The 101,976-nt window shown below is 40.4% G+C and overlaps 1 protein-coding gene across 1 annotated transcript; it reads right to left on the bottom strand.

Moving 5' to 3' along the window:
* Window positions 1-15,075: 15,075 nt before the first annotated feature.
* Window positions 15,076-87,788, bottom strand: LOC130575107 (hormonally up-regulated neu tumor-associated kinase-like). Its single transcript, XM_057368793.1, has 10 exons — window positions 87,537-87,788; window positions 86,290-86,582; window positions 81,778-81,833; window positions 80,476-80,614; window positions 77,247-77,374; window positions 74,935-75,070; window positions 73,261-73,438; window positions 66,597-66,816; window positions 65,333-65,908; window positions 15,076-15,140 (listed from the first exon to the last, which is right to left on the bottom strand). Exons 1-10 carry the CDS (start codon window positions 87,786-87,788, stop codon window positions 15,076-15,078), a joined length of 2,043 nt encoding a protein of 680 aa, XP_057224776.1.
* Between the last annotated feature and the right edge of the window lie 14,188 nt (window positions 87,789-101,976).

The raw sequence follows: 101,976 nt of genomic DNA, 5'->3' as shown, positions 1-101,976 counted from the left end.
GCTTGTCCACATCTTCTGCCACTATTAAATGACAAAATTACCTGGAGAAAGAAATTTTTCAAAGTYGAAGTGCTGTAACTTCCATACACTTCCTTGAAACTTCTGGACAATCACACATTGTAAAGGSTGACCGACAGGTCACTATTTCCCTTAAAAACAGAAGCTTCCCCACTGTGTAGAGGAGTGGTGGTTTCTTATAGCATTRCAGAAGCTGAACGAGCTGCTGTCTTCTTTCCACTGGATGATGTCATGCCCCAGTTTCCTGGGTACCCGAAGTCCACRGAATGGAATCTGAACTCATTTGGTTTGTTTGTTTCCTCAGATGGCTGGAAAGTGAATGAACCTGTATTTTCTTCCATGATGGCTATGCTCCGCTGTCCCCATGTTCCTATACGTGACTTGAATTAAAAYAGCTGTGTTTCCTTGCTATTCCTCTGGTGACCACACTGTGCACTGCCCACCCCACCCCAAAGGAATCCTTAATGGCATGAGCTACACACCAGCAAAATTTGGAGCTGTGCTTCCTTCCCTCCTTTTCACACCCTTCCTTTCCCACAACCTCTTTGGCAGTGCTTCCCTCTCCGCTGGCCTGTGCTGGCAGTCTGGCTGAGAGTCAGTTCAAAGCCATGACACATTTGGGTGTCCACAAGGAGGTGACTAGAAGGGCTCTAGCTTGCTTAAAAATTTGGTGGGACCAATAGAAATCAGGTTGGAATAGTCACGGGCATTTAGAGAGGGATCAGGTCACCCTGAAGGGTGCACCAGCTGGGACTCATCGCTCAAACAAAGGTGCTGGTTTTGTTTGGTGGTCTCCAGGCTGCCCTCTAGTAAGGAGGATCTTGTGATCTCTTGTGCCGATTCTGCCAGCCTCATATAGCAGATGTCTGCATGTCTGGCTGTCTCTTTTTGGGCAGCTGAGTGTCTCATGCCATGGCTGGTGTAATGGATTCCTCTTTGGGGTGCATTCCCTGTAGTGATTAGATTTCTGCTGACTTGATGAGTTTGAATGGGTCACAATATGTTAAAAGGAAACACTGGTCCTGAGTTTAGCCACATCCACTTCATCCTGACCCAGAGGCCATGCTCTAATCTGATAGACAAATAGCAACACCATCATTACCAAGTGACTAGGAAGTCMGATGTGTGAGAAACAAAGATAGGTTTGGCCCATTACTCTGCATCTGGATGTTTGTGTGCCCCAAAACCATTTATCTYGTTGGCATGTCTGTCCTTGTTTCCTCTCCTCATCAATCCCTGCCCACAGGCGCAGCATTTCTAAACAGAAGCTGGTTCTGCCCACCGCAGTTGTGTGCAAACACAGAGACACAGCAAAACCCCAAAGGAAGCAAGAAGTATTTGTATATGCAATATTGTCTTTGGCTTGTGCAGCACAGCCCTGCCCCAAACGCCACAGAGCTCTTCATGCCTGCAACAGGCATGCTTTAGTCTGGTTGAGCAGAGTGTAGCAGAAACAGCCTGGGCTGTCCTGAACTGACCTGCACCTCATGGAACAGAGTGGACAATGGGGACATTCTTGGGGGGTGTCACCCTGCTGCATGTGTTTGCTGACCTTGCCTGTTCATGATGTCTCCCTTAGGAAGCATCTGGTTCTGTGAAGGTCTCATCTCATGCAACATCCATTTATGAGGGACTCAGATGCATAAACAGGCATCCTTTTGCTGTGGGAAGGGCTCTTTGATGATGCTGCATTTATCCTGGAAAACAGCCTCTTGGATATTAATTAAGGCAATAAGAAGGAAAATATGTGTGACTAGCTTTGTGCTGAAATGACCCACTCCAGAACCATACTGGGATGCCCAGAGCAAGGATATCTGAGCTGTGCTACTAAAACAAGGATRTGCTACTAAAACAGGATTTCACTGGATACCTAATCCATCTGCTCCTGTCACTGCCTYTCCAGCCTATCAATCACTGCTGCTTTACGGAAAAGAGTAACATTGTGAAAATGGGCAGAAATAGAGCTGAGACTGCTGGAACTGAGGTGAGAGAAGACAAGAGAGTGTCAGAAATTGTCTGTCTAGCAAGTCTATAAGAAAGAGAGACAGCTAAACAGAGGAAAAAAGGGCTTAAAGTGTAACCGTCAGTTGACTCCTTCCTTTCTTCCCTTCTCCGAAAGAAGTGGTTCAGATTTGCTGCAGGATGTCAGCAGCACATCCCACGACAGTGGAGATCAGTTTTCATAATCAGCACTGGCATRTATCTCAGAAAMGTTCTTCTGAAGTTTCTTTAACCAKCTCCAAACTTCTCACACAGGGCTAGTGTGAGACATGGGCAAGTGTTGCAAACCTTGGCTGGTAAACTCCTCAGCCACCCAGCAGTACCTTGAGAGAGCATGGGGAGTATCTCTCCTTTGTTGTTTTCCTCTGTGAAGGAGGCTGCTCTGTGTTGTTCCTCCAGGTCACTCAGCAGAACAGGATGGGAAAYGAATTCTTGGTCTCACTCCCGAGGCCAGCATGGGACAAAGGCTAATTTATACATCTTGACTTAAGGGTTCAAATATTGCTAGTTGTAATTTCTGGAGTGTCCACACAGGGTTTCCAAGAAAAGGCTTGTTTAGTGATGATATTTCTTCCTGGCATCTCTGTTGCAGTGCCTAGCAGCTCACATCAGATATTACAAAATACTTGGTTTCCAAATATTCTGGAATGGGTCAAGACCAGGCCACTCAGCTGCGATGGATGAGGAACTCAGAGCACTGAGGCCAAGGGAGCCCTCTCTTCAGGGACTGGCCCTGAGATAACTAAGAGCTGTCACAGACCCTGCCAGCTGGGTAAATGCCGACATGGGTGGAATTTTACATGCTCTGCCACAAAGATTCCAGGGTCATCTGGCTCAGCAATCTACCAAGCTGCAAGAAATGGTGATTCATAGCATTTCTTTGCTTGGAGGTATTACAGGAATAACCAGATTTCCCTCTTCACCCTTGACATAGGCTGTCCTAGTTGTGTGATGGAGGGAGTCGGACCTGAGGTCAGTCACTCCTTACATGAGTGAGAACCCAGAACAATGAACTGTCTCAGCAGACTYCAGAAGGCTGTCAGGGACATAAAAATGTCATTGGCTTCTCATCACCTCCGTGTATGACTTTATTTTGCCCCAGCTCGCATAATCTCTGAGGCATGCTGTCATTGTTTTTCCAGGGCTGAGCAGGAGCGTGCCCTCCTTGGCTACACTCTCATGCCTGTGGCAGTGGGCTCTTAGGTATGTCTTAGAAGACAGAATGGACCCCCACAYTGTTCTTTCCCTCAGTAAATCCTTTGGACATTATTCTCATTTCCATCCTGGTGCATTGGGGATCYTCATCTATTGTCTCTCCCTTCTGTATCTTGGAAGTAAGGATTTTCATYGCAACGGTTAGTCCAAACAGACTCAATCCATTTTGATGCAGCTGTATTTTTTACTTTTCTCAATATCACATGTTGTGATTGGGTAAGGTTGGATTGAACTACAGTGGGTCACCTGGTYCAACCACCCTGGTCAAGCACGGGATTGCATCCAGATGGTTCTTGGACATCTCCAGTGAGGGACACTCCACAACCTCTCTGGGCAATCTGTTCCAGTGCTCAGTCACCTGCACAGTAAAGAATTTTATTCTTTAATTTTATTCTTTTATTCTTTTATTTTATTTTATTCTTAAATCCTCATATTTGGGTGGAACTTTCCAGGTATCAATTTCTGCTGATACCGCTAGTTGTTGTCAGCCTTGTGGCATTTACTGGTGTCATACCTACTGCTTTATCTCTGGTAAAGTGATTTTAATTTAATAAAATCAGAAGGTACTTTGCTTTCATTGAGGATAATTTACTACTTTGCATGTGGAAAGGGAGGAGATAGGGAAAGACAAGGGTATATTGCCCCTAATTTTTTGGTGGAGCTCTATAATGAGGTTTCTCAAGTGGTATGGATAGTCAGAAACCTTAAAAAAAACTCCAGAAAAGAGGCTCCTTCTTTTCCCCAGTAGAGTAGAGCTGAGTGGGAAAGTGCCTGTGACTAATAGCATCCCTTCCAGCTGGTGAGGGACAGTYATTACTTCTTCCCTTAGAATGGAACAGTAACCATGTGTGGTTGGTTGAACCCTGTGCTACTGCTGAAAGCAAATTTAACTTCCCCAGTCTCTGTTTCCATTCCCATGGTATCTGCATGTAATTGTTCTCTGTAGAGATTTCACCAGCACTGTTTGGACCTCCTGGATGCAGTGCTGGATTCAGCCATGGGTCCCTGGCATACACTGCTTTACTTCTGAAGCCATAATGATACTGGATTTATGAGTATTTATTACCTGTTCTATAGAAGTGCTTAGTTTCAAACCCAAGAGGTGTCTCAGATGTTAGGTGTTACACAGACAGCACATAAAAAAGAGCCCTTAGGCCAGAGTTTACAGTCCAGATTAAGAGTACATGGAGCAAGCTGTTAAAAAAAGAACTGTCTAGGGAAAAGTATTAGGTAGGAAAAAAGGGTCTGGAAAWGATAATGTAGGAGTCTGAAATAAAACAAGTTTTGAGATCGAAGTTGGATTTTACTGACACCTTTATTATTTGGTCAGAAAATAAAGTTTGAAAATCAAATTCACTGGATAGCTGGTTGTCTTCTTGATGGACCTGTTAAATTGTGTAGTTGTGTATTTTGCACCTGCCATTAATAAACTATGTTGGTTTTCACGACCAGTGTGAAATACCATAGTAATTTATAAGCCATGAAATAAAATACCTAGTTCTTAAATAATTTTTTACTGTGAAAGCCTGTAGTTCCTCTCATTTAATTCTCTGCTCTGTYAGTCCTGTGAGTTCATTTATTTCCAATGTCCTGCCCTATCACCGGGCTACTAGTCAATCCATTATTTCTTTGGCTAACCCTCTACTCCCTCTCCATGTATCTGGCCTGGGTCTTCCTGGCTCCCACTTCCAATTCCAGCCCCAGATTCTTTCTCCTACTTTTCATCCCCAACACATTTGTTATACACAGCCAATCATTTAAGAGCATCTACGCATTATTCAAAAGTCATAAATGGAAAGGCATAATTATTTTTCTGAGAGATTAATTTGCAACAGACACCTATTATTTTATCAGTAGGCAAATTGTTCACAGCCTTTGTGCTCATCATGCACCGTTAATCCAGGGTGATGCTGCACTCTGCTGGAAGTGTCTGGCTCTGCCACTTGCATTTTTTTTTGKCTGCTCTCCCCTATTTTCCTGCCATTAGTTTGTACTTTTCCTTACATTTCCACTTTGCAGCATTCATCTAAATGAAAGCTGTCTTAAATCCCTCTTTCTGGTTTGATTTCCATCATACTCAAATTCTAAGCCATAAGAAAATCAACAGAAGATAAAAAAACCTCTGACCATCCAGGTGTTTCCTTTGTATTTGCCAGTCCTCAGTCCTGTAAGTGCCATGTCCTGTGARAATCCTCTGTAGTCCAAGCTACTTTGACCAAACATCCCAACTATGATGGGCTCCAGGCATCTTTCTGTAGTTCCTCTTCTTTAGAAGCACCGCTAAGGAAAAGTCTGCATGAAATTTGCAAACAATCAAGGACTCAACTGGTCTAATTAAAACAGAATGTACTAAGAATGTATAGGAAAACCAGAGTGGACTGAAAGGACTTGTCTGAATGAGCAACTAACTCAGTTTACTCAGTAAATGTCAGGCTACAGAGGTACATCTTGGATTCATTACAAAGGAAGCAATATCTTACTTGTCCTCCGCTCCTATCCTCRGGCAGCTGTCAGCAAGACAATCTCTTCCTTCCTCTCCTTTCTGATCCTCTTGACTACAGCATCTCAGAGACACAGCCTCCAGTGTCCGACATTTCTTGCCCCTACTGCTCCCACAAACACCGTTCCTTTATAGCCTGTGACCACTTTTGATGTTCCAGTTGTGACAGATTTCATTACCTTATAACATGGGCTGGTCACAGTTGTATTTCAACAATGAAATGTCTGCACCATCTGGGATAAGAGCCTCTCTTCTCTCTACAGTGGTTAACACCTTCTAACATGACCCTCATCCCTGCCCCCTCCAGCWAACTCTGGAGTTATATTTCCCAATTTCCTTTCTCAGAACTTGGCATTTCAAAAGCCTCTTTGATCTTGCCATCACCTCGGCATGCCTGAAGGGTAAAGATGTATAGACCATGGTTTGCATGTCAGTCTCCCCTCATTCAAGGTGTTGGTCTGGCTAGGTCGATTTGTCCATAAAGCAACAAGACTGGTATTTTCATATAATTTTATTATTGATACCTCTCCGTAACACCAATGAATTATTGACAAATTAAAGTCCATCCATCCCATTGGCTAGGGAATTCACTGCCTTTTGGTACATGGAGTTCTGTTTCTGGACTGCTTTTAATTCCGCGTTTCTCATATCTATTGCTTTTGATTTATKATTGTCCTGAATTGTCAGCAAATCAAAAGAAGATTTCAGATAGGGGAATGACAAGCAAAACAAAAGGTACAACACTGCACTTCTGACTCCTTATTTATGGCAGAGACAGGTATGCAGGATCAGAAAGGCCTCACCCATAAAGACTAAGTCCAATCAAACTCTGGAGAATAAATTTAAACCATGTGTTCACACAGGAATGGTGTYGTACTACTTAACTGATAATACCCCCATCTCTTAAGAGAACGAATGGCAGKAATTTTGCTTCCTCAGTGCTATGCAGCAACAAAAGGCAGTATTTTATTCTACAGAAACCCAGGACAATTTCAAACGACAAAGTTTTCACCAAAGGASAGCCTCAGCAATCTGTGACTCTCTTTCCTTGGCTCCAGCTCAGGTACTTTCCTTCTGACACAGTTCATAACATAAACACTTCACCAAAGGCTATGAACACAGGAAGGATCCAGTAAACATACTCTTTTACCATATTATTTTGCATGCTCATTAGCCAGCTGCTGTTTCTGAGCTATTTCCATACAGTTTAGCTCCTCTAAGAAAACTACAAGTATTTCCCCTCAGTGCAACCCTTCTACTACCCATCTCACATTCTGGAAATAGATTTTATTTTGCAGATGCTACTGCCAAAGCTAAGCAGTAACAGCAGGTATTGCACCCTGCTACATCTAGATACCATAGACACTACTATCTCTTGGTATTTGTGATGCAAATAATGCTGGTGATATCGTAATGATGATTATCATAATGATTATTATTCCACTAATAAAATGTTAAGCTAAAAGGGTCAGTTCCTAGTCATCTTGATAGAAAAGTGTTTTGAAGAGATGCTAACAGCATAACCTTTTAGATTGAAACTTTTTTTCTTTTTTAATTTGGAAGTGCACATCATTTGCAATTTTAKCTAATTCAGGCTTAAATTGGTGGGAAAGACTTAAGGTCAAAATAAAACATCCTTTCCATTTTTTCAGTGGACCTGTTTAATTTTCTATTCAGATTATTGGTTCATGAAAATACCTAAAAYGGTGCCTTTTGGCTGGTTTTAGAGCAGGACTTCCAATTTTCTGCTATAAACCCTTCTCATAGAGCTGTAATRTCACTTGCGTGGGGTGTGTACATGCAAGTCACCCATCAGGCTCACCGACGACAGCAGGCCTGTGGGTGACAGCAACAGAATCACAGAATCAATTGTGTTGGAAAAGAACTTCGAGATCATCAATGACTGAACACTACCATGTCAWCCAGACCATAACACTGAGTGCCATGTYCARTCTTTCTTTCAACACTTTCAGGGACGGTGACTCCACCCTCTCCCTTGGCAGCCCATTCCAACGTCTAATCACCTTTTCTGTGAAGAAATCCTCTTAATATCCAACTTACACCTTCCCTGGTGCAGTCTAAGATCATATCCTCTTGTCCTGTCACCTCCCTGCCTGGCAGAAGAGGCTGACCCCTACCTGGYTGTAACCTCCTTTTGGGGAATTGTAGAGAGTGATAAGGTTTCCCCAAAGCTTCCTCTTCTCCAGGCTAAACACCCCCAGCTCTCTCAGCCTCTCCTCCTAAGACACCCATGTGGGTTTTCCCAACCCCACAAGGGAAAATAAAAGAAAGTACAAAATTAACGAGAAGGGTTACTTGGGCCAGAAGGCTGGATCTGGACTCAGGTGGATGTGGATCAAATTCTGTGAGGTGCCAAACACACAGCATGGCCCTGAGGCTGGGCGTGGCAGCTCAGCATTTTCAAAAGAGTGGTTTGTGTGGTAGTGGTAGAGGTGTGGGAAGGGTTTTTAGTGTGAAACTGAGTCCCACTCTGAAATCAGCGAAAAGACACTGATTTGTACATTTTCATGAACCAGTAATCTGCACAGAAAATAAAAGAGGCCCACTAAAAAGTGTAAAATATGTTYCACTGAGACCTTAACACTCTTCCACCAATTCAGCACAAATCAGCTAAAATTCCAAGTGATTTCCTGGGCCTTTTGTCACCCTTTCTAAGGCGGCTCCGAGCGCTCCAGGTCACTCCTGGCCCGGTGTCCCGCATGCTCCGGGGCACACGCAGTGTGTGTGGCGGTGCCCGGGATGGCGGCCAGCCCGCCTTTCCTGCGCTGCCCCCGCACCTGCCGCCCTCAGCCCGCAGCCATGGCCGTGCGGGTGCTGTCCGGGCCGGATCGCCGCTGGTAGCGGCCGCCTCGCCCTCCCCGGCACTGAGGGCCCGAGCCGCGGCTGGCAGCGGCGGGCAGGGAGCCCTTCAGCCGGGAAAGGCGATGGCTCTGCGGATCCGGGCTGCAGCGGCTCGGCCTTCCCCCGCTAACTCCTTCTCACAGCCCGGCGTGATCGCGGAGGGGCTGAAGCCTCGGGACGGGATGACCGACATGAGCGATTGCATGAAACTTTATTAGACGGCATGTGGCTAATTGGGGTGGCGGGCAGCGGAGGGGAAGCAGCAGTGCGTTTCCCGTTCCCCGTCGCTACCGGGAGAGTGGCAGCGCCCTCCGTGAGGGGCCGGTGCCGGGGCAGGAGCGGCTGTGGGGCAGAGCCGCACCCGGGAGGGCCCGAGCAGGGCGCCTCGGAGCATCGCCTCCGGGATGTAGAAATCCCTCAGGGACAAAGGGATTTTGAGCAGTTTTTCCTCAGACGGAGGCAAAATGAGTAAAGGAACCCCCTYCGCCTGGAGGGAGCACTCCGGGGCCTGAAGGCATTCCCGGTGCGGTACAAGCTCCCGCGGGGCTGGCCAGGCTGCCGGGCTTCACATGGGAGGGCCTGGGGTCTCCAGACAGGATTTGCTCAAGAGATGCCTCGTAYTCCATCCAGGTCAGTGACTGGATAATAGCAGTCTGAGTTTCAGCTGATTACAATTCCATGTGGAAAAGGGACACTCCAATCACTATATGCAAGCATTGCCTATTTCAGGATATTTAGGGTTCTATGGCATATGTAAAACTCGAGTGAAAGCTGTCACAGAAAATCTTGCTGCTGGTCTCTTTCATCTGAGGCTGTTATCTCCTCCTGCTTTCCTCATCAGAGGGAAAAATCTAAAAGTGACATTTGGTTTAGATTTTAAAAATAACAATAGAATAAGGTAGCGGTGAGGGAGCAGAGCTTGTGTGTGTTTTTGCTAACAGGGTGTAACACACCTAGGGCAGAATGGCTGCTGCCTTTGTACACTTGTGGCAGTGATGGACATATGGGGAAAATGCACTCAGGTCCCTGTTCCCCAGCCACATCCCYTCATGCCACCCATCTAAGGAGATGGGTCTTGCTCTGAAACTTGTGCGTGTTTTCATTTGTCACTTATTAAACAATGTGCAATTCTTAGTATTTTGCCTGATTTTTTTTAAAGATCTTCAGGTGGTCTTCAGTATTAATATTAATTACTGCTAAACCTAAGATGGAGTTTATGAGTATTGCAAGGGCTTGGATGTTTCAAATCTGCTTTGTTTTTTTGGTGTATAAGAGGGAAAGTGTGTGGYTGAGAGCAGTTTGAGGGCATTTTGTCTCACCAAAGGCATTAGCTCCAGTYCTGCTATTCTAGTGGAGAGATGTTACCAAGTAGCGCATGTACTGGTTGTCTTCACAGAAAGCTCCAAGTCTGTGACACTTCTCCATCTACCAAATCATTTTGGAAAGGGCAGCTGATACTATAGGCAATAAAATTTTAAATTATAAGCAGCCCTGAATATGCTCAATACTTGACAGAGAGGTAAGTTAATAAATGAGGGAAAAGTATTTCCTGGTTTCTCATAGTTCTGTTGTGTTTGCCTAAAGATGCAAATGAAGCAAAGTTTGAAGAGAGTTAACATGTTTTCTCAGGTTAGCTTATAGACCTAGAAAAATACATACAAGCTCTTGGGCTCTTACATGCACATAAGCACTTGCTAAGAGAGTTTACCTGTTTTCCTTAGTTACATATTTTTTTTGTATTCAACTGAATATCTGAATTTTTAAGTGTCTGAATTTATCAGAGCCTTTGAAGGCCTTTCTCRGAGCTTGTTACACAAATTTTGTAGTTTAGGTTTTAAATTTCTTTCATTTTTTTAATTTTGAAACTAGATGTATGCATATGCAGTGCCCTTATTGCATCCCTAATACCAATATAGRTTATGGAAATGGAAAGAGAAATGTGCAACAAGTTATTTCCAACAAGACAAAGTTGGTTATTATAGCAGTTAAGCATGCAGAAGACTGTAAATGTATAGTCTGCATCTCTTGAGCAGGAAGTGAGAACATCTTGTATTGYGCAGAGGATTTAGGATGTGCCACTTTCCAGTCAACTCTTACTTCCCAGTAATAGCTGCTATCCATCAGAGGGCACTCCTGATCCTACAAAGAAAAACTGTGGTTTGCTAGAACAATAGTGAACAGCCAGACTTTCCTAATCTGGAAACATGCTTTACATGATTTATATCCCATTGGCATCTGGATTATGAGTCAACAGATGATAAAGTCAGATATTTATGACACCTCCATTTACCACCCTTTACAGCACAGTGCTAAATATCGTATAACTGATGCACTTGATTTAAAAGTCACTTGCAGCATACTAGTTCCAGTGATTTCTTCACAATTTAATATAGTGCTTAGCTCAGGCTGTGAGGGAAGTTTGCTAAAAGCAATGATTAACAATAGGGCCTGTGTTTCTTTAGCAATGTTCTTAGTGTCCATGTTAGAGTGTTAGTCCGGGTCAAGATGCAGAGTCTGGTGTGGTGCAGTCTGTTCTTGCTGACATTCACCTAGGAGCAGCTTGTCTGGCTGTGTGTGGGAGGAGACAAGTCAGACAGGTTAGGTGTGTGATTAGCAGAAAAGTTTGGTAAGCTTTAATATCTTTTTTCTTATGGTCTTACACCCCTGTGAATTTTTCCTTATATGTCTTTTTGTATGAGTGTCCTATTTTTTTCCTGTGAGAAACATTCCTAAAGTATGCTTTTTTTAAAAATTGGTTTTTTTTTAATGCACTTCAATCTTCTCTTKGAAGGGGAGCACTTTTTTTCTCCTTGTGAAAGCAAAAACTTAAAAATGGCACAATTTTTGCATTTAGAACAGAATGCTCACAAAAACAATCAATCAATTACCAGAATTTTTTGTTTTCCCTGTCCATTGAGAAAGAGATTACCTGATGACATCTCTGACCCTAAGACAGGCATAAAAAGTGGGGGGAACCTGTTAAACTTTTTTTTTTTTTTAACCTCCAGCCTCAGCCCCACAGGGTATTAGCAGGTTTATTCCATGAGTATTTGCTGTCTTTTGCCACTGTTCTTCTGTCTCAGCTGATGGCTGGAAAATGAGTGTATGTAGGCATCCAGAGAGGTAGTTTTGAAGTCGCCGGGGGTGCAAAAAGGGAAAGGTGTCTCCATGTTGTCATGATAGGCATATTAAATTACACTTCTCTAGAACTAATTTTCACGCGAAAGCAATGGGCAAATAACACAAAGAGGTCTGATTACTTATTACTGCATCTCATATACATGACAGAAATACCCAGTATAAGAGTAGAGCTTGCTTTTTATGACTAAACTGTCTTGTTTCCTCTACATAACTTAGTGTTGAGTACTTGGGGTTTTAGGAAGTGTTGCTGTTGAGTCAGCTCTCTGTTTCTGTTTACAGCGTAGATTCAGAAATGTTCTAACTGAGCAAATTCATCCAGAACTTTTTTTGTGGCTTTTTGAAATGTCTTTACTGATAGCAATGAATATGAAAACAAAGTGTGGGTTGGGAGTGCATGCCAAAAGTATATTTCTCTTCAACTGGTCAAATATTTCCAAGTTGGGAACAAGAAACATTTTTAATGGCCTGGCACACTCACGGGGAGCCGCCTGAGGAGTGTGTGTGTATACGCTGAACTCCCAAAGGTTGCCTGGAAGCTTGTAGGAATGGATAGCCCCTGGCTGGATGGGATTTGGCCTGGATCAAACATGCGTGATGGCTAAGGCGAGGAAAGCCAAGCACTTGTCACCTGCTGGCAGGATACTTGAACTSTTTGCTTCGGGCCACGGTCAGATAACCTAAATCCACCTCATCTCCCCACTCTGCCTGTGGGGAGAGCCAGGCAGCTTTGATGGCCTCTGGAAAGCAGCCCAGAGACTAAAACCAAGGCACTGAGCAGGGAGATACACCTAAAGGAATAGGGAAGTGGACTTAGTATTACCCAGCAGGAAACATGGACAGAATGTCCTGACACACTGAGAACTGAGATTTGGGTGGAATCACAGTAATTGGAATGTGGTTCTTCTGTTCAGTAGTTGTCTCTACCACCTTAGGGAGGGAAGTAAATAAACAGCTGAACTGCTGGAGGCCAAAGTCAGTCACACTGCTCATGAGAGGGTTAGTACCCACCATAATCCGTGCAGTCAGGGGGTAAGAACTGGTGTAGACCATGAGTTTAGTGTGATTAGAAAAACACAGACCTCCTATTTTGGCATGAGTTCTATCCTTCCCTTAGAAGGACTGTACAACAGATTTTCTGTGGTTCAGACTTACATATTACTACCTATTTGTTTTTGACTTTTTTCCTCCATGGGAAATTATGACAGAGAACTATTGCAATTACTTGGCTAGAAAATGACTTTAAACTGTCTGTTGTTGCTGTCTATTTTGAAAGTATTTCTCTTATCAGTGTCTCCTTTTTTCCCATATTTTCCTCACACTTTCACAAGATTTATTAAATGCTTGCCTGCTGGAAGGAGTTGTGCGGGGGATTTCTGCTCCTCTTAAATCAAGGGCAGCGGTCATAAGACTTAGGCTGCATCTGATCATAGAACTGTTTTTCATATTTCCTTGAAATGATCCATTCATGGAAAAAAATGATCCAGGAATAATGACATKGTTTGAAATTCAGAGGTAAAGCCCACTTGAAAATGATCTCCAAGGGATTTAGGTGTGGTGATGGCAGCCATTATAGGCCTCATGATCTGCCACCCTGTGCTGTCCCCAGAGCAGAGTTAACAGAAGAGGGTTGTTGGGGCACAGTGTTTTCTGCCATCTCTGACCTAGGGATGGTCACCTCCAAAACTGGGAAAAGGCACAGTGTGGGGCATTGGTGTCTTAGATTGCCTCAGCTGTCAAAGCGGGACCATAAATCCCAAGGAGAATAAAGGGGTTGTTCAGTGACAATCTTCCAAGAAACTCCGATGGAGCTGAGCTCACCCTATTTTTCAGCATTRCAGAAATGATGTGTGAGGTTGGCTGAAACACTGGGAGCAGAGAGATGCTGGAGAGGGACTAGTGGAGGGCTACCACGGTATCCAGAAGCCTGGAGGACATGTCCTTTACAGCAAGGTGAAGGGTGCAGTGCTAATACAGTCTTGATGAGGAGATAGCTGAAGGTGGTCTGCTTGAAGGCAAGCAATGGAGATGATGAAGCCAAACCCTTCTTGGTAGTTTCAAGTGGCCAAAAAGGGRTCACAGCATCAAATTGTGACAATGGACATTGAATGGAAGGAATGATCTTTTCACTTTGAAGGGTGGTGTAGGATTGGAGGAGATTACCCAGAGAAGAGATGGAATAACTATCCCTAAAAGTTTTCAGGACTTGACTAGACAAACCCATGGGTGGTTTGGTCCAATGCTGCTGATAGTCCTGCAGACAGGCAGTTGAACTAGATGACCTCCAGAAGACCCCTCCAACCTCAGCATTTTGGTGATTGTGTGAACAATGTAAATTTTTTCATAGGATCATAGAATCAATTAGGTTGGAAAAGACCTCTGAGATCACTGAGTCCAACCTTCCAACCTTTGGCCAAACTATGCTGTGTCAACTAGACCATGACTGAGTGCTGTGTCCARTCTTAAACACTTCCAGGGATGGTGACTCCACCACCTCCCTGGGCAGCCTGTTCCAATGCTTGACAACCCCTTCTGTGAAGGAATTCCTTCTAATGTGCCTCCTGTCCAACCTTGTTGCTCAAGATTGACTTTAAAATAACATTATTTGCAAGCAGCACAAAACAGGCTTTTTTTTTTTTTTTTTTTTTTTTTTTTTTTTTTTTTTATTAAAGACTATATGGAAAAGTGTTCACAGAAAACTTACAACACTGCTTCTCAGTGTTTTAAACAATGCTAGTGCAGCTGCAGGCTTTGATTAAAATTATTTTCATTTTGAATAATCTTAAAAAATGAAGTTCTGTCACTTAATTCACACAAAATAAAGAACTTTTCTTTCATACCACTGAATAAGCACTGTAGTTGATTAGGTATTTCTCCCTATCCAGTATGAATAGCTGCAGCACATGTATGTGTGTGCATATATAGGATATCTCTAAAAAGGATAAATGCAAACATTTTTTTCACTCAGCAGACTGCTAGCTCTCAGTTGTCACCTCATAACTATAAATAATAGCTTTGGAGTTAGGAATATTTCAGACAGAGGCATAGAAAGACCAAGCAAATGGAAGCTTTTTTTTCTGTGTCATTGGCACACCATTGTTCCGCTGTGGTCAGTGGTAGGATGTACAAACAGTATTTCAGATTCCATAGGAACCTGTTTCGTATTTATGCTAGGCTAGCATCATGTGTTACTTGACCGACAGAAGGGATGGGAATGATAACCAGCAGCTTTCTTGGGCAAGAAGGAAGAGGTGCTCTTCCATAGTTAATAAAGAGGCAGAAACTTGAAACAAAATTGGACTAAGATATATGCTTTTAGGACTTGAATTTGCCTACATCAGCTAAGTTTTGTCATAGCAGAAGTGCAAAGAGGARTGTGGGAACGCTTTCACCAGGTTGTCTTCATCTGGAAAAACAAAGCAAGAAAGTAATCAAAYGTTAACCAGAAATTGAACATTAGCCACTTCTGTGAGTCTTTAAATGTTAACATCTATGGAAGGAATACTATACTGCTGTGGCTTTTCCTCRGTGCATTTGCAGGAAACGCCAAATGGTAATGCTGTCCAGTTAAAGACAGGAGTCCTATGACAGAAGGAAAATGCATATKTAAATAATAGATTTGCTTCATAAATTTTATTTATCTTTTTTTTGTTTGTTTGTTTGTTGAAGTCAGCTTTTTGCTATAATTGTTTCTGTGGCATCACTAGAAAAGAGCAATAAACTGTTTGCGTAGAGCAGTACTCTGGCAGCAGCCTGCTGCTCAAATTCAACCCAGTTTGCTGCTGTTGCATTAAGGATGTTTTAAAATGGCCATAATTTACAGAATCTATCTAAAGTAGTTCTCAGCTGGCCCTGCAACACATCTTTATTACCATTTCCTCTGCCGCATATTTATCCTTGGAGAGTTACAAAATGCAGAGRCCAAGTGGTTTTTCAGGTTCACTGAAACACACAGGAAGGATTTTCACCAATAATTTCAAATTCTGTACTAACTTAACGGAAAAAAAAAAATAATGTCACTAGTAATCTGACCGTATAATTCTCCTTGCTGCTTTATGGTATATTTTCATGCAGTTTTAAAGAAGGAGAAGCCATACTTGAATCTGGCATAACTAACCAAAAAATTTTGATTTTTTTTTTTTTTTTTATTTGTAATGATGACTTGCTACCTGAGATTCAGGAAAGAATTGTGGTGGATGTCTAAGTTTGTATCATGGCAGATTAATGCTTTGCAGTTCGCCTATGTGAAGTTGAATTGACAAAGAAAGTGACTATTCTGTTGTTTCCAGTGATCTCCAGTCAGCTCTGTGGTTGGTAAGTGAACTAAATAGGCACATAAAGTCATAAAAAATACAGATCCAATGGTTGCCCAAAAATTAAGAGCATCATGTGCTCTTTTGAAATAAATTACTTTAAGTCAGGTTACATTTGAGATTTGGTTTTATCTTTAAACACATTCTTGTGGAAGTTTCCTTACATCAGTAATGGAAAGGCTAAACGACCTGCTCAAAAGTCACATTTCTGCTTATTTTATGCTTTCACTGTTATCATTAAGAGAATTCTTTGGACACRTTGCAGTAGAAATTACTGGTGTTTTATGAACGTATCTGTACTTTTGTATTTATTTCGGTACCAAAGGGCCAATGGCAGTTATGTACAGTAATRCAAGTTCTTAACGCTTAAGTCCAGTCCTGTGTGTATAATAAATGAGATCTACTCTGAAGAATTTGGAAAGCCAGGAGGTTGCAGGGTTAGCCTGCTATGAAATACCAGGGGACTGAGGCCCTGATCCCCAGTCCATTCTTATTTGTAAAAGCACTTCAGCACATATGTATCTCTAGGCATGTGTTTAAGACCCATTGACATCAATGAGACTATAGCTGATGCTTAACCTCTGAGCATATGCTTAAGTTTCCTGCCGAATAAGGAGGGCCTTGAGCACATGCTTAAAAATACCCTGCTGAATTGCTGATCTCTCTCAGGCCTCTAGCCTGCCCCAAATACAAACCTTTACTTGCTCCACTAGGTCACTTGTTTTGGCTYGGACTTGAGATTTTTTCTTTTTTAGCATTTCCTTTTCACTCAGCTGGCCAGATCTATTTTCTACAACCCCCATTATCACACACACATGGTGTTCATTATCACTCCACATTGCTCCACATTACAAAGTCGAGTACCCAGTTGGTTAATTTAATGCTTTCAGTGAAAGTGCTATCTATTTATAGTTTTCTACAAATTTAAAATCGTGTGTGGAAAAAGCTGTTGTCAGTTAAACAAATATGTTGTTTATATTCAGGTGCTGCTGGGATAAAAACCTTTTGCCATAATCTTTTCACACTCTCACTGTGCAACATTATTACTGCATTAGGTGGGATATTTAAAAGGTTCCAAAAATCCATTGTAGCTCTCTCAGGCTTTTGGATAAATTGTAATTACTCTTGGCCACAGTATTTAGTGCAGAAGATTTTCTTACCAAAATGCTATTTTGTTAATGTTGATTTTTAATGGTGTTATTTTAGTTCCATTGGAAATTTTCAATTTCCTGCAGCAAATACATCCAAAAGTAATTTTGCATACTAAATCATGTTCCATAAAGAAATATTTTTGAATCACTTTAATTTATACTATTGGGGGTTTTTGGCAAAACCCCCTGATATTTCAAATCAAAGTGGAACTAAAACACTCCTTTAAAATTCTCAAAAATTTCCCATGATGAAAACCTGCAATTTCAAAGGAAAAAGTTCAAATAAAGATTTATTTTTTTCATAAAATACTTCCCATGTGAAAAAAGGTGCCACTTTCCTTTTACTTCTAGTTAACAATGCAAAATTTACCTGGTGTCTTTTACTATTACCAAGAGAAGCTTGTGAAAGAATAACCTAAATATGGACTGACTATTTTGAATTTTTATGCGGTAGTCKTTGTACTGGAGGACCAACTGTGCTGATCCAAGTCATGGATGTGAAATCCACAAAATTCATGGGTCTCAACATAAATGTTTCTTAGGTCTAGTAAAGGCTCTGAATGTGCCTGCAACTCATGGTTTTCTGTTAGAACAGGATAATCTTAGCCCACACCTTGGTGCACGTGAAAGGATAGACATTTCCCAAATCTAACAACTGTCTTTGGAAATGAAACAGATTATTTACTTAACTGTTGTTTTCATTATCCGATGTCCACTTTCAGAGGTTTGTCATTGAACATTCATGACTACAATGGTTTCTGCTGCACATACTGTTTGAATACATTTCTTGGACGCTTCCAGAAAACCACCAATCAACAAAGTGAAACTCGAGCTCCTACTCTACTTGTCAAGAGATTCTGGATCCTCACGTTACATCAAAACATAACAAACTGTTAAGACCATTTCATGCTTTGTTGGCTTCAAATAAACCAGAAGTACCCTGAAAAAAGTTTCCTCCAACTTTCATTTGTCTGCATCTGAATCTGCCAAAATTCAGATGTTCTGCACRCTTTGCTCTTGGCCTCAGTTACTGCAGCTTACAAATAGGGCAGTAGATTTTGTTTTCCTTGCAAGTAAGGAAGACACTTTTTATTTTCTCGCTGTAGCAGTGTGGTTCAGGCATCAGGGGGCATTTGTATTTTGTTCCCCACACAGGYTCACATTGTTAGCTTACAAGGTGCTGTCCCTGGCTGATGGAGTCCAAAGCCTCCATGCAGTGAGGGAATTTGCAGTRTTGCTGCAGGCACATGGGTCCCGTGCGAGTGCCAGGAGCTGTCATGATCAGAGTAGGGATATTCCAGGACAGATGGAATCCAACACATATTTTATAAKATTTGAGGACAGATTGGATTCTTAATGCAATGAAAAATGCCTTCTGCCACCTTTTTTGCTGACTCAGCGTATTGTTTGCAGCTGGACCGGAGTGAGAATGCTTGTGTAGAAGAGTTATATGACTTTCTGGAGAAACTAACTAGTATGGAACTAATTGCAGCCCACCCAAACCTAGCAGGAGGCTGGGTTTTCCTTTCAATTAAAAGCATTCTGCTAGAAGGCAACACACAAAGTCTGATGTGTGTGTTCTGATGAACGCTTAATAAGGACTTTCATGGGCTTTGAAAAGAAAAAAGAGGTCTTCAGGAATGAGGGCAAATAGGCCATGGAATTTAGTGAAAAATATTAACTAAGGGGTCCATTTCCAAGCCAGAAGCTGGGAATGTCTTCCTTGAAAAGAATTTCTCATCTACAAAATAGATCTGAAAGGAAAATGATAAAGGGCATTATTAAATGGAATGTTCTCACTTATTAAAACTCCTATAGCAAGCTGGCACAGCTCATCTTCTCAATACCTTTTGTTAGCAAATTTCTGGTTCCTGCAACTCTCTTGCCTATTTGCAGGTGAAAGACACTGAGTCCATTCTGGTTGTAAGACAGATGGAGTTGGGAGGGCAATTATCTCTTATAACACAGGGAACTGTGATTTAGGACAGGAATTTTACTGAGGAAGTTCAGGAGCAGCTTGGCTCAGTTAGCAATTATGGTTATGCTCTTATTACTCAAATTACTGACAAAACCAACTCATCCTCAAAAGGCTAAAGGCTTTAGACTAAATATGGTGGAGGGAAACTATTCAAAGCATGCTGTCTTGTCTTCCAGATGGTAAAAATGTTGTTTGAAGCTGTCTGCTGTACAAAAGAAATCGTGAGCAGGGAAGACAGGAATGGAAATGAAGCTGTGGAACAGCAGGGGGAGGTGATCTGATCTCCAGTGAAAGATARGCTAGAAATGGTGATGACTGAATGATTTACTCTCATCAAATGGGATAGGGATCTTTCTCAAAGGGCTGGAAGACAGGGAAGAATAAGAAAGGCTGAGTGAGTCTGTGTAGAGCTGGCTTCTGATGGGAAAGGGCCTGAGGAAGGCCTGTTGTGCTGTGAGGAGCTGGCGAGGAAGAGCGTGAGGTGTGCATGGGAGGTGCTGGTCAGACTGAAGACCAATGTACAGGAAGCACTCATGAGCCGGAGCTACAGGAGGAGGACAGGAGTCTACACACAGGGGAAAGACAGCAGGAGCCTGGTGGGTTAAAGGTGAGGACCACAGCACTATTGCTGGTCTGGCAGAGCTGTGGCAGGGGGGACCAGTGGACATACTGGCATTTTTGTGCTCCCACTGAAAGGACCTGGGCTACTCTACCAAATAAACAGCCATTCTCACCCTCCTATGTAGYTCATTATTTGGGGTATTGTATGGAGAACCTGTCTTCTTCCTCTTTTAGAAATGTAACTACTACTTGAAAAATATTTTTTCATACATTTTAAGTGAAAAGGCCCTGCTATCTACTGGGAACCTCTGGCTGTCTTTGAAGAGTAGTGTTTGAATAAGGATTGTTTTCCATCCAGTAATAATGGAGAAAGATGTAATCTTAGTATTGTGGTGCCAGTTGCAAAAATAATTTCTGCTTGCTTGGTAACTTCATCCTTTGAAGTATCCAGATTCTCTCAGGGGTGTATGCGACCTCACCTTCTAGTTACCAAACTTTTCCAAATGTCGGATTACACTCAACACCAGATTAGGAATGTGCTTGACATTTCTTTATAAGGTGCAGGAAAATATCTGGGTGGAGATGAAAGCAGATACAAGTGTAACTGGGATACTGGAATAAATTATGTATTGCTACTATTACACTTCTCTTCCTGTGTTTCAGCCTACCTTTGTGCTGGATCTTTGGCTAACATTCAGTTGTCTGCATAGCTGCTGAGAACTCATGAGAATTTTTTTCATTGTAAATCCAAATCACCCGGGAAAAGAGACTGCAACAGTTTACTCTGTAGCATTCATATTTAGAAAAGCTGGCAGTCTATTTTTACACCCTTGACTACTTACATGTACATCCTTAATTACATGTTGTGTTGCTGGTGCCGCAGAGCTGCCAGCTTGATGACTGTGGGCTATTGGAAAAGCCTGTAGGTGTTTGAATCTGCTGCTATTTGTATCCATAATTTATGTGTGGAAAACTATAGAGCAGCACCTGAAAATGCTTCAAAGAAATTTTGTTTTAATATCATAAATATGACGAATATTTTTCAGAAGAGTCAATGACCAATCATGCACCTCAGCAAGATGTATCATCTGTCCTTCACCAGACAGATAAAAAACAAATAAACTGTTTTAAAATGTTGAGACAAAACTTCACCATTTGGAATAGAGAAGAAACAGGAGTTTGCTGGAAGCTATGCAGTAGCTATGCTACTCTATAGGAATGYTGAGCTCTGGTCATGGCATGAATAATAGAGGCATCATCAAGATAATAATCTCCAGGCATTCAATATTTCTTATTCATTCTTATTCAATAGCATTCCTATGGTGCATTCAGCATTCAGTTGGCATGGCTTATGTTAATACATTGTTGCTTTTCTTAGGCRGAATGGGTCTTAATATTTGTCACAAACTTAGCTTGTATGAGTTCAATTCAACAAGCTGAAAAATAGACTGTGTCTGTTGAATATTTGCTGGATTGTTTACTTTTCTTAGTAAGTTTTGTACCTATCTAATGCTTGCTCTTTTTTTCCTGATCGGTGTCCCCTTTCCAGCGGGGGGTGCAGTTATAGTGACCATTTAATTAATCTCTTCCATCTTGACCTCTTCCTTATTTGAGCCTTCTGCACTTAGAGAAATGGCCATTGCCTGTGCTTTCACCTCACCAAATGCTGCTCTACTTTCTTCTCTTAGCAATTTTTTTCTCTTTGACCACTGTCTCATTACTTTAAGAAAACCATCACTTGTCTCTCATTCTTGTTTTTACAGAGAACAATGGACGTGCTCCCTCAGACATTTTCCAGCTTTTTTGTCCTTATGATGTAGTAGGATTGTCTGATTATCAACAGATAAGGTGGTTTTATGTTTTYGTGGTGTCTAACTCAGCATCAATGTTCTTGTGTGAATGAGTTTGTAGCTGCTCATTCTCTCTACTCCCTTCACATTTCTTGAACAGCTGAATTCCTCTGCCAAGCCTCAAGTCTCCCCAGCCAACAGCACTTCAGCCCAGTGGTCTGCTTTGGCCTCATACTGCTTAGCATCTCCCAAGGAAAAATTTGTGTCCTATGGATCCTTTTGACAGTATAAACATCTTTTTTCTTCCTTCCAAACYGTTAGGTTGGACATCAGGATGAGTTTCTTCACGGAAAGTGTTGTCACTCATTGGAATGCCCAATGCATTGGCTGGCAAGGGAAGTGGTAGAGTCACCATTCCTGGAAGTGTCGAAGAAATGACTGAACGTGGTACTTAGTGCTGTGGTTTAGTTGACAAGGCGGTGTTCAGTCARAGGATGGACTTGATGATCTTGGAGGTCTTTTCCAACCCTTATGATTCTATGATTCTGTTGTTACAGCCCCCAGTAGTCATTCACAGCCCTTCTTATCCTGGCACTGGCTGGTGGGAATGTAATGGTAAATTGGGTGGTTCACTTCTGGGGCTATGCTGCCTGTGTCAGTACCAGGCTGTGGCCTTGTCTGACCACATAGTCTGCTGTCACTCACCCACAGACTCCCAGCATAGTAGCTTGTCAGACAAAAACAGATGATAGAGAGGATCTRCAGCTGAATAACAATGGGGTTAGCAGACCATAATGTTAAAGGCAGAGCAGTACTTGAGATTTTAGTGTTTACTCTTCTAATAATTTTGAGACCTGCATGTGTCTTTGGATTACCTTTACTATGCTTTATCTCCTGCGGCTTTAGGTATAATCTTGATTCCTGAACTGGCGGTTGTTTGAGCAAAGGSTCCCCATGCATTTCTTGAAAAGCAAAAGCAATTCCCAAAATGATYAGATGGCCACAATGGTTTCTTGCCTTGTTCTAGGAGAAACGCTGAGGGGGGTTGCACGGGTGTATCTGAGATTCAGGCAGTGCCTGTCATCTCACCCTGGATGCTCTCTGTCACTTGTCAGTTAGTCCTGTCCATGCAATAGGGACAGCAGAACCTGCACATGGCAGGAGTAGGCAAAACACTTTGCAGCCAGSCTACCCTGAGGGAAGTGAGTGGCTCAAGGGCATCTTCTGTGGTCATCGAACYTGCACATAACCCTTACAGTGGGAGGTGAACCCTATCCCTGGCAGAAACTTGAGAATGACTGTGAGCCTGTTGTCAACAGTGTTGTCTGCCTGCCAGGGATTAGGTTTTTGTTTTGTTTTCACTATTGGACAATGTGCCCTACTAATCTAKAGCTAATTTTGTAGCTGCTGTGAAGTACTTTTGGAAGGCAAAGAGGCCACTTGTTTTCTTGTGAAAGTATTTAAGAATGATTGTTGACTTGTGACTACTTTTCAAACCTGAGGGAATATTCCAGAGAGCACCAATAGCTGCTGGTTTTTTGTTAGTTGCTTAAAAATCTTGGAGACAAAGAACACTTTGTCTGATACTGTAATTGTGCATCCCTGAAAAACAGACCTGTCTGTAACTGAGACTGAGACATTCCTCATATATAACCCTGTCAGTCTGTTTAGCAAAAATTTTTGATAAATTACGCTTCTTCAAAACTAAGAAATAAGGAGCAAGGATAATGGTGAGAAGGAATGGGAATTTTTTGGGGTTTTATCTTTTTTGCAGAGGTTTGGTATTTGAAAGGATCTGGAAGAGAAGATCGTAAATGGATTGAAAGGAGCATGAAACTATTTGCAGCAGTAGTGGAGGGAGGGGACCAGGATGYGTGTAGTTAGCTTTGGGGAAATATTGAGGATTTTAATGTTAGGCCAGTGGAGAGAGTTCTGTTCTGTATCAGCATCTAAAGCAGCTGTTCTTTACTAACTGTGGAGAGAGCCATGAAGAATTAGCATCTCTAGGCTAAAATTAGCCTTTCTGGAGTCTGCTTTAGGAAATGACTGAGCTCATCTACTCCACCACTTACTCCAAGGCAATTATCTACATTTATTGCAGGCACTGATGAAAGCTGTTTGTAAAACTCTGTTAACAGACTGGGACTGTTGAATTTCCACTGCACCACCTCACTAGTCTTGCTAGAGAAAGAAGTCTCTAATGTCTAACTGAAACCTCCTTTGCTGTAAGTTCAGAGCATTTTTGGCCAATTCAAAATCAGACATGTTCACTCTAACTGGTTAATCCTCTTCATGTTGCACTACTCTAAATTTTATCATAATTTTGTAAATCAGTCTTTTTTTTTTTCTAGACTTACATATTCTGAATTACTTCAGCAATTCCTATTTTTCCTAATATTTCTAGACACCTTCTTAAGACTCCCCACAGGAGGCTGGCATCTTTTGTGAAGTGCTGTGTCAACATCTGACAATGAGACATGGATGGGAAGAGTTACTGGTTTCTGATGAGGCCCTCATTGCTGCTTTTTTAAATAACTGGACTCTTTTTTTTTTCTTTCTAACCTGTTAAAATGGCATTTCTCGACTGCTGTTTTCCTGAAGTCTGTCATCCTTTTTGTTCCACAGTCACAAATCCGTATCTGCCTTCCTTACCCGTCCCTCCCTACTCCTCAGAGTGGAGCCCAGGCAAGTCCTGTCCTTTTTGCTCCAGGACAAATATATTTCAAGAACTTGCTGGGAAGGGGTCAGCTCATGTATCCTACACATCTAGACAATAGATATCTGGACCAGGTGTCCAGGCTGTCTCTGCAGTCAGTGGATAGGAACACTCCTTAGAGTGTTTGACTCCATTTAGAATATCAGCCTAGGATTAATAGCTCTTGTCAAATATTTATTTCTGTTCACTGACTATAGAAGTGTTTGAATATTTGGCCAACTTGTAATATTCCTTTTGCAGTTAAAGGTTTGGAAATTTAAAATACAAAATTATACACTTGAGGTCATTTTTGTTGGGACCATCACAAGCTTTGCCATGTGAATTTCCCAATGTGATATTATGCTGTGCTCTAATCTAAGACAGTCTCAATAGTCTTCTACCCCTTTTAATGTTGTCCAAAGGCCTTAAAGCAGCAGATCTCTCTCAGTTTGGACCTCAGAGAAAATGTATGTGTGCTTAGAATGTCAGACTTTTCCTTGTCACTGAACAAACTGTACATTTCTCTAAATATGTCAATTATGTATATTGTCYAATGCTAATGAAATCTTTGGATAACACCTTAGGCTCAATGCTCTTTCCCTGTTAACTGGTTCATGGAAAAGAGATGGTTCATTACCCACTACCGTCTTTTAGCCTCCATAATTTTAGTGCAAATTTAAATTTTATTATTTTAAGCCCCTTTTGTAAATGCTCTCACTTAATCACTCCCTGAGAATTTCAAATTCAGGTGTCCAGCAATTCTGGTTTAAAACTATGTGTATCATGTTAGCAAACTTGTGTGCAAACACATGGTTCTTTGTTAACAGAAAGCTTAGRATCAAGGGGAGATATTGGAATGGTGGGCCATGAAGGAGAAGACAGGTCTTCTGCAGAAGAGGTCAATATACAAGCCTAAACCTGTTTGACTTTGAAACTATCCCCAGAAATTTGAAAAAAAAAAAAAAAAACCCAACAAAAAAACCCCAAAGTTTCAATCCAAAATTATCCAGTTCTGGCAAGTCTTTTCACTAAACTAAAGTAAAATGCTAGTTTTTTAATATGTTAGTCAGCTCACATGAAAAGAACAATCAGGTTTATTTTAGCAAGACAGATTTTCTTGTGGTTTGTTTCCAGTCTTTCACAGTGTGCTGATGCTTGCAGAACTTGACAGCATAGTAAGAAGAACTTGAAAGTATATGTGAAATGGAARTGAATAGAGTATAAGTTTGTCAGTGGGACTTTTGTATGGTAGGGTAGTTTGAAGCAAGGTTTTTCTTTATTCTAAAATTAGTTTGAGTCTGAGAGATCTTATAAGAACAAACCTGCATGCCTGGCAGTGATCTATGTGATTTCCATCCTGCTCCAGTGTAGAAATGTTGCTTTCTAAGCAGGCAATGAAATCGCTAATGCTCTAAATTTTTCCATTGGCCTGAGGAAAATGTCAAACCTGGTTGTGATTGTACTTCATTAAATAAAATAGCTGTTAAATGGTGTTTCATAGAATCACAGAATGGCTTGGATTGGAAGAGATCTTAGTTTCAATATATTTCAATTCCCATCCAGTTACTAGAGAACTGGCCCCACCTAATGCATCCCATCAGACTCAAACAGCTTAACAGTTTTAATGTTCTGCATCGATTACAGAATTTCAGATGGTTGTTCAAACACCAGATTTGCAAGTAAGATATGGGACCATACTGGCCTCTCCTTGCAGAGAGACAAAGCTGTTTGCAATTTCAGCCTGTGTGTCAGATCCAGCTTTTTGGAACTTTTTCTGTTGTACCCAAATCAGATCTAAGCTCATTTGTGAGTCCTTCTGCTCAAAACTCCTGATGGATTCACAGCTGGTCTCTTTTGACGGCAGAGGAGTCTGTTGTATCCTTTTTTTCTTCTGTACCACTGGTGGCCCTGGGAATTTAGACTTTTTCTGTGCTTGAAAAACTCCTGGATAAATGCTGTCAATGGTTTAGCAGATTACCAAGTATGACTTGTGTATGTATGTTACTGATGGCAGTTGTGCAAGTGATGGAGTTGCTTGACAAATGAGCTCATAAGAGCTCAAATTCAGGTGAAAAGTGAAATTCAGGTGAGAAGTGAAACTTTTAAGCTCATACATTGATTTACTTGCTTTAGGTGTTAATATTGCTTCTCTGTAATCTATGGATATCAGATCAGTCTGAAGCCTAATTATACATCTGGGAAAGAATTCTTTTACAGGATGTCTCTTACAAAACTTGGTCCTTAATTCCATGAAACAAGAAAGTTTAAGTACAGATAGTCTGTAGTTGTACTCTCAAATCACAAGCTAGAAAAAATGGAGAAAAAAATTTTATGACTTGAGGAAGGTTGAACTTATGAAGAACAAGCTTTTATTTATAAATAGGGCTCAGAATAAAGCTCATGAAAGTAATTTACTGTAAGACCATGAAGGCCAGACCCTCAGTAAATTTGAACCCTCAGTAAATTTGAACCCTCAGTAAATTTGAACCCTCAGTAAATTAACATGGCTTCACTTAATTCAGAGAGGCTGCATCCATTTATACCAGTTGAGGATGACAAATTTCCAAGGCCTGGAAGTGGGTGTAGGCATGAAATTACTTCAGTATTATKACTTCAGCAAGGCCTTCTACACATGTTCCTAGCATGGGACCACCATGGAGCATTTGTCTGAGGAGCAGTTTTGTCACATCAAACTAAATGAGTTTCTGTTGTGGCTCTCAGCACTCAGTCCCATCAAGGCCCCTCACATGGCTGCCCCAGCACAAAAGAATGCATTCAGGAAGGAGCTGTGATCAAAGCTCTGCTGAAGCTRGGAGTCTGGACAGAGGACCAGAGCAGTTCCACAGAGCAGCAGCACACCCGGGGTGTGTGCTCATGGCGGGAGGAGGAGGTGAGCTGGCTACAGCTGGTGGGTGTGGATTTCAGTTCTGCTCCAAGTTGCATGTCTTCACTTGTGTTTCCTTCAATGCAAAATTATGTTTATATGCATTTATTTCATTTTAACGATTTGCTCTAGTTTGTCTGTCTTTATTAGACTTCATACAAAAAAAAATCCAAACTCTCATCAAAGAAAAAGCCAAGCCAACTGAATGAACTTGCCTGATGTGGGTTTTTCAAGCGTCAGTGATTGACATAAGCTGTAGCCTTGACCTTACTTAGTTTTTCAGATTTTGCTGAAGATAGAGACAGATCCAGGGTAGTTTCCTGGTCACAGGTTGCAGCAGGTGACTTACCTGGAGTGAGCTCCTCTCTCCCCAGAAATGAACTTTCTGAATATGAAGTGGCAATTGAGCAACCAGTTTCATGAGCCAAAGATGGTGTCCAAGTGGTCCCATTCACACTTCCTGTCTGCATGTACACTTACCTAGGGCTGGCTGTGGGGCTGAGACCCCCCTGGGAGCTGATTCATCTCACCATAGGGGCAGAAAATAAGCTCAGCAAAGAGGTGGATGAATTTTTGCCATGCAGTGAGTTAAATTGCCACMGCAAGGATCCTGTGATAACCACAGTTAACACAAGAGAAGCGATGGCCTGATGTGGCTGGGAGTAAGAGTGGGAACAGGAGGAAGATACCCTCCCTAACTCCTTTTGGGAGTATGCTCAGCTGGCCTTGCTGAGCATGGAGCTGTGAATGAGTTGCCTGGAAAGTTTTCAGGCAGAGGAGAAAAGTGCCTGATTAATTTGAGTTAGCCTAATAGGTTAGACAGCTCTCAAAAGAAGGCAGAATGGATCACTTTGGGTTTATGTGGACTTTAGAGGCTGAAGTTCCATCTTTGGYAGGATTTGAGCAAGCCGGATCCCACCCTGGAAGGTCTACTTATAAAACAAACAAACAAAAGAGTTGTTCTGTATTTTTCACTGGAATGCCACTAACTGTGTTAATGACAATGGGGACCACCAATAGTGTGAACTCCCTGTTCTAATGCAATACTTCCAGGCTTCTTTATAAGAGGCATCAAAGGCGAAAAAATTCTGCATTAGCTCTATGAGAGCTGTGTGCATACATCAGAGGGCAAATTTGGCCCCCAGTGTTCTCCCTGCAGTGAATTTGAGTCTCTGATAGCATCAGTACAAGAAGAATAGAGCAGTAGCTTAGGAGGCATGTGGCATTTCCTGGCTGGGTGCAACGGATTCCCCAGCTGAAACCAATAAAAATCAGTTCAGGAAGAATTTTTCAGAAAATCGGTGGTGAAAATGACAGTCTTGAAATGCTCACACAATTCTTGCAGCTGTGGAGTCCTTAAAGTCAATGAGTTCCAGGAAAAATGACAATAGTTCTGGAAACTTTCCCATGACTGCCTCTGGGCAGGCATTCAGAATAGCTCGTTTACTTCAACGATGCTAATTCATTAATCATTAGAATACTTTTCTTCAGTTCCCTTTGAAGTTGGCCGCAACTTTTCTTTTCTCCTAAGATGAAATGTGGTCAATTATATCCATACATGGATATAACATGGGCAGGTTCTTCTCTTTGACAAATTATTTACGAGCATTGTCAACCCAGACTTCTTGCTCTCTGATGTTTCTCAGTTGTATATACTACCCAGAAAATCTTTCATGTTGTCCAGTTTTGTTGTGTTATATCGGCTTTTATTTCAACTCAGTCCTTAATGTCCTCAGTCRCTGTCATAAACTTTGTTGTGAGTGGTCCTTAATTTTCTCATTATAGGACACATCATTTTTTGTGCTCACAGCCAGCTGTAGCAATACYCTTTCAGAGGCACAACTAGTCAAGRMGTACCCCTGCTCCAGAGACTGATAGGCTTTGACACCCTCCGTTGCCTTTCCTGCCTTTCCTTCTACTTTGGAGCTGATGGGTGACCAAACTTCAAGTCAGATGGTGTGGCAACACTTTCAGAAGACTTAGTCTTACCTAACCCTGCTTTTCTAGCARGTTGGGCCCTCCAGCACTGCAGCTGGACTAGAAAGAGTTCATTCTGTCTCTCCCAGCCCTCTTCAGCGTGTCTGGCCTCTCCAAAAGTCTTTCTCTCCTGTGGTTGAGGCTTCATGAAGCAGCTGATTCAGCCCACAAACTTGCTGCTGGTGAAAGGGGCAGGCCTGTTCCTGGGCACATGCTCCATTTGTCTCTCTTTTGTCATCTCTGGGATGTGTCTGATCCATTAGCTCACTAAAGTGGTGAAAAGTACTTACTTTTTCTTGAKTTGTTTTGTTTTGTTGGGTTAGATTTTTGCCAGTGTAGTGAACTAAATTCCCTTTCCAAGGGGTCAAATGAATGCAAGAGCTGGTGAAAGGGRAGGGTAGGTCTCTATAGCTGGCAGCAAGAGTGGGAGCAAAACAAGTGGTTTGGTTAAACTGAGCTGTTTTGGATAAGGATGGCAGCCACTGCTGCATTTCACACATTCCTTTAAGCACTTGCTACATTGAGTGTCKCAGGAGAGATTGACAGAGAATGCCTGGTTTGTGGATCTGAAGAAGGTTCAGGCCTCAGGTTGGTGTTGGGTTGTTCAGGTGGTTCATCCTGAAGCCTTTCCCAGTGGTTGCCCAAAAATGAATTTTGAAGGGCTTCAGAAGYAATTTGGGGCTATTGAGAAGCAGAATATTCTGCAGCTTTGGATATTAGCATCTAAATTGTGGGTTTTTCTTCCTTCTGTTTAGCCAAGARAGCTGTGGTGGTGATGATGACTGTTGCAGTAGGATATCATACCAGTGCTCACAGGCCCTATTTGTTTGAGCTTGCAGTTTTAGCATGTAGTGCTGAAAATGATCCTCAAGACATTTCTGCAGTAGGCAAGGGAGCTCTTCCGTGACATTCTGAGATATAACAGAGCAGAACAAGCTTCCATCTCACTGTAATGTTAGAGACCTCAGCTACTKACTGTTTTGGGGACAGCAATATGAGTGCTGAAAAAAAGCTGTGAGCTCTAAGGAAATCTGCTGCTGGAATCCCAAGCCCCGAAGGTGCAAAACCTAAAGGTTCACATCTTAATATGAGGTTATTCTGGATTTCTGCATCTCTGTGAGTCTCTCAAAATCATGAGAAGTAGACAACAAAAGATACAGGAATCATTCCCTATTGTTCATCATACAAAATCTGTGTTTCTAAACTGGAGAAACATGAATTTTATGGATGAACTACTCAGTGGATGATGAATTGGCTGGATGGACATGCTCAAAGAGTGGCGAGTGACATTCCTCAGTGTAGGGACCAGTGCTGTTTAACCCCTCTGTTGGTGACATGGACAGTGGGACTGAGTGCACCCTGAGCCAGYTTGCTGATGACACCAAGCTCATGGAGCAGTCAGCACACTGGAGGGAAAGGATGTTATCCAGAGGGACCTGGACAGGCTGGAGAGGTGGGTGTGTGTGAACCTCATGGAGTTCAACAAGACCAAGTGCAAGGGCTGCACCTGGGTCAGGGCAATCCCAAGAATAAACACAGTCTGGATGGAGAATGGATTGAGAGCAGCCCTGAGGGGAAGGATTTGGGAGTGCTGGTTGATAATGCATGACCCAGCAATGTGCCCTCACAGCCCAGACAGCCAACCACGTTCTGGGCTGAATCAAAGGAGTGTGACAAGCAGGTTGGAGACGTGATTCTACCCCTCTGCTCTGCTCTTGTGAGACCTCACCCAGAGTACTGCATTCAGTTCTGCATTCACATAAGAAAGATGTGGAGCAAGTCCAGAGGAGAAGATGAAGATCATCATGAAGATGATCTGAGGGCTGGAGAACCTCTCCTATGAAAGACAGACKGAGAGAATCAAGCCTGGAGAAGAGGAGGCTCCGGTGAGACCTTACAGCACCTTCCAGTACTTAAAAGTGGGTGACAAGAAAGCTGGAGAGCGACTTTTTACAAGAGAATGTAGTGACAAGGGACGATGGCTTTAAGATGAAAGAAGGTAGGTTTAGATTAGATATTAGGAAGAAATTATTTTACTGTGAGAGTGGTGAGGCACTGGAACAGATTGCCCATGGAATTTGTGGATGCCCCATCCCTGACATAGTGCAAGACCAGGTTGGATGGGGATTTGAGCAACCTGTCTAGTGGAAGGCGTTCTTGCAGAAGGCAGGGTGGCTGGGACCATATGRTCTTTATCATCCCTTCCTATCCAAACTATTCTATGATTCTGTGATTTGATCAGCATCATCAGGGGCAGTATTGTCATGACTTTTCTGTGTGATTCAATCTGGAGAAGAAAAAGGAAAGTTCACCAACACTGTTATTTTATATATATGAGCTATTTGTGTTCCTGGTGACTGTGTTCAGCTATTTCTGGGTAATTTTTTTTTTGCTGAAGGAAGGCTGTATATGCCTTTGCTTGAGTGTAAGGGCTGAGAGTCTGGGCAGATTCCAGATCCATGTCAGAATTTCAGGTCTGAATGGAACACTTTCCTGGGGAGGAAACACAGAGGTCTGAAACTCTCACTGAAGATTAAAAAAAAAAAAAAAAAAAAAAAAAAAAAAAAAAAAAAAAAAGAAAAACTTAGTTATTGATCATACTTTCAGTAATCTCTTCTAGAAAAAATCAGACAAATTAATTTACTTTAAATGCTTTTGCTGAGCGGTTGAAATGCTGACCCTTAGTCTCCTAAAATGACAGCTTCAGCACAGGAGAACTGGTTAATTCTGACTGTGTTTTTCTTGTGAAGTTTTGAGGCCCAATAGTTTTTGCAAGCTGTTAACAAACATGGGCATTAGCTATACAAAAAGAGAAATTCAGGAAATCCTTAAATCTGTTTTCTTTCTTTACTGTGTTTTGCCAGTTATGTTGAGCTCCTGACTTGTACCTGTGGAACATTTGACATTTCTTGCTATATTTTCATTGGATACACTTTCCTGTTTGTATACTTTTTACTGTATGGGAGGAAGTGAGATTAATTCCCATTATAAACTGAGGTGAATTGATTATACATTAAGTGGACTTGCATTCCTTTGTCTCTCTGGTGTCCTAGGCTGTTCTTTTCCAGCACATAGGAGGTTTTTTTTTCTCTTTTTTTCTTAGTGTCTTAATACAACAAGAATTGCTGAGTAAATTGAATTGGTGACTGTTTTGTCTTCTGGACACATGACTATTAATTATGAGAAACACAGGCCTCTCAGAATTACATATATATATATATAAATAATGATGTTAAATATTTTCCTCTCCTTCATATAATACAGAACCTAACACCATCTCATTTGTCCCAGTGTTAAATGGCCTCTGTCAAAATATTGGCTAAATACAGTGTRGGCAAATGTAGATTTTCTAAATATCTCTCATGCTTTTGATATGGCACATCAGATAGGTTAAGCTTGTCTTGAAAGAAGCAGCATCCCTGTTGGACATTTTGACATGAAAAGTGACTTACAATTTTCTTTTTTGCTGAAGGGTAGAGAGGGARAAGAAGTAAGCAAGAAGTACCACTCAGAGAGTGAAAGAGAAAGCAAACCTCCCATTTATCTAATTCAGTGTCATGGGATAATCTGGCCTCTCAGGGGCCATATTCATTCACCTGATGCAATCAGCCACTCCTATCAGTGAYTTCAAGCCTGAGAGTTACACCCATGTACGTTAGGGGATGGAAATGCTCCTCAGAGAATACTTAACTCTTTGGGGCTTTGACCTTTAATCTACTCTAGTTTATCATCTGTTTTCTGACCAATCCCATTGCTGTGATTTAATTCCAGCTGCTGCAAAACTTGGCTTATACTGTACTGAACCAGGCAGGCAAAGCAGAGATAACTTTGTGAATCTAATTATTTAAGGAAATAACTATTTTAGTTACAAAACAGAGCTGGTTTTGCTCCAAATCTTAATGCTGACCCTTCTCTGTTATTGTTTTTATTAGACTAACTGATAAAATAACACAGAGAAGATTTCAGGCATACAAGCCCTCTTTCAGATATGAAGCAGAAGCAGTGAATATCAGGGGTATAATTMATTTCATGTGTCCATGCCCCATTCCATGAACACTCGTTCTTCATGCCAGTCTCTGTCTGCTGACTCCTGTGTTATGCTGACAGAACCATTTGCAACAGCTCCTACTGAATTTGATCAGAAAACTGATGCATGTGAGGATGGTTGTGTTTTCCTTCTTCTCAGCCACATGAGCTCTTTGGTGAATTGCTGCCTGAGTGCTTGAGCTTGTGCTTGTGCTTGCACAGGTGTGAAAAGAACTGAGTGTAAATCAAAACAGGTTGACACCAAGCCAAAGGCAGTGTCTGGCCATGCCATCTCTTACACTAGGCTGTGTTCAACATGRTGTTAGGATTTAGCAGCATGATGTAGTTCTTGCACGTAGGAGTACTGAATTCTGCTTATATTGCAAAGAAACATATCCTTTGAAACTATTATTTATCTCACCTCTCTTTTCAGGTCAATTTGCTTGTCTTGGAAATTTCAGTTGTCCGTTGTGACCCATCCCACATTTCCCTGCTGTCCATTCCCTGCATTTCTAGTCTGTTGTGCAAGTTTTTATGTGGTATCACCATATTGAGAACAAGGAAATGCAGGTTATCTCACCATTCTTTCCTTTCTTTTGCTCTTGAACATTTCTTGTTTCTTTTGCTCATCATCCTCTTTTCCACTTGCACCTTTTTCCATTCCCTTCATAAGTCTCTGCTTGAGTTCTTCTTCTGCAGATTTGTTTGTGATATGTGCCTGTGTCTCCCTTTGATTCCAGGAGGATCTGAGGTTGGTCAGGGCCTCTGAAAATGCCATGGCATTGTACTTGCAAATGCTTCTTGTAAAGTAAGGTAAGAAAAACTTGCTGGAACTCATTTAATGGCTAACCCATCCTAAGTGGTCCAGTGGGCACAGTGGTCACCCTCTTCCCTTTGACATCTTGTCACAAACTCTTTTGCATTGTCACACTGTTCCATAAAGGATGAGAGCTGTGCTGCAATCTGTTTTATCTGTTTGCAGTATCTCTCTGTTTAATTGTATCCCTACTTCTGAAACTGGGAACAGTACATTCCTGGGAATTATGTTTCTGAGAAACAACGGCAGCACAAAATGGCATGCTGCACTGCTGGGAGTGACCCTTTGAAATAAAATGAATGTTCTCTGACATTCTTTCTCCCTTCATTGTAGCTTAACTGGCATCAATACAAAGGTTTACATCTGTATTAAAGATGTTGGTGATTGCTGAATGCATGATACATGAATGGCCATTATCATCTGCAGAGAGTTAGTGCTCTATGCATATAATCAATCAGATTCTGCTCATGTCAGGAGCTGGCCAGCTCATTACAGCCCGTATCATATTAACCCTTGCAGCGGAGTGATAAAAGGCAGAAATATCCTGGAACAGGCCAAGTGGTCATCCAATCTACCTATGTTTTTGCCTGACAACCCCATAGGAAAGCAGATTTATTAGACACCAATCCAGACAGCCTGAATRCTTTCATTTAGCCATTCATGTCTAGTCTTGAATCTATTTCTCACTCGTTCAAGAGAGGAGTTTATTTCCCACTTAGCCCAGTCCTGATATTCAAATTCTAGGCGTTCTGTATCTGGTCAGGAAAGCAACCTTCTCATCTGATATGTTGTCATCTGCTTCTTGCACAATGGGCTAGTGCTAAAAACATTCACTTGGGAAGTGGAAGGCAGAGAGCAGGAGGCAGAAGGGAGCCTGACTCTAGTTCTTCACTTTGCCTGAGCCAAGGGCAGAATTGGGATATCAAATCATGTTCCCAGGCTCTGTTGTTTTATCCAGGGACAAATCATTGAATGAAAGTAAAAACAGAATTGAGAGCATGGCCTGGAAGGTCAGCTTCCCAATGTGCACACACTCCCAACAATCAACAAAATGAGCCAGAAAAATAATACAGGCAATTATGCATTTTCTGGTTGAGGTAAATAACACTGATAAAGCTACTTCAGCTTTATCATGAGGAATTYTATCTATTATAAAGGATAATCTGTCTGGCATCATAATCTATGAAAGGCCTTGATCCCAGTGTTTGCTGCTCTACTGATGCTTCACAGCCATGGTGCTGGCTTCACTGACCACATGGAGGATGGGAGGAGACACGGCTTCAGCAACAGCTGGAGAAAAATGACCTGATCTGTCCATCTGTCATTTTGCCGTGACCTTTTCAAGGAATATGAAAAAAAAAACAACCTCATGTTTTCAACTGGAATTAGTTTACCATGATTGTGGCTTTCTGTGCTCAAGTCATTGCTAATTTCCATGATAACTCTCAGGCTCTACAGGATACTGAATGTGCACAGAGGGGAAGTCCGATGCACGTCTGAGGAGTCCAGAGATGTCCTCAGACATATGCTCCCACCTCTTGAGTTGACTGTGAGATCTGAATCCCTATAAACAGCCTCTTAAAATAGCCTGAATTTTTACAGCAAGATGATGACATGTTTGAAACTGTAGTCAGGCTTTGAAGCTGCCAGTAGCAAAGCCGAAGCTTCTGGAACTGCAGCTCCAGGCCATGGCGCAGATGCCTGCTCTTCACCCTGAATTTGGTTTATAATTGTTGGCATAATTTTTGAGTTATTAGAATTTCAAGAATAAGAAATTCTTCTAATCTAAACAAGTAAAATAGTACTATAAATAACATTTAATMTTCATTGTGACTAAATTAAGTGAAGCAAGACATTATTAAACACATTTCAATTCATTGCCATAGCTTCTCTTAAATTTTATGTGAAGCAGGAAGCTGTAGTTGAAAGCAGGGAAAGACAAAAGTTTCTGACTGAGCCAAGGATGTGGCACAGCTGGGAAAATAGTAAATATAAATCTCAGACAGAATATTGCTAGCAGAGGCATTAAACAAAAGAGGGATTTTTCTGTGTRGTACCAATATGATCTTGGCTGAATTCTCAAGCAATTTTATTGGCTTGTGTTAAAAAACAAAAAAAGATTCAAATTGGAACAGGTGCAGAARAGGGTGGGAGAGGAAGCCTGCTTCAGCAGCGCAGACTGAAAATAATTGATATTTAGCCATTGATTTAATTGATCAATGAAGGCTGATAAAAGATGTAAATAATTCATGGATMTATTTTGTAGGTTAGGATAATAGAGAATAAACACAGATAGGAACTACTCAGTCTTAATTGTGGAAGGAAAGCACAGGACTGTAAAGTGAGATAGGTACATTCAGGCTGAAAGTTAGAAGAGTGTCTATAACAACTAGATTGTGGGTATCTTGTCCTTATTCTTTTAGGACTAGTCCTTTTACTTTTAGGACAAATGCTCAGYCCTAACCAAGCCTTTACTAACTGGGAAGGGGCCAAGAAACAGGAAACAGTAATTAAGCCAGGAGGAGAACTGATGAAAGCTGAAATGACATGGTATAAAGGGTAGGAAAGAGATTGCCATGGGATGGAGTGGGGGACACTGCGTACCCAGGGGAGTGGTGGAAGCTGCTTGGTATGCTGGGTTCTGCACAAAAAGGGGGTGAAAGAGGGAATGCACATCACCCCCTGAAGTTGCTGTGATCCTTGTTGCGGTATATCCTCCTCCTGCAGACCCGCTGTGCCTTCTTGGCCAGCGCCAGGAGGTGATTGTGGAGGAGATTTGATGAAGCTGCCTTCCAGTGAGGCTCTCAGAGCAAAAAAAAAGTTGCATTTAAGTTGGGACTTCTATGCACTGAAAAGAACTGTATGTTTTAGTTCCATGTACAGCAAGGTGAAGCCAAGCCACAGGTGCAGTCTGTATGGTTTTCTACACTTTCTTAAAAAAATCCTCTCAAAGCCCAACTCTCTCCCTAGTCCATAGTATACATATATAAGAGTCTGAATACTTGTTTTGTCCCAGAAGAAACTGATTAATTGCACATAAGGCTCATTAGAAACCTGCTAACCMGCATCACTTTGCAGTTACATCTTTGGGAAACCTAAGTCAGCTTTTTGGCTGTTTTGTGTTTTTTCTTTTCTTTTCTTGAGGAGTATGGCAAAAGACTTCAAGTTTCATATAAAGCTCCGATCACTGTAAAAAAGCTGGACAGACCCAGTTGTAATGATAACTCYCTGTGTGATACTGACATACAGCAGGGTTTGACTGTGAGGTTCTTTTAACCTAGAAGTACAAAAATGCTTCTTGGATTAGTGTGTTTACCTGTCAGTGTTTCATTCACTGAATGAAAATGGGTGAGAGACCAGAGATCCTTGACAGCGTTATGTGMCGGAAAGTGTCTTGTGAAGACATGATTCAAGCTTCAAGCACTTGGCGTTGTTAGGTTTTTAATGTCTCTAAGAATTAGGTAAGAACGGAGAGAAAACTCAGGACGTTGCAGCTAGAACCAAGCGCAAATTTCTGGAGCTATCTCAGTATGAGTGGCAATGAAAAAAATTTTCATTTGTCTGCAGGACATCTCGTTAGAGTTCACACCAGACTCAAATTGGAAGCACAATTCCATCAAATGTTTCTCAAAGTTTCTTTTTAATTACCCTTTTATCTAGTTCTACTCACCATGAATTTGTTGGAGGAATGGATGCCACTAAAACCTCACTTCCTTACATGTCCTGAGGATCTCGTTTCCTTGCCAAAATCTCTTCATATTCCTTTTTGGTATGAAATAGGTTCTTGCTGTGATATGACAAAATGCACACATAACACATAACTTATAACATCATTGCTGTTGTTGGATGACCTTCCATTGCTGTTGGATGAGACACCAGGGAGACTTTGGTTTATCCCTACATTATTATATAATGGAACTCATTTTTCAAACCCTAATTGTTAAACAGCATTAGAGAGGTTGTTTAACAAGGTTGTATTCTTAGGAAGATATGGRTTCACATATAATAGCCCTAAGCAAAATTAATTTTTGTTGGACATTTTTTTGGTTAACTATTTCATAAGCAAAGCAAAAAATCCCCCTCAAAACTCTCCAAACCAACCCCCTGTTTCAACACTTGTGTTTCAACTGCCCTGTGATAAAAGCTTATCAATGTTATGAAAGTAAAATAACGCCCAGAATCTATAATGATGTCTGCTGAAAGAGCAAGTTTCATGGAGCTGTCTTGAGTCCGCAACATCTAATGGGCGTTTCTTTGGCATTAGCCTGAATAGYAATAATATGAATCTACCAGATCCACTAATTGTGGAATGATGCTTCTCCTGCCCCTGGACTTCAATGTTTTCCCTTCCCTATCTTGTGCATTGCTTCTTTCAACACTGTTCTTTTTACAGTTGAACCATTGGACACACATGGAAGCATATTATTTCTCTGTATTTTTATATGCTGTCWTAACTGCATAAAGCATATTCATTTTAATATAAACGAAAAAAAAAATAGTTTTAAGATGCTTCAAAGTTCGTCTCCAAGAAGAACATTCTTCTCTTGCAAGAATGACCAAGCAACACATGTAAGAGAAGAAGAGACCTAGAAGTATTTTACAGTCTAACTGACTTGTTGACTTTTGTTAATTTTTACATTCTTTGCCTGACATCATTGAAGAGACTGTCCCAACTTGGYTGGCATTTTTCCTCCCCTGAATTTAGGTGTTCAACATAATAACTCAACTAGAAGTTTCATCTAGGCTGTCTCTACCACTGAGACAGGTGATTTTAAATAGGTTTAGTGTGGAATATCTCATTCTCAGAAGCATTTCCCTCCCTGTTTTCACTGAAGAATTCTAGATGAGCTTTGAATAAGCCCTTAACCTTTGAATGATCACCTTGAGACATCATATAATGAACCTACACTGATTAGGTAAATGTGATTGTGACTACAATTACCTTTTACCGTGATGTATGTAGTATTAATTATTACTAGGCCTATTTTAAGTAATCAACTCTAATAATTAGTAATTAGTAATTCACTTAATGGTACTACAGACTTCATAACCTGGTCATGAGAAGATAGTAGTTTTATGTCTAGCTCAACAGTTTCTGTGATAGTAAAAAAAAAGTATTTTCTTARCATGGATTAGGTATGCTGTCTCTTGGACAGCATATACTTAAGATTAATAAGAAATGGGCAGTTTGTGCAGATTAAAAACATGTGATTTGAAACAAACATGCATTTAAGAAAAGGGAACATTTGGAATTTGTTAGCTTTGTGAGCAYTTGCTTAGATGTAATTCTAATGATCTTAAGGATCTATGCAAGGAAGAGAAGGACTTTATCTTTGTTGACCTCTGAATCAGAATGATTGGCAAGTATTGGGACTTAATTTGTTGGAAAACAAGTGATCTCATGGTTTAAGTGGCTTTGTCAGTGAGTGCAGTAAGAATTATGAAGATGCAAATCACAGGGAATGAAAGAAATTTGGTTCCACATTGTTTTATTGTCATGAATGTTTTCAGTAAAGTGTTTACTCTAGTTTTTCTACGCTGATGTACAGAAACATCTGTTCCTCAGAGAAGTCCAAGTTTTAATAATTGTCTTGTCAAGACACAAAAAGATCAAGTAGCTTGCTCAAGGTCACACAGAGAGTGAGATTTAGTTTGTGTTTCCAGAGAAGTCCTGCTGGATCCCAGCCTTTTATTTAGCCAGTAGAGCTCATATTCTCCTTAATATTTAGATCTTGTTCCACATAGCACATGATTAAAGCACTTGTGGCTACGGCTTCAAAACYTACTGTTATTTGAGTTGGAACTTAAAGCACTTCTATTCAGAGTGCAAATTAAAGATATTAGATAGAAAAGTAAACAAACCATGATTTTGTAATATGTAGCTCTAATCATTTGGAAAAGCTAAGCTTGCAGAGGATAGTACAGCTGCTAGCAGCATAACAAGTAATGTGCAGTATTTTAATCCTGCTGTTTAGAAACATTTTTGACTTTACTTTTAGACAGCTGGGAACAGAAAAAGATCTATTATTGCATTATGTATTTGTTATTTAACACACTGAGCTGTTAGGTTTTAAAACACTTTATAGTCCTAATCCCCTTAAAATTTGCTAGTTATTTAAAGAAGAACCTTCACTTTGAGTATTTTTTTTTAAATTAAAAAGATCTCTAAATAAAGGAATATTTTGGTATTAAAATTATTTATTTTTAATGATGGAATATATGWCTATTGGAAAAACAATTAATTTTACTAAAAATTTAGGTGTGTGATGCTGCAGAATGTAAATTTTGTTGGTTATTTATTCCAATTAGGAATCATTTGAAAAWATCATTGCTCAGGAGTCCAGCAGGTTGATGCAAATGCATAATATCTGTGTTTAAGTCATAAAACCATGAGATTTTTCTTTGCAGCTCAGAGTAAGGGCTCCTTTACCGTTGTCCTGGCTCCAATAGTGGCTGTGAGTAGTGCTAGGAATGAGCAGGAACAGGACAAGGATGTGTTGGTACTGTCATAAAACTTGCTGTACTCTCCTAGTTCCAACTATTCTGTCAGCTCAAATTTCCTGGATTTGTAATTTTGTATTTTGTAATCTTCAGTGGATCTGACCTTCAAGTGTATTCAGCTTTCCCTGGTGATGATGTACGTGTGCCTTATCTGCAATGCTGCTCATTGAGGAACTTCAGGAGTTTGCTGGCTGCTGCCACATCCTGCTTGTTTCGATTGTGGCTCTTACTGCCTGCACTTGATGGCCCTTTGATGGCCTTTTGATGGCTCTTTGTAGTGGAAGCTGCCATGTGTAGTTGAATCCTTCWTCATGTTATCCAGAACTGTAGAGCCACCTAAATTTTCAGTATAAACCAGCCTAACTTACCTTTTAATTTTCTGCACTGATTGCCAGTTCTCCTCAGGTTGCATTTAAAAATATTTTTTACAGACTTGCCCAAGAGGCCTTTTCATGTTTTCATTTTTGCACTACTTTCAGTGTTTAGCAGCCCAGTACTCAGCTTTCCTGTCAGGTCTGTCTGGGGTAATTTTTATTTGGATTACTYTGAGTTAGTTGCCTATGCAGTAATCTTTCAGGAAGATTCATGAAATTTGAAAATTTGAATTATATTTGATTTGTTATTTTTCACTATTGTTTCCTTGTTTTTAATGTTCATAATTCTTTATTTCCTCAATTAAAAAATAGAATGCTATGAATATATCACAGGTTCCCAAATATTACAATGACAGGACTGAAAAAAGAGTATATATTTTTAGTACATTAATATTACACRTTTTAAACAACCCTGGTACCTTGCTGAAGTTCTGTGCATTGTTTCAGTTCCTGTTCCCTTTATTTTCTCAGACAGATGGATCTGAAAAAATAAAGTACAGTGGAATTGCCAATTAAAAAATCTATTTCAGTTATAAAGTTTATCCTGAATAAATAGCTTACTTTTCTCAGAATCATAAAATTAAAAATAATATTTCATCCTTCTTTAATTTTAAGGGTGATGTTGGCAGCCTTCCACAATATTCTCCAAAACATTCAGYTTCATCAAATCTCAGGCTGTGGTGAGGTATTTGGCACAAGCACCAAACAGTTTGGCAGAAACTAATCCCAACTGTCCTTGAACGTTCATTGCTGTGCTTGTGTCTTCTGATGTGTCTCTGTGTATAAACTGCAGAGATGCACATGTAAATGTGACTGATACTGGAAAATATGTCTTTAAAATAAATGCTGCCTGCCACACTTTACCCACTTCAACACTCAGATRGTGAAAAAATAAATGTAAAAGGACTTGGAATACTGGGTTTGAGACTTTTCCATCTGAAAGGGAGGTGAAGTGTGATACTAAGCAYTTCTGGGGAAAATGGCTCAAGTGGTGAGATATGGAGTGACCCTWGTCCAGAACTGTCAAGGGGTACTCAGCTGGCTGAAAAGAAAATTTGTTGTACTTTTGGAAGCAAATACCACTGTCAGAGTCAGGCATTTGAAAACCATGGATCAGGCCTCAGAAATCACAAGATAAAGAAGAAAAGAAGAACTTTTAGAAACAATACACATTTGAAGATATTTATACCCTGTTTTTTTCAGTATGTCATGTACATTGCAACATATTTTCCAAGTATTTTTCTACATCCTTGAGGATTAACAGGTACTCTTAAAACCAGAGATTTTCGCCAGGTAACATGACTTGAAGAGCTTGGGTTTTGTGAAAACCACTGGCTATCAGAAACTTGGATGATACATTCCGAGGGGTTAGCAATAAAGAGAAAAAGAATGGGGAAATGAAGTACAAAGGTTTCAGAAATCTCAAACTGCCTCTCTGAGCAAGTTGACAGCGCTGTTACTGAAATTAAAGTGAGGCTGGCCAGATGAGAAGAGACTGTAAAGATTTTATCGATTAACCTTGTGCAGGGAACACACATCTCATTTTTCCTGGTAAAACAGAACAGGCTCCAAAGAGTAAAATGTGGTGATTTAGAAAACCGCTCAAAGGAGAAGCAATGACAGGATTTATGGCATTCTTAAAAACACAGAAAATAACTAAAATGTGGGAATGTTGTCTCTGTCACTTACACAATCCTTGCATTTTGATAGTCTTATGTAAAGATCTTGTAGGGTAGAAGCACAAAACCCCTCCATATCCGTTGTTTTCTGTTTCCAGGATTATCAAACTCAGCAATAATTTTTTAAAGGCAGCTGGGAAGAACAATGAAGAGCTGTATAAGAACAAAATTATCMATTTTGATGACAATTACTACCCTGAAGTTCAGAAAACTTGGAGACATATTGGAACTAAACAAAACCATCTTAGGAAAAGGAATAAGGTCTTTCATTTCATAATCATCTCGACTAAGATGAATATTATTATATAAGAACAAAAGGTCCTAGAGAAACATTGCCAGTGCTTGACAGTTCAGGCATTGTGATTCTTCAGAGAGAAGCAGCAGAAGGATTAAACATCCAGTCTGCAGTAATTAGACCAACATCTAACTTTATAACAAATTCACCTAATTTTTTTTTAGGCAGGAGGCCTGACATACATCAGCATTTCAGAAAGGGAAGCTGAGAGAAAGAAGTGAAATATGAAGTCCGGATGCTCTACTATGTCCAAAGAGCAAAAAGGACACCCAAGGGAGGAAGTATAAAGCTGCCTTTTTCTGAGTTGAAGTGTTCCTGCTTCCAGACCCTTCAGGAACATCCAGCAAACTTAAGGCTGTTTGGGGTTATGTATTATCTGGCAACAGACTCAAGGGGACAATAAAGCAGCTGGGGATCAGCTTAGAGAAATACTATCTCCTGTGGAGGCAGCAAGAAGAAGGGGAAATTCTGAACCTAAATTTCTCATTTTCTAGAAAGCATAAGAGCATCTCTATGGCTGTGTGAACCCCTTACAGATTAGACATGTCAGGCTTAAAAGCAAAAACTTTGGGCTGTGGAGAAACACCATCAAAATAAGCAGCAAGCTTTATAAACTCCATGTTTTACATTGTGCTGTAATGGTACATGTAATAACCAGATGTCAAAGATTGATATCATGGATATCAGGAAGGGAAATAAACAATGGGATGATGGTATTAAAAAGACAAGGCTGTACACTGAGAAAAATGTGCAAGGAAATTCTGATACAAGAAGAGGTAAGTAGACGGAGGAACACACAGACAGCCTGAGTCAACTCCATCTATTTCAGACTTGTCTTCTTATTATGAAAGGTAAAAGAGCAAAAATTAGCAAAAAAAAGGTAATATACATTGCAGCTTTCGGAGCTGTTTCTCTTTCCTTTTACTGGTAAGCAAAAATTTTCTTATGAACCTTCTGGCATGGCGATTCTTCTACTTCAGCTAAAAAAAGTAGATATAGCTACATTCTTTACTGTGCTGGAYTTGTATTGCTGCATCAGGAACTTAAACCTAGAATTAAAGAGTTGCCTTTTTGAGGGGGGTCCACTTTCTTCTTTCTTTCTTTAGGGCCTTTGCTTCCAGAAGTAGGTTGGTACCTACACACTAATGAAAACACCACAGCCCTTCTGTCTTTCATGTGGGACAGCCGCAACGTTTTTTTTTTTTCTTCTTTACATTAGCTTTTTCAGGAATATTAAGTATATATATTTTTGCAAAAGATTTAATGGCTCAATTATGAAGCATGAATACTGAGAATTTAATAAGTGACATTTAATGTTTTTAGGGTTGTGGTGAAAAAGAAATTTGGATATTATGCACATAGAAAGAACTTAAAGAACTGAACATCACAGAACATCTACAGTATTGGTTGCCGATTAACTTCTCTGAGTGCCGATTAACTTCTCCTAACACTCAGGAAGAGGAGAAATGCATGAAATGTAGTCAGCAGGTTGTGGGCTAAAACTTCTGGACCTCCTCAGCTGTGCTGTAGTTAGTTACAGTGGTATGAACACCAAATTAGCTATGCACTAAGCTCAAGACACAGCCAACCAGCCATAGGGACTTTAGGGCTGAATAGATTGTGCTTTGTTCAAATACAGCTAATACAAGCAACACATCTGCTGATGGTTAAAGAGACCTCAGTGTGGCTGGGAGACAATGTATTGTAAATTGTATGAGCAAATTATTGCTGGCTCTGTCTGTTACTATGACAGTAATAGTGTGTAAAATATGAAGCTGTAGCCAAGGTCAGGATGGACGGTATCTCAGTGASTAAGATACTAAGGTATGGCTTTCAGTGCTATTCTGGCCAAATATAAATTTATGCTTACTGTGTTTTTTAATGTGGCACAGCTTAGGTCTCTGAAGACAGAACCCAAAACCATGCTGGCTTTAATTCTCAGTTGATTTATTTAAAGATAATAATAGATAAAAGTACCCCTGTATGGATAGCTATTTCATATGGAATATTTACCCCATGTTCTGTATAGCCTTGTCATAACAGTGCAAAATGTACAGAGGAATTCTGCTTATGTGAATTTAACAGATGACATAACTTATTGGTGCTAAGATTTGCTTGTATCTGAGCTGTCAGAAATATGAGATCATCCTTCTTTCTTGCTTAGGCTGACCTTTTCCTCTAGAAAATATTTTAACCATAATTTCCATTACAGACTGCTTTAGGCATTATGTACATGAACAAAAAGAACAGCATTTTAAGGAAAAAAACACCTCCATCCTCCTCTCCAAACCTGAAAACAGTACCTATCCTGACTTTTCACATCAAATGAAAAAAGTAAATAAAGAAGAGAGAACAAGGTAAGCTAAGAACTGGTTGTGAACGGTGTAATAAATAAATGTCTTAGCACCTCTGCTGGGGATGCTCAAGGATGATTGTCCTAATTTGCTTCATATATTATTTGTCTCATGTTGTAAGACATGCTCAGTTACTTCTAATTTCCCAGCCACAACTCATTTTGGTTTATTTTCAGCTGTAATATGTTTAGTTACCCATCCAAGGGTAGCAGCGTAGAAGGGTGAAAGCTCAAACAACTTCATTACAAATTGCTGAATCTTGTGTCTGAATTYAAGAATGAGGATTTAAAGCAGTCTRGAGCTAACCTGTTCTTAGGCTAACCTGAATAACTAAGCTAGRCCCTAAAATATGCAGACTTTGGAGTATAATGGTGGGACACACTACCTGGTTTCTGCAAGCAGTGTTATAACTATTAATTTTGAAGATACAGTCGCATAGCAACTTGGCTGAGAATTTGTGCACTTTCGGTTTAGCAATGCATATTTTTAGAAACACAGCAGTGCCAATTGCAGTTGTTCTCTACCTGAAATTCTTGAATTAATCATATTATCTTATATAAGATGTCAGACTACAAAAAGTTTTGAAATGCTGGAAAGCTGACTGGCCCAACAAAATGTGATGTTACTGCTTTCCTTTTGCGTGGGTGAGGTTAAGCTCTTTCCTCACATCATCATCTGGCTTGCTGACTTTTCTCAGTCTGGAGTTCTGCTTAGTAACCGGCCTTCCAATGGTCTTCTCTCTTGTGCATGTCTTTGAAGTGTTTCAGTCACTGGATGTCTGCTGCCAGGCTCAAATCTCCGAACTGAGGGCTAGTAACCCTACACGATTCCTTGGTATATATTGTCCTGTATTCTTTTTTTTTGGCCTCTGAGCTCCTTCTTGGATAGAGTCAGCCTGCTCCATTCCTAATTAAATGCTGAAGGCCTGCACAAGTCCAGCCTTGCCTCTCATATATTAGATTGCTTGTCCAGACTCCCTCTTCCTTAATGGTCTCAAAGGGAGCTTCTGGTTTCTTCTTTTCTCATTTGGAGCTTCTAATTTCTTCTTTTCTCATTTGTGACTTCAAGCTTGTGTGGAAATTTTTCATGACCTTTTTGTCAATTGTTCACCTTTCCCCCTTTTTTYCCTGCTTTGTACTGCCTTCCTTTGCCTTCCTGCTTGCTCTTTCCCTTTTGTTCCTTGCCCCCACATTTCTACTGATCTCATCCTGTGGATGAACACCTGCTTCTCTGAGATGCTGAGGTCAGATGTTGCAAAAGGCTTTTGTTTTCTTCCTAATCCTCTGTTTTAGTCCTTCTGGGCTGAAGTTGTGAGCAGAGGGCAATGCTGCAGAAAACCCCTTTGCAAACAACTGCAATATATTTAAAAGTAGTTAATAAGACAGAAGGTACAGTGCAGAGGTCAAACTTTGCAAGTGAAGCCTTTCCTACCTTTCTTAYTAGGGTACACCACCTCTATTACTTGGAAGTCCTCACCACCTCATTTGGTGGTGCTCCTGTGGTGGACACCTCCAGCACAAACCAGTTCTTGTGTGGTAAGGGAAAAAAAAAAACCCCAGCACTCAGCACCACTTCACAAATATGTTGTTATTCTCTGATAGGAAATGGGAAACCTAGGCCACTTCTCCCCTCAGAAGAATACTGGAGGAGAAGGGCATTCACTAATTCAACATAATAAGAGGCAGTTTCCAATGCTTCTTTTGAAGCTGGACTGCTCTGTGGAAATAAATGCAAGTTTCACGGACCTTGATGGGTGTCTCTGAATCAGAGTAAGTGAGCGATACTTGAGGGAGACCAGAACTGAGCCCTAATCAAGTCTTTCAGGCCTCGACACTATTTTACCCAAAATAAAAATCACAGATGTATAGTGAATAAGRCACTTCTGTAGCATTTTCTGCTGGGTTTCCAGTATGGTCCCAGTTATCAATCTAATCTTCACCTGCCTGATAGGTCTCTGCTGAGTGTAGAGAGCACCAGTGGCTGTTCAGTGCCGTGGAATTGATACTAATGGCCATGCAGTACATAAGATAGCCATCATTTAATTGAATCCCTGTGTGGGTCAAGCCCTGGGTGTCTTAATAAAATAATGAGAAAAACATGGAGAGGGAGGCAACCCATCTGCGGTACTCAGAAAAGAGTTTGTTCCTAACAGTGGTCCCAGCTTCTCTCCTGGAATGGATGGTGCCCTTCTCCTCACCTTTCAGCTCTGCCCAGTCTGCACCTTCTACTCTTTATTTCACTCAAATGTTCTCAGTTGCCAGCTGGTTCTCCCATCCCAGATCACAAGGATCACAAGGCAGATTAGAGCTTTGAGTGACATATTGAGTAGTATCTCAAAAGGTAGTAAATAAAGGCTTATTTATTCAAAGGAAATGAAATACATAATAATGAACAAATTCATTGATTCTAGCTTAAGAAAATAAGTGCAGTGAGTTTTATTTGAAGTGTAGATTTTTTGGTGTGTGTTTATTTTTTAAAAAAGTGCATGGATGCCAAAGTTCCAGATATTTTTTTAGAATAAGTTCATGAATTTGTCAGATGCGACTTTGAAGCTTTTCCCAACCTTTTGAAAGTAATAAAATTGGGTGGGTTCAGTGCCTCAGATGGAATCTCCTAAACRTAAAATCCATCTACTAAGGTGTTTCATATTTTCTAAAAGCCAAAATCGTGCAAACTGCAGCCTGAACTACGAGGTGCTTGTTAAGCGTAGGCAGAAAACAGTGTCAAATGTTCTTTAGGCTGCCTTTCATAATCACTTGTTGGCTTCACTCCTGCAGGACCTCCTAGAAGGGGGTCTTGGCCATGTTCTTAAATAATACTTTTACCCATAAGCAGCAAAGGCTACAGCTGCAGCCTGGTGTTTGTGTGAGATTTAAACACCAATGGAAAGGTCTTTTAACTTCTCTGAATTCCTCATTAAAATGCTGGTGTGATTTTCTGCAGCCACCTCAGCTAAGAGCAGCAGTCCAACAAAGAAGCACTGGAAGTGATTGGCATTGTATAATTCCCTTTGAAATGTGGCAAACTGAGGAATAAATTTGGATCCTCTATCAAGAAAAAAATGGAGCAGGAAAAGCATTTTCACCACTAGCTACTGTGAGGAGGGATTCTGTGGAGGCAGCACTCCAGAAAGGAGCCAATGATGAGAAGTTTAACAAAACAGCTGCCACATGCTGCATGACTTTGTGGGTGTTTTTTTCTTAAAAAAACCCAACAAAACAAACAAACAAAAAAACAAAAACCAAAAAACCCCTCAATATTTTCCCTAGCTGGGCTTTTCCTTTTTAACACATGAGCCAGTCTGCCTTTGCCATCCGTTCAGATCTCTGGGTACTGCAGAGAAAACAGGATAGGAGTGTCAGGGCTCTATATCTATGTGTGTGATTGTGAACAGGTTTAGTTGTCCAAGGAATAATGAAAACCAATGTCCTRAAACTGAAGCCAGACAAAGTCATATTGGAAATAAGACACAAGTTTTTACAGGGGAAAGACTAGCCTTTGGAAAATACCACTGTGGGGACTGTGAGTATCTCCATCTCTGGACATCTTCAAAGCAAACCASTGCCCCGGTGGCAGATCTGTGTGCTGCTCTCCAAGGAGTCAGCCAAGCTCAACCTGCTGAGCCCAGCACTGGAGTTACTGTGTGTGATTTAAAGACATGTGAAGTCAGACCATGTGATCCAGCACATTCTCCACACTTTTAAAAGAAAATAAAAGTGTTGAGATACATTCCATTGAGATTGACAGGCTTCACTTTTACATCTGCTTGCTTTTAATAGATGTGCAATGACATAGTTAAGGGTATAGTAAATAGTTTTATTTCAAGTCTTCTAAGGTGTATGAGCTTCTAAAAGCAGTGTCCCAAGTCTAGCATGCACCTGAATTTTCCTGAGGCAAATATAGTAAAATCTGTAATACTTTTATCACCTCTTCTAGGCTGTAACAGATTTCCTGCCTGGTCCTTGTGAAATGGTAGTAGTTCTACCATAGGAAGGAGGTCTGAATCTGTTCTTGGATGCACAAGGACTGTGTGACACATCCAKGTGACATGAAAGGGGTGGGACCATCTGCTGAGTATTAGTATGAAATTTTTGGTCACAATGACAGTTGATATTTCTTACTCGCACATGACCAGAAATATTTTACCTTTAGGAAATACCATCTGTTTTCAAAAGCTAAAAAAAAAAAAAAAATTCAGAGTTTGACATTCTTATATTGATTATCCTGACATGAGTCCATGGTGGCACTGGATGGGTCAGAATTGAAGGCAGTGTGACGGACACCTGTAAAAATCAGCCCTGTTACCACAGAAAATACTTAGAGAGATAGGAAAAAGAAAGTTGAAAAAAGCTGAAATTAGAAATATCTTTTCCTTAACATCCCTTGAAGAGAAATATGTGCCTATATCCCTGCCTTGGAGGTGAAGATTGAAAATGTGTTTGATTTTATTTTCCTCAGACTATCTGGGGGTCTGCTGTTGCTGTGTCTGAAAATCTTAATTAGATTTTTTGTTGCGCCTCAAAATCCTTCAAATGTTCTAGATGTTGCACAAAGCTATATAAAGTATTTTTAAGGATTAAAGCATTTGGTGTTCTCTTGACTTTGGAAAGGTCATAAGTGTTTAATAGAGATCTTAGAGTAAAAATGGTAATKTTGTTATAGAATTAGGGAAAGAAATCAAATTGTGGCTAAGATGAATGTTCAYGTTGGCAGGTAGACATTGGGCCTGAAACTTTGTACTGCTTATGGAATGTTATTTGGGTTGGGGTTTTTTGGGTTTTTTGTGCTAGTTATTTGTTTGTTGTGTGTATGTGGCTTTGTTTTGGGTTTTTTGTTTGTTTTGTGGTTTTTTTGTTTGTTCTTTTTGTTTGATTTGGTTTGGGTTTTTATTGTGGAGGAGTTAAAATACATCATTGCTTATGAAAGAAAAGAAAGCATCATATGTGGTAAATTGTCACTGTGCAGTGTGATAAATTATCACTGTGCAGTAAACAACCGAAGGGGAAGAGATTTGCAAGGCTTCACCCACAGTTTATGGACTTTATGTATTTCTGTTCCAGAAGAAGTTGTATCTGGTTGGGAAAATGTGGTGGGACACAGGAGGGTAACCACTGGTGTGACTCCAGTAGATGTACCAGTCAGAAGGGAGGGAGAATCCAACTGTGTGGCTGAGGACATTAGTCAAAGAGACTTTAGAAAAGAAAGGTCATGGAACTGTTACACCAAAAGGAACCATAGTAAGAGTTTGAGAGCAGGTGTAGGGCAGAAGGAGTGCAAGTGTATGCAACTGAATGTCTGCTCACATAATCACGTTCCACCTTATTGTGCAGACTCAGTAGCTCAAAGCATTCACCACATCCTGCCCTAAAATGCTGTGAGGAGCTTCTGTGCTTTGCTAAGCATTTGTGACAGGTTGTCTTAGGGGCTGAGCACATTTCAGTGGTGCATGAGGAGGTCTCTGTATGCATTGGCCACGTATCAGCTGAAGTGTGTAAAACACTTTGGAATCCTTTGGGCCATAAGTCCATGTAATGTAAGGCCATTATCATGTTTGCTAAGAAAGCTAGATTTGCTGCCAAAAATGACAAAGTCTCCTTTAAACTYTGAAAGACTGTAGCTAGACTCTCTATTAAAATAGGGAAAGAACAAAGTAAAATGGGACTAACCAGCAATTTTTGTATTGCCTTGGCACTGCCTCTTCTTCCTGTAGGCWGTGTTGATCCTATTCCTTTTCACCTTCTTCCTCAGGGTTCTCCAAAGTCCGTGGCTATAATCATGGGGTGGACTTGGCAGCAGTGAGTAGGACCTGGAATGTGTTTTTCCAGCAGCCGTGTCTGGCTTTGTGGTTGACTTCTTTGGCTGACGCTGTGGCTGGCTCTGCTGGCAGACACATCTTCTTCAGGGGCTGTTTTGGGTTCACCGGGCTGTCAGTTTACTCTCTGCTCTGCCCTGGATGTTGATTTTCTTGAGTCACACTTTTTTTTTTTTTTTTTTTTTTTTTTTTTTTTTTTTTTTTTTTTTTTTTTTTTTTTTTTTTTTTTTTTATTTGTGAGGACTATGTTTGTGGACAAACTTTCTATTATGAAAACACATGATACAGCAAAAATCTCTCCATATATCAGTGCTCTTGTAATTGTTTCCCTGGGAACCAAGTGTAAATGTGAACATTGACTCAAAAGAGTAGCTGCTGCTATAGACGTGGTCATTTCCAAATAAAGCAGCTTGGCTTGGGACCTTCTTTAAGCATTTGTGCCATGGGTAATGTGGCGAATCTCAATTTCCATGACAAATTGTGCCCTATTGTGCTCTTTGCTGAACTAAGACCTGGATCTGCAAAGGTATTTAGGTGACAAACCGTTATGTAGGTGCTTCATTTCCACTGACTCCTATTAAATGCACTAACTGCTTTTAAGGATGTGGGCATTAAACCTTGCAGACAGCCAGAGGCAGCAGGTCATGATGGTGAAGCCAGCTTGGCAGGTTGGGCTCTCTCTCATAGTCCTGGATTTCCACGTGTTTGCTCCTTTGTTGACTAATTGTGCTGCTGAAGTTTTGGTAGATTTCTGCCAGTAGTTTCCTCAGTAGATGAGACAATGAACTGAAAGACCCTCAATGGATCCTGATGAGAATTCTCCACAATTTTTTTAGCTTTTTCTGATATTTTGGTACACATTCTGCATGGTCAACTTTCTTTTCCTCTCACACATCTTTCTTCCTCCTTTCCTTCTCACTTTTCCTTTTTTTACTTTCTAGATTCATTCCTTCTGGAATGGTCTGGAAAGTAAGGAAAAAAAAGCTAAAAATAAGAGCACTGTGAATACCCCAAATATTTCAATTTCATAAAGGAGTGTCTGCTTTTTAGAAATGCTTTGAATGGAGAATGTWAGTAGCTGTAATCTTGTTAAGCAGATTGAGGCAACAATTCTCAACCTATGTTCAAAATGTTTTTCGGAAAAAGGGGTCTTGCATTTTGGTGTCTGCCCCTCTTAGCTGAAGCTGTGAGCATGTACTCTAGGCTGTATCAACATGTCAGCAAAGCTCCCTTGGGCTTGTACCCTGTTTTGGCTGTGGACCCTGGTTCCTATCTGTAGAGGCACTTGTTTACTACTGGGCTTTTATTTTCTCAAATGAGACTGCTCTTGGTATCATCTGTGGTGACAGTACAAGAGGGAATTGATTTAAACTGAAAGGGGGTCAATTTAGACTAGATATAAGGAAGATATTTTTTATAGTCAGAGTGGTGATGCACTGGAACAGGTTGCCCAGAGAAGTGGTAGATGCCCTGTCGCTGAAAATATTCAAGGCCAGGCTGGGTGGCTCTGAGCAACCTGGTCTAATGAAAAATGTCCCTGCTTATTGGAGGGTGGTTGGAACTCAGTGACCTTCAAAAGTCCCTTCMAACCCAAACTGTTCTATGATTCTAGGTTTCTTATGTCCTTTATTTGGCTGAGCTTTAGTCTAATTATTTCCAAAGCAGWTTTCTTTTAGGGGAATTTTCCCCAGAGTTCACCTAGAGTACATTTTTATSTTTTGCACTTTCTAATCCATCTCTAAAACACAGAAGCAAGACTAAGAGGGAATTAGTAAATAATGATACGGCTTTGTTTAAGAGTAGTGGGAATATCAAGTTCCTCTTCTGCAAATAAATGRCAATTCCAGCTTTTTGACAAGGAACTAACTTTTCTTGTTATAMCAGCAAGGCTGAGTAGCAAAGGAGAAGTAAAAAAAATCTTCTCTGAAACTGCAGAGGAAAAAAAGAATCCCTGAATTCTGGATTAYAAACACAGAAGATACTGGTTTTCTGTTGGTAGTTCCAGCCTTGTGTCTTAAACAATTGCTTAGGAACAATTTTGGTTTTTGGTTTGTTTTAAATGTGCAGTGCTATTGATTTWATTATTTTGAAAAACATCTGACAGAAAATGCATTCAGGAAGTGTTTATGAGTCAAATTTGTGTAAGAGCAATATTTTGTTTGCTCAAACATTTTAGACAAGTAGGGTTGAAGTAAATGGCTATTTCAGCTGAATGAGTGACCACTTGTCTTTTGCATTTTGATTCATAAATATAATGAAGGAAGATATTATTGAACAATAATACATGTCAAGCTCTCTTGACAGCCAGCCCTAGATAGATTTTTTTTTTTTGGTTATTTGTCCAGTTTACTCTCAAAGTTACTAGGAACAATAAGACTCCTGCTGCTTTTCTTCAGATACATATCTCTAGCTAACAAAGCTCATTGTTAAGAATTTCCCATAAGATATTTATTTTCTGTRTTTTTAGTTACACCTTCTTGTACCAGCCTGGTTATTTGTTCCTTTCCTTGGTGTTTACACTCTTCAGATACTTGAAGTGTTTAACACATGGCTTTTGGACATAGTGCAGACAATCAAACATCATTCTTTTAATGTCTCTTCATAAATCACACCCTCCAGCTGTCCAATTATTTTTATGGTTTTTTTCCCCACATACCCATTATTCTATTGCCTTTTTCTGGTATTAAAGTACCGAGAATTGTGCACAGATTCCTGCGTATAATCCCCCCAGAGGGAGGCTGAATCATTCACCATTCACTGGTACAGTGTCTGTGACCACATGCACTGTGAACTTCAGTTTGGGTTTGCTCTCTTGCATCTGATAATTTGGTGCTTTGTAGCATGTCTTTAATTCTGGTTAAATGGGAACAACATTTTGGACTGTTTGAAAGCTTGAATTAATGAATTTATGATATTCAGAAATTTTAGAAGAGTTGCTGTAAGTCATAGGTTTGCACAACAACCAACTGCAAATAAGRACTAAATACTGCAATGTCAGAGAAGGAGATTGAAATGAAACAAATGTTTCCACATGGCACATAGGAAAGAGATGTAGTATTCACATACACTGAAGGATAATTAGTAATATTARTGAATCAGAAAACTAAGTGTTGAAGGATCTAAGACATGACCTTGCCTATTATCCTGCCTAGAGGTAGGACGCAGTATAGCTCTGTTGCTCCTGATGTGTTTTTATTTTCCAACCTGCATAATACTGATGCTTGATTAAAAGTTGCCTTTGTTTTCTACCTGAAATTATAAAATTTATGAAATATGGGGCTGGGTCCTGGATCCACCTGTTCCTTGCAACAAAAACCAAGAAATATCATTACTGTGTGGCCTGTCATTATTAATGTGCTTCTCTAGACACAAAATATTTGAGCTGCYGTAATCAATGCTCTTGAGAATGATTGTATGGGAGGGAGATGCTGACAAGAAGTAGTACTATGAATTCAACAAGAAAGGCTTTACTCATGCCAGAGACCCAGGGGTTGATAAAGCAGATTTCAGTAGTGCTGATTTATGGCATCTGAATGTCTGTTATTTATGTGGRCTGAGTTTGTTTGAAAAATACAGAWCTGTGGCATAATTTTTGCRTCAGCTCCTTACATGCRTACYCAAAGTTTCCTCTGAACTAACTAAACTTTTCTTGTAAAATACTGTTAAAACTGTTCTTACAGATAAAAATGGCCAGGCAAGATGCAAAGCCTGCAAAACTGCTCTGGAAGTATTGTAAGAAATTCTTTCTATTCAAGTTATATTCAGAATATTCAATTATTTGGGGGGAAGGCGGGTAAGTACATTGTAAGTGATTTGTGGCTTTAGTGATGCTTGAATTCCACATTCTAGCTAGTGTCAGGAAATGCAGGGAGACATCATGGAGAAAATACAACCCAAGTCTAGAAAGTGTTTAGTTGTCTGGGAAATGGGCCAAATTAGATATTCAAAGCAAAATATAGCACATCTTTTGAAAGTCTCAGAAGTATTCCATACCATGTAAGTATTACCATTTACAGGAAATGAGGTAAAGACATACACATGGGTCAGACTTATCCAAACCCAGACTAATTTAATGAATAAGTAAACACAATTTTAAAAGAAGCACTAAATTTCTCAGTTTAGAGGCGTGGTTATTGTAGAAATCAGATGTTCAGGTACTTACATGCCATACCTTCTTGTCCTTTGCTGCTCATAAATGAACTAATATTAATATCCTCTGTGTGGATGAGCCTGGGAATTTTTTTCCAGATTATCTGCCCAGAAAACATATAAAAAAATACTTCGTGCCTCAGAGAAGGGTGCAATAGGTAAGAGAAATTCTKTGGAATATGTCCCTATTGAGTAGGAACAAGGTCATCAAATATGTCAGAGTATGAGTCAACATCATCCCTGATGTGCCTTTTAAAAATAACAACAAATGAAATCCAATAAAATGGCACCATCACACAACTCCATAACAGAAAAGCACAATATATTGCCACATAACCTTGTAGGGTTTGTTTACACTACCTCACTTAAGCATCCAACTGAAAAGCCTTAATAATGAGCTCTTCCTGAAGCTTTTGTTGGTAGACAAAAATTCTCATTCCTTCCCTAAATCAAACATGAATATATATTTCAATTAGAAAAAAATAATGCAATTTCCCAGCTAAACTAAAATGCACACTCTAGCAGTCTGCTTTAATCACACAGACTGAAACTCTTACAGCCCTTTCCCAGTCAGCCTCACTGTGGGATATTTTGGAGAAAGGGATACTGATATACAAGAGACCTAAAAAGAAGTAAAAATAGACTATGGAAAGCAAAGTGAGGAAAGAAAACTTCAGAATCAAGATTTTCTTGCTTAAAGTGTCCTGTATCTAATAAGGTCCTTTCTTACCTAAACTGGGATCCAGTCATGTTMATGATGGAATTCCTGGTTTTTAAAGATGATGCTTAGGACTGTATAGAAGATTGTTTTACATCACTCCAAGTGTTTGAAACTTACAAAAAAGGRTGTATGCTTCTGTATGTTGTGAATTGTATATTTACATATAAGGTATATAATAATCTATTGTACTTTTCAAATGTATTTCTGTTTTTGTAAATTCAGATTTCAAATTGCAGAATTTGTGAATTCTGCAAAGTATAACATAGGAGATAGGAAAGAAACTAAGAGTTAAAGCATCTCCCTCTAATAAACTAGGATTTTTTCCAAGGATTACTGTATCTAGCAGTCTTTACTAAACACTAATGCTCTATTAGTGTTTAATGTGAAACACTGTGCTTACGGTGTCACTATTTACTGAAGTTTTCTGTTCTAAAAGTGATATTTCTCTCTCATAACTGATCCCATTTAAATGTGGATAGTGCACCTCTAAGCTAGCCAGCTCTATCTCCATTTATATTCAATGGAAAAAAAGGACATCCCCAGAGAGTAAATGTATTTGTGTCTGTCATTTCCTGAAACAGAACCTCAGAGTGGTGCAGGTTAGAAGAAAACTCTAGAGTTCATCTAATCCAGTTCCTTGCTCAAAGACAGTCCAGTTGCTCAGGGCTTGTCCAGCCTGGCTTTTGAAAATCTGCTGGGAAACCTATTTCAGTGTTTGATCAGCTTTGTGGTAAAAAGTTTTCTCCTTTTATGTGATCAGAATTTCTGATACAACTGAGCTCCAACTGGCTTCTCTTACATCTTATTTTGTGCCTGTGACCTCTGAGGAGAGACTCCCTCTGTCTTTCATATTCCCTTCCATGAATTAGTTACAGTCAACAGTAAGCTCYCCCTGAGCCTTCGATTCTGAAAAATGGATAAATCCAGCTCATGCAGCCTCTTCTTGTGCATCCTGGACAAGGATTGATCTCCTTCCTGCCCATCCTCCTAGCTGTCCACTGGGCTCACCTAGCATGTCCATGCCTTTGTGGTGCTGAGTAGCCTAAAATGGGATGCACTACTCCAAGTGCAGTCTCCTAAGAGCCAAATAGAGGCTAACATTTTGATTTACAGAAATAGTATTAATTCTTGCCAGAACAGTTCAGCTGACCTTTGCAGTGAAGGGATACTGCCAATTTGCAYTCAGCATATTGTCCATCAGGATGCCCCAATCCTTTTCTGCCAARTTCTTCCAGATGCTTGAGCCCCAGCCCTTATTGCTGCATGGAGCTATTCCCTCACARATGCAGGACTTTGTATTTGCTTCAGCCTGTCTGAGGTTTCTATCAGCCCATTCCTTCAGCTTGTCCAGGTGCTGAACAGCAGCCAGCTCCAGCATGTTGTCTGGTATCACCTGTGAAGAGGCTGAGTCCCTTCAGTCATTTGTTAAAACTGAACACTATCAGCCTTGCTGAGGTCAAGATGTACACCTTTTGTTCTTCCATTGTCCATGGAGCTGGTCAGTTCATCAGGGAAATCAGTGGGATTTGTAGGGCATGATTTGCTCTTGCTAAATCCCCTTCTTGCTTTTCATGTGATCAGCAGGGGCTTCCCAGAGGATTTGCTCCATAATATGGCCAGGGCCTGAGGTGACGCTGTTTGAATCACCCTGCCAGTCCCTTCTGAAGACGCGTGTGATGCTGACCTTTTTTCTGTCATCAGGAACCTCCCCTGAGTGCAGTGACGATGACGCTTGTGAATGATGTCAGACAGGTCCCTCAGCACCCWTAGATGCAGCTGATCTGCTCCCATGCATTGCATGTGCTCAGTTTGGTTTAGTTGTCCCTGACCCTGCCTTCCCCTRCTGCATAGACTCTGCTGGTAGACTTCAGGCACTGCAATGCCTGGGACACATCTGCCTAGTGAAAAATGAGGAGAAAAAATRAGATGGAGTATCTCTGCTGTTTTCATGCCTGTTGTCACTCAGTCCCATACTCCATTGACATATTTCTCTTCAGTAAACATAAAGACAGAGCAGGCTGATTAGTCTTTGGTTTTCAAAAGCGTAAAAAACAATGACTTCAATTGTATTTCAGCTCCAAATAAACCTTTGTTTTGTGAATGATTGTTGCCRTTACCAACCTACACTGGGCTGTTGGCATGTTTGCAGTGGTTGATAGCTGCCTTCAGCAGCCCGGCAGGCTAGTGCCACCACATTGCACAAGAAGCAAGGACTTTGATCAAGCATCAAAATCTGGGGTTCCAGACTTTTATTCTTTGTTGTGTTCTGGCCTGAATAATGGTTTTAATTACGTGAAGAGTGATTCATGGCAGCGGAACACAGCTCCATCATCAGTGTGGTCTCCAGCAGTTACCAAGCCTGTGATGATGTGCATCACCAGAAGACTTCCAGCTATTTGGAGGTTCCTGATGGTGTGCAGAGGGACATGTGCTTGGCTTACTTGTCATACAGCAAGTTTCTTAAATTTACATACAGCAGTTTCTTAAATTTAACTTTTAACATGAAGTGGTATTAAGTAAAATAATGATGGCAAATATTTAATTTCTCTTATGAACTAGCACTAAAGGAAGGTGGGTACAGAAGGTGCCTCTAACACCTTTAGAAGCACTTAAGGGAAGATAAGTCATTCTGCTGCTGTTCTGCAATGCTGTTCTTTTGGGGGCAGTTTTACTCACAGGAGTAAAGGCAGATGTTATCTTTATTGGTTCTTCCAATGCTCAGTGCCTCTTGAATGTTGGGCTGTGCTTTTTGGAKGCCTGATTTAGCTCATGTTTTAGACATAAAGCTAATGGTAAAAATCAAAACACGTGACTGACTTGATCTGAACAGAGCCAAAGGCAGTTTCTACCTTCAAACTCCTAAAGACAATGCTCTAAATAATATTTGGGGGGGGAGTACAGTGAGGGATGTCAGGACAATAGTGAGTGGAATGAGAACCATTATTTATGAAAGCATAAAAATAAATCTGTGAAAAAGAAGAAAGAAGTTATCTCATTAACATCTCTGCTGCTGCAGCCCTCCCATAATATCCGCTGTAATAACTATTCCAGGAGATTCTTGCCTGCCAAAAGAGTGGTGTTTCCATTGAGCACACAGCATGCTGGGGGTCTGTGCAGGTTCCAGTGAGAGAGAGGAACAGATTCCAGGTGACTTTAATGCCTTCTCAATTCAGGTCTAAAGTCTACAGTTAGCCCAAGACAACAGTTAATTAAGACCTTCATGTGCTTAAAGGTCCATATCCTCCATAGCAAGTGGTGCCAGATTAGTGAGGCAAAAATTACTTTATAGATATTTAGGCTGCTGTAAAGCTATTATAAATTAATCTTGGCTACTTGTGAGCCTGAAGAATACATCTGGCAGCAAGAGAGGAATGTGGTATTGATACTACACCCTCCAGCCAAAGAAGAGAAGGTGGCATRCAGCCACTATTCCTGCTTTGAATTACTCAGTATTTCCCCTGAGGAAAGACCATCAGGAGAGAAAGACTGCTGGGTCTCTGGCTCTTTTGTACTGCTGAAGTGGCAAAAAGCAGCTGAGACAGATCTGAGAACTGAAACTGCTCAGCTCGTTTAATTTAACATGGTAATACATTTTCTTCCTATTTCTGAGCTATATGGAAAATAGCAAAACTTTTGATTGGCTTTAATTGCACAATATGCTAAATTATAACTAAGCACCCTTCACATATTAATTGCCCACAGCTTTCTGAAGACACATATTGACATTGAATAATTACATAGTAGATGTGYGTCTCTCATAAAATGGTTAATTTCAATAAGTTTATTTCTTTCAATCATTCCGTAATTATTTTACACGAACTGTATTTAAATTTAGTAGCATAAATCATAAAATATTAAATTATTATTTAAAACAATATTTTAAAAGTCCAAACTGTGTAAGTTAATCCTACAGAAATATGTCTCCAATAATCAACTGGTAGTTTTGAAAAAATGCAATTAGAATCTTATTAAATCTAAATTGAAAGCTTACATGCAAAACAAATTAAATAGATATTGAAACCTAAGAATTCACACTCTTCGGTGTTTGCTCCTATTACAATGCACACTTAAGAATTTAATAATTTTTTCCAGGTGGACAAAAACAAAAAGGGTTTAAATTTGTRGCTAGTTTCAGATTTTAAAGTAAACAGGCTATTTAAATGGAAGGACATGGTTTGCCGTGCTGTACCCATATGGGAACATTTAATATTAAACACATCATAAAAATAAGGGAGATTAACATTTTTAAGCAACTTTGTGCCATGTGAAGGGAGGTTTTATTTCTATTTCAGGCACTGAACTGAGCTTGGTTTTTCCACATGCAAATTCTGGGTCAATGATAGACACAGTGAAGCAAAAGCGAGGATGCGGTGGGYAGGCGTCCCTTTCCACAGGGTGAATCAAAGTGAAAAAATCTGTAGAGAACGCAGGCTATGAGGGCATAAAGCATAACTAATGTGCTCAGTCACTGGATGGTGTTAAGCTCAATGCAACTGGTCAAGCCTAAGCCATGATTTGCTTTCCTTGCTTTTGTAGAAGGGTCCCAGCTCTTAGTTATTAGTAAGCYAAGTTTTGGTCAATACTTCTAAACTGGGCTGTTACGAGGTGCTCCTTCTACCACACCACTTGTTTTTGTTTATACATTGAAATCTTGGCATTTCTTGTGTGATATCCACAGGGCAAAAGCAGAATTAGGCATAGAAGCAGAGGGATTCCTGCAGAGAAAGCAGCAACAGCAGAGTAGAAATTCTTTCTGGTATTGCGTAGAGATGTATAATATATGATCTGTAGCTGGTAGCTGTACTTTGGAGCTCAGATGTTCTATAGCTGATAGCTTCATGTAHTGAGAGCTATCAGGATATTTTTCAGGATTTATGGGAAATTTTCCCATCTTCACTATATATTTAATGGGCATAGAAGTCTATCAAATGTTCATTGTTCTCAAAGGATTGCCTTTGGGAACTCAAGGGATGCTTGTTTGCTTCTTTTGTGTAAGGAAAATAATTAACTTACTGGACGAAAACCAGGAACACTGGAGCAGGGAAAACTTAGAGGGTTTCCAACAGTTTGTGGTGGGTTTTCTGAAACATAAATTTTCTTAGCTGCAGGATTGGGTCATTGAATCCTGATGAAAATGGTGAAGTGACTGGAACATGGTCTTCTTTCCCTAGAAGGYTGTAATAACAAGACTGTATCATCATCTCTATGACTTGTCTGTCTCACTTGATGTCTGAGGAGAGGGATGGCCTTGTAGCAATAAAAGGGAAGCATTATGGGCAAACGCAGTGTCAGATTTATCTTTCACATCCATCATGGAACAGCATATCCTCTGCACCTCTCTGTGTCACCCTRTGCATAAAAGCCTGTACATGTATATAAATGGTTACATGTCAATCATCTTGGGGAGTTATTTTTTGGTTTAGTTGCAGAAGAAATGCTGAGCTATTAAAGCATATGGGAAGCAGGAAGTAGAAATGCCTAGAAAGAGCAGCATCCCCCTGATGTGGGAATCACAGTCCTGCTAGGAAAGGGTGTAGGCTGGCCAAGAGAGGATGTCTGGCAGATGTACAGACTGTGTTCTGTGAAAGAGATCTCTTGGCAGTTTGAAATACTGCCATACCCACAAGGGTTTGTACTTCYCTGCGAGGACACTCTGAAGGTCTGAACCAAGGAGCTCATTCTTTGCTGGGGAACTTCTTTGCTTTCCATTCTGGTSCCATCAAAGTGTGCTGTAGAAACTGCTGATGTGAGTTAAGTATTTATTAGCATAGAAAAGGCTTGTGTAACATAGTCCCTCGTGCTTTTCATTGCCTTTTGGAGCTGTTACAATGGATGGGTTTGATACTCAAATCCTTCTTTTGTCTAGAGGAACACTTCCTTTCTGCTTTATGGAGGACTTACTTTCTAAGAAAGGATTTGTAAAAAGTGGTTTTCAGTCTTCTTTCAGTCTTTCAGGCCTCAGAAGGCTGTTACCGTTACTAAATACAGATGTCCCCAGTAAAATATCTGACTGCCTAGCACCATCTGATTAAGTTTAAGGACATATYTGATCCTCCTTTCTACCTTTCTGAGCCTTTGATGTATGCTCTAGAGAAAGACTTAAAACTCTGCTGTTGTGCTCCTGCATAGGCCAAGAAAGAGTCCTATCTAAAATGTTTGTGAGCTGACATGAATGCTCAGTTCTTGTTCCTCAGTMTATGGAAACTCAAAGCCCCAGATATTGGATCAAGAAATCCTTATGGCAGTGCCATTGGAAAACCTTTGAAGAGTCAGTTCAGGGACCTCCAAACCAAATTTACTTTCCCTGTTTTTCAGATGTTCATAATCTCAAGTGACTTCAAAATAGTCTGGGCAACTGCCTTAAGTCAGAGTTGTCTCCTCTGTTTAATGCTGGGTAAGCAAAGTCCTGCTGCAGGATCTCCTTGCTCCTCAAAATCTCAGTCTGAKAATGTCTCATGGTGTTTGACTCTATTTATTCCCTTTGTCCCTTTGCCCACTCTCCTGAGTGGTGGTAGATGTCTTAAACTCTATAACAGCGCCTTCCTAGCTGGAAATAACTATTTTTTGAAAGCCTTCTCTGGCTTTCTCACTAAAGGATTAGCCATAAAATATGAGTGTATAAGGGACTGGACCCCAAATACTAAAGCCAGGTGAATGGTGGATGATTCTCATTCTGGAATGTTTTATGCCAGGAGTCCTAGCACAAATCTCAACCATTTATTCTTTAGAAGACAAGGCTTCTTAAGTTCACTACCTTACATTTTTCTTTAATATCTACCTATGTGATATTATAGGTAGATATTAAAATGACCAAAATAATGACCAGAACTGAAAAAGTGGTGCAAGAGAGGAAGGTATATAGGGTTCATTATCATCATGATACTGAAAGATTTCAATTATAGTTAGATGGATGAAGCAAATGCATGTTATGTATAGGAGACAGAAAAATTCTAAGCACTGCTTTATAGAAAGAAATATGTGTTTATATATTTCTCAGGCTCACTCTCAGTTTGGCAAGCCTTTTAAAATAGCTTTTGTATGATGAATGTTATCTGAATTTCTTAAATCTTTCACATAGTTTATGATTAGAGTCTGGGTAAGTCAAAGGAGTGGATGTCCTTGGGCTGCAGGTCAGGTGTAGTTTTAACACCATTTTTATAATGCTCCTGTTTGCCCTTTCTCATCATCTTCCTGGTATAGACACTGGYGAATATGAGCTGCTTTTTTCTTTTTGTGGCCTTCTGATTTGTGGAGTTTTGTTGTTTTTAAACTGTAATATGAGAGGGTTGTGAGAGAATGGGTCAGTCACTTCATTTTCTCTTCAGCATCTTACCCAGGATGGGTGGATCACTRTGACAATGGCTATATAACATCAAAACTTCTGAATTATTCAGGGATTTTCAAAGGCTTCCCTTTACAGTCTGAATTATTAATCTTGTTCATTTATGTCTTTAAAGAATGACATAATTAAAAGTGGAGAATGAAAGCAGTGGCATTCTTTTCATATTTTTCTGACTGTAGTTTTGATTCTTCTTCCTGATAGCTCTGTGTATGTGCATATTTGTACCTCATGCTCAGAATTTCCTGTGGTTTGAAATTSTTTTGCTGACTTGAAAACAGTTGTGATTTGAAAAACAGAACTGCGTTGAAACTGGTAATACATAAAGCAGTTGAACTTATTAATATGACTCAGAAACAGGATAGAAGTAAAAGGTGTCATTTCCTATGTGTAAATGGAAAACCTATGAAACTGAGGTCTGGGAATCTYTTGTGATTGCATTGACAGACTGTGAAAATGGCAGGATCCACTCATAGAGACTGACTTGAAGGACGTAAAGACAGATSCAGGGTCATCCCAGCAGCAACTCTACATGAAGATATTTTGTGCAAGGAATTGCTATTGATGTGATGAAATAGCTAAATTCTCCTTCAGAAACTGTCTCTTTGGGAACCTGTTGTTACCTTTAAAGGGCCAGACAGGGCAGAAAAAGGGATAGTCCCTTCCTTTTTAGTAAAACAGTCCTAGAAATAAGAGACCTCAAGCTGCACCAGGGCAGGTTTAGGTTGGATATTAGGAAAAATATCTTTGTTGAAAGGGTTGTCAAATATTGGAACAGACTGCCCAGGGAAGTGGTTGAATCACCATCTCTGGAGATACTTAAAAGATATGTAGGTATTGCTCTTTGTGATATGGTTTGGTGGTGGGCTTGATAATCTTAAGGGTCTTTTCTAAGATACATGATTCTATGATTTTATGATTCATGTCCAGAATGAAAAATTTCAGTGTTGTGAAATGAAACAGTGAATTGAAATGTAAACTTACAGCAGAATCCATCTGTTTCAAAATGTGTATTCAAAGAATAAGTGTTTTTAAGGGAGATTCAAAACTTAAAACATATTCAAGACATAAACATTCCCTAAATTATAAGGAAATCAGATTTTCTGAGAAAAACACTTTGCACTTCTTTTATATGGGCACTTACAGAGCATCAAGTATGAACTTTATCGTTGTATTCTCACCTCTGTTGGTGTCAGTCAAATTCAAATCTGTTGAACTTAAGGGATCTAAACAGATACAAATTTGTTTGACTACAGAAACAGGGTTAAAGCTTAGTACTGTGACAACCTAACTGAGAACCATAACACATTGAAACAGAAAGCAAATGCATGTTTTCAATAGCAAGGCACAAACGTTGAAAAGGCAAACAGTTACAAATAGGCATCACTAATTAAGTTGTTAAATTTACAAAGAAAATGCAACTAACTCTCCTTCAGGGGACTTAGGTTGCATAACCTCCATTAATTAGAATACACACAGTTTAATAAACAAGCAAAGAAACAAACAATTTATCAGTGCCATGACTATTTTGTGTGTTGTGGCAATCCCCCCCAGATTGTTTATTCACTCATTGTTGCTGGTTTTTTACCTTCTGCGTCATGTTCACAGCTTAATGCAGATTGATTGCCCAGRTTTATTTCCCTAAGAAATGCGTAAGCACAAGTGACACGTTTAGGATGATATATGTGTTGGTACCAAATATTTAAAATCACATCTTCTGTCCTCAGTGTCCACTTTTGTGCCTAAATATACATGATGTTGTTCTGTTACAGTGGCATCTGTTTTTCTGTGTCTTTGGTGTGCTCCACAAAATTTGTAGCTCTGTGTTTGGTCGGTATCAGAGGATACAGAGCTTCAATTATGWAATTCTTTTGTGTATGAAGGATTCTTATTTTAAGGCTGGGTTCATMTCTCCTGCCTTGCTTTTCTTGCTCACTTTCTGTCCACCTTTATTTCTTACCTTCTCCTTCACCCTTTKTTCCTCTGACAGTCTGTGGGTGTCTTATTTATGCAAAATTTAACCTCAGAATCTCTGTTTTTTTTCCCGACCTGGTTTGGTATGGTGGGCATATAACTGGAAGATTTACATCTGYAGTTGTAGGTATGTGTCTGAGTTGAATAAAGTTTTTCTTAGATTTCTTACTGAAGAAATTAGTTGGATTTTCTTTAATCTGCCTCATACTTCTTATGGTGAGCTTTTGCTGTTGGGGCATGGGTAATATTGGTGTTTTTGAACCATTGGCTATAACCAGAGGGCAGATATCTGTATGTTCCTGTGTTGTCCCCAGCAAGGAAATCTTTCTAGGCAGGGTTTCTCTCAGGGTAGCTTGTTGCAGCCTGGGGAAGGGTGACAACTGGGGAGAGTCAATCATAAGGAAGTCAGTGCCATCTTTGTCAAGTTGCCTCTGTGTTGGGATGTAAATATTGTCATCTACYGCCTTTAGAAAGTCTTTAAACTTCATGTCCTGAYGAGGAAAAGGACTTCTGRTAATAATTCTGTTTTCCCTCAGGGMCCGTGGAGGTACTTTACTTGTACTTGCCATTGCTTGGATGTTTGAAAAGGGAGATTGTATATTTGCTGATGTGGATGGGGATTTCTCATGAAGACCTGGTTTTCTGGCTTCTGTCAAGTCTTCAAAATCATTCTGATTGTTCTGAGAGTCCAAAAGTGGCTGATAAATGGGCTCACATGGCATACTTTTGCTTGATGACTTAGGAGGCCCACAGTGAACCAACTCTTTGCCTGTGAACTTGGAAACTAAATAGAATGTAGAAAAAATATAGAACAAATCATTCTCCTGGAATGGTATATTCAAGAAAATAGCATATTAATATCAAATCAGCTTCATCCCATAATAAAATCCRTATTTGAAAAGGCATAAATAAAAGYAGATCTTGACAYAGAATGAAATTTTRCACTAAGGATTTCAGGCAAATGGTGAGGAGTTCATTTATCCAGTGCTGTGCATCTTCTATAATTTTGAGACTGTGGAACTTGGTGTCATGAGTATGAGTACAACCCCTAATTGAGTGTAGTGAAGTTTTAACCCTTGCACCTTGCTCACATTCATTCTAGGAATGTAAATAAATGCCCCTTTTTGCTCATAAGTGTCTATTCTTGGAAGTGCCTTAGAGCTACTAGTACCATCCCAGGGTACTCATAGAGGAAYTAACCTACACATGGACAYGGGGCAGTTATTTGTGRTCAGYATCTGCAGAGTATACACTGGATCAGGTGTTCATCTGCTATTTCACCTGATCTAAATGAAATCTRTTACCAGATTTGAGCCTGGGAAACAATTGCTCAAAATTACTCATAATTCCAAAATAAAATGCAGAGATATTTCTATAACATTTTCAAGAATCATGTTCCCTTTTTTTCCTCAAACAAATTTAACCCTTAACCCTTTTGAACTAACATGATGAGACTTATTTGAGAACAATACCTTTTGACAAGTTTTCTTGGTTTTCCAATGCAATTGTGATCTCATCTTCTTGAAGAACATTTGGTATTGCCAGGGTTAATACAGCAGGAAATGCCCTATTGCCATAATTTCGGAGKTTTTCCAGGGTGTCCATTTCAGCCTTTTGGGAAATTTTAGTTTCTGACTCCTTGTTCAGCTGTTTATCAGATTTAATATTGTATTTTTCTGCTTCATATTCCCTCTGTAAAATGGTCAGACRCCATTTGATCATGGGAAGAGAAAAGCACATTAAACTTTAAAAGAAATCACACTACAATATTTAATGGGAAATCTTGTCTTCACACCAGTCTTAGTTAGACACATCAACATTTCATCTGAACAGACCCTATGCCAGAGGTTCTCCCCAAAACCCAACACTACATGGGCTGGCAGACCTTTCCCTTTACCACACGGACTGCAGGGAGAAAGTTTTCATGCAAATCCACTGGATGCTAGAGTGCCATCTTTGGAGATCCCATAGCACTTCCTTTGAGGCTTATGGCTCACAAAGTCTCCCAAAATGTGTGAGAAAACTCAAGGTACCACGGAGCTTCTACTGCAATGCAGAAACCCTACAGAATGCTGTGAGCCACTCCCTGATCCAGAAGGCAGGTTATCATGGGACTGTTGCTGTTTGCTGTGAGGGCAGTCAGCACAAGATTCGAACAGATCTGGGCAGGTTTGKCAGTGGAATTGAAGCAGGAAGACTTCCATGGAGCTGAGGGAACAGGACTGTMCATCACAACAAGAGCATGGGCTTCAGGACTCCTTGCTGCAGTGYCATTTCCCTCACTCCTACAAGCACCTTCCATGCACAAGGGATATGTTCTCATACGTAAGTCCCTTGTCTATCCTCTGATCCAAGTTTTCAGAGTCCTCACTGCRTCAGCCTCTGAAACACACACTGAGTTTCAGTTATCAAAACCTTGTGAAAATACAAGGGCTATGAAATAAGATGATGGATTTAAAGCATGTTTTTCACAAGGTGAGCACTTTGCAAAGCAAAGAATAGAAAAAATAAATCCCTTCCTACAGAACTAAGTCCTGTCATGAGCCTACTGCCCTTTGCGCTGCTTCTGCCATAGAACGTCTCCTATCAGAACTGGCACTCCTGAAAAAGAAATGTGGTTTGTGAAACAAAGACAACTGCCCACATGGATATGCCAGTCCAATACCAAGGGTTTTTTTGCTGCTCTCCATATCATCTTTGACAGACTCACTTTGTCATTACATGGCTACCACTTCAAGAATTATCTGTTGTGAGTTTTGATCTTTTTACTACCATCCCCACATAATACAAACTTCTTGCTTCCAGAATCAGAGAGGTAATTTGTTTTACTATGGTGTATTTATCTTTTTCATGGTTTTCTTCTATTCTTTGCATTGCAAAGTACTCCACTAGTGAAAAATATGTTTTCAATCTAGCATGCCATTTTAAAAAGTGGGTGTAATTTGTGGAGAAAAGGCACTTTTGATAGCTTGAATGCATTTTGTGAGTTAGCAAAAATGTTTGGAAAGATTTGAAGGGCCCCAAACCTCAAACTTGTGGGGTCACCCCATCCTTCCTACATATTTGTAGTACCCAATCACATTTAGGGAAATTATTTTGAAAGTATTTATAAAAATAAATACAATATTTTTAAGTTGACAACATATTGCTAAAACCACACTAGATCAATTGGGAGTTTGAGATGTCATAAGTATTTTAGGCTATKCAATCAAATAGTCTCCCAGGATTTTACACACTGCTAGTTAAGAAAACAAATTTTCATCTTACATTTTGCAAGCTGTCACCTTATATACAGTATATCGGAAAACTTGCCATGACTGGTTTTACTGCCAGACCTCTTAAGAGCTAATTGGTTAAGCACCTGGGCAGGAAGCTTTTTGGCAGAAATGCTATTTTCTGCAAGAACTAGCTATAAAATTCTGGATGGCAAATTGTGATCATTAAAGCTCCCTCTTCTACAGCAGGACACATAAAATGTAAATACATTGCTTGGAGAAACTACGATGCATAAAAGGACAGGCTGTGTTTTAAGTTTATCTGATGACTTATAGCTCAAATTTGAACATGGAAAGGATCTTATGCTTTTTTAAGGGTAAAGCTTTCAACAGACTTTTCTAATTGCAGCCAGAAAAATGAGAATCACATCTGTTTGCATACAACAAAACTATTACTTGCATGTACAAATTTTAACTTCTGTGTTCAAAGAGATGGTGCAAGTACAATGATTGACACTGTTTTTTCAATTGCAGGGGATTTGCACATGAAAAGTAATTTCCACAGACTTTTTTTTTCAGTTTTAGATTAGAATTTCTGCTGAAATTTTTTCCCCAGGAAATTGTATTTTTCTTGGTGTTGTGTGAAAAATCACAGCATATTCTGCTGCCTGGAATGGGTTGAATGCACTGTTTTGTGAATATGCCTTTGAATTCCAAGCAATGTTTTGGGCTGATTGTGTTGGTAGAGTATTTTATTGCTTGTTATTCATAGGCATTGTCATGAATGCAATTACTTTTCTGTTTGTGTTGATATTTGATATGTTTCGTTCTTTTTGGACAGAATATTCAGAAGAGCCAGATGCCAACTTTCTCTACAAGTCACCGAGAGGAAAGGAGGTTTCTAATTTGCTCAAAAATACTATTTTTTTACCATAAATTTTCCCCTTTATAGATATTTGCTCCCTGTAAATATCTCTTTCCACAGGCAGACAGAAATATGCAATAATCTTTATGGTCCTAGACAGGAAGAATGCAAATCAATGGCAATTAATTTTCAGGTTGCTTCATYTTCCCTGTGACTATTAGTTGATACTTAACTGTTTCCATAATTTAGATTTAAATTTGCACCCATTTAAATGCAATTTCTAACTTTCTGCTTTAATTTTATACACACGAGTTGTCTTGTTGAGCTCAGTGAAACTATCCATATCCTTAAAGTTAAAGCAGATGCACACATTTGCAAGATCTGGAGAGCTGAAAGGAAATTATGTGATTTAGAGATGGATCACACACTGCTAGTAATAAATAGCAAATAGTTGGCTTTATACAGAATAGAGAGACTGCATCTATCTATGCATTTTGAAATATCCTTGGCATAATTTATAACGCAAATATCAAATACCCATGCTGTTGTAATTAAGCTCTAGTAACATCAGGATCTCAAGAAGAAGATGAATAAGAAGTGGGAAATTTCCCCCTTGCATCCAGTTAACAATCCTCACTCTTCTTCCTCAGTTTCAGCTCTCTGTGGCTGGGTGGTCAAAGAAGTGCATTACAGCCTGCCAAAGAGGTGGTTGAATTTGGCCTCTTTTAGACCAAAGCAGAGAATCCTCCCTGCAAGATACTCCCCTTCCAGCTGCCTCTTTCAAGAGCCGTGCCAGCGCAGCATGGGCCATTCTCCAGGGAAGCTGGGGGCTGCTTTTGGCCCTGCCTCTGCCCAAAAACGTCATGCCACCCGTGTGGGGGTCCGCCGTGGGATCCAAGAGATGCATTCTTTTCTTTTCCCTATATACTCCRCATATGCTCAGGGCTAAGTTCTGCCATTGTGCAAGTATGTGCATAAAGTAGCTTTAGCTAAAGAACAGGCCAGAGGATACTGGAAAAATAAGAGCATTGATTGAGTAAGAATGCCCAGCTTGATTTCTTGGCCAGCTTTCCTCTCTCTCTTCCCTGTTTTTGCCCAAATTCCTGCCTTGCTGGGAAATACTGATATTGAATGTTGAAGAAACTGGTATAAGGTGGTAGCACTGATAGACGTGATTTAAAAGAGCTCCTGGGGAGGAGTGATTGCAGAGGTTAATTGTGCAAAAAGGCTTGAATGACAAACAATCAAGAGATCTTTATTAACTGCAAAAAGTTGCAGAGCCTAACTACTAGCAAGGGAGAAATATTAATTTTCATAATGGAAAATAATGTAAGAGGGAATAGAGGGACAAAAATAAGAAACAAATTATATAGAATGATTATCTAGGGAAAAAAACAGTGAGTTTACAAACACTCTTTGACAAGAGAATGATCTCTAAACTGTGSTAGTAGTAGGCTTTGTGTTCACGAGTTTAAAGGTACCATTTACAAACTTTGTGTTCATGCAAAAAAGGAAACAAACTTTTAACAACATGCAAAGATGGTATAAACTGGTCTCTTCTAATTTCCTAATTTGTATGTCCTAGTAACAGATCTCGAAACGTATTTTTTGTGATAGAATCCACTCTGCCAAATTTATACATACAGTTTTTGCCTCTAGTTCAAGTTCTCATCAAAGATGCCCTACTAAAAGTGAGTGATTTCCCTGTGAAACCATCAAAGGGAAAGTCTGTCTGCAAATTTAAGAACTCCCCACATTGACCATGCAGAAATGTACAGATCAGCATTGTTTTGGGGTCCAGAAGAAAGAACTACATACCTGGGAGTTACATGGAAAGGGACATGGGGAAAGTGTAGAAACGGGGAGTGGTGATGGGGCACWATTGAACAGACCCAAAGTGCACACTCATGCTTAGCCATGTCCCTGCTGGGTTTAGTCCAGCAAAGTCCTGCTCCTGGGGAAGAGCAACCCCAGGCACCAGCAGATGCTGGGACCACTGGGCTGGAAAGCAGCTGGAGGTCCTGGTCAATACCAAGCTGGCCATGAGTCAAAAATGTGGCCCTGCTGCAGAGAAGGCTGGTGGTATCCTGAGCTGCATTAGGACAAGTRTTGCCAGCAGGTCGAGGGAGGTGATGCTGCCCCTCKGCTCGGTGTTGTGTCCAGATCTGGGCTCCTCAGCACAAGACATGGACATACTGGMCAGAATTCTGGGCCATGGAAATGATTAAGAGACTGGAGCGCTTGCAGGAATTTCCCTTTGAACATTGAGAAACACTTTTTTACTGTGAGAGTGACCAAGCACTGTTGGTTGCCCAGGGATGCTGGTGTTCATCCTTGGAGACAACCAAAAGCTGTCTGGACATGGTTCTGAGCCACCATCTCTAGGTGGCCCTATTTGAGCAGAGGTTTGGGATCAGATGGCTTCCAGAGATCCCTTCCAGCCTCAGCCRGCCTGTGATGCTGTGATTTTGTGAAAGTCACCACTGTTTTGAGCTGTACACTGGTCAGATTATTTTGAGTCAGTACTGGTCTGGTTTAAACCTTTAACTGGAAAAGTGTCAACGCAGAGAAAGAAAATGTCACTCACTCCTTCGTTGAACTTCCCCTCTTTTTCTCCTTGTTCTTCCCAAAGTTTTAGTCTGCCTGGGAGATGTATTTACTAGGACTTCAAAATAATAATTTTCAGTGTTATCAATTTGCAATCAAAGCTATTTTAAGGGTCTGTGCTTGAATTCAGCTTGACTTTCTGCCTTAAGAGGGCATTTTGGATGTCAGGMGTGGCAGGAAGTATCACAGACCCTTAATCAGCTTGCAACTTTATGTACATGATCACTTCCCTCTTCCACCCGGGTAGGATGCTGAAAGAGGTCATACAGGACATGAAACACTACCACTTGCCTGAAGGCTAGATCTCTGCTGGCTGTAAATCAGTTTGATATCCAGAGGTATTAGAAAGCTGCTCGATAGCCCTCACAACATGGGTCCTTTTGAGTGACTTATGATTTAGCAGATCCTACTTAAAATCATAATATGAAAAAATTCACATATGTGAAGAAAAGCCTCCTCTCCCTAAGCATGCACACRCACACACTCCCCAGCTCATATTTTTGAGTTATGGCTCTGTCTGCAGACACTGCACAGACTGTTGCAACTTTGGGGCTGTGTGCTGGGATGGAGATCTGGATCTGCTCAAGCTCATCTGAATAATTTCTAGAGGAGTCAACTGGACCTTCTCAAAATACAGCTTCTCTAGGGTGAAGGCTTTTGAATGGGAGACTAATCGCTAATGTGTGTGTTTTTGTAGCTGAAACTTTTCCCATTGCACTTGTGTGTTAGAAGCTGGAATTTGGCTTCCTGTCTGCCTAGTTTCTGCCTGAAGCAAAATTTTTATGGCTGAGCTGTGAACCCYTTAGTGGAGACGGTTGTAAAAGAAAAGCTTACAGCCTTTTTGACTAATTGTGGCCTTACCAATGATTACCATAATTTTTTGAATTTATTTTAAAAATATTTCTCCCCTCTGATCTCACTCCATGTCCCTGAGTGAGCTGGAGCTGGAGTGTGAGCGTAAGATACGGTGGTAAAACTACGAAAAAAAAAAAAAGATACTGGGAAAAGATTTTACAGCTTTCACAGCTTCCCACTCACCTCCCCAGACTTTGGATTAAACCCTCACAGACCAGTCAGAAAGGAAAGGGATGGCGAGGTCACTGAGATGCTAATGCTCCTTTTCCCAATGGAAAAGTAATCTTATATGTAAAACAAAACAATTCTCAATCCCATTACAACCAGCAGCTCATTTTTAAAATTCGTTAGTCATAAAAAAGGTATATTTATCTCTGGGAATAAAAAAATCTCATAAATTAATTACCTCTGAGAATGCCAGAATGTAGGTTTCTTGAGACTACACTTGGATCTGAAATTCCATTATTATTTTTGGTGAATTTCTTCCCATTTCATGGACAACCCCCTTTTTCATGTGTGATTTGTAGCTGCTGCATTGTTCCTCATAAAAAATCCAGGGAGCTTTTTATGCCTCTCATGATCACAATATCCTACCTGAGCTCTTTTGCGATCTTTCTGGTACCTGAGCAGTTTCTTCAGCAACAAGCAGTAAGAAGCCATGGCAGGAGAGGGTCTGTTATTTATTAAAATGTTGATAACTTCTGAAAGACTGAACTCCATAGTTTCTGTCATGTAGTTTAAAACAACAGGATTCAATTCACCGGGGCAAAATCTGAAATATTAGGAAAAAATATTTTAACACAAATTATGTGACCAGGCACAATGTCAGAATTCACAGTAAGCAGACAACACAATTCTTGTGATGCAGCTGGAGTTGGCTAAGTTGATTTTATAGGCAAATTATGATACACAGTTGTGCAATAATCCTCTTGTCTGGCTACGCTAACTTCACTGCTGGGCTGAGGCTCAGTTACTGCATCATTAAACATCCTATTGTTGATATAATTGATTACTCTGAAAGGACACCCACCAGGATTAATCTTGAAAAATTAAATTAAGGAAAGCATTTTCTCATTTTTATCAAGTGTGTGTGTGTTTCAGTTCTCAGTACAGTAGCCYTAAATGGATTACCAGGAAGATAGTGTGCATGCATAAAAAGACAGAAAAGTGGCAAAGGCAGGAAAATCTTGAAGGACAAAAGAGAATTAAAGAAACTACAATAAGATTCTAATTTTTATATARATCAGATTGTGAAATGGAACATGTTTTGTTATAATGATAATTGTTTTACTCACAGGCTTTTGTGAGTAWTAAAGTCTAGTAAAGACATTGTAGAAACACATCAGCCTTGGATTATGATACTCCTAAAACKTTTTTCCAAACTTCAGTACAAATAAGCACAGATATGTCTGAGGGAAGGAAGCAAGGCAAAGGTAGGAGCAGCAGGAAGTTCTCAAAGAAATCGCACACAGATTTCTCACAGTTCTGGCTGTGACTGGCAGTGGATCAGCATAGTAGGAAAATYGGCTAAGAGTCCTCTGGACACCAATACAGATTATACAAGCCAAATTATTCTCTTTTTCAATTAGTGTAAAAGACCAACTTTTGCAGAATAATTTGGGAATAAAATATATGACCAATTATCAGCTACTTTCAGCAGTGAATCTGATGTAAAAAGTCTATCACTGAATTTAAGCATTTAAAGACATACAAAGTATGCTTTGCAGTCTCCCGATAGGAAAAATGAGTAACATCTTGAAAGTTGGCCAAATTTATGTGAAGTATCATATTGCACATATCTATTTCAAACTTTTATAATAATCATCAACCATGAAATGCCATATAAAGAGAAAAAAGGAGACTAGTTAAAACCAGTTAATAAGTGGATGAGAATAAAAATTATTAGAATAACAGGAACTTCAGTGTAATATAAAAATATTTCCTCAGGTGGGCATGTGAGACCTAGTTTTGTAGGAAAGAATTAGAAGCACKCTGAAATCAGTGGCAGCTGTGAGGCGTGTTAACAACAAAATTATTGATACAATGGATGGAAACAGTCCTATAAGGATGCTTCCTCTTAAAAATAATTAACCCACAGTTTGAAGTGTTGATGTGGTGTTTTCTGAAGTAAAACTCTGTAATTTTGGAACAGCCATAGTAGATAACAAAAATCTTCCAAAACAAACAAACAAAAAATCCAAACTCACTTCCCTTCCAAATCCCCAGTCCTGAAATCTCAAGRTAGAAGATAGATGTCAAAACTGTTACCTGTTCTCAAAGGCAATGGTGTTCAGTGTATTCCTGGTGAAACCTTCATTCAACCATTTGTCTTTTATTGCTTCTTTGACTCCAGGCCTCTTGGCAGGGTCTGGCTCAAGTAAAGACTGCATGAAGTGTACAGCTCCTGTGCAATATTCCAATAAAATAGCTTGTTTGCTAGTAATATTTCACTATCTGACCACTGCATATTTCCCCTGTTTCAGAAATGTGGCACTTGCCCTGCTTCTCCACATAATAAGAATCTCAGCTAAAATTCAGTTTCTAGGGCTTTTCTCTGAGTCTTCTGTGGTCCCATGGGGTGACCCTTTTTCCCCAAGGACAGGGTGACCCTTTTCCCCCAAGGACAGGGTGACCCTTTTCCCCCAAGGACAGCAGTGGTCAAGCCATGCTGGGATGCCTGCTAGGGACCTTGGATGCTGCTGTAGGTACAGTACTGGAACTCAGTTCTAATTCACTGGATTCACCCCAGTGAATGCAGCCTGTGTCACCAGCAGTTATCTCAGCATTGTGCTCGCTCAGCATTCCATCAGGTCTCTGAGAAGGGGCACTTCTGTGCCCGCTGAGTGCCCAGGCGTTATGTTCCTCACCCAAAGAAGCCAATTGCATCGATACAACTCTCTGTGACGAGGGATGGGACTCCTGCGCTCACATGATGTGCTGTGCTTTGGTTCCCTAGAGGTGGATGGAGAAATCCCAAACATTCCTAYATGTCAATCAGTCAGCTCCAACACTGCATAAAGTCCCTCTCTTTTTTTTTTTTTTTTTTTTTTTTTCTTCTTGGGAAAACTTTACTGAATTTTTCCATATTCCTTGGGGAAGTTTTGAAAGGAACAAAATGGCAAGTGAGCATTAAACCGGTAACATACTGCTCCTTTCACTTGCAATCTCCTTCAGAAAAATTTAGATCTAAAGTATGCAATGCTGGTTTATTGCTCCTTTCTCACTGAATTCCCAATGGGCAAGAGAACAATGGAGTTAGCCACAATCTTCCACTAACTGTGTGGGCTTTGCAGAAAAGCAGAGATAATGCATTTATTAGTAGAAGCTATAACAAWAACATAAATGAGAAAAATTACAAATATAATAATTGCAGCTATGGAGGGATTCTACAAAATTGAAGCTGCTATCTGGCAACTGATCTCCAAAGAAAGAGAAACAAGAGACTAAAATACAGACATTCTTGACAGCTATGGTAGATACCCTTATTCCATTTATTAGGGGACAGAAAGAAATTGAATCATCACATTATCTTAATACTGTAACTCCAGACTAGATCCAGCCAGCTTAGTCTGGAACTGTCTGCTGCTTCCCAGTGCTTGGCTGCAGGCAGCCACTGAAGCTAATCCTGSTTCCTAGGATCCTTCTTGCCTAACATCATAGCCACACTGCTCAAAGCCATGGGGAGATCTGAACTCTTGCTGGTAGACAGCTGGAGAAAAAGTCTCATTCTGCTCTGCCTTCTGACTTGGTCAGTGAAGSTGGACCAAAACAGCTGTGAGAAGGGGCCTAAGCCCATGATAGTCAACAGAGAAAATACTGCTCCAGGTGGAGAGAAAAATAGGGATTACAGCCAGAGGTRTATAGGAATCATTGCAAACCAGCAGAATTTTTAACTTTGAGGAAGTCAATCTTGGACTGTGGACTGGGAGCGTATATACACCAATGTGAATTCTGGAATTTAGAGTCAYGGATTCTAATTCAGGCTAGAATTTTTTGAGAACTACCTGTCTGAGTTGTCCTAAAAGTCTTAATTGACTGTACCTCATTAAAGGTTGTCWGTAAAATTCATTGAAAAACTTTACATTTCAGTTCTTTCTCATGAAAAATATGAACAGACTCTTCACAAAAATAGCCCTTCCATTTCTTTAATAATCTCAATGTTGTGGGCTCTCCAGGAGCCAAAAGATAAGGTCTTCAGGAAAAAATATCTAAGGTTTAGATAACTTATTTGTGGGAAAAACCAGGAAAGAATGTCACACAGCATGGGACATACTAAACATGGAAGTGTTCCCATTTACTGCAGAGCTGCTCCACTTATGCAAAAGCACTGTACATTTTATTCCCCCTGTAAATAAGAACTAAGAATAATGGTCTCTTGAAGAGACAACAGGGTTACTTTTCTTGTAGCCTGAGATAAAGAGATATTGTCATAGCCTCAAAAAATTTGTTTCTAAATGCAAACAAAGCAACTAGAAAATGTAACCCTTATTTTCCAGAAGATTGCATTATTATTAAACTCACTTTATTACATGGGTTAGAACTTTTTTACATCAGTATTTATAAAAATTGAAATGCTTTACCAGGGGAGATATCTGATGGAATAGGGCTGATTTCTCCCATTAACATCTTTTGATGTAATTGCTTGATATTAAAAGGTTCCACCGTGAAGGGCAATGTGCCAGTTAGCATAGCAAACATGCTTACACCTCTGTCAAAGGAAAAGACAAACATCAGAGCTCCATACAATGCTAATAGATACTTATTTAAAAATCCCACAAAACTATGAGTCAGTTTTCAGAGAGTTGCCTTCAGCATCAAGAACAAATTACAAATTACTTCTAAGCAGAAATTTGTACCGAATACACATCTTACACCTTTTTTCTTTGTGCAAATGCCATTTTATCTAGAAAAGAATGTTGTAGAAGTGTGTATAAAATAGAGTGCGCAGTGAGTGACTGAAAAGCCTGCAGTGTTGAAAGTGGAAACCTGCTGTTTATTTTAAAAATAAGCTAATTGGAGTGACAGCATAATGTACCCAGCCCATCAGAAAAAAGCATTTTGGTTTGGAGGCTGAGTGACAACACAGAGCTGGGACTGATGTAATAGATCTTGTTCCAAATAGTAATTCAGCTCTTCTTGCTTTGCTCAGATTGCTAAATTAGGTGTGACTTATGCCTAGAAGGCTTTCGTTTGGTAACAGTTTGTTGTTGGCTGAAGACTTAAAGCTTTAACTCTTGCRAAAGACTAATAGTCTGCTAGCAGCRATCAGCAAACTTTGTGAAGGYTTGCCATTCAGTTTGGAGAAGTACCAACATTTGGAAAACTTGCTTAGCWGTCCTGAGTTTGTGAACAGGGAGGTTTCCTTGAACACTCTCCATGGTACTTCCTTGCTCCTTCCAGCTGAACTGCACCTCCACAGCAGCCATAGAATGGATCACAGAATCMTAGAGCGGCCTCGGTTGGAAGGATCGTGCAGTTAAAGACCATGCAGTTCCAATCCCTCTGCTGTGGACATGACACCTTTCACTGGACCAGGCTGCTCAGAGCTCCCTCCAACAGTCCTTTACAATTTTTCTACTGAGCTCAACAGAGATAATAATTTTAGGAATTCAGGCAATTATAATTTAATTGAGCTAGTTGGAACACTAGTGCAGATGACATGTGTGAAACAAATCTGTGATGTACTCAACTACGATTTGTATTAATGTGTTCAAAGAGTCAAGAAACCATGAGATGGAGCTGCAGTCTAAAATCTCTTTTAAAATGTTACACACCATTATAGCTAGTAAACAGTAACACATGTGGTAGTTGATTGTAGATGGAATGTGATGGTATGTTAAACTTGAAAGTTTATTAGCTGTAATGAGCTGCTTCTCCTCTGTCCTACTGGACTGTCTGGATTTGTTTGACTACAACAGCTGTTTCCTCAATTCAGCTGATGCATGAAAGCCAATCATTTTGCAGTCTTCCAAAGAACCTTTAAAATCTTCTGCACCAAAGTCACGATTAGGCAAACAGGGACTGCAGTTCGCTGTTGCCTCCCAGGAGTCTTGGCTGTACTGCAGTTGAATCTGGTTGGGTCTGGGTGTGCTTTTGACTGAMTGGCTTTCTGATTCCTGCTGTAATGACTCCCTGTTGGTCCTGCTGCTGAAAGTCAGTCTTTCTGCACTGCACTGAAATAATTTGATGCTAGAGCCCAGTTGATCTGTAGTCCTTTGTTTATTTTGCAACAATAGAAGCAACTTATCTTTTTAACTAATATTTTAGTCCGTCAGAATTCCCTTTCCCAGTATGATAAAGTGAAAAATTCCAATTTAAAATCTAAATATGCTTTATGGCTATGAATAATTTCTCTGTGCTCACCAAGGGCCATATGTAAGTTTTTTATAGACCTTGACCTGTTATTTGCTTTTTGAACTCAGTAAATGGTTCTAAGGTTGCTACTTTGTCCTCAATCAGATACCTGAAATRTGAAATCAGTATTATCCTATTTAAGTGCTGACAGCATCTTCTAGACCTCATTAATCTGTGCTATGTTTACATAAATTCAGAGTAGCACTCTTAAAAGTAGTTTAGTAGCATGTGTCCCTTCATCCTTAACTTTATGTAGTAATCATGGTTAGCTAAAACCCCAAATACATAATATGTCTGCCAGAGCAGGTCTTGAGAAGAATAATATGTTATAACTATATATATAACAGGTTATAACTATATGTATATAAATCCTTTTTCTCTTTTAAGCATATATGAAAACTAAGCTTCTGTTTTAGGCAGCTGAACCAGATGCCAGTATGTAGGTACCAGCAACCCCACAGAAACAAACCACTTTATTTCTTGTGAACACAGTGTTTGTCGAGTTTCTGAGAACTCCTCAAGGAGATTCTGTATTCTTGCAGATGGACAGACAAATGTGATATCCCAGTTCAGAGCAGCTGTGTACATCCAGGCGTTCCTTTCTTTTTTTGCATGTGTCCTGAATGAAGTGGTTTAGATCAAATCCAGCATTGTGTGTTGAACACAATCATAAAGTGGTTTGGATTGGAAGTGACCTTAAACATGATCTGGTTCCAACCCCCTGCCATGGGCAGGGACACCTTCCACTAGAACAGGGTGCCCAGTGCCCCATACAGCCTGGCCTTGAGCACTGCCAGGGATGGGGCATCCACAACTTCTTTAGATAATTTATTCCAGAAACATGTCATTAACATCCTTTAAATCTATATGCTTGTGGGGAGGGGATGGGAGGTGGCACTTCTAAACCAAAAAGTATTATTACTCTTAAAAATCTTGTGAGTAATTTAAAATTCATGGGTGTTTATCATTGGCTTCAGTAGCTGGATTTTTATTCTAACACTTGTTAGTCAGGATACTGCAAGAAATTATGGTTATATTTGTAAATAAGTTGAAACCACCTGCCAGAAGGACAGGAGGGTGAGGGGATTCGTTTGAGTGAGTTGATAGGTACAAGTTCTTTCTCTGACTTTTCAGTACAGAAAAAGTCCATTTTTCTAGAAGAAGTCCAAAGTTCCCATATGCAAACGCCCTACCTTCTGCTGGCTTCTCTTGACACAGGGTTTCCGCAGAACAGCATGTAAATTGATCACCCAGGGTTTTTTTCCCAATATTTTACAATGGAGGCACATTACAAGATACTTAAATTGTTTTTCTGGCAACCCTTCTCTGCTATATCTCTGCTTTCACCTTTAAAGCTCCAAAGCCTGAATGTCACCAACCAAATTGTATCAGGGTCTTATCCAAACCATTCAGTGCTGAGAGTGTTTCAATAAGTACATTTTTAGATCTACTTACATGGACCAGACATCTACCTTTGGACCATATTTCTTATGAGCAAGGAGTTCTGGGGCAGCATAAGCTGGACTTCCACATTGGGTATGTAACAGCTCCTGGGAGAGACCCTCGAACCTTGCAGTATTGCTCAGTCCAAAATCTGATGTTCACAAAACCAAAGGAAAAGTTTTAGTCTCTTCTCAAATTACTTTAAYTTTACCAATTGTCTGAAAATAGGAGAAAGACAAAACCAGCAGCTAGTTGCAGCACATACTGATGTCTCAATGTCTGTTGATGTCTCTGTGGATGCCAATTTGGGTTTGAATAAACATGCCATGACTTAGCAGAGGACTTACAGTRAAGTTACCCAGCCGTGGGCCTGGTCTGGTTGATTTTGGTTTGATTGTTTTGGTTTGCCTCTGTTGACTGCAAGAACCTGGCAACACAGCCCCATTAGCACAGCTTAATGAGCCACGAGATTGGGCTCAGCGCTGTGGGCTTTAGCYCATGGTAAATGTGGGGGGAGAAGTGCTAACTTCAGCCTTTTTCTCTGTGTGTGTGCATGTGTGCAAGGGGSAGGCAAGAGAAAGGTGTGATTGTAAAGGACTGCCTGGCTATAAAACAGGGGTGAGGAGTTGGTACCTTTTTTTCTCAGAGGTGTTAAGCTTTTAAAGGTTTGGGAAACACTGGGTTAAACATGTGGCTTCTCTAAGATTTAGCATCCCTTGTGGGGATTTTTCTGTGAGGTTTCCATAGAATAAAATTAATGTTTCTCTGAGCTGTGTTAACTGCTTGGTGCAAATACTCTCATTTTTATAAATGTTTGCTTCACAGCCCTAGCAAGATTTCTGTTAGTGACCAGAACAGTCTTTTTTTTTTTTTTTTTTTTTTTTTTTTAACACATACCAAATGATGAGGTCTCTAGTTGAAGTAATGACTCAACAGAAACTAATGTGCCCATACCTGTGTTTCACACCAGAAGATTTATTTCTTTGTCTACAAATCACTTCTGCTAGGAACAGCTTTTTACACATAAAAGCTGTAATTGTTTCTTGCTTCTCCAGCAATACACAAGGGAAAACAATAGGCAAAACTGTTTTCCTTTTTCTCTTAAAAATATGTTTCAGTTAAAGTTCAAATAAACAATCTRTTAAGTTATACTTCATAAACTTCTATTTATTCTAAAAGCTCAGATATGTTTATGGAATAATCACAAGTTCATTATAAAAAGTATGGTATTTGAATAGCAGCTGAAATGTCTCTGAAAGCTGCACACACACAMAAARAGCAGAAAACATGCTTCACATATAGCGGTGCACCTACCAATAATTTTGATGTTGTTGTTCTCATCAAGAAGAAAATTTTCAATTTTTAGGTCCCTGAAATTAAGAGAGAAAGCAAACTTTAGGGTGCCTGATGTCCCAGCTAACCATTTGCAGATAGTTTTTGACACAATTTAATTGAAATTTTAACAATAGTTCTGCAAAGCTCTGCCTACAATTGTAACAAGATCCTTATTCCTTCCTTTCAGTCCGGGAAATGGAAACTTTCTGTATTTCAGGGAATATTTTACATGTATACATTTTAAATAGACTACTAATTTTAGGAATCATTTGTTCTACTGATTCCRACTTTTTAAAAAATGAACTGCATTTATTTCTTCTTCTTAGTAAAAAAGTTGCACATATTGGACCAAAGTTCTGGCTTTTTGGAAGTACTGAACACAGCTGAACATTTCTGGTTTCTTTGCGAGTGAATCATGCCTGGGAGATGTGAAGGATGAGAAGGGAACTGGGAAGTGAGATTTGCCTTTCTTGCAGAAGAGGGGACATGTACCAAAGCTGAGCTGGAGACASATGCTCTGAAAGTGGAGACATCTTCAGTGATGTTCATGCAAAAAGGGCCAAGCAGTATCAGCTGCACCCTGCTAGGAGGACGTAATCCAAGCTGCAAGAAAAATGCTGGCTCAGGTAATTCAGCGAACATCTATGTATTTCCAAATTAAAARCAAAAGCCAGAATAATGCCTCACTGTGGGGAGTGCCTGAAGTGGCAACTGAAATATTTTTCATCGTGGAGGAATCCTCAGCCAGTGCAATTTCAGAGTTGGGAGCCAGCCCAAGAGCCTGGGCTGCCTTGCTAAGTCCCRTCAAAGGTTGCTGCTGGGGGCTTCCCTTGGTTCTGCAGGGGCCATGAAGGGGACATAACAAGTTTCAGAAACAGCTCCAGGAACGTGGATTTCCCTCCCACCTGTGCTGAAGTCGTGAAGTGCTTTTGTCAGCCCTTGGAGAGGCCTTGAAGAGACCAGGAGGACGAGCCAGGAGTGATGGGAGCAAGGAACAGGGACTGGATGGACTGTACAGCACTGCATTGCTGCAGGGGATGAAGTCTGGAGGTGATCATGATGGGTGGATTTAGGGGAGCATCCTTTTAACTCTGTGGCTCTGGATGGGRCAGCATTACATTCAAAACCCTCTGCTGCCCCCAGCTAAGAATGGGAATGGGGATGGTTTTAATGATATCTCTTTAATTATTTTTAATTTGAATAACATGTTTTCTGGARTGGCAAATTAGCCAGTGCTCAAAAGCTTGGGGGTAGATTCAAGGTAAGTTTGTTTATAGCCTGCCCGTGTCATAACCCTGTGCACTGAAATGTTTTAAAACTATTTGTAAAACATTTTAAAATTATTTGTATTTCAGGTTACTGCAAATCTGACATTTCTATCCGATTTAACACCCCACAGTGCACTCTGATGACTTTTACTCACTGCCATTAAATAATGGTTTATTTGACTGCTACAACTGCTGTTCTGCAGGCTAAGCTGACTACTCACAGAATTAATAGAAATGTAGACTTTCTTGCCTGAAAAACCTGATAATGGCTACTATGAAAGTTTACATAATGTCAGAAGTTATCTTACATCAAAGATACATCTTGTTCTTTTTTTTCCCGAAGGAAACTTCCCAAGGAATGTTGTAAATTTAAGCAAAACTGTGATTGTTTTTCCCCCTCATTCCCATCGGGACTTCAGAGAGAGAGCCTAGAGGCCAGCTTGTGATGTTTCTCCAGGACTTTGGTCCAGTAGGGATTCAAAGGGATAKATGACATTTTTATATGAGAGAAGGGAAAATATCCAGGAAAAACAGCCAGGAAAAATTAGGAACTGTTCATACAAGTAAGTTACTGTCACCTAGCAAGSGCCAGCTGTAGGGTTGGTAGCTGACTCTGCGCATGAGCTATCCCARTCCCAATCCAGTTGCAAGGCAGTGGGATTCAGTTTACACTTCTTTATTTGAGGTTTCTAAACTCAGATGCATTACCTCACCGCTTGGCCGTGTCCAGAGCAGGCGCAGGGATAGTAAACAGAGTGCAGTTGATGAGTGTTAGCTTGTGGAGCTGCTGAGCCAGATCTTGTGCCTGAGCCTTTTTCTACCTGGCACAGTAAAATGCTGGGGGAGCAAGTCAATGCTCCGTCTTCTGGGTCATTTTGGCAACTGTGGCAAAAGATCAACTGTGATCTTGCATGGACAAGAAAGGTCACTACCTTCACTGTGAAATGTAAACTCAAACTTAATTTAACCTGTGAGGATTTGTTGGATCAGCATTGATTTTAGTGATGAATTGGAGAAGTAAAGCTCAAGAAACCAAGTAGCTSTGTGAACATAGTGTTGAATTTCTGTTGAGATTAACTATTTGGACTAAAAACAGCAACAAATTTGGCCAGTTTTTTCATTAAATATAATATTAAAACAGTAGAAAATATTGTTGTTCTGAGATACATGCAAGGTTAAAAATCAGGAATGCCCATAAGACACTTTTGAGAAAAGTAAATTAAATTAGCACATTCCTAAATGATGAACTTAGGGATGAGACTTTGCAATCACCAGACACCTCCATTCTTGTAAAATAAAGGAGGCCCTGGCATAGACCGAAGTATTGCACAATTATCTATCTTATGAACTCACACCTGGTGTCATTCTACCAGGACACTYCTCATGGATCAGCAGCTGTTCCCAACAGGCATCTTGGGATCCCTCCTTTCCTTATGTTGAAGGAAAGTGAAGAGTTGAGCTTTGCTCAGTGCTTAGATGGGAAAACCAGAATGGATTTGTGAGGTAACTTTCCTACTTCTTTKCTCGTCTTTCTGGAAACATTGATGCCTTCTTTCCAGAAGAGGATACACCCACAATTATCCTCATTGGTTTAACCTCTGCAGCGAGTTATAATAAATCACTGCAGCTGGAGTTGAGCAGGGAAGTCCTTCCAGATCCTTCCCAATCTGCTTCTGGTGAGAGGTCAAAGCCACAGCTCTGAATCTCTAAGCAAGCAGCAGGTCACAAATTGAAATACTGCTCACTTAACCTACACCTGTGACTGGGCTCCTGCCAGATCATGCAACTTCATAAACCCTATGACAAAGTGCTTGAGAGCCAGGAAGGAATTTTCCTTTGGTTAGGGCAGTTCAATCATAAATTAAGTCACCAGAGGAGCTCACACCACTTTGTACCTGGCTACTCTCAGGGTGTGCAGCAGAATTCTTTCCTCTCACAAAGCTTTTCCAGCAAAGCATAAASAACAGAAGAAGAAAGAAGTAGGGCAAGAAGTCAAGCTACTCTCCAGCTCACTGTGACGAATTATTCCAAACAAAAAGATGGGAAGAGGACTTGAGAAATTAATGGCGAATGTTTTCATGGGAAGAACATAAATGTGATGATCGTGAGCAGTGCAGAATAGCTGTAAAATAGATTAGCTGGGGAACCAGCAAAGGCAGGGATGTCAGCCTGGACTAAATGGGAGAAGCCCCTTGGGTTCATTTTCTGGTGTTTTTTTTTTTAATTTTTTTGTTGTTTGTTTAAATTCTCTAGATCAGATACTGACTATTTCTTTCTTGTACATTCYTTATTAACAAATCCAATATAATGAAGTGCTGGATTGCAAGCATTTCAAGTCACAAAGCACTTGTAAATGCTGAGACATCACATTTGCAGCTTATTTGTTTCATGGTTGCTGTAACGATGGAGTCAACTGGWTTACTAGTTAGGTCCTGCGGGCTTTCTTGGTGAGTGCATTTACCATGTAAAATTAAGAATCTGATTGACTGTGAATCATTAAGTTAAACAGGAAAATGGTGGGAAAAACTGCTTCTTGCCTATTCTTCCAGCTAACATGGAAGTCTTACTCTGCTGCTCTTGGCATATGTCAAGATCCCTGGTGGTGGGGAAGATCAGCTGTCCTTGCATGGGCTGCTGAGGTTCCTCCAGCAGTGACAGGAGTAATGAACCATCCTTGTAATGTAAAAGCCAACAGGGATGGTCAGTGACCGTGATCTGGATCCTGCAGATCCAGATCTGTGAGAGCCATCTCCTGTCCCACATCCGGATCTGCAGGATGTGTCCTCTTCACAAGCAATAAGCTGTGATTCCTCAGTTTTCTGTCCTGTTGTCTGTCCTGGGTGATGTATTATTTCAATATAATGTCACTAATCGAAGGACAGCAATATTTATATGCATAGCCACACTGAAATATTTGAATTAGATACGCATTTGTCATGAACTTATTCTGAGAAAGTTGTGGCAAAGTATTGGTTTGTTGTTCTGATCAGCTTTTATCCCTGGGATAAGTATCGTTGCTACTTTACCACCCAAGGAGTGTGCAATAACTTGTAACAGTGGTAACCACTGCTGAGAATAAATGCTTTATTAACATGAGCTGAGAGAACACAGCAATCTCTTTTTTTTATATGAGAAAAATATAGAATGATCTTGGTGAAGAAAAACACCCTATGTTCTTGCACACTTTCTTTTCTTACTGTTTGAAATAGGAGAAACATCTCACCTGTGAACAATTCCCAGGCAATGCAGGTGCTCTACTGCAGACAGAATTTGCCTGGTGTATCTCCTTACATCCTGTTCCACCAGCCTCTTTTTGTCACAAATTCTGTCCAGGAGGTCCCCACCGAGGCACAGTTCCATCACCATGTAATAGGAGTTGTCAGTCTCCAAGGTCTCAAATAGCCGAACGATGTTGGGGTGCTTAATCATCTGGTGTATCCGTGGCTCTCKCTTCATGTTCTTTAAAACATAGTAATCCTGCTTGGCTTTCCTCTTGTCAATGACTTTTATGGCTACCTAAAGAGCGGGATATTTGCAAATTAGCAACAAGCTTTGCAAACAGGATTGGTTTTCAGAAGGATATGGAGTAAGCTGCCATGGGGGAGATTTTTTTTTGCATGGTGTTGATAATCAGTATGACAGAAGGAGACATTGCTGATGAAAGAATATGTTATTTATTTCTCTTGAAGGCCAAAAYAAGAAGGCTGATGTCTGTCATATCTGACCCTCTCATTTCATTAACAAAGATACACATATGAAATATTCTGAAAGGCAAAAATCCCTGCATGCTTGACTGGTAACCACATCTGAAATGTACCACATTTTTTTCTAACATGCTTACTTCTGACTTAAGCTGAAAGCCATTCCAGATACTGGCTATAATGGGCTGGGATTGGACTCTTTGCAGTTTGGTGAGCTRGTCAGACAGTGAAACTACTAAAGCCACAAGAAAAGTAAAACTCAAAAAGTGTCTTGAGAGTAACCCACCTTTCTACACTTGTGTCTAGCGGTATGTTATTGTACACCAACTGAGCCAGAGATAACAGATACTATCTGTGTCCTGACATATAAATATTTTCTGTTGGAGTGGATGGCTTTTCATTAAGAGTTGTCCATAACTTTAAAGATCAGATGCACTGCACTAATTGCTCAATGAGGATTATTAGGCAAAGCAGATTTGAAATTGTCTTTATGCCAGCATCCTTCTCTCTTTCAGCAGGACAATATCTTTGTTGTCTATATTTTATAATTGTGAAAATAGTTGCACTCAAGTTGTATTCACACATGTGATTGATTATGCATAAGCAATAAACTAAATTTATGAGGTTAATTTATGAGGATAAGGTTCAGAGGATAATTCACTGAGTAKATTGTGGTTTTCAGATTAAACGGTCTGAAATTTTCTGCCGTAAATTAGTGTGAGGTTACTTACGATTCCTAGTGCTTGCTACCCTCTTTTTATAAGCTTACCTTCTCCCTGGTGGGGATGTGCAGTCCCTCCATCACCTTGGCAAAGGAGCCCTTGTTGATCATTCTGCCTACTAGGTAATTMCCAACTTGTTTGGAGTGAGGGAAAKTCTTCCCRGTCTCTTGGGGCATCTTGTTAAAAAAAGCAGGTATTTTTATATCCTTTAAGTTTTGCTCCCATTCTGGTAATATCTCATCCAAGTTGCCAGTATMTGTCATTTTGTCATCCAAGCCCGCTTTCATTGCCATGGGCATCCCTGGAGAGTTGGATTTGTATTGTTATTTTCCAGATGTAGCTTCTGATTCATGCATTAGGTCTGAACATCTCATGGTGCAAGTGTTATCCTGCTGATCACAGAGCAACTAATCCTCTTCCCCGAGACTCAGGTTTGTCARCTGATCCCTGGTTTAGGCACACAGATCTGCTCAAGCAGAACCAAGTGGCAGATTATTAACATAACCTGATATGCTATGTCAGTTAATGCCCCAGACCTGASAAGTCAGATACACATAATCCCAGTTTCAGCCTAGAGAATAAGGCTCTCTTCTTCATAGTTCCCTAAACACATGTTCAATGTAAATTGCACMAAAATAAACTGAGTCAGACTTTTCCTGACACACGTATGGCTGATGTGCAAGGACACAGTTTTATTCTAAAAACACCATGAGTGCAAAGCTGAGTTATGTACTTGACGCTGTGCAAGCTTTTATATGTTTGCTGTATAAAACATATAAATATATGTGCRCTTGTTGCACATTTAAATCCTGGTCTGGCTCCAGGTCTCTCCGAGGCCTTTCATATTTCATGGGATTTAATTCTTGTTTTCTGTCCAATGGGGACTCTGTGTGTCTGGGTGTATATGTCTRTGTGAGCTTTTCCTCTGTACAGCAATGACTGATTAAAAAAAAAAGCCCAAAAAGAGGCTTTTTCTTTCCTACAGCTGTTGTCTATCTATATCTGTCTTCATCACCTGRGTTCTTTCCAAAGTCATGGAGAGAGAAAAGAGCTTTTCCAAAGAGTGCTTTCACATACCTGCAATTTGAGCTGGGAGTTGCCATCTCTCTCCACGGACTACAATGCTCGGGGCCCAAAGCCCTTCCCAGAACTTTGTGCGATGACAAATCCTTTCTCCACCCTTCGGCACTTGGARTTGAAAAATAAGCAGCGTTGTGCTTGCCTAATTTGACTTGTGAAGCTCACAAAGGGCAAAAATTTCCTAGGATGAGTGAAAATTGGAAAGATTTTTTAAAAAAAGAAAAAAAAAGTGTTTATACTCCCAAATGGATTTACTGTATGCTCTTCAGTTCAAACTGTCCTGGGTGGGTTCAGTGCATCACCATCTGTGTGCAGSTGCTTGCAGGCACAGGGTAAACACTTTTGTGCCTTTTAGTGTCTTAAGTAGTAGATAAAGTCCCATTAAGCTGATCAGGTTGTCACACTTTGAGATATGTCTGTTGCCCAGCTGGAATGGTACTTAGGATGCTTTTTGYTATTCGTTACAGAAAACCTGACACAAATGAGACTTTTTTTAAARAGGGAAGAACAAGGAAATTGTCCCTGATTTGTGCTTACAATTTGCTCTGCCTGTTTCCTGTCTTCCTAAACCGCTGGTCCCACTAAAAACAGGATGATAAACTGTATAGAACAGAAACACCATGTTTCTGGCACATTTCAGAAGAAAGGAAAAAACCTCTTAAAAAATATAACAAACATTTAAAACATGATAGCTAGCTAACTTAACTATTGCTATTTTTGGGGAAAGTCCCAGCCTGACACSTTTAAAAATGTTGAAATCAAAAAGCCAAATACCTTTCAAAGTAATTTTTTTTGGCACAGTGGAGGATTTGCAAAAGGTGAGTAGGGCAGAAGGAGCATAAGAGAGTCCATCTCTGTGTTAGGGAGTCAATGGCTACTGATCACAAGCCAAATGAAGCCAAAATGCTGGATGAGAAGGGAGCCACTCTCCAGCGCTAGTTGTGTCTCTGCTCTGTGGTTCGGTTGTTATGTAAATATGCTGCATTGCAACGTGAAAAAGGTGTGAGGAGACACCAAACAGAACAGGTCTCTGACAGAAGAGAGGTGCCAATCAGGAATAATTTCCATCAAGGAGAAAGGGTTAGCACCACAGAAGGAATGGCAGCCTTAGAGACTTAAAAAAAAACAATCAGCCTTCCTCCCCAAACAAGCCCTGTGGTGTGATGCACCTTGCATTCACTGGGGTGTGTGGTGGGAAGGGAGACAATTCTGCTTCCTTGAGAAATAAAACAAACCAGCAAACCTGCAGATCTCAATAAGGTCTACAGTTTTGCTATCTACAAGTGAAAAAAAAAATTGTATAAGTTGTAGACTGGCTCCATGTTTAAGAAAACTTTTGCTTTATCACTCCATATTCTTATTACCTTCTAGGGAAACTGAAGAGTGTTWCTCATGATATCTGTGCTCCTGATCCAAAAAACATGAGGCCATGTGGGTGCAAGAGACCACTCTATGCTGATGCCAGGCTTGTTAAACAGCCTCATTGGGTTCAGCAGAAATTAAACAGCACAAGCAGGAATTTGTCACTTTGCAGGCACCATCTTGGGTTTCCTCCTGTGAAGCAAAATCCTGCCTGCATCTCTTTCCAAAGCTCTTCTTGTTTTACATTAGAGATGAGGCAATGTGGTCCTGACTTCTGGTTTTGCTATTGCAGGATGGAGCCTTGGCTTGATGAAAGGCTGGGGTTTATTTCTTGGAGGAATTCTTTTTGAAGTCCTAATTTATACTCTCGTGAACACTGCCAGTTCTGTAAGATTTAGTGTGAGATTTTTCMAAAGGGCCAAAAAGTCAGATTCTTAGACCTGTGAAGTCTCTCTGAATTGACTCAAGAGTTCCCCCAAAACCGGGATTTCTGGGATGGCAGAGTATATGCCCTAGCTAGAGATGTGCTTTCCMCAGGCACTGAGGGCGTGCTGGCTTGCTGGAGTCCGTGTTGCTGGGCAGAAGTGATGCTGCAGCAGGCTGGGAAACAAGGCTCATTAGTCAGCATCCCTCTGGAGCCAGGTCTGGTTAACTGGGAGGAGCATCCTGCTCTCAGGACAGAAGTCAGCATCTCCTGGATCAACATTGCCATGGAGGTGTACCAGCATGCATGGAGCTAATTCAAGAATTTTCCAAGAGCGGTGCTTTAATGAATTCATATTCTTTGGTGCTTTGGCAGTGCTCTCACTTTCTTGACTTCCTACTTTCCCACTGACTGATGCTGTCTGCTGCTTGAGTTATTAATGGTGCTGGCTTGGGTTCTGAGCTTGGCCCACTGGGAATGTCCTGAAGGTTGTGAACAGTTTGTATTTCCACATGGTTTAGGTTACCTGGCTGTAGGATGCAGGCTCAGCAGCTCTTTCTAAGACTGAAAGCTTTTCAGGTTTTGTGCTGAGAAGTGGGGATTTCCTTTTCTGAGAAGGAAATCCAAGATGGTGGCGCCTAAATGTGATGAATAGAGAAAATAAATGGAAAAAAATGGTTTGAAGACATGGTAGAAGGAATTTAATCTAACTAGCAAGCTCACAGTCTGTATTGTAATAACTCTTAGATTCTGGAACCACTTCAGTCTGTGTTTTATAATGTACCTGAGATATGCCCTTCTTGCACTGTAACACCTGCCATATTGTAAGTTATTTCTGTCTTCTCATACGCTTTTTGGCAGCCATGRAGTTTACTTTAGAAGTTACTGCATGTGCAAGTTCAGCAGCTTTTCTGCAGGATTTACTTACTGCCACGTGTTAAGGAGTTAAGAAGGCATGCACTCAAGGGCAGGTCACACTCTCCTCCCAGAACGGAGTAAATCAGGGATTGCTCTATTTGAGAGTTCTTGTACCTTTTTATTCAAAGATGTGTCTGTTCTTCTCCACCAAAAGATCAGTGGAATCAGAAACACATGGTCTGTTATTTTCTCTGTCTCAATCTGCTYCAGCATTCACACAAGTGAATGGGAATTATTTTTCTTTGTCTTCAGGGCTTGGATCAGGCTGTTAAAGTGYGAAAGACCTTATTCTCCATTATATATTAAATTTTGGTTCATGTAAGAGTATTTTCAAGATGTGACTCGTGAACATATTTCACTCACACTATCCATACCACCACTAAATTTACATCTGGTTCAGCATGGATTGCTTAAGCTAGTGGTTAAATTTAAAGATGAATATGTTTACTTTGCAGATAGGCTTTGTCTTCTGCAATGCAATGTATGTTTACAAGGTTTGCAAAATTTTCTCATGCATGTTGATACTTCTTTTAAGTTGAAGATATTTAAAAGATACTTCTTTTAAGACCATTTTCCATTTCTAGGAACAAAATCTTGCACGTTTTATTAATTGTCCATGAGTACTAATTCATGGCATATTTTAGATGAAGTATTTATGTCATGTATGATGTGTATTTTCTGTCAAGTATTTCTGTCATGTATGACATTATGACATGCATTTTCTCCAAGTGTGGGTCTCTTGGCAACTTTGGTGTAGCAATCCTTACTTGATTCCTTGAGATAGCCTTATAGTTTCATTCATGACAGGTTCTTGCATGTGTACATGAATATAACCAGGAATGGCAGAAGTATCTCTGCAATCTACTTCCAGTTTGGTTTGAAAGGAACAGTGATGCTAGAAGCAAGAGTAATTTCCTAAACWCAAATCRTATTTGGCATCTGCCACSAAAAGTGCCCATAGATTACATTTAYATTAATCTTTTGGAARCCGAGCTGAGATATTCTACTCTTTCCACTAAGGTATTATGGATGTGTGSTCAGAGGCATGAGGGGGACTCAGATTGCTGATAGAAGTGAAGAGTTTCAAAGATTTTGCTGAAACTGGATTTCTTCATTTTTTCCTCTATATCAATTTTTTTTTCCCTGTAGTATCAATTTACTTTTTACTCCCCAAATAATAATMATTTAATGTAGATTGTTTAGAGCTGGGTCTGTTGGGGATTTTTTTTGTGATTGAGACAAGACACTTGCCAAGGTGGTTGCAAATACTATAGCAACTGGATTGTTTTACTTGTTTTCCCATAGTCTAATGAAGGAAAGGACCAAATTATTATGCATTCAGAAATGAGGTATTGCTAGGGTTATTTATTTACTTTTTGACCTCTGGGACTTCCATCTGACTTAGGTGGAATTGAGTGAAAGAACAAGTCATCTAAACTTGATCATTTAGAGTTAGGTGTCCTCTTGGGGGCCAATAAAGGGGGCTTGTTGGTTAAATTTAGGCACTTAGCGGTGTTTGAATTGCCTGCAAGTATCCTGTCAGCTTTCAGAATTGGCTTAAGGCAGGCATGGTTATCCTCAGGGTCCCATGTCCCATCTGCCAGCCCCACAGGGGTGTCTTGCACACCATGGAGTGTCTCAAGTGACACTAGACAGCCATGTGAGGCAATGGGGCTGATCTCTCAGTGCCAAGATAAGGATGAAATGAATCACTGTTGAGGCTTCTCCAGCTGTGTTAGGATCTCCATGGAGCAGAGCAGGAACTCTGAGCCTCTTCTTGCATGTAGGAATTTCCATGTAGGAGTTTTGATTTCAGACAGTAACCACTCCTCAGTGTGATAAGCTTGTGTGTGAAAATAATCCTTTCCCTTGATAATCTGCTAATTTAAAGGTGGTTTTTTATCACCACGGTGTCATGAAGTTTTTCATGTAACATTAGGAATGTCAGCAGCTAGATGACTTCAGGAGATGAAGTTGTCTTGCTGGGGCTATTAACTGATTAGATAAAGTCAGATCTCATTATTACCTTCCTCCATTAATGTCTTTTGGAAAAGGATAACTATGTTATTTTCTTGTGAGATTGTCTTTATTGAACTCTGGGGAAATCAACAGTATCAAACCATAACTCTTAATGAACTGAACTTAGAATGAACTCCCTTTTTTTTTGGTCAGTTTTTTGTTGCTTGTTTTATATTTGCTTTACTTCTCTGAATATAAGAAAGTGATACTATTATTGTCTGGAGCCTGTTGTAATCAGCAATTTTCTTCTCCCTTAAAACTCTCAGTGTAGGCCTAAGATTATGCTCGCTTAAGTCAATGAAAAACTACCTCTCACTGAAATGGGAGCAAAATCATGGCAATAAATTGTCCTTAAATCCCACTGAAGATGGGTGGAGATCATACCATTTCCTGATAGACTTTAATGTGAACTTATCTTGGACTTTCAATTAATAATGAGTATTGGAGACCAAGAGAAGGGTGGACAATTACAAAAAAATAATTTCTTAGATATTTTGCTTGTGTTCAGAGGTTTAATGTACTGCTGGCAGAAAAGAGGAAAAGGGGACCCATTAGTTCATGTGATTATGAGATTACTCCTTGGCTTCCTGCTCTCTCAGTCCTCACCATCCAGAGATTTCAGGCATGCAGGAGTAGGAGTGGTGCCCTCTGCCCAGCCCCCAAGATTGCAAACATATTGAACATGTAAAGGTCACAAGTTGTACAAGATCAATGCATGTTTTTGTGATGTCAACAATACATAKAATTTTATTACAGTATCTATGCTCCTGGTCATCCATCTGCTGCTGAGTTCTGTATTGAATTGCATTTTCTGCTTGTTGAATTGTAGTTTACAAGAAATGCAATATGCTGTTTACAGGTTGCTTTTCTATAGTGGCATTGTTTTGAGGCCAGGTGGCCACCATTTTCATGGTCACTGAGCACAGGGGTAAATGAAAGCAGCAGAGATCTTTGTCTTTGCAAGCTCCACAACTCCTGAGAGGGTGAGTTCCTTGTTGCAATCTTGCAAATTAAGAGACAGTGTTCGGGTGATGGCCAACATCCTGCAGTGGTATGATTTTTCAACCAAGTTGGGGTCTGGACACTTTTACCTGTCTGAAGTGTAAGAAGATAGGAGAGAGGATGTATCCCTTGATCCTACTGACACTTGGTTCCTGCAGTGGGAGAAGATTATGTGCTTTCAGTGTTTTCTTCTTCCCGAGGGGTTGCTCAGTCTTGAGGGAGATRAATCTTACTGTGRCACCTGTCCTTGCTCCCAGATGAGAAAAGGAGAGATGTCGATACAGTCTGGGTGATGAGGGGAAAACCTAATACCCCAAATAACAGCATGAGACTTTCATAGCATAACTAAACTCCCTATGGAAGTTGTGGAGGACACTGTGGAAATCTTCATCCTTTATCCTCAGATGTCTCTTTTGCAGGATCCCTTTGTACTGTGCTGTAAACTTCACATGCATGGATTTGTGATCTCTGAACAACACTCAAATGGTAAAAAAAAAAAAAAAAAAGGGAAAATATAAACCCATTCTCTATGTGTCTTACATGGGTTGTCCCCTTAACACCTTTCATTAAATTGATTGTTTTTTTGATTTTAAGAGTAAGAATAAGGACTAAAGACCATGTTTGCATGGAAGTTATTTAATTTATTTATTTAAATAAACATCTTCCGATTTTGTACCAAGAAAGTGAGCGACAGGAAAGGACTAGAGAGTAATGCTTATTATGCAGACCTGTTGACAAGCTGCCAGGTTTAAACTGACCTAGAATTTTTTATACCATGACAGTACAGTGAGAATATGACAGGGATGCACATTTTCAGAGTTACAAGAAAGAAGAGGAGGTAAAACTCTTTTCTTCATAATAACCTGTGCAGAATGAAGTTTGTACTGCCTTCAGGTTCCCATTCCTCYGTGGATCAATAAATTAAGTAGCACATCAATACCAGATAGCAGATGAATTTCTGCAAAGGAGAGCTTCCCGCTGAGAGTTTCTGTCTTGCCATGAGAAGTGTTTGATCTGTGTGTGCTGTCAGAAAAAGAAAGAGCTATTTCATCATCTTTGGGGATTTTTGATTTACGAGCTAAAACTGATGGGATACCTGTTTCCCATCCTTAATGTGAGATGGTATTTTTTTATTCATTTATACTTTTGTTAGAGGGTTTGCTTTTTGGTGAGGGATAACACACTGAGAAGTAAATAGTTGGAGTACTTGACTGGTCTTTGAACAGGCAGTGCTAAGCTGGCAGGCAAAAGGCAAATGAGGGCAGAACAATAACTCCTGGAAGCCTTCCTTGTGCTAGCAGTGTTCGCCAGGGCCAGACTGTTCAATCAATGCAGGATTTTGGAAATGGTTAATACTGCTCRTGCCTCATTGGAGGGACCCCTGTGCACGGCCTCAGGCAGAGCCGGGGAGCTCTGCTGGGTGTGCAGGGGGTTCTCTGCCGGGCCAAGGGCAGCTCCGTTAAACTACAGCACAAGATTTGTTACACACAGCAAGGTATTTCCCCACTGATTTGTATCAGGAATACAGTCCGGGAAATACCTGGTGCGCAGTGGGAATGCCTAGTCTTTCGTGCATGTAGTTTTGTCTCGTGGAACAGCTTTCCTCCGTGTATGTGGGGTTGTGCGGTATTCCCTGCAGCTCTCTGGGAGTAAATCCCCCGTGCTGTGGGGTTTTTTGGGGTCTGTGCTGCCACAAGAGGGAGCGCAGCGSCTGGGGAGGGCCCGGGGACRCAGCACACCCGGCAACCGAGAGCATCCCTTAAAGGACAGCGAGGAAGCGGCGGGTTAAGCGCACAACCTCTTCTRGAAGGGTAATTTTGTGCGCTACACATGCCAGACAAATAACATGTGCCTGTAACACATGCAACAGAGGTGCTTATAAATCGGATAATTAAAGATGTAGCTCAATATAATGTCTTGAAGGGAGCTTAATATTGGGCAGTGACTTTTATTTACAATTTAACAGTTAAACGTATTATACYGCATAAACCTTGAAATGGCTTGATTATAAAATGTGTTTTGGAAAGTCCATGTGCCTTCCCCACAGAGTGCTAAACCTGGTGAAAAATGGGTAGCATCAATAAACACCAAACCTTGTACCAATAAATGTGTTCCCTTCATTACTCAAAGAGCCCAGAGCTATTGGAGGTATAAAGGGCCCCATTCTCCCCTACAGGGGAATAACACATGCAGGGTAGAGGAAACTCAATGAATTTCAGCATGCAGCTTCCTGCTCATTTCTYCATGGGAGGGGGATGGGTAAGGACTTAGGGCTTGCATTCTCTATGGAACAAAATAAATATCTGCCTGCTTAACTTGCAGATAGAACACCTTTTCTAGTCAGTTGTCCTACAGATTGCTTTTGCAGCCATCATTAATTGCCCTTCACATAACATCAAATAAGCAAATGAGCTGAGTGTTTCAGTCTTGCCATTAGCACAAGAGGGGTGGGAGCTGTGTGTCCATGCAGCAGTCCGGGCACCCTGGCAGAAAATTGCAGCCTTTGTGTTCTTGCAGTCCTGGTAGTCAGCGTGAGATCTGCTATGTTTTTGAATAAAATAAAATTGCATTGTTGCCATAAAGTCATGCTGGATGGGTTTAATGCTCTCTATATTACGTGTGCTTTTTGTGCATAGAGAGAAAATATACAAAGACAGAGGGTGTGTGATTTCTCTCAAGTATCTACAGAAACCTGTTCACCTGGTGCAGATAAGGTAAAGTGGCATTTGTTGACTCATATCACTACAGCAGCATCATCTGCCTTCTTCAGCCCACAAACTGAGCTTGGGGACCGCCCTGGACCCAATCCTGCGCACATGAAGGTGTCTGATGGGAGGCAGATGGTGGCTCTGTGAGGAGAAAAGGAGAAAACTGACAAGTAAGTCCATTATTTTCTCTCTAGTTTGAGATGCATGTGTGTGTGGGGAATTTTAGCCTTTTCTACCCTCTCCTCCTCCCTCTTGCACTCTGCAAAGATGGATTCCTGAAAGACCAGGATAAACTTGTACTCCACGATGGGGACTAAGTTCCCAAATGCCATTTTTGGCAGCAAAATTTCTCCCTTGAGTTGGCCCATATCTCAGTTTGAGGCTAAGAGACATCTTTTCCCAGACTTTGAATTAGATCCAGCGACGGGTATATACATTTCCTGTGCATGTATGTAGAATGCTTTAAAGTATCTGCAAAGTTATGACAAACTTATTCTTTTTAGATTATTCCCTTTAGGTGAGTTTTTGTTACCTGATGTATATCTTGAATAAGGATTCTCCCATGCAGCTTTACCCTTTGACTGAAAGAAAAAAGGTTGAATTTGCTTCAGTGTTTGGGTTTTTTTTTTTGTTAAACAAGCTTTCTCTTTTGCACCTTTCTCAAAAATAAATCCCAAACAAAGTGTGAAGGCAGAAGTGCACCCCTCCACACCTCTGTGCAATTTCTAAAAAAGTAACGTGGGATCCTCCCCAGACATGACAGTTGTTGCTGATGCATTGCCCCTGTGTGGCAGATGAGAGAAAAAACAACACGTGGGAGCAGCAAAATGCTGTTCCAATGTCGTAGCAATGAGCACAGGATAAGAGCCCTTGTAAAACAAAATAGACTTTTTGCCCTAATCTCTTTTCAAGTACCATAAAATTGCATTTATTTCAGGCACATTTCCTTAACTCTTGTTTTCATTATGTTGTTCTCAAAGATTTAAGCCACTGTATCTGAGCACAGACCCCATGCAGTTCTTCRGATAATCAGAAAGATGCTTATCCTGAAAATTCAGCTGAGCTGCTGAATTTCAGAAACTGGCTTTTCCTTTCCTGTAGCAGGGGTTGCTTTCCCTGTATCATGGTGACAGCCAGCAGCTCCTAGCCATAGCTCATGTTTGTTCCCAAAATATGCCAGGAGATGYTCAGCAAATGCCCACGCTGCCTCTRCCCTGAGCTTCCTTCACCCATGCCAGGAGGCTGCTCAGTCCAGAGCGGACTGTGGTGGCAGTTTCATCCAGGCAGGAGAAACCCTCTCCTGTAAGCACTTCAACACAAGTGTGTTACCTCCAGGAAAGGTGCTTTTGTGCTAAATATCTGACAAAATCCATAGTTACAATTTTGGACTCTTAACCTACTTCATTCCTGAAAGCACAAGTTGTTATTTTCCCTTGCTGTAGACAGCTGTAACAGTTATAACAACTTTGTTCTTTTGTTTTCCCCTCTTGGAGAAATCCTCATTACCTGAACATCACCTCTGACCTTCTTTTATACTTTCAGCATGCATTTTATTAACTCCTTTTTCATATGGGGCATGTGGTGTCTGCCACTTGGCACAAAGAAGACAAAGTTTGTGTTTCTGATGTGAAGAATGGCAGTGAGAAAGCTGTCTCTTTCCTGACAGTTTATACAAAAAAAAACCCCTAAAAAATTGCGGGGAAGAGGAATTAAACCTGTGCTTATMCAGTCAAAATTTCTTTGGTCTCCGTGCTGGAACAAACCTACTGCACTTAATGGGATTCAGCTAGGGRAAGTGAAGAGCATCCTTATCCCACCCCCTGCACCCACTTTATGCAGCGATGATAAATTTCAATCAGTTGCTTGAGGAATTTATTTTCACAGCACCTCTTTACTTCCCAGGCTAAGAAACAAGGCATCCGGCCCTTCTCTGCCAGTAACACTGGAGGTTTTGCATTTATTATACATTTGGTGAAACAGTATGCGACAGCGAAAATTTACTAGATGTTGCAGAAAGAAGCAAGGGAAAGTTAATGCACAGCCTAGAAATAAAATATGAGTACTGTTTGCATGTACTTTTATTGATTTCTGACAGCCATGCTATTTTCAGGGACAACAGACGGGAAAGGAATTTCTGTCTTTGAATGGATGAGTGATATACTACCCTCTCCTTTTTAACTAGTCTTATATATTTATTCTTTTGTGCTAGTGTGTGCATGTGCAGAAGAGTGTCTACCTAATTGGCCTCAAGAGGGGATTAAACTAAATAAAATCACGGCCCACAGGGGGCCTCTAAATATGGAATTTTAATTTGAAAATTTTTGTGGGTTCCAGTGTAATTCAAGCTTTTCAAGCTTTATTAGTGCACAGTCGTTTGTGCAGCTTGCACAGCTCCCATCTCGGCGAGTTTGATACGCCCACCCCTGCTCGAGCAGAAGGCAGAGCGCTCCCTTCAGCGGGAAACACGCTCAGTGACACAACAAAAGCCCCACTGTCACTAAAACTCATAACAGCGACAGGAGGCGGCAGAAAGMGGCAATGTGCACCCAGGCAGCGATGCCACTTGGAAGAGGCAGTGACAGTCAGCAAACATCTCTGCTCTGCCTGCCTCGGAGGCGCCGGGAGCAGATAGGAGTAAATACCAGCGATTTTGCATGTTCGCTTGCAGTAAAAGTCAAAATATGCAGCTTGGTGTAACTAATTGCTGTGGAAGGAGAACGAACCAACAGTGCTCGTTGCTGTGAAACTGTTAATGGAGAACTTATGGAGAGAAAGTCCAAGTTCTCTCGTCCAAATTGGAATGTGAAAGAAATCTGTTGGAAGGTGATGACAGAAATGAAGTAAAACAGTTGTTTCCTGATCCATGTGCCAGATGTGTCACATACTGTGATAAATAAGATCTGCATCTTACACTCCAGAAATTGGGGAATATTACAAGCGTTTATTATAGTGAGGTACAAAAAAAATGTACTTGAAATGCTTTGTTTCTCCTGGCACCAAGCAGTGAGAAGTTATTGCACAATGCCTGGAGCTGCTAATTCTTTTGTTTAGGTTCAATCCAACACAGCCTATTAAAAGCTTAAATTCAATTTTATTGTTAAGGTATTTATTAACTGATTATGAAAAGACATTAAAGGGCTCATAATTAAACTACTAAATTGTTCCTTACCTTGACGAATCCCCCATTTTCCAAGACTGACTTCCATAGTATAAAACATCAGGGTTTTAATTTAGAGAAGAATGCTGCTCACAGGAAAACCCCAGCTTTTGCTTCGGCTCTTGAGTTGATCCCAGGCTGCCTTGCTGCYGCTCACAAGCCCAGAATATCATGGCAGACAGCCTAATGCATTGGTGGCATTTCTTGGGAAGACTGCTCTGTAAGTTTGTGGCATGTTGTCACACATTTGYAGAAATAGCTGCTTGTTGATATTGGATAACCCAGTCTTACTGCTCAGGGAAAAAGTCTCATTGACTTTTGGCCCATATGCTTTTGAAACTGTGTGCTCTGAGCAGCTTGCTAGCCCTGCTGAAACTGAGGGCATGTGCTTCCAGGCAAAGCAGATTCCCAGAATAAAATGCAGTTCCCGCAAATTCAAAGGCTGGGAAGACAGAGGAAGCTGAGTGACTGCATCTCCCACTGCAGCTCAGCATAAGACCTCAAAGAATCAGCAGACCCTCCAAATCAATGATTTTATACAGGCAACAGCTTTGTGGCTTCATCCAGGTGACTCATGTTCAGGTGGGGTGAGATGGATGCAGGAGGCAGACAAGGGATTTSAGTCTCTTTGTGTTTTCCCTTTGGAAATTGCTCTGTTCATCAGAAAGATCACATGTCCAGACCCACACCAGGGTTGACTGGGTTGTCCTCCCAGAGGTCTTCCAGCTCTCAGTTCTCTCTGGCTGCCTGTGTCCTCGCACTGCTCACCTGCAGAGCTGAAATACTCCCTTCACACAGACCCCATCAGGAGGCTTTTGCTATGAGAAGACACAGAAGGGACATGTCTGATTATTGTAAGTAGAGATGAAACCTTGAAACCCCTCATAAACATGATTTGAGCAAACCTCTGCAGTCCCAGGAATCTGATGATGAACACCAATTCCCAGAAAATGTGAGCTGTCTTTAAAAGAGAAAACCAGTAAGTTAATCTGGACTTGATGATGTGACATCACCTATGGTCTTTACACACATTTTGGAGAAAAAGACCTCTGCATCCATTTTGTATTTCTTGGAAACAAATTTGTTCTTAGGTTATGTCTCTGTTGCTGGATGAGTGCTTGCTTACCCCATGGTAAAACCCCAGTTCAGAGCAGCACAGGTAGCTTTTACTTTGAGTCAGATCTTCCACTCCTCCTGGGAATTGCCTTCATTGATCATATGCTTTTTTGCCCTCCCTTCCACTGAAATTTCCCAGTGAGACACTGRTTTTAGCAACCCCATTGGAAAAACCAACCTTTATTTCTGGCAGAGAAGCTGCAGCTGTAAGTGTTTATGGGAAATAAAGATATCTGATTAGGGKTTTTTTTACACACTAAGCTGCATACCCTCTGGTAACCTTATTATTTGTTACACTGTTGGAGGCTGAGGAAGAATGGAAAGACTGTAGTTTCTCAGTGGCACAGCTAGAGCTGGCTCACCTTTGAAAATGCAGATGTGCTGTTGCTTTTTTGAAAATACTTTACTGAAGAAAGTGATACTGTTTTTGAAAAAAACAGGCACAGCCTTCCAGAAAGGGCCAGTTAGGAGCCTYAGCAAAATGTTATTTTCATCTAGAGTCATATTTACCCTTAGGGGACACATTAGAAAAGACAATGGGCCACACTGACAGCTTATGGGAGGAAATAAATGAAAGAAATAAAGCTTCCCATGCTTTTGTGAAGCTGACACAAAGAGAGCTGACAAAGGTCAGTACTTTATGGCTTTGCGAATGGCAAAACTATYGATTGTCCTGACTTGTCACAGAAAGTGAAAACACC

Source organism: Malurus melanocephalus, unplaced genomic scaffold, assembly GCF_030028575.1.
Source record: "Malurus melanocephalus ecotype Western Australia unplaced genomic scaffold, MMel_1.1 scaffold_4, whole genome shotgun sequence".
Taxonomy (NCBI): Eukaryota; Metazoa; Chordata; class Aves; order Passeriformes; family Maluridae; genus Malurus; species Malurus melanocephalus.
The sequence above is the reverse complement of the archived record's forward strand: the minus strand, read 5'-3'. Positions and strand labels throughout refer to the sequence as shown.